We start from the raw sequence: 144,179 nt of genomic DNA on the forward strand, positions 1-144,179 counted from the left end.
GGGTGTTTTTTTTTTTTTTTTCATTTTTCCATAGATCACCAAACAATCATCCATCCATCATCAGCAATCCAATGCAAAATTGTAATTTTGGGTTAATTATTAACTTTAAAAATTAAATCTGTAGACCGCCAGAGAGTATGTATTCTTAAAGGGAACCTGTCAGATTCATAATGCTCGAAATATGGTAAGTATCAGAGTCTGTTTGTGTGGTAGTAGTCAGATAAGTTTTTGCTTAAATGCTGTAGCATTTCTGAGAAAATATAGTTTGAAAACATGTAGCTGGCTTCTTTCTCTCCACCTCCTCCCAATGACTAACATGTTTCTCCTATATACATATATGGAAGAGACTTGTCAATCAACTGAAGTGGGGTCATATAGAAACCGGCAGATGACCTGCCTTGTACTACTTCGGTGCTCCTCTATAGTCCTTTGCCAGCTTTTCAAATTATGTTGGTTTGGGCAGTATGAATCTAATGACCGGTTTCTCTTAAATAATATTTTGGTCAAGAGCAGTAAGATTCTCCCCATCATAAAACTTATTTATTAATATTTCTTTATTTGCCAGAATCAAAATGGTCTCGAGTGTTCATCGGAGCTTAGCAGAAATAAAGCTGGTGGATATAAAAAGGAATCAATGCCTGGTTACTCTTCTGATGCTGAGGACTTTCTGGGTCGGAGAGCAAGATCTTTGATTGCAGCAGACAACTCTTGAAGTTCTTTTCTAATGACATCTGAATTTTTTTCAGATTCCTGTGCTAGATCTCCAGTTGTGTCTACATCATCATCATCCTTCTGCTTGGCCTGACCTATTAACTGCTTAACCACCAGGCTTTGGTAGTTAACCAACAAGCTGTGCTGTTCCTGTGTAAAAGAAAAAGAATATGCACAAAATAGTATTTACAGTATTTGCAGTCATAATCATCAATGTACACATGCTAATTAATACTCTTCTTGTACACTATACTGTGGATGAGCAAATTGTACACACCCCTGTTAAAATTTGAGGCTTTTCTCATTTGAGAAAAAAAAATTGTACTAAGAAGAATCATTTCAGACCTTTTTCCACCTTTTATATGTCGCCACATCGGAGATTTGTTTGTTCAGATAACTTTGACCAAGGTTTCAGACCTTTATTAGGCTGGGGTCACATTGCGTTTTGGTCAGAGCGCTAACGGACAGCGTTGCACGGCGAAATTAACGCCATGCAACGCGTCCGTTAGCGCTCCCATTGCCCGCAATGTACCAGCGCATTGCTAGCGCGTGTCATTTTCGGCACGCGCTAGCGACGCGCCGGTCTTTTGTAGCGCGCCTCGGACGCTGCTTGCAGCGTCCGCGGCGCGCCCGAGGTCCGTTCCCCGCTCTCGCAGATCGGGGATCTGCGAGAGCGGGGACGTTAACGCGACCCCGAAACGCGACCCTTTAAAAACATTGCGTTAGCGCAATCCGCTAGCGCTAAACGGATTGCACTAACGCAATGTGACCCTAGCCTTAGCCTGTTCGGGTTATGGCTTGTTCACAATCAATGTTAGGAAAGGCCAGATCATGCTAATATCCCAGCTTTTTAAAAGCCCAGCCTCCTCTAAGATTGTGCAAAAAAACAGCAGTCATGGGGCTGCCTAGCACTCTGAAAATGAAAATGGTGGAGAACCACAAAGCAGGGAAAGGCTATATGAAGATAGCAAAGTGTTTTCAAGTTTCCCTTTCCTCAGTTCAAAATGTAATTAAGAAATGGCAGTTTACAGAAGAAGTGGAGATCAAGAAAAGGTCTGGAAGACCACCTCAAAAGTGCCAAACTGAAGGTTTTACAATGGCCCTCGCAGTCCCCTGATCTGAACATTTTTGAAAATCTGTGGCTAGACCTCAAAATACCACTACATGCAAGACGACCTAGGAATCTCACAGAACTGGAAGAATTTTCCAAGGAAGAATGGATGAAAAACCGTCAAATGAGAATAGTCAAGCTGTGATACTGTACTTGCAAGAGGGAGTGCACAACCATGTAGGGTGCCCAATCTTTTGCATTGGCCCATTTTCCTTTTTGTAATTTTTAAAATGTAAAAAATTACAATATATTTTTGGGGGCCTACAATACAAAAGAAATCTGTTGTCTTTAACTTTAGGCCTTTTAGAGATCATTTCATTTTCAACTTGTTTAACTGTTCACAATAACAGTAATTTTGACCAGTGGTACCCAAAACTTTACATGCCACTGTACTTATTAAAAAGCTGTAATTCCTTAACACTTACTCCAATTATGATGAGAATACATTCATATTAAAGCGGAGAGTCTGCACGTTAAGCCCATATTGATTATATAAATGTATCTTGAATATGTTTTGGTAAATACCAAAATGCCAAAACTTGTGTCACGGTACAAATATTTCTGGACCCAACTGTAAATAGATAGTAAATCAATATGGTTTAAAAGCATGTCTTCAGAATCGTACATCTATGATCACTGGGGATCCTATTGCTAAGATCCCCACCGAATATAAAAGGGGTCCTATGTCTCATGAATATTTATGGGATTCACGACAATAGCTGACCATAGCATTTGGCTTTTTCATCATTCCCATAGACTTTGAATACCCTGCGGACATGTGATAAATTGGGATTGTTAATTAATATGCATACAAGATTTTTAATTGAATCTAAATATTCACCAGCAGTTCAGTAAAAAACAAAAATGGATCAGAGGGCTGAGCATTTTATGGATCTGAAATATACGATTCAATAGATGCCTTGTGTACATTACGTATGCTGGCTGGGCTGATGAGTTTTTGCGGTCCTCTGATAAAGATACGTTTTACGTATGACAATACCTCAGGGATCTTTGTGCTTAGGAATGAAATTATCTGTGGGACACATCTTCCGGGCGCATGAAGCATACAATGTGTTGTCAACTGAAACAACAAGACGGACGTCAGATGTAGTACCAGGGCGGCATCTTCTGTCAGTTTAAGCTGCTCTATAAGGGCTTGCCTGTGCTGGAACAAAACTTGCCTGAAAACAAAGAAAATAGAAATCATACAATCGTGTCATTTCATATATTGGTGAATGGTTTTAGAGAATCAATGCAAATTTACAGGGAACCTGATGATTGGGTCATGGAGCCCAAACCACATGCAGCATTAATCAGACGCCTGCTGCGGTATTACATCTGTGGTTTGCTCTGAAGCACCGCAGCAAGAATATACTTTGAAAGGCCATCTTGTGACTGTTCATTTTGGATGACTAGTTCGAAGCAGGTCCCCAATATCTTCTCCGTGTCTCCCGATTCCCAAGTCCCTACCTATATACATGTAAGGAGAGACCTCCAGTCAAACACACTCAGTAAAAATTACATGACTGCAATAGCGCAGTCCGAGTTTTATTCATACCGTGTGTGGTTCAGGCTGCATGACCCTTCTGTTAGGTTCCCTTTAACCCCTTCAAGTCGCGGCCCTTTTTCATTTTTGCGTTTTCGTTTTTCACTTCCCTCCTTCCCAGAGCCATAACTTTTTTATTTTTCCGTCAATATGGTCATGTGAGAGCTTATTTTTTGCGGGACAAGTTGTACTTTTGAACGACACCATTGGTTTTACCATGTCTTTTACTAGAAAACGGGAAAAAAATTCCAAGTGCGGTGAAATTGCAAAAAAAGTGCAATCCCACACTTGTTTTTTGTTTGGCTTTTTTGCTAGGTTCACTAAATGCTAAAACTAACCTGCCATTATGATTCTCTAGGTCATTACGAGTTCATAGACACCTAACATGACTAGGTTATTTGTTATCTAAGTGGTGAAAAAAAATTCCAAACTTTGCTAAAAAAAAAAAAAAAAAAAAAAAAAAGTGCCATTTTCCGATACCCGTAGCGTCTCCATTTTTCGTCATCTGGGGTCGGGTGAGGGCTTATTTTTTGCGTGCCGAGATGACGTTTTTAATGATACCATTTTTGCGCAGATACGTTCTTTTGATCGCCCGTTATTGCATTTTAATGCAATGTCGCGGCGACCAAAAAAAACGTAATTCTGGCGTTTCGGATTTTTTTCTCGCTACGCTGTTTAGCGATCAGGTTAATGCTTTTTTTTTAATTGATAGATCGGGCGATTCTGAACACGGCGATACCAAATACGTGTAGGTTTGGCTTTTTTTTTTATTGTTTTATTTAGGATGGGGCGAAAGGGGGGTGATTTAAACTTTTATATTTTTTATATTTTTTTCATATTTTTAAAAACATTTTTTTTTTTACTTGTGCCATGCTTCAATAGCCTCCATGGGAGGCTAGAAGCTGGCATAGCCTGATCGGCTCTGCTACATAGCAGCGATCATCAGATCGCTGCTATGTAGCAGAAATGCAGGTGTGCTGTGAGCGCCGACCACAGGGGGGCGCTCACAGCAGACCTGCATCAGTAACCATAGAGGTCTCAAGGACCTCTATGGTTACCTTCCTGATGCATCGCCGACCCCCGATCATGTGACGGGGGTCGGCGATGACGTCATATCCGGCCGCCAGGCCGGATGCGGTAGTTAAATGCCGCTGTCTGTGTTTGACAGCGGCATTTAACAGGTTAATAGCGGCGGGTGAATAGCGATTTCACCCGCCGCTATTGCGCGAACATGTCAGCTGTACAAAACAGCTGACATGTCGCGACTTTGATGTGGGCTCACCGCCGGAGACCACATCAAAGGGGGAATCACGGCATGCGCAGTAGATGTACGGCGCATGTCGTGAAGGGGTTAAAATAAGTGAAATAGTGTTATGCATTTTCAATTTTGCACTTTCTGTTTGATTAGATCAGACTGAAAGGGAACCCGCCATCAGATTTTGCCGCTATAAGATGCGCCTACCGCCTTTCAGGGCTTTTCTGCAGCATTCTATAATGCTGTAGATAAGCCTTCGGTCCCACACGCAAGTGAAGATATATAAATTATATTATACTCATCCGGGGGGGGAGTCCGGTCCGTTGGGTGTCGCAGGTCTGGTGCCTCCCATGTTCGTGCTACGCCGCCCTCCTACTTCTTCATCGCTCCCCGGCATCAGCACTCCTGCGCAGGCGTACTTTATTTGTCCTGTTGAAGGCAGAGCAAAGTACTGCAGTGCGCAGGCAACGGGAAACGTCAGAGAGGCCAGGCGCCTGAGCACTGTAGTACTTTACTCCGCCCTCAAAAGGGCAAATAAAGTACGCCTGCGCCGGAGCATGATGCTGGGGAGCCATGAAGAAGCAGGAGGGTGGCGTCACAAGAAGATGGGAGAGGTCGGACCCGGACCTGTGACACCCATCGGACCGCACAGGATCGTCCCCTCCGGGTGAGTATAATATAACTTATCTTTCTTCATTTGCAGGTCGGACCGGGTGCTTATCTAGAACATTATAGAATGCTGTAGATAAGCCCTGAAAGGCGGTGGCTGCATCTTATAGCGGTAACATCTGCTGACAGGTTCCCTTTAATATACTTATATCACAAAATATTCTGTTAACTTACAAGATTCGATTTTAGGAATTTTTGAATATGACCAGATTTATCAAACACATTATGAGGTTATTGCATTTGGAATCCTTTCTTGAAAACTTTGGATCTATAAGTTTTTTGAAAGAGTTCCCAGAATTATCTGGTAGTGGTTTACGATTCTTTATTTACAGGCAATATGTAAAAGCTCCCATACACATTAGATGGTTGTTGGTACAACAATGCTTTGGCTGGTCTTCTTCCATCTCAGTTGGCTCTCCCATACACAGGAACGCTCGCTCTCCCCCATATACACTAGATGGCTGGTTGGTTGTAGAACAATGGTTTGGCTAGTTATTCGGCTGACAGCCATCTCAGTTGGCCCTCCCATACACAGGAACGCTCGCTCGTCCCCATATACATTAGATTCCCGGCTGAACTCGTCGATAGTGTGTTAGGCCAACAGTTGTCTAATATACAGTACAGACCAAAAGTTTGGACACACCTTCTCATTTAAAGATTTTTCCGTATTTTCAGGACTATGAAAATTGTAAATTCACACTGAAGGCATCAAAACTATGAATTAACACATGTGGAATTATATACTTAACCAAAAAGTGTGAAACAACTGAAAATATGCCTTATTTTCTAGGTTCTTCAAAGTAGCCACCTTTTGCTTTGATGACTGCTTTGTACACTCTTGGCATTCTCTTGATGTGCTTCAAGAGGTAGTTACCGGAAATGGTTTTCACTTCACAGGTGTGCCCTGTCAGGTTTAATAAGTGGGATTTCTTGCCTTATAAATGGGGTTGGGACCATCAGTTGTGTTGTGCAGAAGTCTGGTGGATACACAGCTAATAGTCCTACTGAATAGACTGTTAGAATTTATATTATGGCAAAAAAAAGCAGCTAAGTAAAGAAAAACGAGTGGCCATCATTACTTTAAGAAATGAAGCTCAGTCAGTCCCAAAAATTGGGAAAACTTTGAAAGTGTCCCCAAGTTCAGTGGCAAAAACCATCAAGCACTACAAAGAACCTGGCTCACATGAGGATCGCCCTAGGAAAGGAAGACCAAGAGTCACCTCTGCTTCTGAGGATAAGTTTATCTGAGTCACCAGCCTCAGAAATTGCAGGTTAACAGCAGCTCAGATTAGAGACCAGGTCAATGCCACAGAGTTCTAGCAGACACATCTCTACAACAACTGTTAAGAGAAGACTTTGTGCAGCAGGCCTTCATGGTAAAATAGCTGCTAGGAAACCACTGCTAAGGACAGGCACCAAGCAGAAGAGACTTGTTTGGGCTAAAGAACACAAGGAATGGACAATAGACCATTTTAAATCTGCTTTGGTCTGAGGAGTCCAAATTTGAGATCTTTGGTTCCAACCACCGTGTCTTTGTGCGACACAGAAAAGGTGAACGGATGGACTCTACATGCCTGGTTCCCACCGTGAAGCATGGAGGAGGAGGTGTGATGGTGTGGGGATGCTTTGCTGGTGACACTGTTGGGGATTTATTCAAAACTGAAGGCATATTGAACCAGCATGGCTACCACAGCATCTTGCAGTGGCACGCTATTCCATCCGGTTTGCGTTTAGTTGGACCATCATTTATTTTTCAACAGGACAATGACCCCAAACACACCTCCAGGCTGTGTAAGGGCTATCTGACCAAGAAGGAGAGTGCTGGGGTGTTATGCCAGATGACCTGATGGTCTGGGGTGAGCTGGACCGCAGAGTGAAGACAAAAGGGCCAACAAGTGCTAAGCATCACTGGGAACTCCTTCAAGATTGTTGGAAGACCATTTCCGGTGACTACCTGTTGAAGCTCATCAAGAGAATGCCAAGAATGTGCAAAGCAGTCATCAAAGCAAAAGGTGGCTACTTTGAAGAACCTAGAATATAAGACATATTTTCAGTTGTTTCATACTTTTTTGTTAAGTATATAATTCCACATGTGTTAATTCATAGTTTTGATGCCTTCAGTGTGAATTTACAATTTTCATAGTCATGAAAATACAGAAAAATCTTTAAATGAGAAGGTGTGTCCAAACTTTTGGTCTGTACTGTATATGGGGGATTTATGAACAATAGACCTTGGACTAGACAGTGATGATAAAGGTTAGTCAACATAAGCTAAGTAAACATAAGCTAAATATCAGAACTGGAAGTAAATATTTGAAACCTTCATGTCCAATTAAAAAAAAGGGATGTACCTCTCCTTCTTCTTATCTCCTTTTTTAACTAAAATGCCACATGCATCGGCTGCTGCGTCCAGGCAAGAAAGAAATTCTTCTATACTCTGAAGTGTTAAAATACAAACAAATCAGGCAGCTATAATGCAGAAGTAGGAGATGTTACTTTGACAACTCACAAGAAAAGAAAAACTCTTATTGCTTTTACAAAATGCATGAGCATAAATCATAGTGGGGCATTATCAATGTGGTGACCTATACTCTTATACAGAGATGCAGACCACACTATAAGATGAGAACAGGTTTTGTGAAGAAGACACACATCAAGCCAATTCAGATCAATGGCACGTCAGTGTAATGCAGAACAGCGAGCGACTTTGAGCAACTGATCTCTCCTCGGTCCAAGATATGAGGATCCTGGACAGAAGACTCTCGGATGTTCTCTAATAACATATATGAGAACTGGCGTTCAATACTGAACAAACCCTTTAAATATATACTGTATGTCATTTAAAAAAAAAAATAATAAATAATGATTATAAGGGGGGAATGGGTGGGTGGTGGTGTCTTACAATCCGAATGTAGCTTTCTGGGGGGTGGATGAGGGTGCAGCGGCTGTGGTGGATCAGGGTCCCAGGAAGCTGGGTCACTGCTGCAGGAAGCTGGCAGAGAGTAAGGGTAAGTTCACCCAGGGCGTTTTTGCTGTTTTTATTTTTCTGCAGCAAAACCTGATCTTCTTGGCAGAAAAGAAGCTGTGGCAAAAAAGCAGGTTTAGGTGCATTTTTGGTGCGGATTTATTGCATTTTTGGTGCGTTTTTTTGGGCATTTTTTGTCTTTGTCCATGCTACTGGCCATTGTCTTTCTGCAGTTAAAACGCTGCAAATAATGGTACCTGCGTTTTTCAACACCCATTCAAGCCAAAGGGTGAAAAACACTGCAAAAATGCTGAAAGAAGTGACATGCCCTATGTCCAAAATAAGCAGCAAAGCACAAAATCCTGATGACAAAAAAAACAAATGTGTGTGCATGAAATTTCTGAAATCTCATAGGCGTTGCTGGTATTGTAAAAAGCAGCTGAAAATTAGCATAAAAAAACACAGCAAAAATGCCCTGTGTGAACTTACCCTAAGAGTGTGACAATGCCGCGGCACCAGGCTTTCACAAAATGTCTAGAGTCCCCGCGCTTCCCATTGATTTTGGCTGCAGAGATCTCCATCTGCGCATGCACCACCTCCAGCAACCATTTTCACGAAGTCCATCGCATTGAACAGGATGGGAAGTGTGGAGACTCCAGACATTTTGTGAAAGCCCGGGGAACGCAGCAGCCTCACCCCCCCCAAACAGCCCCCTTCTCCCAGCCCGGGGCCCGCTGTATCACCTCACTCTTTCCACCGCTAGCTTCTTAAAGCAACCTCCCTGCATCCTGGGATCCTGCTTCACCGCAGCTGCCCTCTCCCCTTTACGGTAAGCTACTGTAAAACCATACTATTGAAAAAAATGTTTTCCTATTTTCCTCCTCAAAATTTGGGGAGCGTCTTATGGTCCACTGCATCTTATAATCTGCAAAATACAGCATATATACACTACCGTTCAAAAGTTTAGGGTCACTTAGAAATTTCCTTATTTTTGAAAGAAAAGCACAGTTTTTTTCCATTGAAGCTAACATTAAATGATTGAGAAATACACTCGATACATTGTTAATGTGGTAAATGACTATTCTAGCTGCAAATGTCTGGTTTGTAATGCAATATCTTCATAGGTGTATAGAGGCCCATTTCCAACAACCATCACTGCAGTGTTCTTATGGTACTTTGTGTTTGCTAACTGTGTAAGAAGGCTAATGGATAGTTAGAATACACTTGAAAACCCTTGTGCAAGTATGTTAGCACAACTGAGAACAGTTTGGCTTTTTAGAGAACCTATAAACCCGACCTTCCTTTGAGCTAGTTGAGAATCTGGAGCATTCCATTAAACTCTCAAAATGGCCAGAAAAAAAGAACTTTCATGTGAAATTCGACAGTCTATTCTTGTTATTAGAAATGAAGGCTATTCCATGCGAGAAATTGCCAAGAAACTGAAGATTTCCTTCAACGGTGTGTACTACTCCCTTCAGGGGACAGCACAAACAGGTTCTAACCAGAGTAGAAAGTGAAGTGGGAGGCCCCGCTGCACAACTGAGCAACAAGAAAAGTACATTAGAGTCTGTAGTTTGAGAAATCAACGCCTCACAGGTCCTCAACTGCCAGCTTCATTAAATAGTACACGCAAAACACCAGTATCAACATCTACAGTGAAAAGGCGACTCCGGGATGCTGGTCTTCAGGGCAGAGTGGCAAAGAAAAAGCCATATCTGAGACTCGCTAATAAAAGGAAAAGATTAATATGGGCAAAAGAACACAGACATTGGACAGAGGAAGATTGGGAAAAAAAAGTTTTATGGACAGACGAATCCAAGTTTGAGGTGTTTGGATCACACGGAAGAACATTTGTGAGACACAAAGTAATGTGATGGTCTGGTGTTGCTTTGGTGCTGGTAAAGTGGGAGATTTGTACAAGGTAAAAGGGATTTTGAATAAGGAAGGCTATCACTCCATTTTGCAATGCCATGCCATACCCTGTGGACAGCGCTTGATTGGAGCCAATTTCATCCTACAACAGGACAATGACCCAAAGCACACCTCCAAATTATGCAAGAGCTATTTAGGGAAGAAGCAGGCAGCTGGTATTCTATCTGTAATGGAGTGGCCAGCGCAGTCACCAGATCTCAACCCCATTGAGCTGTTGTGGCAGCAGCTTGACCGTATGGTACGCAAAAAGTGCCCATCAAGCCAAAGCAACTTGTGGGAGGGGCTTCTGGAAGCATTAGGTGAAATTTCTCCAGATTACCTCCGCAAATTAACTGCTAGAATGCCAAAGGTCTGCAATGCTGCAATTGCTGCAAAGGGAGCATTCTTTCAAGAAAGCAAAGTTTGAAGGAGAAAATTATTATTTCAAATAAAAATCTTTTTTTGGATTATAAAGACACACTTTTTCCCCAAACTGGGGATACGTCTTATAATTCAAATATACCTTAAAGGCTGCGGTGGAGAAGGGTCCCAGTGTTGCTGCTGGTTGAGGCAAGAGTTCGGCGATGCTGCGGGCCTCAGACTGGGAGGAAGGGGTATTTAGAGGTGCAACGCGGTGCGGGTGTTTGGTGGTGCGGGGGCTCTGTCAGCATTTTGTGAAAGACTGGAGCTCCCACACTTCCATGGTTTACACTGCGGTGGACTCCAGGAAAATGGCCGCCGGAGGCTGCTCATGTGCAGGTGGAGATTTCGGCATCAAGATTTCAGGAGACGAATATCGAGGAAGTGTAGGGTCTCCGGGCTTTCAAAAAAATGTCAGCGAAGCCTCTGCACTACCGAATACCAGCAACGTCGCACCTCTAAACACCCCTTCCTCCCAGCTTGAGGTCTGCAGCATCGCCCCATTCCCAAGTTTTTTTCCTATTTTTCTCCCCAAAATTTGGGGGTGCGTCTTATAATCTGCAAAATACGATATATAGAAGATATATAAGATAGACAGATATAGAAGATTTTCAGATTTACCTTGCCAGCCAATGAACTGTTCAGCTTTGTCAGTGGGCCTTTTGCTTCTTCCTGGAACTTATTTAACATCTTTTTCCTAACCTGAGGAGACAAAAAAAAAATAATCTAAACAAACATCAAATAACTTATCTGCAGAGTTTTACATGTGGACTTGATTATCAAAAGTATTCAGCCTAATTTTTTGATTCAGTCACTGTGCCCAACATTTATACCAGTCTTTCGGATCTGTATTTACAAGGCTGATAACTAGGAGGCAATATGCACTTATTTGCCCCCAAAATGCCCGGTGTTGTGGTCTGAAAAACATTTTATAAAATTCTCCCTTAACAAAAAAATACTAACTAAGCAAAGGATGTCAAGTCAATGGTACATCTATAAATTAGCAACTGTGTAATATATCTGATCAGAGAGATTTACTTCTTTCATCTGCTGCATTGATCTTTTACTCTGTCTTCACAGGTAAAATGATAAAATCTGTGTTCAGTGAAGACATATATTACTCATGGATTAAGAATTTTGATAACGAATGATCATCCCAGAAGGAGAAAGAAGCAAATATCTCTGATAAGATATTTTACAAAGTTTCTTATTTTTACATGTACTATTGGCTCATAAAAACATAAATAAAATCAACGGATAGATCCTAAAGAGATCTTGACTTTTGGGAGTTCATCATTGCTAGTCTGTGAAGTGTGGACAGTATGTCAGGTCTACGTACCATCCGGGGCCACAATAAGCAGATGTTATGCTGATAATTATACACAGAAGATTCTATACCATCTGTACAAGGTATAATGTCTGGGCGCACTGCTGATATTTAGTCATACAGTTCATGGACTCTACTGTAAAGCAGAACTTTTACTAAATTACTACTACCTCTTATTACCAATATTATGTTCTTCCAGAATGATCAGACAATTGTCTACAATGTAAAATATGTAACAATAGATTTATGGAGTTGAATTATGCAACTTTGTGTGCACAACCTCATTTGTCCCATTCTGATTTCTTTTCCTATACTCCTTTGGCTTGCTTATATCAGTTGGTAACAAAATTAGGATTTTTCGCTTACCGTAAAATCCCTTTCTTGTAGGCTTCATTGGGGGACACTGTAACAGTGGGGTAGTCTGCTGCCACCTGAGACTATTAATGTCACTAACTGAACATTGGCTTTCTAGAAGGCAAGGTACAATCTGCCCAGGGGGAGCCAAAGGACTTAAAGCACGAAAAGAAAACGAATGCACGCCTGACCAGGCAACTAAAGGTTGGGAGCCGAGTCCCCAAATGAAGCCTACAACAAAGGGATTTTACGGAGAGCAAAAAAATCCTCATTTCTCGTTCGTCTTATTGGGGGATACAGTAACCGTGGCCTGTCCCAAAGCTGTCCAAAGGGTGGGAAAAACGTAAACATTACACAGTAACCAAAGAACATTGTCCACCTGTTCTCAAGCATTTGACTGAGCAATTGCCGCTTCTATATCTTCCTCCCCAAATTTGCATCTGCCCGAAGCAAAGGTGTGGACCCTGTAAAATGTGGAAAAGGAATACAACGAGGAGCAAGTGGCCAACGAGGAGCAAGTGGCTGCTTCACAGAACTGCCCGAAAGCTCTTGCAGTCCAAGCAGCGTGCGCCCTAATCATGAAAGAGGGAGCAGTGGCACGTGCCCTATAAGCCTCATTAATGTCTGATCTAATAGAAGAAGCAGAGATCACTCTAAAGACGGTCGGAGCTCTGCCATAGCGTACCGAGATGCCCCTAAGGCATACAAGAGGAGCTTTGAGAGACAGGCAGAGCTGAACAGTTTCTGGCTACATCCACCTGTGTGAGATCCTCTCATGGAGGCAAAGAATCGAAAGAAGGGAGAGTTATCTCCTCATTAAAGTGAAAAAGCGGAACGTTCCACTAAAACGAAAGGAGGGAGTTGAATATACAATTACTCTGTCCTGAAGAAGAGAAAAAGAATTAAAAAAAACTAACTGGAGAGATCTCTCTGATCAGTACAAAAGGGTGAGGACCAAAGTATGGCTGGACTTCTAGAGGTTTCTCGGCTCCCATTAAATAATATAGTGGCAGCGAGTTTTCCTTGCCCGGGTAGGCAGCTCTGACCTCTGGTCTATAAAATAAATTCTGCTGGACCAGGATAGCCAAGGCAGGAACTTGGCTTTTAGGAGTTTGCCCAAATCAATCTAGACCTGCAAGTAGTAAACAGAAGGATATTGCCCTATTGGAGCTGCCCATAGATTCTCACCTATGAAACAGGTGCTAAATTAAATGGCATAAAAATGACTTAAGTGTCCTTGTTTCTTAAACCTAATCAGAAAACGCTAATCCGAAAGGGCAGGAGACTTCCGAATTGCGGACCTGACAGTCCTGCTGGTAAAGCTAAATGACCAAAAAGAAATTGGGTAGAAGAGGACAACCCTGGGAAAGATATGCGACATGTCTGGCTGCATTTTCCATGCTGAACAGGAGAATCCTAAGCAAACCCAGCATTCAAAATATTCAATCCAAGATGGGAAAGGAGAATCCTGCCCTAATAAGGAAAGACCAAGATTCGGCTGGAATGTGGAAGAGCTCAGAAGTCTGCCCTGACCCATCACTTACAGTGGAAAGCTGTATTGTAGGCGGAAAGCTACTTGGGAGACCCTTAGAGGCCTAAGATCTCCAGACACCCTGGAGGTCCAGCCAATATATCAGAAGTCGATTATTTGAACGACCTGCCTTAACCCCCAAATAAAAAGGATTTGGCCACTGCTCTCATAAAAGGTGAAAAGATGGGAGCATTGCTAAGACTCAACAACCCATACTCAAAGACTGTTGAAGAAAAGGACTAGGACAAGCACTTTTAATTTTAGACCGGACAATCTCTTTAAAGGATGCAGTAATTTGAGCGGTCTCTTCCTGAGACAAAAATACTGGCTCGAAGTTGAAGAAGTGCACAGAAGTCCTGAAACTGCATCAAATCTGAATTAGCTGGACAGACTCACCTAAGACGAAGCCAAGGTACCCCTGGTCCATGTGTGCCAATTGACCTACCAAGCGATCCCCACTAGACGGCGACTCAGCTTGCATAGTGGTTCGGGTGCCAACTGGATTACCTGCATGATCAGTCACAGGCCTTGCTTGTGTTGATGGCCTACTCAGAAAATAAATAGACAGAATAATGCCTGTGCAACAGGCCAAACTGAAGGCCAAGGTTAGCCTGGCTGACTCCTCTCTAAAGAAGCATTTACCCTGTGAAGTGGTCAGGGTCCACTCAGGACTGATTACATGCTACCTTAAACCAAGGAGTTCGATGGTGTGACTCCTTAAAGGAAGAGATTAGAGTACTGACTGAGCTATTCCGATACCTCCTGCGAGGGATCTCGTTTAGTTGAAAGAACTTTATATTTTATAGATAGTCAGCTACACTGGCAGAGATTGTACAACCCCCGAAAGTAGTCAGAGCACAGTAAGTAACCATTCACATTGTCTGGGTCATCTGCGTGACCTTCTTCCTTCAAAGTCTCTGCTGGGGATTGAGAGTCACTGAGGAGGAGGTTGGAGTGCCTGTATATTGCTAAATATGAAATGCACTCTATAGAGGGACCCTACAGTGGATTTGACTCACTGATTAAGGAGGTAGTGTGCTATCTAAATCATCTCTGCAACATGCCCCCCATTACCTGCTGTGGAAGGTGGTCCACCTAGTGTCCCAGTTGTAGGTTAACCTGTGGAATCTGCAAAGGCTGTGAGGTCTAATCTGGAGAGTTTACTCACTTAGAAAAGCAGTCTGAATAACTTATGGGTTTGCAGGGTCCTCAGCTGGAAGGTCCGGTTCACTCTATTATGGTGATCAGAATAACCTCAGGATTGCAGGGTCACTTGCAGTATTCGTCCAATTGGGAGGTCTGAGCTGGAGGGTCTATCTTTCAGGACAGACAGAGCAGCATCTCGGATGCAGGGTTCTCTGCTAGACTCGCCCGACTATAGGGCCACAGTTGGTAGGTCTGACTTACTCAGTAAAATGGCCAGCTTACCAAGAACGGGGAGGTAACCGTTCGCTGCTTTACAAGTGCAAACCAGAACAATGATCCCCTGGCAAACTTGGCCCCTTCTTAGACAAGGCTACAGAAAAAGAGTGCACGAGTGACAACATGGTGCAGGTGGTGCAAGAAGTGAAAATTGCTACTGATTGAACCGCTGAAAATCCTGCGTTTACTGAAGGGTAACCAGGGCAGTCTGGTGAACCCGATCCAAGACTGTTTGGACAGCCTCCACCCTAGGCTGTGCTTGTGCTGTCCTACTGGCAGATGTGACACTAGGCTTTGGCCATAGTACTAAGAGTGGTAACAATCACCACCAAGGTATAGAATACAGAAGAGCTAAAGACAGGACACATGCAGTGGAAAAGACACCACCTCATACCCTGATTACAGGTGCCCCTGAGCGCAAGAGGAAAGAGGTACCAGCAGTTGATATGCTAAGGCGTGGTCCGGGAGAAACCCAGCCTTAAAACAGGATGCAAACATAGTAGGGTAAACTAGATAGCTGAGAGTGCGCGATATTCTTTGGACTCCGATCTTATGAGGGCCAGAAAAGACACCGGGACTACCAAGAAAACAACTGGTGATAGAAGGGAGCTGATGAGACTCTGCAAGCATCAAGTACCCCAACATCAAACAGCCTACCCAGTATGAGGGTCACTAATGTTTGAGAATATGGCTAGGCCCTGACAGGATTGTACTACATATAAGGATAAAAACGCTGGCACTGCTCACATGTCCACGACACTTATAATTTGGAAGTAACACTTTAAATGTGAAAATTAACAACTTTCAGAAAAAAAAAACAACAGTTTAGGTTGATGCTCAGCTACAGCAGTATTTTTCATATATGTACAAGAGGAAGGTTGAAAAAAATAGCAGAACTCACCACTGGTAACTTAAAATGGCATCTTTACTGAGCAAACATGCATGCAATGTGAACCTAGAAAAGCAGAGCCAGGACTATGATCGAGGGCGCAGAGGTCGGCCGATGCCTGGAGCAAGCCGAGGAGAGATGGAGGAAGAACCATCCTGGATGAATACCCAGGGAAAATGGTGGTGCCCCATCACAAGGAGTGGTGAGACCAACTGACAGGGGTGGGGCCAGCCGGCCACGTGGATCAATTGCCTTGTCTGACTGGACACAGGGCGGGCGCATAATGAACACATTGGTTGGCCAGCAGGAGAGATCCACCAGCTGCACTGATTGGTCATGCATGTGTGCACACTCACTGTATTGATTGGCCAGAAGACGAACACCCAATAGCATCACAGATTAGCCAGCGGGGGGGGGGGGGGGACACCGTAAACACTGATTGGCTATACGTGTGAGAACACTTGAACTGATCGTAAATAGTAATATAGAGTGCATGTAGGGCAGGGCTACACCAAAGCCAAATATCACCCAACCTGTACATGATTTTAGCATACAATGGTTACGAGATTAGGTGTTCAATGTGACAATCACACACAAACACCAAACAGGAGCTCTATCTCTACCTAAACAGCGACGTGCACCCTTAATGGTGTACGCAAAGGAGCCCCTCTCCCACTCATACACCCCCCGACCCAAGGAAAAACACCCAAAGATTTGAGAGAGAGGAGCAGGGGACAGACACCAAATAAACCACTAGGAAGTGACAGGGGTAAAACGGAGGCAACAGAGTATCTGCTAGGACTCAAGACACTGCAAAAGGAGACGCCACCATGCTGAACAACGTCCACTGGGAACCCAGAGCAACAGAGGGCTGGAGCAAGGGACCTACTTAACTAATTTGTCTTCATGAAGCTTGATTCCGTGGCAAGAAGTTGAGCATTACACACTCCATCTTCTGCTTCATGCAAACATGAACGCTATGGTGGGCTACGAGGCTAAAAGACCACCATCCCGGTACCTGATCGATGACTGCGTCAAGGTACATGCTCTAGCTGTACAGCTGGGAGAGGATACTAACTAAGCAATTGAGCCTCTACCCTCCACTACTACGTGGGTGAAACAGAGTGATCAATTACACCATTACCCTAAAAGCAATCCATCTGAAAAAGCAGAAAGAGGAAAGGTTAACACCTAAAATGGCCTCTAAAGTCCTAAAATAGTTCAAAAACTCAGACCTCAGTTGCCTCCAACTGACACTATGGCTACTTTCACACATCAGGCTTTTTGTTTCAGGCACAATCCGGCAATTTTTGGAAAAAAAGGATCGTTTTTTGGTTTTTTTTACGCCGGATCCATTTTTTTCCCATAGAGTTTTATTAGCGCTGGATTGTGCCTGATGGCCACACGTTTCATCCGTTTTTTTTCCCGTATCTGTCCAAATAGTCGTTTCCGGCGAACGGAGAAAACGTCCACTGCAACGTTTTTTTTGTCCGGCGGAAAACGCACACTGACGGAATTGGCCAAAAACACATGAAACGAGGTGTGAAACAATGATCTCTCTCCTCTTCCCCGGAACCAGGAAGTCAAAAAATCCATGCGCATTAAAGAACACCGGATCCAGCGCATCAGTTTTCCCCAATTTACGTCGGATCCGTTTTTTTTTTTTAAATTAAGCCGGATTTAGCCTGAAAACAAAAAACTAATGTGTGAAACTAGCCTATGAAAAACGGAGAAGCCTGTTGCTAGCAGGCAAAGTACAGTCAGTTGGGGAGCAGCCGATTTTCTATTAGTTGCATTATTAGTGTCAGCCTCCAGGTGGCAGCAGACTATACCCATGATTACTGTGTCCCTCAATAACATGAACGAGAAACAGGGCTTTTGGTTTCTTCTCTGTCTACCTGTGCCCTCCTGCCTGATGATTGTGCTTGGTCACCATACGTCCTGGATTTCTTCACTAGGTTTGTGTTTTGTTGGCCACATAAAAGAAGAAATATTTGATGTAACTGGTAGGAATAAGAGCATATCTAGTAAACCTAAGACACGGTACCTCGCTGGTAATTGTTAGATAGTCTTCCACAGCCATCATTAGATCGCCAGCCAGGAAATTGAAGATGAGATTGGTAATATCTGTGCACGCAGTCTTCAGCAAATGCTTGGCGAGATTGTTTTGGGTTTCATCTGCAAATCACAGAAATCCATTTCATATATCACACAGAATATAAAAACATAAGGCAGATTTCTGCTACACAGGGTTAATGCCCTCTGAAGATGGCACCTAGTGGCAGCCTAGAGAACACATCATGAACACCATGCTTTTTAACGGATGTGGACATGTCCCCACATTCACCATTTCCTTTTCTGATTACAGTCATTGGAGAATATTTATAAAGGATTTTACTTTAAACAAAAAAAAATTGACAATTCAGAAGATACAGTAGCGAATCTTGGATATGAAGCATCTTACTTTACAGAGATACTGACACGTTTCCAGTGACATTTAATATGGCTTATCTTCCATTTATCACAGAAAATCTCTGAGGGTTTGGAAAATACGTAATATGCTGTGGCCACGGGTCAGTACAAATTCTTTAAGCCAGGTAGGACGTAGATTTTTTGCGTTTTGTAATCTATAACCCCGAAATAAGCCGGATAAAAGAAAGGCCCCATCTAAACGTCTGCTGATTAGCCTACTGCTTGGGTGTAAGTAGATGCGCCCCCTGGTGGTGAAAGCTTGTGTGAGACAACACTGTCAGGCACAATGTAACATTCAAATAAAGATAAGACCTCATTCAGACGACGGTGATTTTTCTCGTATGTAAAAACATGGACTGTTGTTCATCAGTGCTCTGGATCTGGATTTTATCAGTTTTTACCATCAACTTTTTGATGGTAAAAACTGAGACACTGACCAGTGTTTCATCAGTGACTTATGGATAAAAATAAATAAATAAATAAATTACAAAGCTTCTTCAAGGAGGTCTAAAAGGGGACATTTCGCCTTGTGGAGAGCGCCAAGCCAGCGTAAGGAGACATATAGGCCATGCAATACTCCTCTGGGAATTTAAATGTGCAAATAGCCATTTCAGAGAGGAAGAGGACTTGAACTCTAGCGCCACCTATTGGAAGTAGCAATCCTAAAAATAAATATAGACCCCCTTTAACGGGCCTTGGTTTGGCTTCTTAACCCAAGAGTCATCATAGGGTTGATACTGACTTACGGGATTGCTACATAAATCCTATCTATAATATAACGCTGGGAGCGTCACTCTGTCCGAAGCCTTTATAGACTGCGCAGGCGCCGGCGCAGTCTGGGCCTCAGAGTGACGCTCCCGGGAGATCACGGTGTGCGTTTACACTGAACGCACACCGCGATCTCCAACAGAGAAGCAGGGACTGCCAGGAGGGTGAGTATCGCCTATATTCACCTGTCCTGCGTTCCATCGCTGAGCGCCGCCATCTTCCCGGTCTTCGGCCTGTAACCTTCAGTTCAGAGGGCGCGATGACGCGCTTAATGCGCGCCGGCGCCGCCCTCTGACTGAACAGTCACGGCCAGGAGACCGGGAAGATGGCGGCACCCAGCGCTGGAACCCAGGACAGGTGAATATAGTAACTGCTGGGGGGCCTGAGCTGGCGGCGATACCGGCACCTGACCCCCACAGCGTGCCGGTGTCCCCGCCTGCTCAGGCCCCCCAGCACTCGGCGCCGAGCGGGTCAGAGGCAGTATGGGGACGCAGGATGGAGCAGCACATAAGGATGGGGACGCAGGATGCAGCAGCACATAAGGATGGGGACGCAGGATGGAGCAGCACATAAGGATGGGGACGCAGGATGGAGCAGCACATAAGGATGGGGACGCAGGATGGAGCAGCACATAAGGATGGGGACGCAGGATGGAGCAGCACATAAGGATGGGGACGCAGGATGGAGCAGCACATGAAAGGATGGGGACGCAGGATGGAGCAGCACATAAGGATGGGGACGCAGGATGGAGCAGCACATAAGGATGGGGACGCAGGATGGAGCAGCACATGACAGGATGGGGACGCAGGATGGAGCAGCACATGACAGGATGGGGACGCAGGATGGAGCAGCACATGACAGGATGGGGACGCAGGATGGAGCAGCACATGACAGGATGGGGACGCAGGATGGAGCAGCACATAAGGATGGGGACGCAGGATGGGTGCAGCGCATGACAGGATGGGAGAAGCGCATGACAGGATGGGGACGCAGGATGGGAGCAGCGCATGACAGGATGGGGACGCAGGATGGGAGCAGTGCATGACAGGATGGGGACGCAGGATGGAGCAGCGCATGACAGGATCGGGACGCAGGATGGAGCAGCGCATGACAGGATGGGGACGCAGGATGGAGCAGCGCATGACAGGATGGGGACGCAGGATGGAGCAGCGCATGACAGGATGGGGACGCAGGATGGAGCAGCGCATGACAGGATGGAGACCATATACCAATATAAATGCTCGCCACCCGGGCGTAGAACGGGTTCAATAGCTAGTTTGTATATGTAAAGGACAAACATGGCCCACAAACAAGCGGACAGTAATGTGTACTGTAATTTTTCACAGACCCGTAGACACGTACGGGCAGTTATGATTAGTGACTTGGATTACAATAGTACATCTCTGTGATTTTCTTCTTTTTGCAGACCAGTCGGTCTATAAAAACCCACGGACATTTGACCCACCCTATAGACTATGATGAGCATGCGTTACTTCTAGGGTAAACAGATCCTGTAGAATGTAAGCCCGCAAGAGCAGGGTCCTCGCCCCTCTGTATCAGTCTGTCATTGTTAGTTTGCTTACTGTATGTGATATCTGTAACTTGCATGTAACCCCTTCTCATGTACAGCACCATGGAATCAATGGTGCTATATAAATAAATGATAATAATAGAACACGTACATGACCCACGGACGTTTCAATGAAGTGGAGCAAAATCAACCGACCTGTAAAAAGTTTGAGCCCCTTTTCAAACAAACGTATGTTGTTATAAAGAGCGGACACTTCTTCCTGGAAGTCTTTCATGGTTTGTTTTCGGCTGGCTCCTGAAGATGATGATGTTGATGACATGAACACAGAACGCACCACCTCCTGGTAATTTTTAGTAAGGGGTCTGAAAAACATTAGGTGACAAATCCAAGCTTATAACGGCACATACTTTATACACAGCACATATCCCTCTATTAATGATGGCTGCAGTCTATTATAACTCCTCAATATTTCCCGACGAGCATAGCCAGATTGTGTTGCCACTATATGGATTATTTCAGCCATAATGAACGTCCAGGGGTCTGTTTTATAGATTCCCCCTACACAGGCATAGGAGGGCTTTTCTTATGGCAGAACAAATTGTACTTTTGAACAGCATTATCCACTGTACTTTAGAACGTCCTACAAGTGGGGCGAAATGCTGAAGAAAAACAATTTATTTGATGGTGTCCACTGACCTGGTATCTTCATTCTACAGGGGAGTACATTTATGGCGATGCACCTTATATATATGGATTTTTAATTTCACTGCTTTCAAAAGATTTGGAACTTTTGAAGTTTCTATTAAAGAATTTAATTACATCATTTTTTTTCCCATTGATGGAGCTGTGAAAGAACTTTCTTTTTGGTGAGCAGTAATTTTTATTGGTACAATTGGGAGTCCATACGATGATTTTATTGCTTTTTATCACATTTTTTGGGGAGGAAGGAGGTGAAATGTGGTGTCCAAAAACCAGCAAATCTAGTGTTTCTCTATTTTTTAGTCATGGTATAGGTTCATTAATTTTATTTTGATGGACCTAACCTTCATTGACATGCAGTTACCAAATATGCTTTTTTAGTCAATATTTTTAGACGTGTTTTAACGTTTCCTTAGAAGACTTGAAATGGCGATAGTTTGACCACTTTTGCTATATACTACAATGCAGTGTCACTCCAGCTCTATTCCTGCCTAGCATTCCCTCCTTCTGATTGACTGAAAGCCTCTATGCACCATCAAAAAAGACCTTATAAAAAATATTATCTTTATTGGATATGCTTTAAAATATACAAAAAGAACAAACAAGAATACAAATATTAAAAATATATTCAGCCTTACAAGCCCTAACCTCTGGGTCTACCTTGCAGCGGAGGTTGGCACCCCAAATGATATAATTGGCGCCCAATCTCCTAGACGACTGGAGGGTGAGTATAAGAATGGGGGCACAGGGCTTATATAGCACCACTCCAGCACTGAAAAATAACACTGGAGTGCTGCTTTAAGATCCCTTGGGAGAACTATAACTACCAGCATGTCCTGCAGATCCTATGACATGCTGGGGGTTATAGTTCACCACAGTAGTGGCAGAGTGCATTTTTGTGTGTTGTAATTAATAAACTTTTATTTCATACTAACTTGTATATGCTGTGCAGGTCCTGCAGCCAGCTAGCCACACTGTGGTGACAGGTAATGAAGAGCTGGAGAATCACAACCGAGGAAGCTGCATTGCTTTCAGTAAAGTGTCTGCAGGACCTGATGGCATCATGAAGAGGGAGGGCTCTGTGCAGTCATGTGATGCTCCAGCCCGCCCTCTTCACACAGGTCCTATACCGGAGAACTCAGCAGAGCAAGTATGCCGCGATCCCTCCTGTGGCCTCCTGCTCCTGCCACCTCCTTCTCCACCGGACACACATCTCCCCAGACGCTGCAGGAATCCGGCGCTGGAGAAACCATGTGTCCGCTGCTTTGCTGTTTGAGAAAATGGTAAATTACCATGTTTTACATTAAAATAGGGATTGTACTCACCGTAAAATCCTTTTCTCCGAGCCACTCATTGGGGGACACAGGACCATGGGTTATGCTGCTGTCACTAGGAGGCTGACACTAAGCTGAGACAAAAAAAGGTTAGCTCCTCCCCTGCAGTATACACCCTCGTACTGGCTTCCAGACACCCAGTTCAGTGCAAAAGCAGTAGGATAGTAACAATATAACAAGTAACAATAGAATATAACATGTCAAACAAACAGTCAAGATCAAAAAACAAGATCACGAGCCGAAAGGCTACCAGGGTGGGTGCTGTGTCCCCCAATGAGTGGCTCGGAGAAAAGGATTTTACGGTGAGTACACACAAAAATCCCTATTTCTCCTTCGCCTCATTGGGGGACACAGGACCATGGGACGTCCCAAAGCAGTCCCTGGGAGGGAAACAATACAACCAAATAACTCCGTGTACCATCTGACTACAAATGCGCAACGGCCGCCTGCAGAATACGCCTGCCAAGGGCCGCGTCTGCAGAGGAGTGAATGTGAACATTGTAATGCTTTGTGAAAGTATGCAGGCTGGACCACGTTGCGGCCTTGCAAACCTGCTCCGCTGTTGCCTGGTGCCGGATGGCCCAGGAAGCACCCATCGACCGAGTGGAGTGAGCTCTAATCCCCGGCGGGATAGGACTTCCCCTGACCCGATAGGATTCCTGGATAGCAGATCGGATCCATCTGGCTATCGTGGATTTAGACGCAGCCAAACCCTTTCTGTGACCCTCCGGGAGCACGAAAAGGGCGTCCGATTTTCTGAAGTGAGCCGTTCTGGAAATGTACCTCCTGAGGGCCCTTACCACGTCCAGAGTATGGAGAGCCTTCTCGACCCTATGTTTGGGCTGCGGGCAAAAGGAGGGAAGAATGATGTCCTCATTGAGGTGGAAAGATGAGACCACCTTAGGAAGAAACGCCGGAGAAGGACGTAGGACTACCTTGTCCTGATGAAAGGCAAGGAAAGGAGCCCGGCAGGATAAAGCGGCGAGCTCTGAAACCCTTCTGATGGACGTCACCGCTACCAGGAAGGCAACCTTCCAAGAGAGGACAGAGAGCGGAACGTCTTGAAGGGGTTCGAACGGAGGTTCCTGAAGAACCCCCAGGACCAAGTTGAGATCCCAGGTCTCTAGCGGCATCCTGTAGGGAGGAACCACATGGGAGACTCCCTGGATGAAAGTCCTGACCTGAAGGTTGGTGGCGATCCTACGCTGGAAAAGCACGGATAACGCTGAGATCTGACCTTTGAGGGAACTCAGGGCCAAACCGGAGTCCAGACCAGACTGAAGGAAATTCAAGATGCAAGGGATAGAGAAAACGAGAGGAGGGTGACCTCGGAGCCTGCACCATGAGAAGAAGGTTTTCCAGACGCGGTGGTAGATGGAGGCGGAAGACGCCTTGCGAGCACTTAACATGGTGGGGATGACCTGCTGAGAGAAACCGGCACGAGTTAGAATCCAGGTTTCAACAGCCACGCCGTTAAACGTAGGGCCCCTGAGCTCTGATGGTAGATCGGTCCTTGGCGAAGCAGGTCTGGGCGGTCTGGCAACCGCAAGGGAACGTCGGCTACGAGCTGAACGAGCTCCGCGTACCAAGCGCGACGAGGCCATTCTGGGGCGACCAAGATGACTGGAACTCCCTCCGTCTTGATCTTTCGGATCACCTTCGGCAGTAAGGGAAGGGGAGGGAACACGTATGGGAGCTGAAAATGATGCCACGGAGAAATCAGCGCGTCCACTCCTATGGCCTGGGGATCCCGAGATCGAGCACTGAAGTTGTGGACTTTGGCGTTCAATCTGGACGCCATCAGATCCACGTCCGGGGTCCCCCAGCGAAGACAGATCTGGTGAAAAACCTCTGGGTGGAGTTCCCACTCCCCCGAGGCAAGGCCCTGGCGGCTCAGGAAGTCCGCCGCCCAGTTCTCGACTCCCGGAATGTGCACCGCAGAGATGATGGAATGGTTGGTTTCGGCCCAACGAAGGATGAGGGAGACTTCCTGCATCGCCGCCCTGCTGCGGGTACCCCCTGGTGGTTGATGTAAGCCACCGCCGTGACGTTGTCCGATTGGACTCGTACTGGGTGACCCGCGAGCAGGGCGTGAAAGCGACTCAGTGCAAGTCTGATAGCACGAATCTCCAGGATGTTGCTGGGGAGTTTGGATTCCCGAACTGTCCAGCGGCCCTGGGCAGAGTGGTGGAGGAACACCGCCCCCCAGCCAAGAAGACTGGCGTCGGAAGTTGCCACTAACCAGCGGATCGGGAGGAAGGACTTCCCCTGGAGAAGAGATGGGCCCAGGGTCCACCATACGAGAGATTGTCTGACCCGCGGGGACAGGGGACAAGGGCGGTCGAGAGATGAGATACTCCTGTCCCAGTTGTCCAGCAAAGCCTGTTGCAAGGGACGGAGATGGAGTTGAGCAAAAGGAACTGCTTCGATTGCTGCAACCATCTTTCCCAGGATCTTCATGGCGAACCGAATGGTTCGCGGCGAGGATGACAGAGCGTTCGGGCTCCTTGCTGAAGTGCTTGGGCCTTGGACCGAGGAAGCAAGACCAGCCCCCTCGAAGTGTCCAGGATCATTCCCAGAAAAGAGATCCGACGGGCAGGAACGGGAGAGGACTTGTCCAAGTTGATCAACCAACCTAGGCGCGAAAGAGAATCCAGGGTAATGTGGACGCTTGACTCGCAGGCTTGAAAAGACGGGCCCTTTATGAGGAGATCGTCTAAGTAAGGTAACACGACGACTCCTCGAGAATGAAGGATGGCCATGACAGCCGCCATGACCTTGGTAAATACCCTGGGCGCCGTGGCGAGACCGAAGGGTAAGGCCGTGAACTGGAAGTGATCCTCCAGAATGGCAAAGCGGAGGAACCTCTGATGAGACGGGAAAATCGGGATGTGAAGATAGGCATCGTTGATGTCTATCGAGGCCAGAAATTCCCCTCTTTCCATCGAAGAGATGACCGATCTGAGCGATTCCACCCTGAAGTGCCGGACTCTTACGCACTTGTTCAAAAGCTTCAGATCCAAAACTGGCCGCACTTTTCCGTCCTTCTTTGGCACGACGAAGAGGTTTGAGTAGAAACCTTTGAACCTCTCGTGTTCCGGGACCGGGACAATGACCCCGCTCTGGCGGAGGATGTGAATGGCGGAGAGAAGGGCGCGAGACTGAGCTGCTGAACTGGGAAGACGAGAGGGGAAAAACCGAGTTGGAGGAGGAGAGGAGAACTCTATCTTGTAGCCAGACGATACCAGATCCCTGACCCATTCGTCGTGCACGACGGAGAGCCAGGCTTGCTGAAAAAGGAGTAGGCGTCCGCCTACTCTGATGGTATCGACTGGCACCGTTCCCGAGTCATTGAGACGGGAATCTGGGAGGTCTGGAACCTCGGGTTCTGGGCTGCCTCGGTTTCCAGCGCCAGGAAGGGTTCGGCCTGAAGGAGGGACGAGCGTCTCTGTCTGTGCGAGCGGAACGGTCTGATCTGGGAAGACCGGAAGGATTGGACCAGGCTGGGCTGGTACGAAAGGGCCAAAAGCGAAAGTAAGGCTGGCGCTGGAAAGCCGCCTTGGGCCTCTGTTGGGGAAGGAACTTGCTCTTTCCCCCCGTGGCATCGGAAATAAGCTGGTCAAGCTTTTCGCCGAAAAGGCGCCCGCTTTGAAAAGGGAGAGAGATCAGGGATTTTTTAGAAGAGGAGTCTGCGCGCCACTCTCTGAGCCAAAGAGCCCTTCTAATAGCGATGGCGTTAGAAGCCGCCGATGCTGCGCAATTCGCTGCGTCGAGAGATGCGTACATTACATAATCGCTAGCCATGGCTAACTGCTTAGCCAGGTCCGCCATCTCAGACGGGAGGTCCTGTTCCTGAATGGATTTCGCTAGAGCGTCCGCCCAGGAAACCATAGCCTTGGTCACCCAAGCCGCGGCGAAGGAGGGGGACAGGGAAGAGCCAGAGGCTTCATACACTGAACGAGCTAAAGAGTCTAGCTGGCGTTCAGTGGGACTCTTAATTGAACCGCCCTCCGGAACTGAAAGAAGCGTTTTAGAAGCTAGGCGTGAGACCGGCGGATCTACTAAAGGGGGATCCGTCTAGTCTTTCACGAGATCCGCTGAGAAGGGATACTTCGATACCAGGTCCTTCTTACCCGTGAAACGCTTATCTGGACGCTCCCTGTGACGCCTGACTATATCCAGAAAGGCTGGATGAGAGGCAAAAGATTTGTGGGAACGTTTGGATCTGGTAAAAGAGACCGCGTGTTCCGGAGCGGAATTAGCGTTATCATCCACCTTAAGTGCGTGATTGACTGCTACAATGAGGGAGTCAACCGTAGCTCTGAACTCCGGAGCCTCCGGGTCCAATGATACCTCGGACTCATGTTCAGAGTCGTGAACGCTGTGAGCCCCCAAAGAGGGTGAGCGAGAGGTGGAGCTGCCAGAGTGAGCGGCGAGGAGAGCGCTCAGGAGAGGTAGTGCGGATCCGTTTTCTGGATGACCGTGCCTCTTTAAGTGGAGAGCGGCCCCTGCTGGCCGACGATTCCCCTGCTATGGAGGGATCTCTTAACGCCTGTAACGGATTACCCCGTTCCCCGGGAGGATTTTGAATGGATTTGATGGCGTTGGCTAAAAAATCCACGGACTGCGAGAGTGAAGCGACCCACGGGGGGGGACTAGGTAAGCCAGAGTCGGTGGCGGTGGAGGGCTCCTGGGCACATGGAGCATCGCAGGCAGAGCAGAGGGGAGAACTTTGAGGCCTAGGAAGTGGGGCCTGGCAGGTGGTACACGCAGAAAAAAAGGTCGTATGCACCTTAGAGGATTTTTTGGACCTTGACTGCGACATGATTCTAATGCAAGAAAATCCACAGGGACTATAATCTATGACCGTGCCTGGGAAGCAGAGGGCGACGCTGCAGAGGAGAAGCTGACGATGTCTCCTTACCCCGGTCCTGTGTCCCGCTGTCCTGTGAAGCCGAACTGTGAAGCCTGAGCTAGGAAACTGGCTGCACGTGGGCGCTGTGACACCGAGATGCGGCAGAGCTGGAGCTGCGGCGTGCAGTGAGGACCAAGATGGCCGCCGAGATCAGGAGAGAGATCTCGGCGGCTGCGAGAAGCGCCAGGGACCGGGGGCGGCGCCGCCGATGACGCGCAGGGGTGGGCGGAGCCTATCGGCGGCGACCAGCGGCTAGGCCGAAGCCGGGGGCTAAATTTGCGGCCTCGGCCCGGCGCGCGGCCGCAAAGTGCCGACGCTACAGCCCACCGATACTGTGCTACAGCCCACCAATGTGCCATGCTTAGGAGGAGCCCTCCGGACCGCCGGCGACCCCCCCCCATCCCCCACGAGACACTTACCCCGAGGAGGTGAGAGGAGCCTTAGGATGGCTGGGACGGTGCAGGGGTTGGGAAGCCTCCATCCACCAGCCCCAGACAGGGGGGTGGAGAGGAACCGTCCACCACCTGAGTCACACAGAACATTGGTGATGCAGTGTGGTCTGCACGGACGCCACAGGGATAGGGCCACTGTACAGCCGAGGGTAGAACCTGGTGGACAGGGCAGATGTCCGGCAATAAAAAGGCCTGGCTGCAGAGGAGAATACTGGAGGTAAAACACCAGTGCTCCTCTGTACAACATGGGGAGATCGGCGCCCTTTTAGGGAAAAAAAAAACAAAAAAAAAACCGTCGCCCAAAAAAAGGTCAGCTCAGGCAGTGGCTCCCACGTTGCAGGAGAGGATACGGTGAGGTGAAACTCCCGTGCTCGCCTGTTGTTGGTTCGGGGGAGATCGGACCTTGAAAGAATCCGTCGCCCCCTTCGTCCGGAATAGATTAAAAAGAAAAAAATCCGTGAGATGAAAAATCAGTGTGCCTCCTACGGACACTAAGCTTGAACTGGGTGTCTGGAAGCCAGTACGAGGGTGTATACTGCAGGGGAGGAGCTAACCTTTTTTTGTCTCAGCTTCGTGTCAGCCTCCTAGTGACAGCAGCATAACCCATGGTCCTGTGTCCCCCAATGAGGCGAAGGAGAAATGTTGCTTTTGGCCCCAAGTTTTTAATTTTTGAAAAAAGATAGGAGAAAATGAATGCTACAATTTGTTGTGCAATTTCTCCCGAATGCATCGATAGCTCAGTGGTCAAAAACGACGTTTGAGGCACAGTGCAAAGCTCAGAAGTGAATAAGTGCAATATTGGTTTTCAGATAATTCTAGAGTGGTTTGAGGTTCACAGTGGCAGAATCCCCGAGGTACCAAAACAGCAGTGATCATGTTGACACCACAGATGGGTCACAGAGTTCTATACCATTGGGCAGGGAAGAAAAAAAAAAGTTAAATTTTTACCACAAAACTTTTGTTTTAGCCCCAGATTTTAAATTTTCACACAGCAAAACGGATAAAAATGTCACCAAAACTTGTCATACAATTTCTCCTGAACATGCCAATACCCCATGTGTAGCTGTACAGTACTGCTTAGCCACACTGCGAGACTTGGGAGGGACGGAGAGCTATTTGCCTCCAGGTGCGCAGATTTTCCTAGACTAGTTGACTTTGCGGACTCCAGAAATAGAGCCCGTAAGTGACTCCATTTTGGAAATTACACCCCTCTGGGTATTTATCTACAGGTGTAGGGATGATTTTAACTCCATGGGTGTTTTACAGAAACAAGTAGTATTGGATGTTGGTAGATAAAAATTGTGAATCTGCAGTTTCAGTGCCCAGTACGTTATGCCCAGCTCATGCTTCCCTAAATTAAGGGTGGATGCATTGCTACAGTAATGCAAAACCCCAGAAGAAGGCAGAGTGCCGAAACGCGCGTTGGGGACGAGTGGCACCACAGGATTCCAGGCACCTTCAGGTAATTGTTAGAATTTCACTTAGACGTCTCTTAGCTCGGGGGTTTCTTTCAAATGTGGCATGCAGCCCTTTTGGAGGTATTCTGCTTTGGTTAAATTCCGTCAAGGATTTACACTATACATATGCTTCACTGCATGCATTGATGTATATACCTTAGAGCAATTCATTCATTTTCTATATACCTGTTGGTTCCTGTTTTTTTTCCTAGGGTTCCACTTAGTTTGGCTTACCCCTGTCACATCCCTATATATTTCTGTGTTTATGACTTTACATTGTTCATATTAAGGCTATATTCACACTTAGCGTTTTTTTCCGCGGAACCGCCGCGATTTTGATGCTGCGGGTCCGCAGCAGTTTCCATAGCGTTTACAGTAACATGTAAACCCTATGGAAACCGCAAACCGCTGTGCACATGCTGCGGGAAAAACCGCGCGGGAACGCAGCGGTTTACAACCCGCAGCATGTCACTTCTTTGTGCAGAATCGCTGCGATTCTGCACCCATAGGAATACATTGAACCGCTTACTTCCCGCATGGGGCTGTGCCCACGTTGCGGGAAGTAAGCGGATAATGTGCGGGTGGTACCCGGGGTGGAGGAGAGGAGACTCTCCTCCAGGCCCTGGGAACCATATTTGGGGTTAAAAAATAAAAAAATCTGGTTATACTCACCCTCTGATGTCCGGAGCTCCTGGGCGCTGCACGCGGCCGTCCGGTCAGAGTTGCTGTGCGACCAGGACCTGCGGTGACGTCGCGGTCACATGACCGTGACGTCACGAAGGGTCCTTCTCCCACAGCATCTTTGGAACCGGAACGCCGGGTGCAGCGCCCAGGAGATCCGGACATCAGAGGGTGAGTATAACCAATTTTTATTATTTTTAACATTACTATTGATGCTGCATATTGCTGCATATGCAGCATCAATAGTATAGGCGGAAACCCGCAGCGGAAAACGCGGAACAAACCGCGATAAATCTGCAGGGAGAACCGCAGTTGTTTTGCCCTGCAGATTTATCAAATCCGCTGCGGGAGAACCCGCAGGGACCCGACGCAAGGTGTGCACATAGCCTAAAGCTTTGATATTTTTATATTTGATTCCTGATGGTGCTTTTTGGTTATGATTTCTATAGTTATTTAGCACTGAATCTAGTTGACTTTATTGTACACCTTCACACTTTTTGGTGGGTGTAGGCCTTGTTTATAGGTTTAGAAATGCCAAACCTGTGGATGCCAAGGCCATGTTCACACGTTGCGTCGGGTCCCTGCGGGTTTTCCCGCAGCGGATTTGATAAATCTGCAGGGCAAACCCGCTGCGGTTATCCCTGCAGATTTATCACGTTTTGTCCTGCGGGTTCCGCTGCGGGATTTTACTCCTACTATTGATGCTGCATATGCAGCAATATGCAGCATCAATAGTAATGTTAAAAATAAAAAAATAATGATATACTCACCCTCTGACGTCCCTATCTCCTCGGCGCTGCAGGCGGCGGTCCGGTTCCAAAGATGCTGTGCGAGAAGGACCTTTGTGACGTCACGGTCATATGACCGCAACATCACCGCAGGCCCTGCTCGCACAGCAACCCAGACCGGACGGCCGCGTGCAGCGCTGAGAGGTGAGTATAACATTATTTTTTATTTTAATTCTTTTTTTAACCACAAATATGGTTCCCGGGGCCTGGAGGAGAGTCTCCTCTACTCCATCCCGGGTATAACCCGCACATTATCCGCTTACTTCCCGCATGGTGGGCACAGCCCCATGCGGGAAGTAAGCGGATCAATGCATTTCTATGGGTGCAGAATCGCTGCGATTCTGCACAAAGAAGTGACATGCTGCGGGTTATAAACCGCTGCGTTTCTGCGCGGTTTTTCCCGCAGCATGTGCACAGCGGTTTGCCGTTTCCATAGGGTTTACAGGTTACTGTAAACGCTATGGAAACTGCTGCGGACCCGCAGCGGCAAAATCCGCAACGTGTGCACATAGCCTTAATGTGGTTTAGGCACACAGTGGAGATCAGAAGGGAGGGGGACATTTGGATTTGGGAGTGCAAAAACGTGTTGGATTTCTTTAGGGTGTGAAAAACAGGATTTTTGGTTGCTTACCGTAAAATCTGTTTCTTGAAGCCTCCATTGGGGGACACAGGAACCATGGGTGTATGCTGCTGCCACTAGGAGGCTGACACTATGCAAATAAAAAAGTTAGCTCCTCCTCTGCAGTGTACACCCCACCGACTGGCATTATACTCTTCAGTTAGTGAGAAAGCAGTAGGAGATAATGAAACAAGGTTGAAAAACCATAACCACAAACTTGAGAACTGTAACGTGAGAACAGTCATAGAACAGATAACAGAAAACATTGGGAGGGAGCTGTGTCCCCCAATGGAGGCTTCAAGAAACAGATTTTACGGTAAGCAACCAAAAATCCTGTTTTCTTTATCGCCTCTCATTGGGGGACACAGGAACCATGGGACGTCCCAAAGCAGTCCCACGGGTGGGAAAGACAGACTTCCATCAGGTCAGAGGACTCACCACTGCCGCCTGCAAGATCCTTCTGCCTAGGCCGGCGTCCGCCGAAGCGTAGGTATGGACCTTGTAAAATTTGGCGAACGTGTGGATGGAAGACCAAGTTGCCGCTTTGCAAAGCTGTAAGGCGGAAGCCCTGTGGTGCACCGCCCAGGAGGCGCCGACTGCCCGGGTAGAGTGAGCCTTAATCCCAGGAGGGGGCACTCTGTTCTTGACCCGGTAAGCCTCCAGAATTGCCGTTCTGATCCAGCGAGCAATAGTCGCTTTAGAAGCCGGTTGGCCTCTGCGCGTGCCATCAGGAATGACGAAAAAGGAATCCGTCTTCCGGAAAGTGGACGTTCTGTCCAGATAGATCCTCACTGCCCTGACGAGGTCCAGCTTGTTCAATGATCGCTCCAGAGGATGAGTCGGAACTGGACAAAAAGAAGGTAGAACGATGTCCTCGTTGAGGTGGAAGGTGGAAACCACCTTAGGAAGAAAGGAAGGTGGGAGCCGGAAGACCACCTTGTCCTGGTGAATGACCAAAAACGGAGGGCGGCAAGACAGGGCCGCCAACTCGGAAACGCGGCGAATAGACGTGATGGCCACAAGAAAGGTCACCTTCCAAGATAGAACTGATAGAGGAATCTCCCTAAGAGGTTCAAAGGGGGAAACCCTCAGAACGTCCAGTACCAGGTTTAAGTCCCATGCCTCCACAGGGGCCCTGTACGGCGGGACAGCATGGGCCACCCCTTGAAAGAAGGTCTTAACTTGTGGCTGAGAGGCCAAGGTCTTCTGAAAGAGGATGGAAAGCGCAGAGACCTGACCCTTCAGGGAGCTAAGAGCCAGGCCCGAATCCAGTCCTGCCTGAAGGAAGGCCAAAAGAGAAGGCAGGGAAAAAACCATAGGCGGAACGCGGTTGGACTCGCACCAACGGAAGTAAGCCTTCCAGGTGCGGTAGTAGATCCTGGAAGACGAAGGCTTCCGAGCCTGAATCATAGTGTGAATCACCCGGTCCGAGAGGCCGGACGCTCTTAAAACCGCGGTCTCAACAGCCACGCCGTTAAACTGAGCGACCGAGAATTCGGGTGGCAGATCGGACCCTGGGACAGCAGATCGGGCCTGTCTGGAAGGCGCCAGGGAGCGTCCGCGAGAAGGTTGACGAGCTCCGCGAACCAAGCTCTCCTGGGCCAATCCGGGGCGATCAGGATGACCGGCACCCCTTCCGCTTTGATTTTCTTCAACAGCTTGGGAAGTAATGGAAGGGGTGGGAACAGGTAGGGCAGCTCGAACTGTGACCAAGGAATGGCCAGAGCATCGACGTCCACTGCGAGAGGATCGCGGGACCTGGAGACGAACTGCGGAACCTTCCTGTTGATTCGAGACGCCGTGAGATCCACATCCGGAGTCCCCCATCGAAGGCAAATCTGATGGAAGACCTCCGGATGCAAGGACCATTCCCCTGCCGCGAGGCCCTCGCGGCTGAGGAAGTCGGCGGCCCAGTTGTCCACGCCGGGGATATGCACCGCGGATATCACCGGAACCGTTGTCTCTGCCCAAAGGAGGATCTTGGCTACCTCGGCAGGGGCCAAGGAGCTCCGGGTCCCCCCCTGATGGTTGACATACGCCACAGCCGTGGCGTTGTCCGTCTGGATCCGGACTGGAAGGCCCCTGAGGATCCTTTCCCAGTGGCGGAGGGACAGAAAGATGGCCCGAATCTCGAGGACATTGATTGGCAGAGTTGACTCCTGCAACGACCAACGGCCCTGAACCGTCAGGTGGCGAAAAACCGCACCCCAGCCGATCAGGCTGGCGTCCGTTGTCACCACCTGCCAGTGAACTGGAAGGAAGGACCTGCCCTGGGAGATGAGAGGTGACATCAGCCACCAGTTGAGGGACCGCTTGACCCGAGAAGAGAGCCTGATCGGCCGATCCAGGGAGAAGACAGACCTGTCCCACTGAGACAGAATGGCTTGCTGAAGGGGTCGCGAATGAAATTGGGCGAAGGGAATCGCTTCCAAGGTAGCCACCATCCTCCCCAAAACCCTCATGGCCGATCGGAGGGAGGGAGGCCGAGGACCCTGGAGCAAGCGTATGTCCCGACAAAGAGTGGATCTCTTGTCCTTGGGAAGGAAGACTCTGCTCTGACGAGTGTCGAAAAGCATGCCCAGAAAGATGATGCGCTGAGAAGGGATAAGGCAGGACTTCTTCCGGTTGACCAGCCACCCGAAACGGGCTAAGGTGTCGAGAACAATGGACAGGCTTTCGTGGGCCTGAGCAAAGGACGGAGCCTTGATGAGAATGTCGTCGAGGTATGGAAATAGGACCAGGCCTCTGACTCTCAATATTGCCATCAGCGCCGCCATGATCTTCGTGAACACCCTTGGAGCGGTTGCGAGACCGAACGGCAGGGCGACGAATTGAAAGTGTTCCTGTTGTACTGCGAAGCGCAGGAAACGGTGATGTCCGGGAAATACCGGGACATGGAGGTAGGCGTCCTGGATATCTATTGAGCATAGAAATTCCTGGGCCTCCATGGAAGCAATTACTGAACGAAGAGATTCCATCCTGAAGTGTCTCAGGCGAACTCTCCTGTTCAGCAATTTGAGGTCCAGAATGGGGCGAACCTTGCCGTCTTTTTTCGGTACCACAAAAAGGTTCGAGTAGAAACCCGTGAACCGTTCTTTCTCTGGGACGGGAACGATTACCCCGGATTTGAGCAGAGAAGCGATGGCTGCGAAGAAGCCCGGAACTAGAGCGGGATCTCTTGGAGGACGGGATTGGAAGAAACGATCCCTGGGTCGGGAGGCGAACTCTATCTTGTATCCCGAGGATACAACTTCCCTGACCCATGCGTCCTCCACTGCGGAAATCCAGACGTCCCTGAAGAAGAGAAGACGGCCGCCCAACCTGGGAGGTGGGCTGGGGTCTTGCCGAGAGTCATGCCGAGGTGGATCTTCCAGTCCTGGGCCTGGAGGATCTACCCTGGGAATAGCGAGGACGCCAGGACGGAGTGGGCCTAAAGGACACCGCCTTCTTCTCCTGACGTGCCTGTGGCCTCTGTTGCTGCTGGGAAAAGGAGGTTGACGCAGCGAAGCGACGAAAGGGCCGAAAAGAGCGAAACTGCCGTCTAGGAGGAGGGCGACGAGGCTTAGCCTGGGGGAGAAGAGAACTTGTACCCCCGGTGGCGTCCTTAATGATTTGATCCAGCTGGGAACCAAAGAGACGAGAGCCCTGGAAGGGCAGACTAGTGAGGGACTTTTTAGAAGATAAATCCGCCTGCCAGGCCTTGAGCCAAACGGTGCGGCGGATGGCAACGGCATTGCTGGAAGCCTGAGCCGCACAAGACGCGACATCCAGGGAGGCAGAGACCAGGTATTCACCGGCGTGGGAAATCTGGTTGGCAAGCTCCGCTAGTTGCATGGGAGGCGCCCCGTCCAGGATACCTCGACGGAGTTCTTTGGCCCATTTGGAGATGGATTTAGAAACCCAAGTGGAAGCAAAAGCTGGGCATATGGCCGCTGCAGCCGCTTCAAAAGCTGACTTCGCAAAGGATTCTATAGCCCTATCATTAGAGTCCTTCAGAGATGCTCCGCCTGACAGAGGAAGCACCGTGTTGGTGGACAGCCTGGACACAGGTGGATCCACCGAGGGAGAGACCGTCCAATTGGCGGTAACTTCTGGAGAAAAGGGATATAGCACACCCAGGCGTTTTCCCCTCTGAAAACGCCTAGTGGGGTTCTCTCTCTCTCTGGACATGATTTCCTCGAATTCAGGATGAGGAGCAAAAAACTTGGAAGCTGGTTTGGCCCGTCTAAACGAAACCGCCTGATCTGCGGGTTCCGTAGAGGGATCCTTTATGCCACAAGATTGGTTTACTGCCACAATGAGATTCTGGACCATCTCCCTCATGGTGGCGATTTGGTTAGAATCCAGCTCCGAAATATCCTCCGAGGGCGCATCAGAGAGTGCCTCGCCTGACTCAGGGGAGGAGGGTCGAGGAGATGCCGACCGCAGGGGAGGGCCGAGTGGCGAGATGGAGCGCGAAGAGGACTCAGACCGACGTTCCTGTCTGGACCTTTTGTGGCTTATCAAGGAGGGCTTGGGCGGCGGTTCCTGCGACCCGCTGGCCACGGCAGGGGTCTGCAGGGGTAACCGATCCAGCGCGGACACCAGGGTTTGAGATACCCGTGTTAAATCCGCCACCGATTGTGACAGAGAGGCGGCCCAGCCTGGGATGGGGGGGTCAGTCTCGGGCGGAACAGCCGAGGGATCCTGGGCGGTGGGAACAATCGGATTGCTGCAGGACTGACACAGCGGGGAGGACTGACCTGAGGGAAGTTTGCTGTTACAGGACGAACATGCAAAGTAGGTGACTAGGGCAGAAGATGAAGAAGTCGGAGGACGAGAGCGGCCCCCTTTAGAGTTAGACATTTTGAAGAGGTCCCTGAAGAAAATGCCAGCAGGTTAGGGGACAGTGGGGCAGAGGAGGGTGTCAGTCTGCAGTGCAGAGCTACTCACGGCAGACGAAAAGCCCGGATACCAGGAGCTGCAGGAAGATGCTGTGGATCCCCAGCGCAGATGGCGTGCTGCGTCCCCGGACCGAGCGCTCTGCGAAGTTTCCCGGCGCAGGAGCGTGGCAGAATGAAGGAGACTCGTGCCCTAAGCGTCCATAGCGGCGTGGAGGAAGGGGCGGAGCCAGACGAGATGGCGCCGGTGGGAGGAGAATGCGGAGTTTGTCGGGCGGGAGAAAGCCCGCCCGATGATACCGGAAGTGGGCGAGCGCGTCACCGGAAGTAGGCCCCGGGGAAAGCCGGGGCCTAAATTAGAAGCCGGTGACCGCCGAAAAGATGGTAATCGGCGGAGCGGCGCAAAAAACAGTGCGGGCGCCGCCCGGCTGATAGGCGCGGCAGCCGCCGCAGGAAAGGGGGGAGCGCCGATGCCGGCGCCGGAAGTAGGCCCGGGAAGAGCCGGGGCCTGTATTAGAAGCCAGCGGCCGCTGGATAGGACCGCGGCCGCGCGTCACCTCCCAAGGTACGGCCGCCGGGGAAAACGGTGCGGCTGCCTGAAGGGGGCCGCGCCGCAAAGATTAAAAGGATGCGGCCGCAGGTAAGGCAGTGCGACTGCCTGTGAAAACGCGGCCGCGGTGGAAAACTGCGGGAAGGAATGGGGCCTAAGTGTCACCCAGATCGGTGGGTCTCGGAAAAAGGTGCGGCCGCAGGTGGAGAAGTGCGGCCGTAGAAATAGCAGTGCGGCTGCCAGTAAGGCACCGCGCTGCTCAAAAGAAAAACTGCGCAGGAAACGTAGGGGATCCACAGGGCCCCCTAACTGATAGGGGCACAAATACTCACCTAACTTCCCACGCCGTCGGTACTAACCTTAAGAAGTGGAAGGTATTAGACGTCCGTGTAGGTGGTGACGGACGTCCTCGTCTCCTCCGACCGACAGGCTCTGGTGGGCGAGTGGGTGGGGGACGGAGTCAGGACCGGACTTCTGAGCACGCTTCTGTGCCAGGATCTTGGTCCTGCTGTGGGATCTATGAGGATACGGGGTGGCAGTACACGCCGTACTCATAGTCCATAATGTGGGAGTACAGGTGTGACTGTTCACCCTGTATCCCTCCGGAAACCTGAAAAGGAACGACGCACATTGAGGTAGATAAGGGTCTAATGAAAGACCCGTGTCCACCTCCTACTGACACTAAGCTAAACTGAAGAGTATAATGCCAGTCGGTGGGGTGTACACTGCAGAGGAGGAGCTAACTTTTTTATTTGCATAGTGTCAGCCTCCTAGTGGCAGCAGCATACACCCATGGTTCCTGTGTCCCCCAATGAGAGGCGATAAAGAAAGTCATATCACTTTTCCAGAGCCTTTGTACTACCAGTAATATGGAAGCCCCCTATATTTCTACTTACCGATGACCAGGTACGGACTGGGGCTGAAATTCAGCACTGGCATTTAAAATCCCACAGGCCCATGTTGTCCCCATACCCAAGCACCAGATGGGATATATTACTAATATTACCCTGGAGGGAGGAAAGCAAGATTTACTACATGACCAATATTTCTACTGATACCTGTGGCCTGCTGGGATAAGTGACGAAGTCAGCGACTTTGTGCTTCATCGCAACTCTTAACAGTGTGGGAATCATGAGAACACCAATTCTGTTAACATTGTAGCAGACAAGGCGGCCCACGACCCGACAGGCCCTTCTGGCATTTGCCAGAATTGCCAGTCCAGCCTTGCCGATGATTGAGCTGAGTAGGGACTTTATTTTTTGTGTATTGATTTGAAGCTTGTATTCAGAACATTTTACATAACATTTTGGATCACATTTACCCTGTGCCCTACGTTGAGCACTTACTTTGGGATTTCCATCTAAATCTCTAAGTGACGTGATCCAGATGAAACCCCCCCTAGGGATCCACTATCATAAGGCAACAGAGTTAGTCTGTTCAGCGGTGTCCTTCTTTTAAGTGGTGCACAAAACTGTTGCGGGCTACGCTTTTATACATGCCTAAAAAGACAGATCGCGCCGGATCATATGCTATATGGCGTCCACAGTGCCTCCATCTGCCTCATTATAGGGAATCTACCTGTCTGAATCACATAAATCAGAGATTTACATGGAAACCCAACTGTAAGCGCTCAGCATAGAGCGAAGGTACATATGTGAGCTGAGCCTAACTGCGATATTTGGGAGACAGAATAAACAAATCAGTGGTAGGTCAAGAATTGGTTATATTCAATTTTTATGCCGTTCCTGGTGCGGTATAAGTGATTGGGCTACTTTATTCTTCAGGTTGGTACGATTACAGTGATACGAGATTTATATCTTTTTTACGTTTGGATACTGTCACACACTAAAAGATGCTTTTTTTGCAAAAAACAAGTAGAATATTTCACCAACTTTAACACTAAATGCCACATATTGAACTATATAAAAAAAAAACATCACTTTTATTCAAAGATATGTTAATAAAAAAGAGTAATCTATAAACAGTCATAATATAGAGGCCAACACATGGTCACTCACCTAAAAAGAAAAAAAAACAACAGAAGGCATAGATGTGCACTATTAATGGCCTAGAGTAACCCTGCCTAACTGCGGAGGTTGGTACCCTTATCCTGCGCAGTGGCGCCCACGCTTAAACATTGGCTTGCCCTGTCTGACACTGTAGGGCCCTAACAGGGGAGATAAGGTAGAAACTAAGAAAGTGTTCAACTATGATCTCCTATAGTGGAAATCCAATGTCACCCCAGGGTTTAACATGCGAAATATAGGAGTTGCATATAATGTGCATAACCCTAAAGGCCAACGTATAATGAAAAAAAAAAAAACCTCATAAAAGGAAACCAAAAAAAGGTTCGCTATATGGAACCAACTTGTCCTTACATTGCTGCGGAGGTTGGCACCCTACACCTGCGCAATGGTGCCAACCTCTGCAGTCTAAAGGTACCGTCACACTCAGCGACGCTGCAGCGATATAGACAACGAGCCGACCTAAACTAGATTGCTGGAGCATCGCTGTTTAGGTCGTTGTAGAGACGTCAAACACGGCAACACCAGAATGATGCAGGAGCGATCCAGTGACGTAATGGCGACTCACTTCTCGTTCTTGCTGGTTGTTAGCTCCATGTCAAACAGCCGGAGTGTACCGATCCGACACACATGTAGGGGCCCTATGCTCGTTGCTGGCATGGTTGCTTTTGATGTCAAACATGACGATACATGCCGACCTGGCAATGAAATAAAGTTCTGGACTTCTAGCTACGACCAGCGATATCACAGCGGGATCCAGATCGCTGCTGCGTGTCAAACACAACGAGATCGCTATCCAGGACGCTGCAACATCACGGATTGTTGTCCTTCTCTTTGCAAAGTTGCTGAGTGTGACGGTACCTTAAGAAACATGTTGACATTTTATGGATACCATTTTCAGGTACATAACATTTTTTGATTGCTTTCTATTCTGATTTTTGGGAGGCAGAATGAACAAAAACCAGCAAATCAGGAATTTATTTTATTTTTTCATTCTGTTCACGGTGTGGTAAATTGATAACACAGCTTTATTTTTCGGGTCAGTACGATTACAGTGATACCACATTTATATCTTTTTGTTTTGTTTTTTGTTTTGTGGCTCATACACAAAAACTATTTTATAGAAAAAAAAATTGTTTTAGCATCGCAATGTTCTGAGAAATATAGCTTTTTTATTACTCTACTGACTGAGATGTATGGTGGCTTGTTTTTTTTTGCGGGACTATATGACGTTTTCAGATATATAATTTTTATTTACTTTTGACTTTTTGATTGCATTTTGTTCCACGTTTTGTTCGGTGGCATGATGAAAAAGCATAGCGTTTTGCTATGTTTTTTAGTTATTTTTTTCACTGTAGGGACTAACTAGTGAGACATTTTATAGATCAGGTTGTTCCGGACATGGTGATACCAAATATGTGAAAAAAATGTTTGTTTTTTTTTACATAAATATATGTATTTCTGAGTATAATATCTTCATAATTTTTTTAAATTATTTTGTGATTTTTTTTATTTTATTTCTGTTTTACTTTTTTACTTAATCCCTGTAAGGGACTTTAACTTTCATTACTCTACTAGCTGGTATAATGCAGTATTACATGGACAAAAGCCTCTTAGACCATGCTCCAAGCAGACCACCGTCACTGGCAGGCCCGGAGGTAGTCACGATGGCCTTGGAATTTCATGATGACAACTGGACATTCACGATGTCATGGATGTGCCGCTCGGAATGGAGAGGGAGGACCCCCCCCCCTCCCAAATGTTGCGATCAATATCGGTCTCGGTATTTAGGGGGTTAAACACTCAGGGGCAGTGCCCGCACCGTTCCAAGCATTGACAACCGAAGCAGAGTTCCCAATGACGATCACCCGGGCACAGCCCCTGTGCCACACACGAACGCTATGACGTACCTATACATCATTAGTCGGGAACTCCTATCCGACCATGACATTTAACTACGTCAAATGACATGAAGGGGTTAACCCCTTCAAGACCCAGCCTGCTTTTACCTTTCTGACACTGCCAATTTTTACACTTCTGACCACTGTCATTTTATGAGGTAATAACTCTGGAACACTTCAAAGGATCCTGGTGATTCTGATACTGTTTTCTCGTGACATATTGTACTTTATGATAACAGTAAAATTTCTTTGATATGCCTTGCGTTTATTTGTGAAAAAAATTGAAATATGGCGAAAATTTTGAAAGTTTCGCAATTTTCAAACTTTTAATTTTTAGAGAGTCATATCACACAAAATAGTTAATAAATAACATTTCCCACAGGTCTACTTTACATCAGCACAATTGTGGGAAAAAAATTTTGGGGGTTAGAAAGAAAGTTATAAGGGTTAAAAGTTGACCAGCGAGTTCTCATTTTTTCAACAAATTTTACAACACCAATTTTTTTAGGGACCACCTCACATTTGAAGTCACTTTGAGGGGTCTATATGAAAGAAAATATCCAAAAGTGACACATTTCTAAAAACTGCACCCCTCAAGCTGATCAAAACCACATTCAAGAAGTGAATTAACCCTTCAGGTGCTTCACAGCAGCTAAAGGAACGTGGAAGGAAAAAAATGAACATTTATCTTTTTAGTCACAAAAATTATATTTCCGCAACAATTTTTTTTATTTTAACAAGTGTAAAAGGAGAAAATGGACCACAAACGTAGTTGTGCAATTTCTCCTGATTAAGCCGATATCCCATATGTGGGGGAAAACCACTGTTTGGGCACATGGCAGGGCTCAGAATGGAATGAGCACCTTTTGACTTTTTGAACGCAAAATTGTTTGGAGTTGTTAGATAGCGGATGCCATGTGGCGTTTGAAGAGCCCCTGATATGCCTAAACATTGAAAAACCCCAGCAAGTGACCTCATTTTGGAAACTAGACCCATCAAGGAACTTATCTAGATGTGTGGTGAGCACTTTGAACCCCTAGGTGCTTCACAGAAGTTTAGAACTTAGAGCTGTGAAAATAATAATAAAAAAAAAAAATTACATTTTTTCCACAAAAATGATTTTTCAGCAACGATTTTCACAAGTGTAAAAAGAGAAAATGGAGAGGAAATGGACCACAAAAGTAGTTGTGCAATTTCTCCTGAGTGCGCCGATATCCCATATGTGGGGAAAAACCACTGTTTGGGCACACGGCAGGGCTCAGAATGGAAGGAGTGACGTTTTGGATTACAGATTTTGATGGAATGGTCTGCAGGCATCATGTTGCGTTTGCAGAGCCCCTGATGTGCCTAAATATTGGAAAACCCCAACAAGTGATGCCATTTTGGAAACTACACCCCTGAAGGAATTTATCTAGAGGCATAGTATTATAGTATTGATAATGCTTTTGGTTTTACTGGTGTATGAATTTATAATGTGGTGTTATGCAAGATGTGCGGGGTACATCAGATTTATAAAAGTGTGTTGTGTCAACAAGGTATAAACAAATTTTATTAATTTGTGGACGTGTGGTATGCTTTGAAACAATCCTTAATGCAGAGGCCAGGTTTCTCAGGGCAGGTTTCACAATGTTACGTTGAGTCCTTTCGTATTCCCCTCTTGGAGCATACTCTGCCCGCTTTTGTGATCGGCCTGTCCTCGCTGTTTGGGGAACCTGTCCTGGGAAATGTTGACCTGGGACAATACGGGCACTATCAGATTCAGAAGTACTGGGACCCTCAACATCCCCGAGTGCCAAACATTAGGGCCTTGATAACTACCTCCTGAAACTGAAGGAAGGTCCCCGTATTACCTGCAGATCTGAACACCACAAAAGCATTGTACAGTGCCATCTGTACAATGTGCACGGCCAATTTTATGTACCATACTTTGGGTTTTCGCATGGCACTGTATGGTTGGAGGACCTGATCTGAAAGATCTATGACCCCCATGTACTGATTGCAATACAAGATACAATCTGGCTTTGGGACTTGTGTTGTGGTCCCACGAACAGTGACAAGGGTGCTGTTGTCACGGTGCATGGTGGTCAGGATAAGGACATCCCTTTTGTCCTTATACTTAACCACCAGCATGTTGTCGCTGCATTTGGCTCTGCTTTCCCCTTTTCTCAGCATTTACCCAATTAGCGGCTTAGGGAGGCCTCGCTGATTTTTTCGCACGGTGCCACATGCAGCTGTACCTCTGGCAGAGAGGGCCTTGAAGAGTGGGACACTGGTGTAAAAGTTATCAATGTAGAGGTGATAACCCTTATCCAGCAGTGGGTGCAGCAATTCCCACACAATTTTCCCACCCACCCCCAGGACAGGCCATGCGGAATACCAGTGTACTGTAGAGAATATCAATATGCCCGTACTGACAAATCTCTGCTGTTTTTTTTTTATTATGCCCATATGCAGCACAATTCCCCAAAATATCATCTCTGCTGCATTTACGGGGGTCCATCTGGCATATGATGACGTGGGATTTTACGTGAAAAATTGTTGGGCATACAAGTTCGTCTGGGATACCGTAAGTATTATTATTTCCTCACTGAAAAATAATTTGAAGAAGTCAATTTCAGTAAGGCCAGTGGTGTCAAACTGGATTCCTGAGCTGCTGCTGAAATCCGGAATGATGGGCTGATAATTTTCAGGGGGTGCAATCCATACGGGATCGATTGCTGCAGGAGTTGCCTGGGTCCTAGGGCGCCTTGTCACCTCACCAGATGAGGAGGAGGAGGAATAGAGGAATGTGGGATCTTCCTCACTGGCCGAATCCGTGTCGGAAGCCTCCTCTGGTGAAAAGCACCTTTTTGACGAATGGGCCATATTTTTTTTCCCCCCAAACCTTGGGGATGTGTATGTAAGTGGTGCTTTTACACGTGTAATGTGTGGAGCTTGTGTAATAGGGTACAATTTATTATAAAAAAAAAACAGAGAAAAAAAAAGTAGAGATAAAATGTAGAAAAGAAAAATCAGATGTAAAAAAAAAAAAAAAGTTTGTTTAAAAAAAAAAAATTAGACGTTCACTACACTAATGGCCTCCCTATAACTTTACCCGCTGCAAATAATTATTTTTTACAAAAGAAAAACGGACGTCAGCAACAATGTGACGTAGCTCTCCTAATGCACTAGAAATTACTCGGGGATAGCAACAAACACTGACGCAGGCAAAACCGAACACACTACCTATAAAACTACTCTGTACGATTTTTTTTTTTTCCATACAACAAGATCAGAAGTCACCAAACACTGACGCCGACTAGACCTAATACATTACCTATAAAACTACTTTATATGATTTTTTTTTCTATAAAAGATCAGTCATCACTAACGCTGTGACGCCAGCTATGCTACCTTGCTACGTCTAAAACTACAACTTTACTAACTACAATTATTATTTTTTTCTACAAAAAAAAAAAAGAAAATCGGACGTCACTTAGACTGTGATGTCCGCTAGGCTAACTAGCTAAAAAGAGAAAAATTCCTGTGGCGCAGTCTTTGATCAGCAGCGATACTGGTCAGAGCGCTGCGGACACAAGAAGCGCACAAATGCTCTGCGCAGGATGCAGCGCACACAAAAAAAGCGCAAAAAAAGTGCGCTAAAAATTCAATTGGAGGGGATACTGGAACAGGGATGGGGGGCTGGGAAAGGGGACGTCACCAAACACTGACGCCGGATACGCTACGTCTAAAGCTACACTGTATTAACTACTACTATTTTTTTCTAAAAAAAAAAATTAAAAAAAAAAAATTGGACGTCGCTTAGCCTGCAATGTACGCTATGCTATCTAAAAAAAAAAAATCCCGTGGCGCAGTCTCTGATCAGCAGCGATATTGGTCAGAGCGCTGCAGTCACGGGAAGAGCACGAATGCTCTGCGCAGGACGCCGCGTACAGGAACAAAGCGCAAAAAAGTGAGCTAAAAAATCAATTGGAGGTGGGGGAAGGGTAGGTGGAGGGGGTACTGGAACAGGGATGGGGGGATGGGAAAGTTGTGGGGGATGTACTGCTGCTCTGCTGTGATCACAGGAGTCACACAGCAGGCAGATTGCAGCAAAAAGCAGAGAGCACAGCAGGAAGCTGGAGGATGAAGCAGGAGATCGCCGAGTTGATCACACTGGCCACCAATGAATTCTTTTCTCAGGTGAGACACAGAGGAACTTGGACAACCACTCTGCATGCCAAATCTGAGGTAAAGATGGTGTGCAGGGCGGTGATCGCTATTTTAAATTAACCCCTTTGGCGTGGATTAGCTAGAAGCTATTGTTCAGCCAATCAGCACCATAGGGGTTAATCTGGTGAGGTGAGGTGGGGATCATCCCACCCACTGTGACGGCTGTGATTGGTGCTACATCACTCAGCACAGATCACAGCCGGTCACATGCTTTTTTGTTTTTCAATAACTTTATTGTTTTTCAATAACTTTATTGTCACATTGCTGTGATTGGCTGGTCAGAATTGACCAGCCAATCAAAGCGATCGCCGATGTGGGTTGGGCGGTGCAGCCCCCTGGGGCTACGTGCAGAGATGGTCTGCTGTCAGGGACAGCAGCCATCGGAACCCGGTCACCGCGCGATGCCGCGCTGTGAACGGAAAATGGCGGTGCCGTACTAGTACTGCTCTGGGCAGAAATGCACCTCCCGCAGAGCAGTACTAGTACGGCGGAGGTCGGGAAGGGGTTAAAGCATTCAACATTGACAGTATGATGCCTAAATCTCAATCTACCAGATAAAGGATGCCAACAGGGTGGGCCCCACACAGAAAGCATGATGGGGGGAGAATAGTATGGGGCTCAGTTAATTCTCATCATACAATAATGAACAAAAATAAAATGGAAACCCCTCCCACCAAAGAAAGAAAAAAAAAAAAAAAGTTTATCACCAATCTGCATTGTATTAAATAGTATTTCACCCAACAACGTAGACGAAGGATGAAAAGCAAACTGAGTGACTGACCTTATTAAGTTTTTGGAGAGCTCACTGACCAGCTCGTCTGGAGCATCTGGAACGTGTTTTCTTAAAATATCTTCAATTTCGTCCAGAGACATAAATGGGACCTCACGCTCCTTTGGTTTATCTGTTGTAAATCGGTAATTAACACAGAAAATACAACATCATTAAGGTGTCACATCTTACTAGACCAGCACATGTAGGATTTATCAATTTTACTACTCAAAAAAAAAAACGACCATGTTTAATGACTCCTTATAAATAAGAAGTAATATGTATCCTGCTATGAAGGATGTGTACACTGGCAAACAAGCCAAGATGGAAGCCACTGGATACAATGAATTACAAATCTGAGCTGTGCCAGGGACTATAACTTACCACGAAAATATCTAGAAATGCATGTTATGTTATGGGTTATTCAAATCTCACATTCCCTGTAAATATACAGCATGGAACATACTTGTGCTAGCAGTCTGGGGCTCCTCATCACTCTCTTCATCTTTCCTTATTTTTTTCTTAGTCTTTTTTATCTTGATCTCTCTGGCATTGCTGTTACCACTTCCTCTGGTGCTTCCACTGCCCTCTGGAAGAAAGAATGGAGAAGTCGTTATGAAGCAACTGAATAAGTGTCAAAGATTTTGTTCTATCATTAGATATCAGATTCATTACTATGTAAAATTACCTAATGTGGAAATATAAAGAAAAGGGGATTTCAGCAAGATTACATTTTTCCAGCTCTGTTCTTTCGGATATATTTCTGCTCTGCGCTGAATCCGTTTATTAGCATCACAGATGGGATTAGATCCCATTCTGTGAGAAGAAAAACCATTCCCAGAAGAAAAAAAAACATGAAAAAAAGTCAGTGATTGTATACACTGCTTCCTGTGAGCAAAGCCTATAATGATTTGTGTGTGAGTATTCCATATATATATTTTTGGTAAATAAATGTATACCAAAGAACACAGAGGCACACTATATTCGCTAAGATTCCGCACTGTCCAAAAGATTTATTCACATGTAAAAAATGCTGCAAAGTAAAAAGCGTTCAAAAATAGAAGTGTCAATAGTTTATTTATATCAATTACCAAAATGTAAAGTGAGTGAACAAAAGAGAAATCTATATTAAATCAATATTTCAATATCAGCATCAATTCTTCTTGGTCCACTTGTAGACAGTTTTTGAAGAAACTCCACAGGGATGTTGTTCCAGACATCTTGCAGAAGCACAGATCTTCTGTAGATGTAGGCATGCGGAAATCCAGCTGTCTCTCCATTAGATGATGTTGAGTTCAGGCCTTAGTGGAGGAATATCATCAATTTCAGGACTCATTCTTCTTTACGCTGAAGATAGTTCTTCTTGACATTGACTGTATGTTTGGGGTAGTTGGCCTACTGCAGAATAAATTTAAACCCCATGCCTCCTGATAGCAATGACAACACCAAGAAATGAGTAACATTGCAGACTGTGGACACAGTGGCTGGCCAAGGAATCTTAGTGCAGCAAATGAAAGACACGTCATGTTTACTTCCCTCCGAGATACGAATATGTCCACCAGTGCAATCAGCTCAGAACTGGTAGCAACCAGCAGAATGTAGCTGGATCCAATCGTCTTCATGGTAGAAATGTGGCCAGAAACCATACCTTTGACATGAAACAAGGCAAGTGACTCATCTGTGCGCACAAACATAGAAATTGGGGTGCAGAAAAAGGTCAGCAGGTTTCTCTGAACTGAGGAGTCAAAATGTGAAAAATTTGGCTTTAACAGAAAGCAGTGTGTTTGCAGAAGAGCTAGAGATGAGTGTAATAATAAGTGGCAATGGAAGTTCCTTGCTAGTATGGGCCAAAATATTGGCAAGTGGAGTGTCACGACACAGCTGTCGGATGACCCAGGACCAGGGGCTCCTTCCCAGTTCCTAAAACTAGGGGGTGACCTAGCTCACCCTATTCCCCGGGATACTTCTGAAGGTGAAGATGCCGGGGCCTCCACCCTTGCCTTATCTCCTAAATTAGACCTCCGTCTGTTCTCTTCCCCCACCCAGGGAAGAGGGGGGCTACTGTGCACCGTAGTACACCAACCCGACAAACAAGGCAACACAAACAATGGTTAACAGAAAACTCCAGGCATACAAAATATTCACTCATAAAAAAACAAAGGAATGCAATGGGGTGTGGAGGTTGGGGAATGAACTAAAATTGAGAAGGATAGGGAATTACCAAACATACAAATCAAAAAACAGTCACATAACTACTCCAACTCTCCTCATATAAGCTCCTCTCCCTCCATTAGTCATTGAGCAAATGCTTAATCTGATAAGTATTTGCAACACAGCGAAGATTATAAAAGGGGAAAGGAGTGGCTAACCAAGCTCAGCTGTGAACACAGGCATTTCCAACATGGCCAATTAACCACTGATCTGCCAGAAGAAATAAACATTTAAAATAAACAAGTGCTTCTTCTCAGTGCTGGAGTAGGAGCAATCAGACGCTGCAGTCTTCTGGCTCCACACTGTGGCAGTAATCCCGTGACATGGAGTTGCTGATTTGGTCAGTATTAATAGTGTCCTCATTGCTGAGAAAAGGAGATTTTTGTGTACTCACTGTAAAATCTTTTTCTCCGAGCCAATCATTGGGGGACACAGGACCATGGGTGTTATGCTGCTGCCACTAGGAGGATACTAAGTAGAAAAAAAGATTAACTCCTCCTCTGCAGTATACACCCCTTCACTGGCTACAATTTCAACCAGTTTGGTAGTAAAGCAGTAGGAGCATGAACAAAAGACAAACTATGTCAAAAACCAAGAAGTAACAACAAGCCAAACAGGCTAACAGGGTGGGTGCTGTGTCCCCCAATGATTGGCTCAGAGAAAAAGATTTTACGGTGAGTACACAAAAATCTCCTTTCATCCTACGCCTCATTGGGGGACACAGGACCATGGGACGTACAAAAGCAGTCCCTGGGTGGGGAGCAATATGCTAATACCCCATGTACCACTGGCTTACGGCTAAGGAACTGCCGCTTGCAGAATGCGCCTGCCAAGGGCGGCGTCTGCAGAAGAGAGAGAATTAATGTGGTAATGTTTGGTAAAAGTGTGCAAACTGGACCATGTCGCAGCCTTGCAGACCTGCTGTGCTGACGCCTGGTGCCGAATGGCCCACGAGGCGCCCACCGACCGAGTAGAGTGGGCCTTGATCCCAGCTGGGAAAGGAACACCTTTGGCACGATAGGATTCTTGAATAACCGACCGAATCCATTTGGCTAGAGTGGCTTTGGAAGCGGGAGAACCCCTCCGTGGTCCCTCTGGAAGAACAAACAGGGCATCCGACGTGCGGAAGGGAGCCGTCCACGAGACGTCCGGACGAAGAGCCCATACCACATCAAGAGTGTGCAGACACTTTTCAATGCGGTGCACCGGTGCCGGACAGAACGAAGGCAGAACAATCTCCTCGTTGAGGTGGAAAGAAGAAACAACCTTGGGCAGAAAAGCGGGAGAGGTCCTCAATACCGCCTTGTCCGGATGAAAAATTAGAAACGGAGGGTGGCAGGAGAGAGCAGCCAACTCCGAAACCCGCCTGATGGACGTAATGGCCACTAGGAAAACTACCTTCCAAGAGAGGAAGGTCAGGGAAACGTCCTGTAGCGGTTCGAAGGGAGACTCCTGAAGGGCTCCGAGAACTAAATTAAGATCCCACGAATCCAAGGGCATTTTGTAGGGAGGCGCCACACGGGAATCTCCCTGGAAAAAAGTCCTCACCGGCAATCTATTGGCAATCTTTCGCTGGAAAAGGACTGACAATGCCGAAACCTGACCCTTTAGAGAACTAAGAGCAAGTCCCGACTCTAGTCCAGATTGGAGAAAATCCAATATGGCAGGGATAGAAAACACAAGGGGAGATCGCCCCTGTGCGTCGCACCATGAGAAGAAAATACGCCAGGTACGGTGGTAACTGCGCATGGATACAGGTTTCCTAGCTCTGATCATGGTGGAAGACACCTTGGGAGTGAAACCCGCTTGGCCTAGAATCCAGGATTCAACGGCCAGGCCGTCAAAGACAGGGCCCTGAGTTCTGGTGGTAAATCGGGCCCTGTGAAAGAAGATCCACGCGATCTGGAAGACGCCAGGGAACGTAGGCGACCAGCTGAACCAGTTCCGCGTACCATGCGCGGCGTGGCCAGTCCGGTGCGACGAGGATCACTGGTACCCCCTCTGCCCTGATCTTCTTGATGACCCTCGGCAGTAGGGGAAGAGGGGGAAAAATGTACGGGAGGCGGAATTGACGCCAAGGCAGGACCAGGGCGTCTACTCCGATGGCCCGTGGGTCGAGTGACCGTGCAAAGAACTGTGGAACCTTGTTGTTCAACCTGGATGCCATGAGATCCACACACGGGGTCCCCCAGCGATGACAAATCTGCTGGAAAACCTCCGGGTGAAGGGACCACTCGCCCGAGGCGAGACCCTGGCGGCTGAGAAAATCCGCCGCCCAATTCTCCACACCTGGAATGTGGATCGCTGAGATGGGCGAATGGTTGGATTCCGCCCAGTGCAGGATGTGAGATACCTCGAGTATAGCCATCTTGCTGCGGGTTCCCCCTTGACGGTTGATGTACGCCACGGCTGTGGCGTTGTCGGACTGGATTCTGACTGGGTGACCCGCCAGAAGGTGGTGGAACTGGAACAATGCAAGTCTGATAGCTCGTATCTCCAGGAAATTGATGGGAAGGCGAGACTCTCGAGTGGACCACCGCCCCTGAGCTGTGTGATGGTTGAAAACCGCCCCCCAGCCTATGAGGCTGGCATCGGTGGTCACCACCAGCCGCCGCACAGGGAGAAAAGACCTTCCCTGGGTTAGGGAGGACTTTAACGTCCACCACCTGAGGGTTTTCCTGACCCGTGGGGACAGGATGAAGCGGCGATCGAGGGAGGACGGATTGCCGTCCCACGCCGACAGTAGCGCATGCTGGAGGGGGCGAAGGTGAAATTGCGCAAATGGAACCGCTTCCATGGCTGCTACCATCTGCCCGAGAATGCGCATGCTGAACCGGATGGAGTGGGAGACTGGACGGGAAAGACTCTGAGCTCCCTGCTGCAAGGCCAAGGCCTTGTCTTGAGGGAGGATGACCAGACCGCGAGAAGTGTCTAGGGTCATCCCAAGAAAGGAGATCCTTTGGGCCGGAATTGGAGATTTTTCGAAGTTTATCTTCCAACCCAGGCGACAGAGTATCCACCGTGAGAACGACGGACTCTTCGCAGGCTGGGTAAGAAGGACCTTTTATCAGTAGGTCGTCGAGGTACTCTGGGGGCGGTGGCGAGACCGAAAGGCAGGGTCACAAATTGGAAGTGTTCTCCGCAACATGCGAAGCGGAGGAACTGTTCATGCGGAGGAAAAATTGGGATGTGGAGGTAAGCATCCTTGATGTCTATGGACGCCAGGAATTCTCCTTTTTCCATGGACGCGACCACAGATCGGAGGGATTCCATTCTGAAGTGACGGATCTTTACAAATTTGTTTAACAGTTTTAGGTCCAGGATCGGACGGAGCGATCCGTCTTTCTTTGGGACAACGAATAGGTTCGAGTAGAACCCTTTGGTCTAGGGGAACCGGAATGATGACTCCGTCCCCTTGAAGTGCCCGTATGGCCTGAAGAAGAGCTGCTGTCTTTGATTTTGGAGGGCAAGACTGGAAGAAGCGCGTCGAGTGGGGGGTTGGGGGGAAGAAAATTCTATTTTGTATCCGGTGGACATCAGTTCCCTGACCCACTCCTCGGAAACGACTGAGAGCCAGGCCTGGCGGAACAAAAGCAAATGCCCTCCTACCCTGTTGGTGCTCCCCGGAAGCCGCAAGGAGTCATTGCGTGGAGGATCTATGGGATGTGGATCCCTTAGATCCGGGTGGTCTCGGTCTGGGTTTCCAATTACGGTTAGGTCTGTAAGAGACCTGGGGGCCTCGGCCACCACGCGGGCCTTGCCCTGATGCGGAGGTAGAGGGAGAGGAAGACCAGTTGGTGTTGTTACGAAAAGGCCGAAATCGGCATTGTTGTTGATACCGAAACGGCCGGGTAGGCTTTTGTTGAGGAAGAAATTTACTTTTTCCCCCGGTGGCATCCGAGATCATTTGGTCTAGTTTTTCTCCAAACAAACGACCAGCCTGGTAGGGCAGAGAAGTCAAAGAGCGCTTGGAGGCCGAATCTGCTCGCCAATCCCTGAGCCACAGGGCTCTTCTAATGGAGATTGCATTCGCGGCTGCCTGTGCCGCGCAATTGGCTGCGTCTATTAAGGCATTGACTACGAAGTCCCCAGCCTGGGCTATCTGGTTAGCCAGGTTGACCGCTTCTGGAGGTAAATCTCTAGCTTGCATGGTCGAGGATAGAGTCTCGGCCCAAGCGACCATAGTTTTAGCCACCCAGGAGGCAGCGAAGGATGGGAAGAGGGAGGCTCCTGTGGCCCCGAAGACGGAACGAGCCAGATAATCAATCTGGCGGTCAGAGGGGTTCTTAACAGAGGAGCCGTCTGACAGGGACAGGATGGTTTTGGAAGCGAGATGTGACACAGCAGGGTCCACTGAGGGGGACTGCAGCCAGTCCTTGATTAGGTCCTGAGAAAAAGGATATTTGGCCTCTATGGGCTTTTGACCCATGAAACGTTTATCGGGACGATCCCTATGTTTTTGCACAAATTCCTTGCACTCAGGATGAGTGACAAAAACCTTTTGGACACGTTTAGACTTTTTGAACGACACGACGTGTTCGGGCGCGGATGCCGATTCCTCGGTCACCTTCAGGGTCTGGTTGACCGCCTCGATGAGAGAGTCGAGTGTCTCTTGGGAGGGGGAGAAATTCTGAACGTAGGAATCGTCGGACTCATATTCCGAATCGTTTGGGTTGTCTGGAGAAGGGGACCGGTAAGCGGAGGTCGCCGACGCTGAAAAACCAACTGGGCCGTGGTCAGGGGAAGGAACATGTACCCGTTTTCTGGAACCCCGAGAAGGGGGAGATAGAGTACGCCCCCTGCAGGTGGACGGATCCGTACCGTCGCCCGAGTACAACGCGGACTGATCTGAAGGGGGGCCCGGGAGGGAATCGACCGCCCTGACTAGAAAATCCATAGATCGTGACAGGGAAGCTGCCCACTCAGGGAGACTAGGCTCCACAGGGTCGGCGGCATCGGCGGGAGGCGGCTGCACAGAGGCCGGGACACAATCCGCACACAAAGGACTAGTGTGAGCTCGGGGCAGGGCCGCATTGCAAGTGGCACATACAGTGAAAAATACTGTGTGCTTCTTGTTACCCTTTTTAGTCTCCTTGGATTGAGACATAGTGTCTTTGGAGACAGAGCGGGCAGTATACACAGGGAAGGGGTTAAGCTTTCTTGAAGCAGCTTACCCACGGTCCTGTGCCTGTGTCCCCGGGGAGGAATTAGCCGTGGCGGATCTCCGGAATGCTGTGGAAGCGTGGGCTCCTTGCAGAGAGAGGGAACAATATGGCCCCCGAGATCTGCAGGGCGCATCTCGTCCCAGACGAGAAGCGCCGATATAGGGGGCGGGGTTACGGCCGTGGGAGGGATCTGCCCACTGCGGCCTACTCCGGCTGAAAAGCCAGGGACTAAATTTCTGGGCCCTGCCGGTGGTGTGCGGCGGTGGCCGCGACGGAGCGCTGCCAAACACCGCTGACCCCCGGCGCCTCTCCCCAGGGACCCGGACCGCATCGCTGCCGCAGGTGGGGGCGCAGGGAGGGTATGTACTCACAGCTGCTGAACACCGCTGTCGCAGTCTGTCACTGTGAGGGTGCGCGCTCAATCCATGCACCCTGGATGGGGGATAGAGAGGCCCCAAATGATCCTCTTCTGTCCCCCAAAGGGGTTCTGCTATTGAGGCATTGATGGCACATCTGAATCAACCGCCCTGGAGGATCTGAACACCGCTTCTCCTTCGGACTCTCTTGCAGGGAGGGAGGGTGGGGGGTTCGAGGGTGGAAATCGGAACCAAGGAGGAACCGTTGCCCCGAAAAAACTTTTTGTGCCACAGACGTTGCAGGAGAGGGACGGGGAGGAATACTCGGGGGGAGAGCGGACCCTATAAAAAAGAAGGACCCGTCGCCCCCTTCACTCTGTTAAATAAAAAATAAAAATTTACATAAAATTAAAAATTAAAAATAAGAAAGTTGGGGTCTAAAAAAGACCCAAGTGCCTCCTACAGACACTAAGCAAGAACTGATTGAAATTGTAGCCAGTGAAGGGGTGTGTACTGCAGAGGAGTTAAAGGGAACCTGTCACCCCAAAAATCGCGGGTGAGGTAAGCCCACCGGCATCAGGGGCTTATCTGCAGCATTCTGTAATGCTGTAGATAAGCCCCCGATGTTACCTGAAAAAGGAGAAAAAGACGTTATATTATACTCACCCAGGGGCGGTCCCGCTGCTGGTCAGGTCGGATGGGTGTCTCTGGTCCGCTGCGGCGCCTCCCATCTTCATTCCATGACTTCCTCTTCTGATCTTCAGCCACGGCTCCGGCGCAGGCGTACTTTGCTCTGCCCTGTTGAGGGCAGACAAAGTACTGCAGTGCGCAGGCGCCGGGCCTCTGACCTTTCCGGCGCCTGCGCACTGCAGTACTATCCTCTGCCCTCAAGAGGGCAGAGCAAAGTACGCCTGCACCGGAGCCGTGGCTGAAGATCAGAAGAGGACGTCTTGTAATGAAGATGGGAGGCGCCGCAGCGGACCAGAGACACCCATCCGACCTGACCAGCAGCGGGACCGCCCCTGGGTGAGTATAATATAACGTCTTTTTCTCCTTTTTCAGGTAACATCGGGGGCTTATCTACAGCATTACAGAATGCTGCAGATAAGCCCCTGATGCCGGTGGGCTTACCTCACCCGCGATTTTCGGGGTGACAGGTTCCCTTTAATCTTTTTTTCTACTTAGTGTCCTCCTAGTGGCAGCAGCATAACACCCATGGTCCTGTGTCCCCCAATGAGGCGTAGGAGAAATATAAGCAGTTACTTAACCATCATGTAATACTATCAGAGCTGTCCTCTTTGCTTCAAATTTATTCTGCAGCATAACAACCCCAAGCATACAGCGAATGTCATCATTAACCCCTGTTGATTCGTTTCAATGAAAGAGACTGTGGCGTCCACAGAAGATGTAGTCACTTCTTGATCGCCTCTTCTGAACCAGGATGTCATCAGAGGAAACAAAGAACTGTGTGTTATACTTTTTAGTATGTAATCTAATAAAGTTATTGCTTATAAAGAAAACAGGATTTTTGGTTGCTTACCGTAAAATCTGTTTCTCGGAGCCTTCATTGGGGGACACAGGAACCATGGGTGTATGCTGCTGCCACTAGGAGGCTGACACTATGCAAATATAAAAAAAGTTGGCTCCTCCTGTGCAGTGTACACCCCACCGACAGGAAGAAAGATCTTCAGTTAGTGAGAAAGCAGTAGGAGAAGCAACGTGTAAAAGAGAAAGAATAATAATATAATAATAATAAACTTTATATAGCGCCAACAAAATCCACGGCGCTTCACAGATTAACAGATTCAAACACCCAAAGAGTGTTCAAAGAACTCAAACGTATACAGTAAACAGAGCTGTTCAACTTGGGAGGGTGCTGTGTCCCCCAATGAAGGCTCCGAGAAACAGATTTTACGGTAAGCAACCAAAAATCCTGTTTTCTCTATCGCCTTTCATTGGGGGACACAGGAACCATGGGACGTCCCAAAGCAGTCCCTGGGGTGGGAAAAACAGACTTCCATCAGGTGAGAGGACTCACCACTGCCGCCTGCAGGATCCTTCTGCCCAGGCTGGAGTCCGCCGTAGTTCGGCGAAACGTGTGGATGGAAGACCAGGTTGCCGCTTTGCAAAGCCGTCGGCGAAAGCCCTGTGACGTACCGCACTGGAAGCGCCGACTGCCTGGGTGCTTGACCTGGTAAGCTTCCAAAATTGCCGTTCTGATCGAGCGAGCAATCGTCGCCTTGGAAGCCGGCAGGACTCTACGCACGCCATCAGGGATGGCGAAAAGAGAATCCATCTTTCGGAAAGCGGCCGTGCTAGCCAGGGAGATCCTCACTGCCCTGACGAGGTCCAGCCTGTTCAACGATCGCTCCAGAGGATGAGTCGGAGCTGGACAAAAGGAAGGTAGAACGATGTCCTCGTTGAGGTGGAAAGATGAAAACCACCTCGAGAAAGGAAGGAAGGAAGGCGGAGGCCTGGGACCACCTTATCCTGGTGGAAAATCAAGAAAGGAGGTCGGCAGGAAATGGCCGTCAACTCAAAAACGCGGCGGATCGAAGAGATGGACCTGAGAAAAGCCACCTTCCGAGATAGAACTGACAGGGAAAACTACCTGAGAAGCTCAAAAGGGGGAACCCCTAAGAACAACCAACACAACCTTTAAATCCCATGAATCCACAGAGGCCCTGTACGGAGGGACAGCGTGGACTACTCCTTGAAGGAAGGTCTTAACCTGTGGCTGAGAAGATAAAGTCTTCTTAAAGGGAAGAAGAGCGCAGGAACCTGGCCCTTTAGGGAACTGAGAGCGAAGCCCGAATCCAGTCCTGCCCAAAGGAAAACCAAATGGAAGGCAGGGAAAAAGGACATAAGTGAAAAGCGGTTGGACTCGCATCAACGAAAGTAAGCCTTCCAGGTACGATAGTAGATCCTGGAAGAAGACAAAGGCTTCCTAGCCTGGATTATAGTGTGACTCATCCGGGCCGAAAGGCCGGACGCTCTTAAAACTGTGGAGTCCACAGCCACGCCGTTAAACTGAGCGACCGATATTTCGGGTGGCAGATCGGACCCTGAGACAGCAGATCGGGTCTGTTTGGAAGGCACCAGGGGTGTCCGCGAGAAGAGTGACGATGCCTGCAAACCAAGACCTCCTGGGCCAATCCGGGATGATCAGAATGACCGGCACCCATCCCGCCTTGATCTTTTACGACAGTTTGGAAAGCAAGGGAAGGTGTGGGAATCAATAGGGGAGCAGGAACTGCGACCAAGGAATGGCCAAAATGTCAACACCACTGCGAGAGAATCGCGGGACCTTGGGACGACCCGATGGACCTTTCTGTTCAATCGGGACGCCGTGAGGACCACCTCTGGAGTCCCCCAACGAAGAGCAATCCGATAAGAGACCTTCTGAAGTAAGGACCATTCCCCTGCCGCGAGGCCCGAGGAAGACGGCGGCCAAAATGTCCACGCCAGGGACCTGCACTGAGGATCTCACCAGGACCGTTGCCTCTGTCTAAAAGAGGATCCTGGAATCTCGGCCAAGGCCAGAGAACTCCGCGTCCACCCCTGGTGGTTGACATATGCCACTGCTGTGTCATTGTCTGGATTCGAATTGGCAGGCTGCTGAGAATCCTTACCCAGTGAAGGAAAGATAGAAAGAAGATCCGGAACTCGAGGACATTGATTGGCAGAGAGGACTCCTGTGCCGACCAACCACGATGAAAAGAACAGGTGACAAAGCCCCACGCCTCCGCCGAGAAGGCTGGAGACCGTCGTCACCACCTGCCAGGAAACTGGAAGGAAGGATATGCTGTGAGGTATGTGCTCTGGGATAAGAGCAGGGACCTCGGCCACCAGTGGAGGAACCGTTTGATCCCGGTAGAAAGACGGATCGGACGATGCAGGGAGAAGACAGACCTGTCCTCCTGTGATAGAATAGCCTGCTGAAGAAGTCTTGAATGAAACGGGCGAAGGGAAAAATTGCTTCCGATGTTGCAACCAACCTCCTTAGGACCTTTATGGTCCATCAGCAAGGAGGGGAGCCGAGAACCCTGGAGCGACAAGACGGAACTTCTTCCTGTTGACGAGCCGCCGCAACGGCTAGACTGTCGGGGAAGAGGGATAGACTTTCGGGAGCCTGAAACCGAAATTCCTGAGCCTCCATGGAAGTGATTACTGAACGAGGGAATATCAACCTGAAGAGTCTCAGACGAAACTTCCTGTTCAGCAATTTCAGATCCGGACTGGGACGAACCTTGTCGTCCTCTTTCAGTACAAATAGGTTCGAAGAGAAGCCTGTGAACCGTTGAACCGTTCCTGTTCAGGGACGGGAATGTTACCCCGGATTTAAGGAGGGAAACAATGGCTGTAAAGAAACCCAGGACTAGAACGGGTTCTCTTGGAGGTTGGGATTGGAGAAAACGATCCCAGGACCGTGAAATTAATCTATTTTGTCTCCAGAGGATACAAGTTCCCTGGCCCATGCGTTCTCTGTTGAGGAGACAAAGACGTCCCTGGGGAACAGGAGAACGGCTGCCCAGCCTAGGAAACGGGCTGGGGCCTAGTCGTGGGTCCTGCCTAGGTGGAATTTCCAGTCCTGGACCTGGAGAATCCACCTTAGGAGTAGCGGGAACGCCAGGAAGGAGTGAGTCGAAGACTACCTTCTTCTCTTAACGTGCCTGTGGCCTCTGCTGTTGCGAAAAAAGGGGTCAAATGCCGCAAAAACGACGAAAAAGAGGGCCGAAAGGACCGAAGTTGCCGCCTAAGGAGAGAACTGGTGCCACCAGTGGCATCCTTGATAATTTAGTCCAGCTTGGAACCGAAAAGATGTGATCCTTGAAAAAGGCAGGCTCGTAAGGGACTTCTTGACGACCCTTGAGCCAAACAGAGCGAGTAATCTGGGAGGCAACTTTCGCCAGCAAGTCTGGTGGAGCTCCAGCCTGAATGCCCCAACGGAGTTGTTTAGCCCCTTCGGATAGACTTCGAAACCCAAATGGAAGCGAAAGCCGGGCAGAGGGATGATGCGGCAGCTGCGAAAACCGAATTCGCGAAGGATTCCATGATCTTATTGATGGAATCTGTCAGATTCGCCCCACCGGACAGCGTGAGGACTGTGTTGGTGGCAAGTCTAGCAGTCGGCGGATCCACAGAGGGAGAGGTCGTTCTCTATCGCCTCTCGTTCCGGTTGGCGATGAGATCCGGAGGAAGGAAATATGAGACTCCAAGACGCTCGCCTCTTTGAGAATGTCTGGTCGAATTCTCTCTTTCTCTGGCCAGAAGCTCCTCGAGTCAGGATGAGGAGCGAATCCCTTGGGAGGTAGTTTAGACCGTCTAAACGAAACCGCCTGATCTGCAGGTTCCGTAGAGGGATCTTTGATGCCACAGGTCAGATTGGACGCTCCAATGAAGCTTTGAACCATATCCCTCATGCTATGATTTGGTTCAACTTCGGCCCCAAATTATCCTCCGAGGCCTCGCCTGACTCCGGGAAGGGGATCAGGGGGAAGTCGACCACAGAGAAGGACCGTGAGGCGAGATGGACCGAGAAGAGAACTCAGACCGGCGTTCCCGTCTGGATCTTTCGCGGCCTGCATGGAAGACTCGGACGGAGCTTCTAGCGACCCGCTGGCTACTACGGAAGTCCGCAGGGGCAACTAATCGAGCACGGACACAAGGGTCTGGGACACCCGTGTGAGATTCGCTACTGAAAGAGACAGAGGGGAGGCCCAGCCTGGGGAGGGAATTTCACTCTGAGGCGGAGCAGCAGGGGAGTCTTAGGCGGTGAACATAATTTGGGTTGCTGCGGGCCTGCCTGAGGGAAGCTTGGGGTTACAAGACGAACCCTGAAAGTGTTTCAGTAAGGCACAGGTCAAAGTAGGAGGTCGGGAGAGACCACCTTTAAAATTAGCCCGAAGGGGCCCCTGAGGGAAATGTCTGGAGAGTAGGGGACAGGGGGGGGGGGGGGGGGGCGTGGTCTGGCAGGGGATTAAGTAAAACTGCGGTGTAGAGGTACTCACGGCAGACGCTGCGGTTTCCGGATGGAAGGCTGCACGGCTTGGAAGATGCTCCTCAGGAACGATAGCCCCTAGGAGAACAGGCAGACATCTGATGGACTCTCTTGTCCGATGTAGCTTGCCTGCAGGCCAGTGGGAGATGTGAGGACGCCAGAAAATTGCGCTCTTAAGATGGGCAAAGAGAAACGTTCCTGGCTCAGAAATAAGTATCTGTGGCTGCCTGGGAGTGGTGGGCGGGCTTAACGCCAGGCCAGGAGCACCAAGATGGCGGCGGTGGGCGGAGCTTGCCGTGATAATCGGGCGGGAGAAAAGCCCGCCCGAGAGAGAGGAAGTGGGAGGGGACGCGGCGCCGGAAGTAGGCCCCGGAAGAAGCCGGGGCCTAAATTTGAGGCCGGTGGCCGCCAGGAAGGGCCGCGGCGGCGGGAAAAACGGCGCGGTTGCCTGCAAGGCTGCCGCGCCGCGGCAAAAGGGCACGGTGTGGCCGGAGGAGGAAGCCGGAAGTAGGCCCCGGGAGAAGCCGGGGCCTAAATTTGAGGCTGGAGGCCACCCGGAAGGGCCGCGGCGGCGGGTAAAGTGCCGACGTCAGGAAAAGCGGCGCGGTTGCCTGCAAGGCCGCCGCGCTGAGGCAAAAGGGCACAGTGAGGCCGGGAGAGGAAGCGGCGCGGTGCCAGCAAAGCCGCTGCGCCAGAAGAAACTGTGCCGCCGTAGAAAGCGGCGCGGCTGCCAGCGAGCATAAAAGTGCGGCCGTAAGAGGGAATCGGCGCGGCTACCTAAGGCCGCCGCGCCGGGGCAGAAACAGTGCGGCCGCAGGTCACACGACCGCCGCACCAGGCCAGAGCACAATGCGGCCGGGGGAAAAAGGGCAACGCGGCCGCCTGTAAGGCCAATAACAGCGCAGCCGCCATAGCGCGGCTGCCACGCGAAAGGGGCGAAGACCCCCGCCCCATGTGAAAGTGAAGGCAGCCTGGAAAAATATCCCAAGGGACCCCCAAATGACTGCCCTGGGACTGAGGAAGGACTCAGAGGTACTTTGGAATACTTACCTAAAACATCCCACGCTGTCCTTACTAACCTCATTCTGGGGAAAATTTCAGACGTCCAGGGGGCTGATGGACGTCCTCGTCTCCTCCAAACCGACAGGCTCTGGTGGGCGAGTGGGTGGGGGACGGATGCAGGACCGGACTTCTGAGCACGCTTGTGTGCTAGGATCTTGGTCCTGGTGAGGGATCTATGAGGATACGGGGTGGCAGTACACGCCGTACTCATAGTCCGTATTGTGGGACTACAGGTGTGACTGCTCACCCTGTATCCCTTCCGGAAAACCTGAAAAGGAACGACGCACATTGAGGTAGATAAGGGTCTAATGAAAGACCCGTGTCCACCTCCTACTGACACTAAGCTAAACTGAAGATCTTTCTTCCTGTCGGTGGGGTGTATACTGCACAGGAGGAGCCAACTTTTTTTATATTTGCATAGTGTCAGCCTCCTAGTGGCAGCAGCATACACCCATGGTTCCTGTGTCCCCCAATGAAAGGCGATAGAGAAATGGGATTTAACTGTTCTTTTCTTTATAAACAAAACAGTTACTGTACTAGCCCTCTGTGTCTAATCTATTTAAATATGGGGGGGTCTGTAATTTATAGTCATCTGCAGGGCTGTGGAGTCGGAGTCGTGGAGTCGGAGTCCTGAAAATTGAGGAGTCGGAGGTTTGGCTTACCGACTCCACAGCCCTCGTCATCTGAGCAGTGGACTCTAAGGCTACTTTTACACTAGCGTCGGATTCGGCCCGTCGCATTGCGTCGGGCCGAGATTCCGACGCGAGCGTTTGTTGTGCCGCACAACGGGTGCAGCGGATGCATTTCTCCGGCGCATCCGCTGCCCCATTGTGAGGTGCAAAAAGTGGGGGCGGAGTTCGGGCCGCGCATGCGCAGTCGGAAAAAGTGGTCCGTCGGCTGCAAAAAACTTTACATTTAACGTTTTTTGCTCCCGGCGGTCCGCCACAACACGGCGCAACCGTCGCAAGACGGTTGAGACGTGTGTCAATACGTCGCAATGCGTCGGTAATGTAACTCTATGGGGCAAAAATGCATCCTGCAAACAACTTTGCAGGATGCATTTTTTCCCCTAAACGACGCATTGCGACGTATTAAAAAAAATGCCAGTGTGAAAGTAGCCTAATATGTAAGTGGAAAATCCCAAACCCTGTCAACAGGTAGAGGTTTTCGCGTATGTTCGCACAGGGCATATATGCCAAATATGTTCTGGACGGAAAATCTATAATGTGCTATACCAGCAGCAATATACACAAAAATCAGCAAGCTCTCATTCACACGTGGGGGAATTTTGCAGTATAATTAGACCTACACTGCTAAAGATGCATGGTGACGTACGCAGCATACTTTTTTGCAATTTTACTGCATGTTAAGATGTGGAAATTCCACAGCTGATACAGCCCATGGGATTGTACAATTGTTTGACACTTGTCATCCCCTCTAAATTTTTCTTTTCATTTTCTATTCATGCTTAAATATTCTTCTGCAGCCTAGCTCTCTAGAGACTTGACTTTCTGGCCTAAGGTTTAGGATTCATGGCGCGAGGAGGCTGCACGGACTACCATCAGATGCTGAAGCCCTCACCTACAAAGCTCTGTGAAGTGCCAGCATACAACACACTTCTCAGCTGCCACATCTCAATTATTTCATCCATAACATCATAGCCACATCACATTTATCTATAATCAGGCTACACAGAGGAGCTCAAAAATGAAATCACTTCATAACCTTTACAGAGCTCTAACACTCTCTATTAGAGATGAGGGGACCCAAACTGTAAAGTTCAGGGGTCATACTGGACACCTAGTGTTCGGTGCTGAGCTCCGAACACTGACTTCTCCTGGAAAAGAGAGAGAAAAAGAAAGAAAAGGTCTCCTTCAGGCCCATGGCAGCACCTCAAATATATAGCCTGTTGGCAGAGCTGGGCAAATTCTCCATATGGCTCACTATACAAAAGATGGTGCCATCACACCAGGCGCACATACAGAGTAGTAACCCCGTCTTCTACCATCATAAAGCCCTGCTAAGCCGGAACCCAGAGCAAGCCAGGAACCCAGGCCATCCAAAGTCAGCAACATACCCTGACAAAAGCCCAAATAAGGGTGGTTTCACACTTGCGTTTTTGTCTGCAGCGTTTTTTGCACAAAAAAACGCATGCGTTTTTTCCCTATATTTAACATTGAAAACGCATGCGTTTTTTGTGTACGCGTTTGGTCGCGTTTTCAATCGCATGCGTTTTTTTACTACATGCGTTCATTTTCAAAAACGCAACTTGTAGTATTTTTGAGAGGCGTTTTTTGGACACAAAAAAACGCATGCGTTGTCATGCGTTTTTTGGGTCAAAAAACTAATTGGAGTCAATGGGGACGCATGCGTTTTTATTTATTTATTTTAAAAACGCATGCGTTTTTATTTAAAAAAAAACATAAAAACACACTGATAAACCACCCCACACCATAAAATTGATAAAGGGATCCTACCCCTAACCCTACCCCTAACCCCTTTAAGGGTAGGGTTAGGGTTAGGATCCCTTTAGGGTTAGGATCCCTACCCCTAACCCTACCCCTAACCCTAGCTCTTTCTGTTTATAGTGGGTTTTTTACTTTATTTTGATGATTGGCAGCTGTCACAAATTTATCTGCATGCGTTTAAAAAATGCAAACGCATGAAAAAACACATGTAAACGCGTCAAAACGCCGGGTTTTTTTCACCACATGCAAAAACGCATGCGTCAAAAAAACGCAGCGTTTGCACGCGTTTACATGCCTTTTTTCACCATGCGTTTTTTTTTTTAAACGCATGCGTTTTGAAACGCAGGTGTGAAACCAGCCTAAAGGGGACCTCAGAGAGCCGCAAGAAGCGATACATAAAGGGACGAAAAAATGAATTCGAGAACGCTCAGAAACTCACCATCTATAGGTCACTACAGAAGTACTACACTGGAGAGGTTACGGCACCCAATAGGCTTAACACCATGAAACATGAAATGCCGTTTTCAGAATAGCCATTAAAAGTGAAAAAAACTTGACAGTAGCAAACGATTCCACAACCAAACCACGTATGTTAATTACAGTCCTAACCAAAGCAGTCTTCTGCTGAAATTATTTGGACCTCCAAATTCTGTGTAAACCAGACGAGATAAGAATTCACCGCTTGCATCAAAATTGGCCAGTTCATAGCATCAAAATTATATTTCATGACAACGAGCTACTCATTACTCCTCCCGTTAGAAACTTCTAGTTGTACAGTATCTGCAGGTGTCTAGCATCCCAGTCTCACACATGTACTGTCGGGACTGCTGTCATGGCACACTTCACATTACTAGATAGGAAGCAGACAACGAAACACTTCAGAAACAAAATGGCAACCTGCGGCTTTCTTCCGCCTCTCATCCTTTTTCTCCTTCTTGCCTATTGCATTTTCCAATAGAGAGGCTTGCTTAAGATCTTCTTCTGTCACCAGAAATACAGGGCTTTGCTTCATTTCCTGGAAAAATAAAGACAGGGACACTACAAATGACCATTGTATTATCAGGTTGTATTTTGCTCCTCTATTCAGCGCTCAGATTGCTGGAGACCCACCTGCTATCACCTATATTTAGATGCATGGATCCCTCCTACACAAAGCACCATATTTACGTCTAAAGGTGCTTTAAAGAAAAAAAAGTCGCCAACTTCTGGGAAAACATTGCAGCCAAATTCACTAGGCACCTGATGGTCTATCTGGAAGAAACTTGCAGCGCAAATGTATCTTCAACTTTTCTAACCCATAGATGACATAAGTGATGGATTCTAACATTCCTGTCTTTATAAATTCTATATATGCTGAAGGAAAAATATACGGAATATATGCTGAAAGTAAAATGATCAAAAACTTCAGAGCGATGCTGAAAGAACCATGGTAGTTATTTTTTTTTATCTCGGAGGTCAATTGTTTGGTAGGTCTCAGAAGTGTAATCATTCTTGTAAAAAACAAAAATACTTTTGTGTTTTATAATACATAACCCTGTACTGTAGCAGCTCTACATGTTCAGGCACAGCATATAACACAGTACATAGAAGAGGCACATTAATTATCTCAGCAAAGGAACTTTTTTTTTTTTTTTTTTAAACAGAACCAATTGTGAAACTTACAGTATATACTCGAGTATAAACCGAGATTTTCAGCCCATTTTTTTTAGGCTGGAAGAGCCCCTCTCGGCTTATACTCGAGTCATTGTAACAGGGGGGTCGGTGGGGCAAGGGGAGCGGCAGCCGTGAAATACTCACCTGCTCCCGACACCGTCCCTGCATCTCCGATGGTCTCCAGGCACTGACAGCTTCTTCCAGCGTTGAGCGGTCACGTGGTACAGCTCATTACAGTAATGAATATGGACGCGACTCCACTCCCATGGGGTGGAGCCGCATATTCATTACAGTAAGGAGCGATATAGATAACTGCTCAACGCTGAAAGAAGCTGTCAGTGCCCGGAGAAGACCATTAGGGAAGCTGCCAGGGACCGCGGCGGGAGCAGGTGAGTATAATGGGGAGGGTGAGCAGCATTGCGCAATATTCACTTCTCCTCGTTCCACCGCCGGACTCCGTCTTCCTCGTCCTCTGCTGTGACGCTCAGGTCAGAGGGCGCGATTACATAGTTAGCGCACGCCTTCTGCCTGAACGTCAGTGCAGAGGATGCGGAAGACACAGTGGCACCAGGTGGTGGAACGAGGACAGGTGAATATTGCAAGTGCCGGGGGCCTGAGCGACGAGAGATGAGTATGTAATTTTTTTTTTTTTAATCGCAGCAACAACATGTGGGGCAAATGTCTCTATAGAGCATCTTATGGGGCCATAATCAGCATTTGTGCATCATTATATGGGGCAAATGTCTCTATGGAGCATCTTATGGGGCCATTATTAACCTTTGTGCAGCATTATATGGGGCATATTTTAATATGGAGCATCTTATGGGGCCCATGATAAACTTTATGGAGCATTATATTGGGCGTATTTTGTATGGAGCATCTTATGGGGCCCATCATGAACTGTATGGAGCATTATATGGGGCTCCTGATTCAATATGGATATTCAAAAACACTTAACCTACTGATGTCTCAATTAATTTTACTTTTATTGGTATCTATTTTTATTTTTGAAATTTACCGATAGCTGCTGCATTTTCCACCCTAGGCTTATACTCGAGTCATTAAGTTTTCCCAGTTTTTTGCGGCAAAATTAAATCTCGGCTTATACTCGAGTATACACGGTATTAATATTTCAAGATCAAATGATCAAAATGTACTTTGTTCCTGGGACAACACCTTTATCAACAGTGCTAATTATCCTATGTTGATCAAAAGATTGCAGATGTCACTTTTATGTTGCATTAATATATGTGGAGCGCCTCTATGGCAATTAAAATTGTTTGTAGTATAACCAAATTTTGATGTGGTATGTAAATACTTTTTTATACAAATATGATTTTTTCTTCTTAACTCGTGTCTAGGTAGAAAGATTATAATGGGCCTACGACCCCTAATAAATATGACAAGCAAATGGCACCAAAATGCTGAGGTTGACACATATTGCTCTGCCTTTTTGCCAACTGCAGAGTATATATACAGGAGCAAAAAAGTGTAATAGGGTCTTGCCCAAGGAAAAAAAAAAATGAAATATGTTGTGCTAACTTGATGGAGCTGTGAACAGCACAACAATGGAAAAGTATAAAAACTCCAGCTGCTGCAGATCCACAGGTCATCTGACCAATACATTGGATTTGGGAGAAGATAAGTGGATATTTCCACGCTGCTGATGAGTAGATTGAAGAAATACGTGTACTTCGAAACGTGTGGATTAAAAAACGCAAATTATACTAATTCCTTGCCATGGATCTTCAATCTACTAATCAGCAGCAGAGAAATGTCTACGTTTCCTCTCCCAAATCCACTGTAGATAGATTGTCCGTGATATTCATTATTATTGCATTCCATGGGTACATTGCTAAATCATGAAAAATTATATAAAGATAAGGCTCCCGGAGTCATTGTGGGAAACCTCCTTTGATGTTAATAATAAATCAAAAGCACATCATCAACAAATGGAGTTTCGGAAAATGCATAATGCAAAGTTAGTACATTTTCCAATGAACTTTGTGCAAAGTGAAATGCCTATATGTCCTGGTCATGTAACGATCACATTGGTGAATAGCTAGGGAAAATTACTGCAGTTATCAAAGTACAACATGATCAAAAGAGATCTGCTGTAATCCAATGTCTGCAAGCAAAAATAGTGAAAACCGTGGGAAAGAAAGAAGTAAATTGTCTAAAAATAAAATAATAAAGCATCACATTTCTTCCCACGGTAATGTGCCTTTAGATAATAAGTTAATATCTTGAGAATATATATATATATATATATATATATATATATATTCTCAAGATATTAACTTATTACCTAAACGCACATTACCGTGGGAAGAAATGTGATGCTATATATAACATATCATTGACCACATCATTCATACCTTCTCAGCTTTGTGCTGCATGAGGTTACCGAAAATATTGGCGCATTCATTTATAAACTTCTCACTGACGACAATGCTGTCTCCAAAGATTCGAGCGGAGGACTTTTTATTTAATGCCCTCATGACTTGCTGTAGTAAGATTGACGTGTCTTCCACAGAAAAGCAGCTCGGTAACAAAGGCTAGAATCAAGAAGACAAAAAAGCAGCTTACAAGTGATGAATAAGAAATCCTTCTAAGGGAATGTGCATACAACACACATTGCGTTTTTGTCAATTTTTTTTTTTAATATTCATTTGTGCCAGACACAAAAAAAAATGGTTTTCTAGTGACTGCAGAGTGAATGCGATTCCTGAAGTCTCATGCACATGTTGCTTGCTTTTTTCCATGCAGTAGATTTAACCCCTTCATGACCTTGGGATTTTTCGTTTTTCCGTGTTCGTTTTTCACTCCCCTCCTTCCCAGAGCCATAACTTTTTTATTTTTCCGTCAATTTGGCCATGTGAGGGCTTATTTTTTGCGGGACGAGTTGTACTTTTGAACAACATCATTGGTTTTAGCATGTCGTGTACTAGAAAACGGGAAAAAAATTCCAAGTGCGGTGAAATTGCAAAAAAAGTGCAATCCCACACTTGTTTTTTGTTTGGCTTTTTTCCTAGGTTCACTAAAAACTAAAACTGACCTGACATTATGATTCTCCAGGTCAGTACGAGTTCATAGACACCTAACATGACTAGGTTATTTTTTTATCTAAGTGGTGAAAAACAATTCCAAACTTTGCTAAAAAAAAAAAAAAAAAAATTGTGCCATTTTCCGATACTAGTAGCGTCTCCATTTTTCGTGATCTGGGGTCGGTTGAGGGCTTATTTTTTGCGTGCCGAGATGACGTTTTTAATGATAGCATTTTGGTGCAGATACGTTCTTTTGATCGCCCGTTATTGCATTTTAATGCATGTCGCGGCGACCTAAAAAACGTAATTCTGGCGTTTCGAATTTTTTTCTCGCTACGCCGTTTAGCGATCAGGTTAATGCTTTTTTTTAATTGATAGATCGGGCGATTCTGAGCGCGGCGATACCAAATATGTGTAGATTTGATTTTTTTTTATTGATTTATTTTGATTGGGGCGAAAGGGGGGTGATTTAAACTTATATTTTTTTTATTTCTTTCACATTTTTTTTAACTTTTTTTTTTTTTTTTTTTTTTAACTTTTGCCATGCTTCAACAGCCTCCATGGGAGGCTAGAAGCTGGCACAACGCGATTGCCTCTGCTACATAGCAGCGATCTGCTGATCGCTGCTATGTAGCAGAAATGGAGGTGTGCTGTGAGCGCCGACCACAGGGGGGCGCTCACAGCCACCGGTGATCAGTAACCATAGAGGTCTCTAGGACCTCTATGGTTACCATCCTGAAGCATCGCCGACCCCCGATCATGTGACGGGGGTCGGCGATGACGTCATTTCCGGCCCCCCCCGGCCGGAAGCGGTAGTTAAATGCCGCTGTCTGCGTTTGACAGCGGCATTTAACTAGTTAATAGGTGCGGGCAGATCGCGATTTTGAGTTTTGAACAGCTGACATGTCCCGGCTTTGATGCGGGCTCACCACGGAGCCCTGCATCAAAGCAGGGGATCTGACCTCGGACGTACTATCCCGTCCGAGGTCAGATAGGGGTTAAATCTGCAGCATGTCAATTTTTTTTTGCAGCAGCAGATTTCACCCACACTAATGAATGGAAAGAAATATGCAACCAAAAAAAAAACAGCAGGAAAAAACATTTTAAAGCAACACATCAGGATTTGCAGCAGACTTTTCGTCGGCACTTACCCTAAGGAAGGCTACAAGCAGAGCATTTTAGAAAAAGCATTGTGTGTTTTTGGGGTATTTTGAATGGCATGTAATTTTTATTCCATAAAACGTTACAGTGAAATGTTAGCTCAAAGCTAATAGTGGCATATAAAACGGGTTTTGTGGAGTTCAGAGGCATTTTCAGGAAGGGCATATGTCTAGCACTTTATTTTAACATACCTCAATATCCAGCCATGATCCGGAGCTAATGGCTTCTTCAGCAGAAGCTTCCACCTGATCTAATATACTCTGACCAGCACATACGGACTTCAGGTAAATTAATGAGGCAGACTTGTATCTTTTCCTGATGTATCCAACCGGGTCTGGGATCCCAAGTCTCGATAGGGAATCATACTCTGAATAAACATATCAATAGATGAGTAACAACAAGCCAAGCCGTGCATTGATACAATTTGTAACTAATGGACACTTTTCAGATCATTTATATAACTTATTCCTTTATGTATCTATATCGGTCAGATGCAAGTTTTTAATCTCTATAATCTGTAATTGCTAAAAAGTTAAGGTACCTTCACACTGAACAACATTACAACGATAACGATAGCGATCCGTGACGTTGCAGCGTCCTGGATAGCGATCTCGTTGTGTTTGACACGCAGCAGCGATCAGGATCCCGCTGTGCCATCGCTGGTCGGAGCTAGAAAGCTTTGTGCTATCTAGAATGACTGTGTGACTGCAGACTTGTGAATCCTTCCTGTGCGTGCACTGTGCGCTGTGAGGATTCGCAGCTGCCGGCGCCCCAATATGCATACTAGCGGCCAGAAGTGTTCAGTGAGCGCAGCCTCGGTTGTCACACATTTGTATGGAGTGCCCACTAGACAGGCTCTGGCCGGGAGTATGCACATCGAATACGTGACAGCTTGGAATGGCGCAGACGCCGGCGAATCCTCACTGCACACAGTGCGCGCGCTGAGAGGATTTACAAGTCTGCAGTCACACAGTGACCACCCCTTTAATAAACTATGCAGCATGCATAGAGACAGTTTGTCTACGGATCTGTACGAGAGCCTTGATGTGACTCTCACAGGAACGCAGAGAGAATCGGATTTCGGCTGCATACATAGGACCTGGCCTGGCTTTGGGACATCATGCACTAACACAGCGCTTGGAAGAATCATTACTCCACTACTATTTATCACATTTATCTATTACTATTGGAGGAAACATTTTTGTGGAGTGTTTAACGCCTATGCATACTTTAGCACAGAATTTAATTTTACTAGTTTACTTGCTTCATAAATGCAAAGATAAGAAACTTTCCAAATAGTCTTCACTACACATTATTTTCTCTGCAGGGTATTAGTAAAGGCCTTTATCTAGCCGAGCAATCTGCAAAAAAGATGCGCATTTGGCGCTCCCACAGCTTTATGTTCTGCCATCCCTTTCTTATATCATTGTTAGGGCTTGTGGATATGGCCATATTTTTGGTCCGACAAAATATCAGATCGCACAAGGACCAATGTTATTCTATGGGGCCGTGCTGCATGACTGAGCTGGATCTGATACTCTGATCGCACTCGGTCATGCAAGTCAGTGGAAACTATTGGACTGCACTCGGATGACATCTGAATGCTGCCCAATTTCCACAGAATGGAGAGGATGGAGACTTTTTTTTCTCATTTGAGAGAATCATGTCACATAAAGCTCGCATTCTGATCAGAGCAGAATTGAACAGACTCTCTCAGATTAGAGAATACACGGTGGTCTACACTTAGCCTTTGACACAGGAGGGAGGGGGGTTTACACAGATCTGCAGTGGAAAGAGGCAAAAAGTATCTACAAGCTTATGAATGTAGAAAAGCTATAGACAAGGAGGAAAGCAAATGGAGAGGAGGTAAGTGCGGATACATGAAACAAGTGAGGAGAGCAGTGACTGGAGAAACGCACAGCTCACACCCAGCCTACATTAATGAGGGGCACTACCCACAAGGGGAACAATCTGAACTTGGATCAGACAGGAACCCGCACATCAGGACGTCCCAATATTAACGAAGGGCTGCCGATTGCAGGCTGGGGGGCCGATTCATCAGGACTGGCGTAGCCATCCTCAAGATACACCAGTCTTACCGTTGCAGAAGGTGCACACCACTTAGTGACTGCAGTGCCTCCTCAGCGTGGTAGAAGTGTCGGAAATGCTACTCCGGTCAGGGGGAAGATCAGTGTATCTGGTGCACACAATGCTGCCACATTTGATGAATCTGGCGGGCGTGCGTGGCCACGTCCCAGCAACCTTCATTTTGCCAGTGCTGATTCACACTAGCGTGAAAACACACAAAGTTGCAAAATTTGGGGGGCAAATTTGGTTTTAACGACTTTTCAAAGTTTTTACACCAGTTCTCTGGCATAACCTTGACTTAATCGCCCTTTATTAACGAAAATAAAAAATTATTTTTACATATGTTGGTGTTTATGTCAAAGGTGGCCATAACCTTTAACGGGAATTTGTCACCAGATTTGTACCACCATCTGAGAGCAGAGTCCGCAATTCCATTTGTTTGACACTTCCTGGGCTTTGTGTAGTTTCGACTGAACCCCCCCACTGATTTATCAGCAGGAGATCATCACTAGAGGACTAGTACACAGAAGGCCATGGAGCCCTCCATATTCATGAGCTCTGCCCTGCCCCCTCCACTGATTGGCAGCTTTCTGCCTATGCAGAGTGCCCACAGAAAGCTGCCAATCAGTAGTGTGGGCGGGGTGATACTGAGCTCAGCATTTATAGACTGCTAGATCTGCAGCAGAGCAAACCGTAATCTCTTTCAAAACTGCAGCAAGCAGCCTAGTAAGTGGCACATTGCTGGAATCAGGATCTCTGTCCCTACATAATTCTGCTCTCAGCCTAGTGACAGGATCCCTTTAAGTAAAATTCTTGAAATATGTGGAATTACATTTCTAAACGTCCTTTCTTAGTGCACTTGTAGTCACACGTAGCCTGTGGTCTGGTAATTACACATGTCACACTGTGATGATGGGTAACGAGAAGCTGATGGGAAAACAGTCCCTTTTGTGTGCATTATAGCTGATAAATGCCCCGTTACTCTCAACTCCCACCTCTTTCTATTTTAGTCAACACAAATGAGCCGTAGTGCTGAATGTCGTGGGCTCGCAGGTCTGGAGGCAGAAAGTGAAAAGCCCGAAGCGGCATTCTCTAAATCGCCTTCATGTGGCTGAACACAAGATTCACAAAGACCCCCTTGTTTCCCGAACACAGAAGAGAAATGCGTTACCTAGGTAACTGTTTTGCTTGAAAAAGGCGTCTATCCAATTGCTCTGTGTTCTGGCGTAGATGTCGGGAATAAACACAGCCTTGTCCTGTCTTCCGCCGACCACTGTGCCCTTCAAACGTCCGCAGTTTACAAGTTCCTCCAACAGCGCTGTGAAAAGAGATTACAGCAAGCATGTCTTTATCTCAAAATGGCAAGCCTTAATTGTCAGCAACGCACACAACTGTCCCGGAGGGGACAGAGATGGACCCCCATTCTACTATTAGACAGTATATTACTACACATAGGAAATGGAGACTTCAACTTTTGGAGTCAAGTCAGCCTTAGGCTACTTTCACACTAGCGTTTTCTGCAATCCGTCACAATGCGTCGTTTTGCAGAAAAAAACGCATCCTGCAAAAGTGCTTGCAGGATGCGTTTTTTCCCCATAGACTTGTATTGATGACGCATTTGCGACGGATTGCCACGCGTCGCATCCGTCGAGCGACGGATGCGTCGTGCTTTGGCGGACCGTCGGGAGCAAAAAACGCTACATGTAACGTTTTTTGCTCCTGACGGACCGCTTCTTCCGACCGCGCATGCGCGGCCGGTACTCCGCCCCCACCTCCCCGCACCTTACAATGGGGCAGCGGATGCGCCGGAGAAATGCATCCGCTGCCTCCATTGTGCAATGCGTTAAACGCTAGCGTCGGAATCTCTCCCCGACGCATTGCGACGGGGAGATTCCGACGCTAGTGTGAAAGAAGCCCAAGACGTGCTAGGTGCAATATATCTGCCGCATTCTCCTACTTTGGTTTAAAGACTGGGCGTTTCATATGCCAGTCTGAAAGAAGACATGTTCAAAAATGGACTTAAAATACCTTACAAATTCCCTAAGCTTTCCAGATCTGACCGGTCTTTTCTCTTTTGTGCTGCATCACTCCACTGCAGAGATATTCACATTCCCTCTACACTGTGTGCAGAATTATTAGGCAAGTTGTATTTTGGAGGATTACTTTTGTTATCGATCAACAACTATGTTCTCAATCAACCCAAAAGACTCAAATATCAAAGCTTAATATTTTAGGAAGTTGGAGTGTTTTTTTTTTTTAGATTTGGCTATCTTAGGAGGATATCTGTTTGTGCAGGTAACTATTACTGTGCAGAATTATTAGGCAACCTAATAAAAACCAAATATATTCCCATCTCACTTGTTTATTTTCACCAGGTACACCAATATCACGGCACAAAATTTAGAAATAAACATTTCTGACATGCAAAAACAAAACCCAAAACAATTAGTGACCAATATATCCACCTTTCTTTATGATGACACTCAGCAGCCTTCCATCCATAGATTCTGTCAGTTGCTTGATCTGTTTCCGACCAACATTGCGTGCAGCAGCCACCACAGCCTCCCAGACACTGTTCCGAGAGGTGGACTGTGCTCCCTCCCTGTAGATCTCACATTTTATGAGGGACCACACGTTCTCTATGGGCTTCAGATCAGGAGAACAAGGGAGCCATGTCATTTTTTCTTGAGACCTTTACTGGCCAGCCACGCTGTGGAGTAGTTGGAGGCATATGGTGGAGCATTGTCCTGCATGAAAATCATATTTTTCATTGAACAATACTGACTTCTTCCTGTACCACTGCTTGAAGAAGTCTTCCAGAAAATGGCAGTAGGTCTGGGAGTTGAGCTTCACTCCATCCTCAACCCGAAAGGTCCCACAAGTTCATCTTTGATGATACCAGCCCATACCAGTACCCCACCTCCACCGTGCTGGTGTCTGAGTCGGAGTGGAGCTCTCTGCCCTTTACTGTTCCAGCCTCTGGCCCATCAAGAGTCACTCTCATTTCATCAGTCCATAAAACCTTTGAAAAGTCAGTCTTAAGAATATTTCTTGGCCCAATCTTTACTTTTTATCTTATGTTTCTTGTTCAAAGGTGGTGGTTTTTCAGCCTTCCTTACCTTGGCCATGTCCCTGAGTATCGCACACCTTGTGCTTTTCGTTACTCCAGTAACGTTGCAGCTCTGAAATATGGCACAACTGGTGGCAAATGGCATCTTGGCAGCTTCATGCTTGATTTTCCTCAATTCATGGGCAGTTATTTTGCACCTTTTTTGCCCAACACGCTTCTTGCGACCCTGATGGCTATTTGCTATGAAACGCTTGATTGTTCGGTGATCATGCTTCAAAAGTTTGGCAATTTCAAGACTGCTGAATCCCTCTGCAAGACAGCTGACAATTTTGGACTTTTCAGAGCCCCTCAAATCTCTCTTCTGACCCATTTTGCCAAAAGGAAAGGAAGTTGCCTAATAATGAAGCACACCTTATATAGGGTGTTGATGTCAGTAGACAACACCCCTCCTCATTACAGAGATGCACATCACCTGATTTACTTAATTGGTAGTTGGCTCTCAAGTCTGAACAGCTTGGAGTAGGACAACATGTATAAAAAGTATCGTGATCAAAATACAACTTGCCTAATAATTCTGTACACAGTAGACAGCGCAGTATGTGAAATCTCCGCTTTGCAGTCCAACTGAGTGTTTTTTCCCCAGTATTTTCTGGGCTGTGGCCTGGCACCCACCGGGAGTAAAATTGGGGTGCTGTTCCATATCTCTCTTTTCTCACATCTATCTATCTATTCACTGCTGTCTAAAAACTCAAGTAAAAAAACGCATTCAAAAACACTGCAAAAAAGGGCGCATTGCATGCTCCATTTTTCCTGCCAAGAGATGCAGAATTAGCTGCATCCAAGTACTCAATATGCGCACATACCCTAAAAAGTGAGAACACAGATTCTAAAAATATGATCCCCTCCAAATGTTCAAACCACCCCCTTTTGCCCCAATAAAATAAAAAAAAAAACATTTTTGGTAACATTGTGTTCATAAAAGTCTGATCTATCAAAATATAAATAAATGAATCTGATCGGCAAACAGCGTAACGAGAAAAAAAAAAAAAGTCAAAAGGCCAGATTTAGGTTTGTTTGGTCTCAACATTGAAATAAAAGGCGCTCAAATTTTGAATCTACACCCAAAACGGTACCAATAAAAATATCAGCTCAGGGCACAAAAAATGAGCCCTCACCAGCCCCAGATGCCAAAAAATCATAACGCTACGGGTCTTGGAAAATGTTGATGTAATTGAAATTATTTTTTATATGGGGCATATTTTAATATGGAGCATCTTATGGGGCCCATCATAAACTGTATGGAGCATTATATGGGGCTCCTGATTCAATATGGATATTCAAAAACACTTAACCTACTGATGTCTCAATTAATTTTACTTTTATTGGTATCTATTTTTATTTTTATTTCCAAAGATTTTATTTGGATTTTAAAATAACAGGCAAGAAAAGGGAATAAGGGCGGGATAGGACGGTGGGGAGGGGGGGAGAGGAGGAGGGGGGGGGAGAAAGAGGGGGGGTAATAAGGGAGGGGCATAGGGAAAAAAAGCAATGCAACATTATAACAGTGATATACACTTATAGGGTACATAATGTCCAGGTCATAAGGTTTAAACGAAGCAACTGCGAACCAACGCATAGACAAATAAACAAACGAGAGATTGCAAGCCAATTAAGGCCAATTTACCAGTAGCTGCTGCATTTTCCACCCTAGGCTTATTTATACTCGAGTCATTAAGTTTTCCCAGTTTTTTGTGGCCAAATTAAGGGGGTCGGCTTATACTCGAGTATATACGGTATATATTTCTCCTGTTGCTCAGCTCAATATCAGGGAGCTGCCTCAAAACAGATGGTATAGGAACACAGACATATGCATGCTGCAACTACCATGGGGGTCAAAATACCAAAATATAATATCCAATTAACCCCTTAGTGACAGAGCCTATTTGGTACTTACAGTGGGGGAAAAAAAAGTATTTTTAGTCAGTCACCAATTGTACAAGCTCTACCACTTAAAAAGATGAGAGAGGCTTGCAATTGACATCATATGTAGACCACAACTATGAGAGTCAAAATGAGAAAACAAATCCAGAAAATCACCTTGTCTGATTTGGCAAGATTTATTTTAAATATTTTCCAAATTATGGTGGAAAATACGTATTTGGTCACCTAAAAACAAGCAAGATTTCTGTTTCTCACAACCTCAAACAGTCACACGCCAAACTCCACTATGGTGAAGACCAAAGAGCTGTTTGAAGGACACCAGAAACAAAATTGTAGCCCTGCACCAGGCTGGGAAGACTGAATCTGCAATAGGCAACCAGCTTGGTGTGATGAAATCAACTGTGGGAGCAATAATAAGAAAATGGAAGACATACAAGACCACTGATAATCTCCCTTGATCTGGGGCTCCACGCAAGATCTCACCCCGTGGCGTCAAAATGATCACAAGAACGGTGAGCAAAAATCCCAGAACCGCACGGGGGATCCTAGTGAATGACCTGCATAGAGCTGTGGCCACTATAACAAAGGCCATCAGTAACTCACTACGCTGCCAGGGACTCAGATCCTGCAGTGCCAGACGTGTCCCCCTGCTTAAGCAGGTACATGTATAGGCCCGTCTGAAATTTGCTAGAGAGCATTTGGATTATCCAGACGAGTATTGGGAGAATGTTATATAGTCTTATGAAACCAGTAGAACTGTTTGGTAGAAACAAAACTCGTCATGTTTGGAGGAGACAGAATGCAGAGTTGCATTCAAAGAACACCATACCTACTGTGAAGCATGGGGGTGGCAACATCATGCTTTGCGGCGGTTTCTCTGCAAAGGGACAGGACGAATGATCCATGTACATGAAAGAATGAATGGGGCCATGTATCATTAGATTTTGAGTGCAAACCTCGTTCCATCAGCAAGGGCACTGAAGATGAAATGTGGATGGGTCTTTCAGCATGATAATGATCCCAAGCACACCACCAGGGCAACAAAGTAGTGGCTTCATAAGAAGCATATGAAGGTCCTGGAGTGGCCTAGCCAGTCTCCAGATCTCAACCCATAGAAAACCTTTGGAGGGAGTTGAAAGTCTGTGTTGCCCAGCGAAAAGCCTAAAGCATCACTGCTCTAGAGGAGATCTGCATGGAGGAATGGGCCAACATACCAACAAAAGTGTGTGCCAACCTTGTGAAGACTTACAGATAACGTTTGACCTCTGTCATTGCCAACAAAGGATATATAACAAAATATTGAGATGAACTTTTGTTAATGACCAAATACTTATTTTCCACCATAATTTGCAAAACAAATCTTGCCAGATGAGACAATGTGATTTTCTGGATTTGTTTTCTCATTTTGACTCTCATAGTTGTGGTCTACCCATGATGTCAATTATAGGCTTCTCTCATCTTTTTAAGTAGGAGAACTTGCACAATTGGTGGCTGACCAAATTTTTTTTTTTTCCCCACTGTAATGACCAAGCCAATTTTTACAATTCTGACCACTGTCACTTTACGATATTATAACTCTGGAACGCTTCAACTTCAACATATCCCACTGATTCTGAGACTGTTTTTTCGTGACATATCGTACTTCATGTTAGTGGTAAACTTCTTTGATATGACTTGCATTTAATTTATGAAAAAAATGGAAGCTTGGCAAAAAATTTGAAAATTTTGCAATTTTCCAACTTTTAATTTTTGTACCCTTAAATCAGAGAGTCTTATCGCACAAAATAGTTAATAAATAACATTTCCCACACGTCACCTTTACATCAGCACAATTTTGGAAACAACTTTTTTCTTGTTAAAACGTCATAAGGGTTAAAAGCGATTTCTCATTTTTACAATAAAATTTACAAAACCATTTTTTTTTTTTTTAGAGTCCACCTCACATTTGAAGTGAGTTTGGGGGGTCAATATAACAGAAAATACCCAAAAGTGACACCACTCTAAAAACTGCACCCCTCAAGGTGCGCAAAACCACATTCAAGATGTTTATTAACCCTTCACGAGAACTAAAGCAAGGTGGATGGAAAAAAAAAATGAACATTTTACTGTTTTCACAAAAAAAATTATTTTGGAACGAAACTTTTTTATTGTCACAAGGCTATCAGGAGAAAATGGACCACAAAATTTGTTGTGCAATTTCTCCTGAATACCCCGTATGCGGGGGAAAAAAACTGTTTGGGCGCATGGCAGAGCTCCAAAGGGAGGGAGCACAGTTTCACTTTTTGAACGAAAAATTGGCTGGAAGCAATGGCAGGCGCCATGTCGCGTTTGGAGACCCTCCGATGTACCTAAACAGTGGAAATCCAATTGTAACTCCAACCTTAACACAGACCTAACCCCAATACACCCCTAACCTGAAAATGTTGCGTTTCCATGCTGGCGCCACACACCTGAAATCGCCACGTGCAGACACATCCGCATACAATGCATGTCCCTGTGTACCCAATGTTAAAGATAGGTACGCAGGGAAACGCAGGACGCAGCCGGCAGTAGGTGGAGCTTCACGGAGGAAGTCCGCTGCCATCCGCAGCGCACAGGAACGCAAGAAACCAGCCTAATAGATGTGTTTGACTTATCAGCGATCCCTGGAAAATGAATGGAGGACTCATGCGGAAAGACTTACAGTACAGAAGATGCTCTGGGAAACCATACTGAGAAATCAGCCCGATTACTGGTGTGGGTCTAAAACAAAGCAATTTACAGCACTGGTCACTAATATAATGGCTTTATTAGGTGTATAGCTTAATTAAATAGATACACAATTATTAACTTTCAGTGGATTGTCTTTCACTGGCCTTATGATCTACTACTTTGCATTAAGATATCTATTTATATAAACAACTGCAAGGTTTCTAAAAGAATTGGCGCCTCACCACTGCAAGATCTAGGAATCTCAGAATATATCCTAATCATATCCTACTGACTTAGAAACATAGCCGATTACAAGAGAGCCATGCCAACTGCACATCGTCACCACCATCTGCATGCTAGAATAATGCCAGAATTCACTGACAGTAAGCAGAGATCTACAAAGTGGTAAAGAATCATACAGTATAGTAAGTTATGTAACTATTAATTGTACAGTAGTTACGTATTTGTTGCATGTTGTCTCTAGAACTATAATGCCACCTATTGGAAGTAGCAATCCTAACAGTCAATGTCGACCCTTTAACGAGCCTTGTCACATGACTTGGGTCAGACGCCTTTCACACAGCCAAACCAGATCTCCACTTTGCACTGATGAGGGGCAGTACCCCGAAACACAGTGTCTGCAAATTGAGATTCTGGTTTGGCCATTATCCTAAGTCATGTGACAAGGCTCGTTAAAGGGTCGACATTGACTGTTAGGATTGCTACTTCCAATAGGTGGCACTAGAGTTCTAGTCCTCTTCCTCTCTGAAGAGACTATTTGCATATTTCCCAGAGGGGCATTGTGGCTTTAAGTCTCCTCATCTTGACATGATTAACATGTCACTCTCCGCAAGGAGAAACGATGCTTCTTTGATCCCGTATTTATTGCATAAAATCTTTGGCTCTTCAATGGTTGGGTACACAGACCGCATCAGGATTATTACAAGGGTATTGTCCACTCCGGCACCAATCCCTCCCTGACCCCTCCACTGCTCTCAGCCCCATGTCTCTCTAGTCTCCTAACAAATAATGTTAAATACCTGCTGCAGCCAATCAATGGCCACTAAATTACAGGCGTTCTTCTGCTCATACAGAATTGTGAAGGATATTTCTAACATGATGGTGGCGGTGTTCACAGAGCTGAGAGCAGAACAGCATTGCTAGTCTGGGGGGGCAAGAATCATTTTTTTTCAATTATGCAGCAGGCTGGGTCGATTACCATGATGTTGTCCAGTAGTGGACAACCCCTTTATCTTCTAATATCCTGGGAACTACTATGCTGCACTTCAAATTTCATTTGGGTGATTCCATCATTTAATGGAAATTTCAGTTTCCAAATAAATATATTTCTTCTTCAACTGCTTGCCTTGACATCAAGCTAAATTGACGTCCCTGCAATCAGATTGCTAGATACCCACCCTGCATGGCAATATAAGCTCCCTGTAGTAATAAATAGAGCTCTCAGACCTGATGAGGCAGGTGTAGATACTCTGAAAATCCAGGCCACATTGGCTGTATAATCCTTTTTTAAAGCTGGTGTTTAGCAAGAAAGTGAAAAAGTCCAAGTTTATTTATGAGCTGAATTCAATCTCAACCCACCTAGTCTGACTGACAGGTCCTCAAGTGTCCTTCCAGCTTCTGGGATCTCACACTGCTCAGTACAAGCTGCAGCTGTCAGTCAGGCTGGGGGGGGCGGAGGCTGGACTATACAGCCATTCTGACAAGGTGTATATAGCTATTCTGGCCTGCATGAAAGGGGAATAAGGGGCTCATTTTTTCAGTCTTCACCCTGGACAGATCAGGCAGACGATGCTATAACCTTGACAGAGGAGGTTGTGAGTCCAGATCATATGATTAGCACTAAAGCGGCCATAGCTCTATTTTTGCTCTGTGCTCAAGACATGTTATATATTCATCTGATGTGTGCCATATTTAGATTATTAAATGGTTGCGATTTTTTTGTTTCCAAGTCAAACTTTCATTTTGGCTTCTTTCTTACAAATACTAGTACACTCATGGGGAAACACAGAGGAACCAACTCCATTTTGTATGAATTAAGGGCCACTGGGGCCGGGCTATCTGTAGCACACTTGGGATAATAAGCTATACCATTAGTGTTCGTCTAGAGCAGGGATGGGGAACCTTTTTTCCGCCAAGGGCCTTTAGGTTATTTATTACTATATAGGTGCGATAGTATATGGTATTACCTCAATCTGGTGTGCTGTATATGAATGCTCTCCCCTGTAACATGGAAGGTGGTCTGTGGTTTGGTGTGCGCTCCGTAGCCGGTCACGTGATCTATCACGTGTCAGTGACGCCACGCAAGGTCCTGCAGCCGCGCTGCGCCTTGCCGGCTCTTTCTTAGGACAGAGCCCCTTCTGCCTGTGCACGGCAGATTGTTTTTTCTTTGGGAGGTAACGCCTGTCACCGGCCGGGACGGCGTCCCCCTGATTATTGCCATTTTGTTGCCTAGCCCTTTACCACCAATTCCCTTCTGGCACCCGTCTGAACTGAAATACTGGAACCGAATGGACACCATCTGAAGGACCTTCCATGTTACAGGGGAGAGCATTCATATACAGCACACCAGATTGAGGTAATACCATATACTATTGCACCTATATAGTAATAATTTTGTCAGTTTCATACGGTGTTATGTCTTTATTTATATTTTTACTGAAATTTTAGCGCAAATATATTTTTATATTGTTTATTTTATGGATGAACGGAGTGGTTTTCATCCTTATATTTGCTGCAATTAGATTCAGTCATTGCGTAGCGCCTTCTGGACAATTGTTTATTCCTTTAGGATATTTATACCATCCTTCGGGGGCCGGACAAATCGCGCACTAACTCCGCCCACAAAGTACATTCTGACTCTGGAGCTGATGTCGGAGTGTAAGCTTTCATTGAATCCACCTTTGCGTTATAAATAGTGAACGTGCTCATGCACATGCTCACAGTGCAAGAAAAAAACTAAAGGGCAGGCAAAACCCAGCACTGTGGTCCTCTGAAATCTGTCCGGGGGCCGGAGAAAAGGTCATCACTGGCAATAAACGGAACACGTGCCGGAAATTTCCCACCCCTGGTCTAGCACATGGATTAGCTCGTGTTACAGTGGAGTTCTATTTTACGGTACACAAACATTAAAGGGATATTCCCATCTCTAAGATCCTATCTCAATGTGTAGTAGGTGTAATAATATTAGCAATTACCTCCAATTAGAAAAGTTGTATAGTTCTACTGATAACCTATGTCGCTAAGGCCATGACCAAGGCATTGCAGAACCTTAGGTAGCCAAGGATAGTAGCCATTGTTACGACCACTGATATATAGACAGTTCGCTAGTTCTAGTAACCATGGAAACCCAAAGGTCCTGCACATGAGGAAAGCGACATGGCGTATCAGAAAGGCCACTACCACCACCACCACAGCCACCACTACCACATCTACTACATATTGGGATAGAATCCTGAAGATGGCAATACCCTTTAAGCTGCACATACATTTTTCTACTTTTGTTTTTTTATAACATATTGAAACAAAGCTGTGTTTTATCCAAGTATATCTCTTGAAGAACCTGTTAGTCAGTGTCTGATTGATTTTCAATAAGACTCTTCTCCTACAATGTATCTGGGTCTTCTAGAACCTCTTATTTGAACTAGAATATACGGCTATAGATTAGAATATGAATATAATATAGAACTTGTGGCACGTAGGTGTGAAAGACGCTTACCTTGTAATTGCAGTAAAGAGCCCTCGGATGCGTGCCTTATGCCGGGCAACAAAGGCCTCAGTATAGATGACACCCTTGTTGTTCTGGTCTATCTTCCCTTGGATTATACTTCCAAGTCTTAGGTCCAAAGACTGCAGGTAAAGAGGGATTAGACGTGAGAGGCGGTTTACTTTCCTACCGTTGGACTCTATTGTTTGACTGAGCAACTCGAACACTTGGCCTATGTGAAACAACTTATCTGATCAGCCCTACTGAATCACATGGGGCAGTGTGCGGTCAGTGTACTATCTCATTTTAACTGACAGCACTCTCATCCCAGCGTGAAAAACTGACTATTTCCATATTAAAGATGACAAGTTCCTCAGTGCCCCTCCTCCCTGCTGCTGTCGGCGTTAAGCACCAATTTTATGTTTACCCTGAGAACTATATTCCTGTAAATGTCAACAGTGAGAAGAGTCCGTTTTATCTCCTAATGCAGTAGTAGTAGTAATAAAAGAAACATAGAGCTGCTGAAATATGGCTCTGGCGCGCTCCTTTATCACCTCTGTCAGGAAGTCTCCGGGAAGGTCGTATGTCTTGCATAGTTCTGATATAGTCACTTGGCCGGCTTCCTGCAATTTATCATTGACTTCTTCAGCTATCTGGTCCAGATAGTTGCTGATAATAAAAAGAAGAAATGTGAATAGATGCGTCTTGCTAAAAATAAGAAACACAGATGAAACTCGGGACATGTGTCGCTATTGTCCTCTTGGTTAATTAACAAATAGAAAGTCATTCAAGGAATTTAAAATATGTGAAACGTACTATTGTCATTTTTAATGTAAAACTGAAGGGAATCCGACAGCTGATTCTTGATATGTTTTCACCTTCCTGACCAGGCCAATTTTTTCAATTCTGATCACTCATCTTATGAGGCAATAACTCTGGAACGCTTGAATGGATCCCACTGATTCTGAGACTGGTTTTTTTATCATGTACTTCACGATAGTCAAACTTTCTTTGATAGGACTTACATTTATTTGTGAATTTAAAAAAAACAAAACAGAAATTTGTCGAAAATTGTGAAACTTTCAAACTTTTTAGATTTTTATGCCCTTAAAATCAGTCATGTCACACAAAATAGTTACCGCATATACTCGAGTATAAGCCGAGATTTTCAGCCCAAATATTTGGGCTGAAAGTGCCCCTCTCGGCTTATACTCTAGTCACGGTGGGCAGCAGGGTCGGCGGGTGAGGGGGAGAGGGCGCTGAGGCATACTCACCTAGTCCCAGCGCTCCTGACGCTCCCCCTGCCTGTCACACTGTCTTCGGGTGCCGCAGCTCTTCCCCTGTACAGCGGTCACGTGGGACCGCTCATTAAACTTATGAATATGGACTCCACTCCCATAAGGGTGGAGCCACATATTCATTCCTCTGAGCGGTGCCAGTGACCGCTGACAGGAAGAGCTGCGGCACCCGGAGACCGTGTGACAGGCAGGGAGAGCGTCAGGAGTGCCGGGACTAGGTGAGTATTTTATATTCACCTGTCCGCGTTCGCGTCCTCTTGCACTGACTGTGCAGGTCAGAGGGCGCGATGACGCATATAGTGTGCGCGCCGCCCTCTGCCTGATCAGTCAGTGCAGAGAGACGCCGGGACCGGACGCTGGGGAGCTGCAATCAAGAGAGGTGAGTATGGCATTTTTTTTTTTTTTTTTTTTATTATTATTGCAGCAGCAGCAATGGCACAGCTTTATACGGAGCATCTATGGGGCAATAATGAACGGCGCAGAGCACTATATGGCAGCTATGGGACAAGAATGAACGGCGCAGAGCACTATATGGCAGCTATGGGACAAGAATGAACGGCGCAGAGCACTATATGGCAGCTATGGGACAATAATGAACGGCGCAGAGCACTATATGGCAGCTATGGGACAATAATGAACGGCGCAGAGCACTATATGGCATAGCTATGGGGCAAGAATGAACGGTGCAGAGCACTATATGGCACAGCTATGGGGCAAGAATGAACGGTGCAGAGCACTATATGGCACAGCTATGGGGCAAGAATGAACGGTGCAGAGCACTATATGGCACAGCTATGGGGCAAGAATGAACGGTGCAGAGCACTATATGGCACAGCTATGGGGCAATAATGAACGGTGCAGAGCACTATATGGCACAGCTATGGGGCAATAATGAACGGTGCAGAGCACTATATGGCACAGCTATGGGGCAATAATGAACGGCGCAGAGCACTATATGGCACAGCTATGGGGCAAGAATGAACTGTACCCCCTGAAAGTGCTCAAAACCACATTCAAGAAGACGTTTATTAACCCTTTATAGGTGCTTCACAAGAACTAACGGCATGTGGAAGGAAAAACATAAAACATTTAACTTTTTCACAAAAATTTACTTTAGACACAATCTTTCACAACAGTTATAGGAGAAAATGGACCAAACAATTTTTGTGCAGTTTCTCCTGAGAACACAGATACCCCATATGTGGGAGGAAAATCACCGTTAGGGCGCACGCCTGGGCTTAGAAGAAGGGAGTGCCTTTTGACTTTTTGAATGCAAAATTTTCTGGAATAATTAGCGGACGCCATGTCGCGTGTGAATAGCCCATTTTGGACACTTGACTCAGGAAACATATCTAGATGTGTATTGATCACCTTGAACCCCCAGGTGCTTCACAGAAATTTCTACATTGAGCCATGAACATTTAAAAAAAAAATAAAAATCTAATTTTTCCCACAAAAGTGTTTTTTAGCCCGAAATTTAGCATTTTCACAAGGGTAACAGGAGAAATTGCACATCAAATTGTGGATTCCATTTTCTCCTGAGTACACAAATACCTCATGTGGTTGAAAACTACTTTTGAGCCACAGTGCCAATCTTAGAAGGGAAGGAGCGCCATATTACAGTGCAGATTTTGCTGGAATAGTTTGATTGTGCCATGTCACATTAGCAGAGCCCCTGAGATGCCAGAACAGCAGAATTCCCCCATAAGTGACCCCATTTTACAAACTACACCTCTCAATGAATTCATTCTGGGGTGCAATCACATTGACACCAAAAGGTGTGTCACAGAATTTTATACCATTGGGCAGAGAAGAAAAAATTTACATTTTTACCACCAAGATTGTGTGTTAGCCCCAAGTTTTAAGTTTTCATACTGGAAAATGGGTAAAAATGACACCAAAATGTGTCCCTAATATTCTGCTGAATGTAAAAATACCACGTATGTGGCTGTACAGTACTACTTACCTACAAGGCGAGAATCAGGAGGGATGGAGAGCTATTTGCCTCTTAGGTTTTCCTAGAATAGTTTGTGACCTCCATATACATGGCCCCTAAGTGCTAGAAAAGCAGAATCACTCAAGTGGCCCCAGTCTGGAAATTATACGCCGTTGAGAATTTATCTACAGGTGTAGTGACGATTTTGACTCCATGGGCATTTTCTAGAAACCAGCAGCAGTGGATGTTACTGTGTGGAAATTGCAAACGGTCATTGTAGTAACCAGTACATAGTACCCAGCTCATGCTTCTGGAGACATGCACCTGTAAAATAGGGGCTCAGAGGGGAGGGGGAATTTGGATTTGGGAGCGAAGAATTTGAAGACTTTTTTTTTGGAGGGTGAGGAACCAATTTGCTTTTCCAAAGCCTTTGTACTAGTAACATAGAAGCCCCAAATATTTCTCATTGACATATGAGGGATCTGAGTGGAGACTTTCTTTTTTTGTGGATTGAGTTGAAGCTTTTATTGGGAACATTTTGGATTACATTTATCCTGCACTCTACTCTGAGCACTTACTTTGGAGTTTCCACCTAGTGACTTGGCAGATGAAACCCCCGCAGGATCCATTCACTATAAATGAGGCAGCTGAGTAATTCTGGGCTCCGTCTAGCCTGTGTTCAGCGGTGTCCTTTCCAGAAGCGCACAAAACTGTGGTCGACGGCGCTTTTCTGCTCGCCTAAAAGACAGACACCGTCGGCTCACAGGTCCTATGGCGTCCACAGTGCCTCCATCTGCCCCATTATAGGGAATCTTCCGCCGGGAGTTCCGTCTGAATCCTGATTTCAGAGAACTACACAGAAACCCCGATGTAGAGCTCAGGAAGAATGTAAGCTGTGCACTAATGGGATCTTTGGGAGGCAGAATGAACAAATCAACAGCAGGCGATGAATTAGTTTTATTTTTTTACATTGTTCCCTCTGTGATATAAGTAATTAGACAACTTTATTCTTTGGTTCAGTGCGATTACAGCGATACTAGATTTATATCGAGTTTTTATGTTTGGCTGCTATCACTTTTTATACATGGCCATATTTAAACAGCTATAATTTTTCCATATTTCGGACAACAGGGTCATGTGACAGCTTTTCAGGACAAGTTAGCGTTTTTATTGGTATCATTTTGAGGCACATGACATTTTTCTGCACTGCAGGGCTTCAGATCAGCATCTGGCAGACACGAAGGAGGCATGTCTACTCCTGCTCTTAGCAGGCGCTCACAGGCCACCTTTCTTGCAGGACACTAAAGGACTCCGCAGCTGTCTTGCGGCCCGGGATCACCATGGAGACTATCGGCACAACCCAATCTCATCGCATTGTGCTCCTAATTGTTCAATTTGATGGACCTAGGTCTTTTTTCAACCTATGTAACTAGGTTTCCGTCACTATTGACAGCGGCATCAGAGGTTAAACATCCGCACCCCTAGATCACATCAGGAGGAGGTGGCAAATAACTTGATCTAAAAAGTTATGACTGTGGGAGGCAGACAGTGGCGATACACATATATACACAGTGAAAAGCAAAAGGGTAACAATGTTTTCAGCTTTTGACTTTCTCATTATCCACTTCTGTTTTGAACTTGAGTCTGCCATCATGTTATAGACAATCATCTTGGCTATCTCATACATAAATTTGACTTACAACTATTTAGCATATGATTAGCTATGCAAATACTTGTCATGTTACTGCATTGTTACAGTTTTTCTCCAAAAGATCTAAATTTTAATTGCTATTTTGTTAGTATTTAGTAAATCCACCATTGGCTTTCAACACTGCCTGAATCCTTCTGAGCATGTGCTCGATTAGAGATGGGCGGACTCCTAGATCTTAGAATAAAATAAATTGGGATATAATGCTACCTGTAAATATTGGCCAACATATCCCAATATACACTGATCAAAAAAATAAAGGGAACACTAAAATCCCACATCCTAGATTTCACTGAATGAAATATTCCAGTTGTAAATCTTTATTCATTACACAGTGGAATGTGTTGAGGACAATAAAACATAAAAATGATCAATGTAAATCAAAATTAATATCCCATGGAGGTTTGGATTTGGAATTATACTCAAAATCAAAGTGGAAAATCAAATTGCAGGCTGATCCAACTTCAGGGGAAATGCCTCAAGACGAAGAAATTATGCTCAGTAGGGTGTGTTGCCTCCATGTGCCTGTATGACCTCCCTACAATGCCTGGGCATGCTCCTGATGAGGCGGCGGATGGTCTCCTGAGAAATATCCTCCCAGACCTTGACTAAAGCATCCGCCAACTCCTGGACAGTCTGTGGTGCAACGTGACATTGATGGATGGTGCGAGACATGATGTCCCAGATGTGTTCAATCGGATTCAGGTCTGGGGAACGGACGGGCCAGTCCATAGCTTCAATGCCTTCATCTTGCAGGCACTGCTGACACACTCCAGCCACATGAGGTCTGACATGGTCCTGCATTAGGAGGAACCGAGGGCCAACTACACCAGCATATGGTCTCACAAGAGGTCTGAAGATCTTATCTTGGTACCTAATGGCAGTCAGGCTTCCTCAGGCGAACAAATGGAGGGCTGTGTGGCCCTCCAAAGAAATGCTACCCCACGCCATTACTGACCCACTGCCAAACCGGCCATGCTGAAGGATGTTACAGGCAGATGATCGCTCTCCACTGCGTCTCAAGACTCTGTCATGTCTGTCACGTGTGCTCAGTGTGAACCTGCTTTCATCTGTGAAGAGCACAGGGCGCCAGTGGCGAATTTGCCAATCCTGGTGTTCTGTGTCACCGCCATGTATGGTGTTGGGCTGTGAGCACAACCCCCATCTGTGGAAGTTGGGCACTCAGATCATCCTCATGGAGTTGGTTTCAAACCATTTGTGCAGACACAAGTATATTTGTGGCCTGCTGGAGGTCATTTTGCAGGGCTCTGGCAGTGCTCCTCCTGTTCCTCCTTGCACAAAGGCTGAAATAGGGGTCCTGCTGCTGGGTTGTTGCCCTCCTACGGCCCCCTCCACGTCTCCTGGTGTACTGGCCTGTCTCCTGGTAGCACCTCCAGCCTCTGGACACTACACTGACAGACACGGCAAACCTTCTTGCCACAGCTTGCATTGATGTGCCATCCTGGATGAGCTGCACTACCTGAGCCAATTGTGTGGATTGTAGAATCCGTCTCATGCTACCACGAGTGTGAAAGCACAACCAACATTCAAAAGCGATCAAAACATCAGCCAGAAAGCATTGGTTCTGAGATGTGGTCTGTGGTCCCCATCAGCAGAACCACTCCTTTACTGAGTGTGTCTTGATAATTGCCAATAATTTCTACCTGTTGTCTATTCCATTTGCACAACAGCATGTGAAATTGATTGTCAAACAGTGTTGCTTCCTAAGTGGACAGTTTGATTTCACAGAAGTTTGATTTACTTGGAGTTATATTCTGTTGTTTAACCCCTTAACGACCGCCGATACGCCTTTTAACGGCGGCCGCTAAGGATACTTAAACCACAGCGCCGTTAGTTAACGGCGCTGTGGAAAAAGTAAATAGCGCCCCCCAGAGTCCGATTTTCTCCGGGGTCTCGGCTGCCGGGGGTAGCCGAGACCCCAGAGAACATGATTCGGGGGGGGGGGTTTTACCGACCCCGCTTTTGCGATCGCCGGTAGACATGTGGGAAATGTTATTTATTAACTATTTTTCGTGACATATCTCTCTGATTTAAGGGCATAAAAAATACAAAGTTTAAAAATTGCAACATTTTAAAAATTTTCGCCATATTTTCGCTTTTTTCATAAATTATCGCAAGTAATATCGAAGAAATGTTACCACTATCATGAAGTACAATATGTCACAAAAAAACTGTCTCAGAATCAGCGGGATCCGTTGAAGCGTTCCAGAGTTTTAACCTCATAAAGTGACAGCGGTCAGAATTGTAAAAATTGGCTCGGTCATCAAGTACCAATTGGCTCTGTCACTAAGGGGTTCTGTGTTCCCTTTATTTTTTTGAGCAGTGTACTATACTGTTAGCCCAAACAATAATATACACAAAGGGCACTTAGAGGGGTAATTATTGAAGGAAATGAACCAGTACCAGAATGAATATTGACACACGGTATAATTTGTATAAACATTAGATACTTTGTGCAGCATGCTAAATATAAGGCTGGGATGCAATATGCACAAGCCATGATCCTATTCAATGGAAGTAGGCAGCAAGAACCCGTTTACTTACTTATCCACAAGCTGCCCAAGCACCAGCTGAACGCTCTCATCGACTCTCACCAGCTCATCAGCTCTGCTTTCTATGTGAGTCAGATCAACATTGACAACCTGGTAATTAGAGGACATCAAATATTAAATACACTACAAAAAGTTAGTGCCTAAAATGACCTGAATATATGATTATCTGGCCACCGATCACTGTGAGACATGCAGTGACAGAAAACAGGGGTTTAACTTCCTGAACACATCGTAAGTGCGACCTTTATAAAGTCACGTTTGCTGTCATTTGTTGTGAGGGAGGTTAGATCAGGAATCATGGAGACCGATGTCACCATAACTTTAGAGCACAAGTTCCCAACATGAGGCATGGAACACAGAACGCTCATTTATCTTTAAGGCCAAGTTCTTGCAATGAGTTTTTGATGCTGCGTATTTTCACTGTGCAAAAAAACGCAGCGTCTTACAGTTACAGCACAAAGGATGGGATTTGTGGAAATCTCATGGCCACTGCGCTTTTTGTAATTTACACAGTGGCTCAGTGGTTAGCATTGCTGCTTTGCGGTACTGGGGTCCTGGGTTAAAATCCCACCAAGGACAGCAACTGCAAGGAGTTTGTGAGTTCTCTCCATGTTTGCGTGGGTTTCCTCCCACACGCCAAGGACATACTGATCGGGAATATCTCACTCTGCAGGCGCGGACCTCAGTAAGGTTACCGCAGTTCATCAGCTATGAATACCGGTAACCTTAGTGACGTCAGCAGCAGCCAGATTCACACAGCACGGTCAGAGCGTTTCGGCTGGTGTGATAAGCGTTCACGTTACTCATGTCACCGCTCAGCACACTGTCCGGATGTAGCAGAGTTGGGGCTCATCGTGTGACGTAGGATGGATTCACGATGGACCCCTTTGCATTATTTGATTTTTTTTTAAATGTAATAAATGGGAAAAAGGGACGGGGAGAGCTTTGTACAGATAAAGGACTTTTCTCTGTGTGCTTTTAGCCTGAAACTTGGATGGGTTAGTAATTAGGATGTCTTATAGACGCCTCTCCATTACTGACCCTGGACATTACATAGCAGACATCAACCCCAAAACCATTACCCTGCTTGCCAACGCACCAGGGCAAGCAGGAGGAGAAAAAGGCTAAGACAGAATTGGCGCATCTAATGGCTGCACCTTTTCTGGAGCAGCTTAGTGCTGGTGTTATTATTCTAGGAGGAGGCCTTCCCTGTCTATTAACCCCTTACCCCCGGAGCTTTTTTCCGTGTTCGTTTTTCGCTCCTTTCCTTCCCAGAGCCATAACTTTTTTTATTTTTCCATGAATATGGCCATGTGAGGGCTTGTTTTTTGTGGGATGAGTTGTACTTTTGAACAACATTATTGGTTTCATCATGTCGTGAACTAGAAAAAGGGAAAAAAATTCCAAGTGCGGTGAAGTTGCAAAAAAAGTGCAATCCCACACTTGTTTTTTTGATTGGCTTTTTTACTAGGTTCACTAAATGCTAAAACTGACCTGCCATTATGATTCTCCAGGTCATTACGAGTTCATAGACACCAAACATGACTAGGTTCTCTTTGCTAAAAAAAAAAAAAATGCCCCATTTTCCGATACCCGTAGGGTCTCCATTTTTCGTGATCTGGGGTCAGGTGAGGGCTTATTTTTTGCGTGCCGAGCTGGCGTTTTTAAGGATACCACTTTTGTGCAGATACGTTCTTTTGATCGCAAGTTATTGCATTTTCATGCAATGTCGTGGAGACCAAAAAAACGTAATTCTGGCGTTTCGAATTTTTTCTCGCTACGCCGTTTAGCAATCAGGTGAATCTATTTTTTTATTGATAGATCGGGCGATTCTGAACGCGGCGATACCAAATATGTGTAGATTTGATTTTTTTTTATTGATTTTGAATGGGGCGAAAGGGGGGGTGATGTAAAATTTTATATATTTTTTTTTTCACATTTTTTTTTTTTTTTACCTTTTGCCATGCTTCAATAGCCTCCATGGGAGGCTAGAAGCTGGCACCACTTGATCGGCTCTGCTACATAGCAGCGATCATTAGATCGCTGCTATGCAGCAGAAATGCAGGTGTGCTATGAGCGCCGACCACAGGGTGGCGCTCACAGCAGGCCAGCATCAGTAACCATAGAGGTCTCAAGGACCTCTATGGTTACCGTTCTGACGCATCGCTGACCCCCGTGACGGGGGTCGGCAATGCGCTTATTTCCGGCTGCCCGGCCGGAAGCGCCGGTTAAATGCCGCTGTCAGCGCTTGACAGCGGCATTTAACTAGTTAATAGCGGTGGGTGAATCGCGATTTCACCCGCCGCTATTGTGGGCATATGTCAGCTGTTTTGTACAGCTTTGATGCGGGCTCACCGCCGGCGCCCTGCATCAAAGTGCAGTATCTGACCTCGGACGTAGTATCCCGTCCGAGGTCAGAAAGGTTAAATATGTGCGTGGAAAAAAAAATGTTGGTTCACAGTAGCGTCGGAATCTCCCCGTCGCAATGCGTCGGGCAGAGATTCCGACGCTAGCGTTTGACGCACTGCACAACGGAGGCAGCGGATGCATTTCTCCGGCGCATCCGCTGCCCCATTGTGAGGTGCGGGGAGGTGGGGGCGGAGTTCCGGCCGCGCATGCGCGGTCGGAAAAAGCAGTCCGTCAAGAGCAAAAAACGTTACATGTAACGTTTTTTGCTCCCGGCGGTCTGCCACAACAGGGCGCAACCGTCGCACGACGGTTGCGACGTGTGGCAAAGCGTCGCTAATGTTAATCTATGGGGCAAAAACGCATCCTGCAAACAACTTTGCAGGATGTGTTTTTTGCCATAAACGACGCATTGCGACGTCTGGCAAAAAACGCCAGTGTGAAAGTAGCCTTAATAGCTCCATAGAGTACAATGTTTAATTGCTGTATCCGTAAAAAGAAAAAAATTGATACAACGCATACGTGCAGCACAGACGTGAATGAGGCCTAACACTGTTTTAACAATGTTTGCTCTATTGAGATTTGCAATTGTGATAAATCACTGCACAAATGACAGTGCAGTAAATGGGAGGTTATGCACACCGCAGTTTTTCGGCTATGCACCTTTGTATTTGTGATAAGGAAGGAAATGGGATATTGGGATTTAATTGCTGGTATCGGACTAGATATGGCTGTCGTGATATCTGTAAGGGTATGTGTCCACGTTCAGGATTGCATCAGGATTTGGTCAGGATTTTCCATCAGTTTTTGTAAGCCAAAACCAGGAGTGGAACAATTAGAGGAAAAGTATAATAGAAACATATGCACCCACTCCTGGTTTTGGCTTACAAAAACTGATGGAAAATCCTGACCAAATCCTGATGCAATCCTGAACGTGGACACATACCCTTAGGCTGCCGTCACACTCGCAGTATTTGGTCAGTATTTTACATCAGTATTTGTAGCCAAAACCAGGAGTGGGTGATAAATACAGAAGTGGTGACGTGTTTCTATTATACTTTTCCTCTAATTGTTCCACTCCTGGTTTTGGCTTACAAATACTGATGTAAAATACTGACCAAATACTGCTAGTGTGACGGCAGCCTAAGAAAGTTACATGACCTGTACATTCAATGATCCTCGGCTCACCTGTTGAAGTTCCACAATGTTCACTCTCCCTATAAAAAAAAACGAAAAACCACAAGTTTTCATTATTTGGTGTTATGGGAAAGTAGTCCTTTAGAGTAAAGCAGTGTGAGGTACGCACCGCCTCGGACCTGAAGCTCGTCCCTGATCTCAGTAGAGATTTGTGCTGGTGTAATGTATTCCTTCCCATCCAGCGTGTGCACCACATCCAGCTGCTTCTCCGCAATGAGCTTAGAAACTATTTCAATGCAGTTGCGCTCAGATAATCTAAAAAAACAGAAACAAATAATGACGTTTATTGTGAACATATCTTTCCAAAATTGCTTAAATTCTCAAGATTAACATTCCGCTCACACAGGTTTTTCTTCAGTGTTTTTTTGGAGCTTCCAAAATCCACATAAAAACCACTTTCGATCTTCCCTCCGTCAATAGGGAAACGCTCCTTTAGTGAATGCTGCGTTTTAGTTTTTTATCCAGCACCATTTTTAAAGGCATCATTTCTGATCCTTGGAGGTTTTTCTGCATCTAAATCCTGGTTTTATAAAGGTTTTTATGCACTTCTTTTAGCAATGAAGAACGAGCAAAACATTCCTTATTATAGGTGTTTAGTAACAGGGCAGGTTCCATTTTTTTTTTAAAAGGATCTGCATTAAAAGGTATACAGAGTATTTGAAGCAGTTTTTGTTTTCAGCTTCAAAATCGACAGGAAAAAAAATCTGTGAAAATAAATAAAAAAGCAGCAAAAAACATGTTGTTACAAAGTTACGATAAATCCGCATTGTTTTTTGGTAGAAGCTTTTCTTTGAATGTGGCTTTTTTCAGGCTGAAAACTCCACATCAATGAACATACATCACTGGTATAAAACCTGGCGCTCCAGTCTGAGAGCGGTGCTATACACTACGGTAAGAGAGCATCCTGCATGTACAGACGTGCACGGGTTTATAGCTCTACCGTCAGCATCTCTTGGATGGAGAGAATGGAGCGCTGTCACTGGATGACATAGAAGGGTAGAGGTGGAAGGGACCTCCAGGGTCATCGTATCCAATCCCCGGCTCAATGCAGGATTCACTCAATCATCCCAGACAGATGTCTGTCCAGCCTCTGTTTGAAGACTTCCATTGAAGGAGAACTCACCACCTCTCGTGGCAACCTGTTCCACTCATTGATCACCCTCACTGTCAAAAAGTTATTTCTAATATCTAATCTGGCCATGGCTCTGGGGTTTGTTAACCGACTGCAGCGGTGACATCATGATTAATGTGTACCTCACCACTGCAGCCAATCACCGAGCTCAGTATGTATGCCAAGCAATACAATAGCCAATACTATAGTCAGTGATTGGCTGTGGCAATGATGTGCACTGCAATCGTGATATCAACACTGCAGCCAATCACAGAGCTCAGTGCTTGTGTCATCTACAATAGCCAAGCTCAGCGATTGGCAGCAGTGAGGATGTGCACTGTAATCATGTCAACACTGCAGCCAATCACCGAGCTCAGTGCTTGTGCCGTCTACAAAGGCCAAGCTCAGTAATTGGCTGCGGCAGTGAGGATGTGCACTGTAATCATGTCAACACTGCAGCCAATCACCGAGCTCAGTGCTTGTGCCGTCTACAATGGCCAACCTCAGTGATTGGCTGCGGCAGTGAGGATGTGCACTGTAATCATGTCAACACTGCAGCCAATCACCGAGCTCAGTGCTTGTGTCATCTACAATGGCCAAGCTCAGTGATTGGCTGCGGCAGTGGGGCTGTGCACTGTAATCATGTCAACACTGCAGCCAATCACCGAGCTCAGTGCTTGTGCCATCTACAATGGCCAAGCTCAGTAATTGGCTGCGGCAGTGGGGCTGTGCACTGTAATCATGTCAACACTGCAGCCAATCACTGAGCTCAGTGCTTGTGCCGTCTACAATGGTCAGGCTCAGTGATTGGCAGCAGGGAGGATGTGCACTGCAATCATGATGTCAACACTGCAGCCAATCACCGAGCTCAGTGCTTGTGCCGTCTACAATGGCCAAGCTCAGTGATTGGCTGCGGCAGTGAGGATGTGCACTGTAATCATGTCAACACTGCAGCCAATCACCGAGCTCAGTGCTTGTGCCGTCTACAATGGTCAGGCTCAGTGATTGGCTGCGGCAGTGGGGCTGTGCACTGTAATCATGTCAACACTGCAGCCAATCACCGAGCTCAGTGCTTGTGCCGTCTACAATGGCTAAGCTCAGTAATTGGCTGCGGCAGTGAGGATGTGCACTGTAATCATATCAACACTGCAGCCAATCACCGAGCTCAGTGCTTGTGCCATCTACAATGGTCAGGCTCAGTAATTGGCTGCGGCAGTGAGGATGTGCACTGTAATCATGTCAACACTGCAGCCAATCACCGAGCTCAGTGCTTGTGCCGTCTACAATGGCCAAGCTCAGTAATTGGCTGCGACAGTGAGGATGTGCACTGTAATCATATCAACACTGCAGCCAATCACTGAGCTCAGTGCTTGTGCCGTCTACAATGGCCAAGCTCAGTAATTGGCTGCGGCAGTGAGGATGTGCACTGTAATCATGTCAACACTGCAGCCAATCACCGAGCTCAGTGCTTGTGCCGTCTACAATGGCCAAGCTCAGTAATTGGCTGCGGCAGTGAGGATGTGCACTGTAATCATATCAACACTGCAGCCAATCACCGAGCTCAGTGCTTGTGCCGTCTACAATGGTCAGGCTCAGTGATTGGCAGCAGGGAGGATGTGCACTGTAATCATATCAACACTGCAGCCAATCACCGAGCTCAGTGCTTGTGCCGTCTACAATGGTCAGGCTCAGTGATTGGCAGCAGGGAGGATGTGCACTGTAATCATATCAACACTGCAGCCAATCACCGAGCTCAGTGCTTGTGCCGTCTACAATGGTCAGGCTCAGTGACTGGCAGCAGGGAGGATGTGCACTGCAATCATGATGTCAACACTGCAGCCAATCACCGAGCTCAGTGCTTGTGCCATCTACAATGGCCAAGCTCAGTGATTGGCTGCGGCAGTGAGGATGTGCACTGTAATCATGTCAACACTGCAGCCAATCACCGAGCTCAGTGCTTGTGCCGTCTACAATGGCCAAGCTCAGTGATTGGCTGCGGCAGTGAGGATGTGCACTGTAATCATGTCAACACTGCAGCCAATCACCGAGCTCAGTGCTTGTGCCGTCTACAATGGCTAAGCTCAGTAATTGGCTGCGGCAGTGAGGATGTGCACTGTAATCATATCAACACTGCAGCCAATCACCGAGCTCAGTGCTTGTGCCATCTACAATGGTCAGGCTCAGTAATTGGCTGCGGCAGTGAGGATGTGCACTGTAATCATGTCAACACTGCAGCCAATCACCGAGCTCAGTGCTTGTGCCGTCTACAATGGCCAAGCTCAGTAATTGGCTGCGGCAGTGAGGATGTGCACTGTAATCATATCAACACTGCAGCCAATCACTGAGCTCAGTGCTTGTGCCGTCTACAATGGCCAAGCTCAGTAATTGGCTGCGGCAGTGAGGATGTGCACTGTAATCATGTCAACACTGCAGCCAATCACCGAGCTCAGTGCTTGTGCCGTCTACAATGGCCAAGCTCAGTAATTGGCTGCGGCAGTGAGGATGTGCACTGTAATCATATCAACACTGCAGCCAATCACCGAGCTCAGTGCTTGTGCCGTCTACAATGGTCAGGCTCAGTGATTGGCAGCAGGGAGGATGTGCACTGTAATCATATCAACACTGCAGCCAATCACCGAGCTCAGTGCTTGTGCCGTCTACAATGGTCAGGCTCAGTGATTGGCAGCAGGGAGGATGTGCACTGTAATCATATCAACACTGCAGCCAATCACCGAGCTCAGTGCTTGTGCCGTCTACAATGGTCAGGCTCAGTGATTGGCAGCAGGGAGGATGTGCACTGTAATCATATCAACACTGCAGCCAATCACCGAGCTCAGTGCTTGTGCCGTCTACAATGGTCAGGCTCAGTGATTGGCAGCAGGGAGGATGTGCACTGTAATCATATCAACACTGCAGCCAATCACCGAGCTCAGTGCTTGTGCCGTCTACAATGGTCAGGCTCAGTGATTGGCAGCAGGGAGGATGTGCACTGTAATCATATCAACACTGCAGCCAATCACCGAGCTCAGTGCTTGTGCCATCTACAATGGTCAGGCTCAGTAATTGGCTGCGGCAGTGAGGATGTGCACTGTAATCATGTCAACACTGCAGCCAATCACCGAGCTCAGTGCTTGTGCCGTCTACAATGGCCAAGCTCAGTAATTGGCTGCGGCAGTGAGGATGTGCACTGTAATCATATCAACACTGCAGCCAATCACTGAGCTCAGTGCTTGTGCCGTCTACAATGGCCAAGCTCAGTAATTGGCTGCGGCAGTGAGGATGTGCACTGTAATCATGTCAACACTGCAGCCAATCACCGAGCTCAGTGCTTGTGCCGTCTACAATGGCCAAGCTCAGTAATTGGCTGCGGCAGTGAGGATGTGCACTGTAATCATATCAACACTGCAGCCAATCACCGAGCTCAGTGCTTGTGCCGTCTACAATGGTCAGGCTCAGTGATTGGCAGCAGGGAGGATGTGCACTGTAATCATATCAACACTGCAGCCAATCACCGAGCTCAGTGCTTGTGCCGTCTACAATGGTCAGGCTCAGTGATTGGCAGCAGGGAGGATGTGCACTGTAATCATATCAACACTGCAGCCAATCACCGAGCTCAGTGCTTGTGCCGTCTACAATGGTCAGGCTCAGTGACTGGCAGCAGGGAGGATGTGCACTGCAATCATGATGTCAACACTGCAGCCAATCACCGAGCTCAGTGCTTGTGCCATCTACAATGGCCAAGCTCAGTGATTGGCTGCGGCAGTGAGGATGTGCACTGTAATCATATCAACACTGCAGCCAATCACCGAGCTCAGTGCTTGTGCCGTCTACAATGGCTAAGCTCAGTAATTGGCTGCGGCAGTGAGGATGTGCACTGTAATCATATCAACACTGCAGCCAATCACCGAGCTCAGTGCTTGTGCCATCTACAATGGTCAGGCTCAGTAATTGGCTGCGGCAGTGAGGATGTGCACTGTAATCATGTCAACACTGCAGCCAATCACCGAGCTCAGTGCTTGTGCCGTCTACAATGGCCAAGCTCAGTGATTGGCTGCGGCAGTGAGGATGTGCACTGTAATCATGTCAACACTGCAGCCAATCACCGAGCTCAGTGCTTGTGCCGTCTACAATGGCTAAGCTCAGTAATTGGCTGCGGCAGTGAGGATGTGCACTGTAATCATATCAACACTGCAGCCAATCACCGAGGTCAGTGCTTGTGCCATCTACAATGGTCAGGCTCAGTAATTGGCTGCGGCAGTGAGGATGTGCACTGTAATCATGTCAACACTGCAGCCAATCACCGAGCTCAGTGCTTGTGCCGTCTACAATGGCCAAGCTCAGTAATTGGCTGCGGCAGTGAGGATGTGCACTGTAATCATATCAACACTGCAGCCAATCACTGAGCTCAGTGCTTGTGCCGTCTACAATGGCCAAGCTCAGTAATTGGCTGCGGCAGTGAGGATGTGCACTGTAATCATGTCAACACTGCAGCCAATCACCGAGCTCAGTGCTTGTGCCGTCTACAATGGCCAAGCTCAGTAATTGGCTGCGGCAGTGAGGATGTGCACTGTAATCATATCAACACTGCAGCCAATCACCGAGCTCAGTGCTTGTGCCGTCTACAATGGTCAGGCTCAGTGATTGGCAGCAGGGAGGATGTGCACTGTAATCATATCAACACTGCAGCCAATCACCGAGCTCAGTGCTTGTGCCGTCTACAATGGTCAGGCTCAGTGATTGGCAGCAGGGAGGATGTGCACTGTAATCATATCAACACTGCAGCCAATCACCGAGCTCAGTGCTTGTGCCGTCTACAATGGTCAGGCTCAGTGATTGGCAGCAGGGAGGATGTGCACTGTAATCATATCAACACTGCAGCCAATCACCGAGCTCAGTGCTTGTGCCGTCTACAATGGTCAGGCTCAGTGATTGGCAGCAGGGAGGATGTGCACTGTAATCATATCAACACTGCAGCCAATCACCGAGCTCAGTGCTTGTGCCGTCTACAATGGTCAGGCTCAGTGATTGGCAGCAGGGAGGATGTGCACTGTAATCATATCAACACTGCAGCCAATCACCGAGCTCAGTGCTTGTGCCGTCTACAATGGTCAGGCTCAGTGACTGGCAGCAGGGAGGATGTGCACTGCAATCATGATGTCAACACTGCAGCCAATCACCGAGCTCAGTGCTTGTGCCATCTACAATGGCCAAGCTCAGTGATTGGCTGCGGCAGTGAGGATGTGCACTGTAATCATGTCAACACTGCAGCCAATCACCGAGCTCAGTGCTTGTGCCGTCTACAATGGCCAAGCTCAGTGATTGGCTGCGGCAGTGAGGATGTGCACTGTAATCATGTCAACACTGCAGCCAATCACCGAGCTCAGTGCTTGTGCCGTCTACAATGGCTAAGCTCAGTGATTGGCTGCGGCAGTGAGGATGTGCACTGTAATCATATCAACACTGCAGCCAATCACCGAGCTCAGTGCTTGTGCCGTCTACAATGGTCAGGCTCAGTAATTGGCTGCGGCAGTGAGGATGTGCACTGTAATCATGTCAACACTGCAGCCAATCACCGAGCTCAGTGCTTGTGCCGTCTACAATGGCCAAGCTCAGTAATTGGCTGCGGCAGTGAGGATGTGCACTGTAATCATATCAACACTGCAGCCAATCACTGAGCTCAGTGCTTGTGCCGTCTACAATGGCCAAGCTCAGTAATTGGCTGCGGCAGTGAGGATGTGCACTGTAATCATGTCAACACTGCAGCCAATCACCGAGCTCAGTGCTTGTGCCGTCTACAATGGCCAAGCTCAGTAATTGGCTGCGGCAGTGAGGATGTGCACTGTAATCATATCAACACTGCAGCCAATCACCGAGCTCAGTGCTTGTGCCGTCTACAATGGTCAGGCTCAGTGATTGGCAGCAGGGAGGATGTGCACTGTAATCATATCAACACTGCAGCCAATCACCGAGCTCAGTGCTTGTGCCGTCTACAATGGTCAGGCTCAGTGATTGGCAGCAGGGAGGATGTGCACTGTAATCATATCAACACTGCAGCCAATCACCGAGCTCAGTGCTTGTGCCGTCTACAATGGTCAGGCTCAGTGACTGGCAGCAGGGAGGATGTGCACTGCAATCATGATGTCAACACTGCAGCCAATCACCGAGCTCAGTGCTTGTGCCATCTACAATGGCCAAGCTCAGTGATTGGCTGCGGCAGTGAGGATGTGCACTGTAATCATGTCAACACTGCAGCCAATCACCGAGCTCAGTGCTTGTGCCGTCTACAATGGCCAAGCTCAGTGATTGGCTGCGGCAGTGAGGATGTGCACTGTAATCATGTCAACACTGCAGCCAATCACCGAGCTCAGTGCTTGTGCCGTCTACAATGGCTAAGCTCAGTAATTGGCTGCGGCAGTGAGGATGTGCACTGTAATCATATCAACACTGCAGCCAATCACCGAGCTCAGTGCTTGTGCCATCTACAATGGTCAGGCTCAGTAATTGGCTGCGGCAGTGAGGATGTGCACTGTAATCATGTCAACACTGCAGCCAATCACCGAGCTCAGTGCTTGTGCCGTCTACAATGGCCAAGCTCAGTAATTGGCTGCGGCAGTGAGGATGTGCACTGTAATCATATCAACACTGCAGCCAATCACTGAGCTCAGTGCTTGTGCCGTCTACAATGGCCAAGCTCAGTAATTGGCTGCGGCAGTGAGGATGTGCACTGTAATCATATCAACACTGCAGCCAATCACCGAGCTCAGTGCTTGTGCCGTCTACAATGGTCAGGCTCAGTGATTGGCAGCAGGGAGGATGTGCACTGTAATCATATCAACACTGCAGCCAATCACCGAGCTCAGTGCTTGTGCCGTCTACAATGGTCAGGCTCAGTGATTGGCAGCAGGGAGGATGTGCACTGTAATCATGTCAACACTGCAGCCAATCACCGAGCTCAGTGCTTGTGCCATCTACAATGGCCAAGCTCAGTAATTGGCTGCGGCAGTGAGGATGTGCACTGTAATCATATCAACACTGCAGCCAATCACCGAGCTCAGTGCTTGTGCCGTCTACAATGGTCAGGCTCAGTGATTGGCAGCAGGGAGGATGTGCACTGTAATCATATCAACACTGCAGCCAATCACCGAGCTCAGTGCTTGTGCCGTCTACAATGGTCAGGCTCAGTGATTGGCAGCAGGGAGGATGTGCACTGTAATCATATCAACACTGCAGCCAATCACCGAGCTCAGTGCTTGTGCCGTCTACAATGGTCAGGCTCAGTGATTGGCAGCAGGGAGGATGTGCACTGTAATCATATCAACACTGCAGCCAATCACCGAGCTCAGTGCTTGTGCCGTCTACAATGGTCAGGCTCAGTGATTGGCAGCAGGGAGGATGTGCACTGTAATCATATCAACACTGCAGCCAATCACCGAGCTCAGTGCTTGTGCCGTCTACAATGGTCAGGCTCAGTGATTGGCAGCAGGGAGGATGTGCACTGTAATCATATCAACACTGCAGCCAATCACCGAGCTCAGTGCTTGTGCCGTCTACAATGGTCAGGCTCAGTGATTGGCAGCAGGGAGGATGTGCACTGTAATCATATCAACACTGCAGCCAATCACCGAGCTCAGTGCTTGTGCCGTCTACAATGGTCAGGCTCAGTGATTGGCAGCAGGGAGGATGTGCACTGTAATCATGTCAACACTGCAGCCAATCACCGAGCTCAGTGCTTGTGCCGTCTACAATGGTCAGGCTCAGTGATTGGCAGCAGGGAGGATGTGCACTGTAATCATATCAACACTGCAGCCAATCACCGAGCTCAGTGCTTGTGCCGTCTACAATGGTCAGGCTCAGTGATTGGCAGCAGGGAGGATGTGCACTGTAATCATATCAACACTGCAGCCAATCACCGAGCTCAGTGCTTGTGCCGTCTACAATGGTCAGGCTCAGTGATTGGCAGCAGGGAGGATGTGCACTGTAATCATGTCAACACTGCAGCCAATCACCGAGCTCAGTGCTTGTGCCGTCTACAATGGTCAGGCTCAGTGATTGGCAGCAGGGAGGATGTGCACTGTAATCATGATGTCAACACTGCAGCCAATCACCGAGCTCAGTGCTTGTGCCGTCTACAATGGTCAGGCTCAGTGATTGGCAGCAGGGAGGATGTGCACTGCAATCATGATGTCAACAGTGCAGCCAATCACCGAGCTCAGTGCTTGTGCTGTCTACAATGGCCAAGCTCAGCGATTGGCTGCGGCAGTGATATGCCTGTAGGAAAGGTCTGGAGTATTGGAGATATCGGGTGGTCCCTGCACCCAGAGGTGAAGCCCCCCAGCTTGTCCCCTGCCTGACTCTGATCTCCTGCCCATGACGTCATCAGTGCTGCAGAATACTGGTTGCCATGGTAATGGTATCACTGAGACAATAAGTCCCAGCTCAGAAAGTACAGGGGTTGTCCACTGAAAAACATGGCTTTAGCGGGGGCTTCTCAGACCTGGAGCACAGGTAAGCCCGCACGCTGAGGTACACGGTGCAGTGACCGGTCTGCAGGGCCATCAGGCTAGGGAAGAGTAGGGACCTCAGCTCCCGGGGCTAGACGTGCATGGAGGCTGCAGCACAGCTGACTTCCGTCACAGTATCAGCAGCGCGCCGGTCCCGGCCGCTTACCTCTGCACAGTATCGCTGAGCTGGGCTCGCTGGAAGTCAGCCGCCAGCCGCCGGATCTCTTCCCAGTCGGCAGACATGTCTGTGGTGCTCCAATGGTAGCGTCCGGCGGGTCACATACACGTCATGCTACGGCAGGTGGAAGGGGCCAAGACACCACAGCCTGTAACTTCGCGTTCAGGGATCCAGCTCTTACGACAGTGCCGTGTGACGAACCTGTGCTGCGTCCTGCGTACAGCGCCCTGCACTCGGTGCCGCACTGTACAGTGCTCAGTGTTCTTAGTGTTGTGCCCCCTGCTGGTGGGGAGGCGCCTTGTCAGGAACAGTTCGCACTGTGTGTGCGGTTTCTGATGTTGCACGTTTTCTGCGCCAATTAGGTAAATTGAGTTGTGTTGTTCCACAAGCGGATGGAGGGGCACCCATGGGTTGTGATGACAGCGAGGGTCTGCTGCAGACCACTGTGCCTGTCCTTACATCCTCCTGGCATTCATAGGAGATAGTGATTTTCTCCATACAGATCAGATGGTCCCCTAGGTGACTATTAACAAAAGCTTCTAGAAAAAGCTCAAAAACTAAACTCACCCCCCTTTTTGCCCTGTTAAAAATAATAATACACATATTTGGTATCACTGCATTCATAAAAATCTGATCTATCGAAATATAAAATTAATCTGAACGATAAACAGCGTAATGAGAAGAAAAAGCAAAACATCAGAATTACGATTTGCCGCTGGAACACTGCAATAAAATGCAAAGAGGCGATCAAAACATTGAATCTAGGGCCGGTTTGAGACAAAGTGGGGCCCCAAATGCTAACATATTGCACCATCACACAGAAACATTTCGGTTGTATTTAGATGCGCTGAGTTCAGGCCATTAAACGAGCGTGATCGACAATATTGAAGTGGTTCAATGCTTGTTCCTGAGTTTCTTTACACCTGAGGCTGACGAAGAATGATGGGCACAGATAGTCCTCGATACAGTATAATTCAGGTCCCATATAGTACATATAGTATAATGCACTTCCCATGGTCCTTGATAGAGTATACTGCAGCCCCCCTCATATTATTATACATTTTTATAGCGCCATTTATTCCATGGCGCTTTACATGTGAAAAGCGGGCAAATACAGATAAATACAATAAACATGAGAAAAAAACAAGGCACCAACAGGTACAGGAGGGAGGACCCTGCCCGTGAGGGCTCACGGTCTGCAAGGGATGGGTGAGGATACACTAGGAGAGAGCTAGTCGTTCAGTAGGTGGAGGATCACTGCAGGCTGTAGGCTTGTCAGAAGAGGTGAGTTTTCAGGATCTTTTTGAAGGTTTCTATGGTAGGTGAGAGTCTGATGTGTTGGGGTAGAGAGTTCCAGAGTATGAGGGAAGCACAGGACTTGGATGCGGTTGTGGGAAGAAGAGATAAGAGGGGAGTAGAGTGTAATGCAGCCCCTTATAGTTTATAATGCAGCCCCTTCATAGAGTATAATGCAGCCCCCTCATGGATTATAATGCAGCCCCCTCATGGAGTATAATGTAGCCCCCTCAGAGTATAATGCAGCCCCCTTAGAGTATAATACAGCCCCTTAGATTATAATGCAGCCCCCTCAGAGTATAATGTAGCCCACTCAGAGTATAATGCACTCACACACACACACACACACACAGTATAATGTAGTCGCTCATAGAGTATAATGTAGTCCACTTATAAGAGTATAATGCAGCCCCCTTAGAGTATAATGTAGCCCCCTCAGAGTATAATGCAGCCCAATCAGAGTATAATGTAGCCCCCTCTCACACACAAGCACACACACACACAGTATAATGTAGCACCCTCATAAAGTATAATGCAGCCCCCTCAGAGTATAATGCAGCCCCCCCCCACACACACACAGTATAAAGTAGCCCCTTTATAGAGTATAATGTAGCCCCCTCATAGAGTATAATGTAGCCCAGTCAGAGTATAATGCAGCCCTCTCATGGATTATATTGCAGCCCCCTCTTGGAGTATAATGCAACCCCCTCAGAGTATAATGCAGCCACATACACAGTATAATGTAGGCCCCTCATAGAGTATAATATAGTCCCCTTATAGAGTACAATGCAGCCCCCTCAGAGTATAATGCAGCCCCCTCAGAGTATAATGTAGCCCCTTCTAAGTATAATGCAGCCCCCTCATGGATTATAATGCAGGCCCTCATGGAGTATAATGCTGCTTCCTCAGAGTATAATGCAACCCCCTCAGAGTATAATGCAGCTCCTTCAGAGTATAATGCAGCCCCCTCAGAGTATAATGCAGGTCCCCACACACACATGGTATAATACAGCCCCCTCAGAGTATAACAAAGCCTCCCCCCCCCACACACACACACAGTATAATGCAGCTCCCTCATGGATTATTATGCAGCCCCCTCATGGAGTATAATGCAGCCACACACAGGATAATGTAGCCCCTCATAGAGTATAATGTAGTCCACTCATAGATTATAATGCAGCCCCCTCAGAGTATAATGCAGCCCCATCATGGGTTATAATGCAGCCCACTCATGGAGTATAATGCAGTCCCCTCAGAGTATAATGCAGGCCCCCACACACACCCACACAGTTTAATGCAGTCCCCCACACAGATAGTTTAATGCAACCCCCTCATGGATTATAATGCAGCCACACACACAGTATAATGTAGCCCCCTCATAGAGTACAATGTAGCCCCCTCAGAGTATAATTCAGCCCTCTCATGGATTATATTGCAGCCCCCTCTTGGAGTATAATGCAGCCCCCTCAGAGTATAATGCAGCCACATACACAGTATAATGTAGGCCCCTCATAGAGTATAATATAGTCCCCTTATAGAGTACAATGCAGCCCCCTCAAAGTATAATGTAGCCCCTTCCAAGTATAATGCAGCTCCCTCATGGATTATTATGCAGCCCCCTCATGGAGTATAATGCAGCCACACACGGTATAATGTAGCCCCTCAAAGAGTATAATGTAGTCCCCTCATAGAGTATAATGCAGCCCCCTCAGAGTATAATGCAGCCCCATCATGGGTTATAATGCAGCCCAATCATAAAGTATAATGCATCCCACTCAGAGTATAATGCAACCCCTCAGAGTATAATGCAGGCCCCCCCACACACCCACACGCACACAGTTTAATGCAGTCCCCCACACAGACAGTTTAATGCAGCCCCCTCATTGATTATAATGCAGCTATAATGTATTCCCCTTATATAATTTAATGCAGCCCCCTCAGAGTATAATGTAGCCCCCTAATAGAGTATAATGCATCCCCCTCATACTATAATTCAGCCACAGACACAGTATAATGTAGTCCCCTCATATAGTATAATGCAGCCCCCTCAGAGTATAATGTAGCCCCCTCAGAGTATAATGCAGCCCTCTCATAGAGTATAATGCAGCTACACACACAGTATAATGTAGCCCCCTCATACGGTATAATGTAGTCCTCATAGAGTATATTTCAGCCCCCTCAGTATATAATGCAGCCCTCTCAGAGTATAATGTAGCTCACTCAGCATAATGCAGCAATCTCATGGAATATAATGCAGCCCCCTCATGGAGTATATTGCTGCCCCCTCAGAGTGTAATGCAACCCCCTCAGAGTATAATGCAGCTCCTTCAGAGTATAATGCAGCCCCCTCAGAGAATAATGCAGGTCCCCCCAAAACACACATGGTATAATGCAGCACCCTCACACACAGTATAATGCAGCCCTCCACACACACAGTATAATGCAGCCCCATCATGGATTGTAATGCAATCCCCTCATGGAGTATGATGCAGCCACACACAGTATAATGTAGCCCCCTCATAGAATATAATATAGTCCCCTCATATTGTATAATGCAGCCCCCTCATAGAGTATAATGCAGACCCCTCTGAGTATAATGCAGCCTTCAGAGTATAATGGAGCTCCCTCAGAGTATAATGGAGCCCCTTCATGGATTATAATGCAGCCCCCTCATGAAGTATAATGCAGCCACCTCAGAGTATAATGCAGCCACACACACACACAGTATATTGTAGCCCCCTCATAGACTATAATGTAGCCCTTTAGAATATAATGCAACCCCCTCAGAGTATAAAGCAGCCCCCTCATAGAGTATAATGCAGCACCCTCAGAGTATAAGGCAGGCCTCCACACACACATAGTACAATCCAGCCCCCTCACACACACACATTAATACAGCCCCCACACACAGTATAATGCAGCCCCCAACACACACAGTATAGTGCAGCCCCCCACACAGTATAGTGCAGCCCCCAACACACATAGTATAGTGCAGCCCCCACACACAGTATAATGCATACACATATATACACATACATACACAGTATAATGCATACAGATATATACACATATACTGTACAATTCTCACCTCTCCTCCTCAGTCCCTGCGCTGCTCAAGGCTCTGCTCCAGTCTCACCACTTCTACTGCTGGCACAGCGTGGTGCATGATGAAGTAACGTCATTGCGCTCCCGCTGAATCACAGAGGGGGATTGGTGGGAGAGGAAGCGTCACCTGACTCTCCTCCATCACTGCTTTCAACTGTATCTACATCTATTATCGGCATGCCACTGGCTGGGGGCCCCTGGAGGAGCGGGGTCCCTAGGCAACTGCCTGGTTTGCCTACCCCTAATGATGGCCCTGATTGTATCTACCCCAAAACAGTATCAGTAAAAACGTCAGATCAGGGTGCAAACAATAAGCAATCACACAGCCATATATGCAAAATATTCAAAGTGCCAGGGATCTCCGAAAATGGCAAAACAAGAAAAGTGTTTGTTTTTTTATGAATTTAGAAATTTTTCACCCCTTAAATACACAAACCCTATACAAGTTTGATGTCTGTGTACTCGTACTGACCTGAAGAAGTTGGCACTAAAAAAACAGGGCCAGCGTCAGCACTCGGCGTACCCGGGCAAGTGTCGGGGCCCGGCGAGACAGGGGGGCCCATTCAGGGCCGGCGTTAGGGGCAGGCAGCTGCCAGTGCCTAGGGCCCCCGCTACCCAAGGGGTCCTCAGCTAGCGGCACATCACGCAGCTGCTATGGGGCCCCTGTGAGGCAGGGGGGCCTGCCTGTCGCAAGCGCCAACTCCCCCGCCACCGCTTTGAACTTTACTGGCGTCTGCCGGTAAAGTTCAAAGCTAATGATGGAGGAGAAAGCGTCACCTGACGCTCCCTCTCCCATCATTCCCCACTCTGCCTCTGACACTGCCGCTGCAGGTGCACGTTGACGTCATCGCGCACTCGCTGTATGTTAGGCACTGCAGCGGCAGCCGCCGAGACCAGAGCAGGGAGGGAACAGGCGGCGCGGGAGCGGTGAGAGGTGAGGAGTGTTTTTTTTTTTTGGAACTATAACAGTGAGTACTGGTCCTAGACTATGGGGCCATTCTTGGGGGGAGGGGGGCTGTGCTGTATACTACATGCCTGTTCTATATACTACATGGCTGTGCTATATACTACATGGCTGTGCTATACACTACGTGGGCCGTGTTATATACTACGTGGGCTGTTATATGCTACGTGGGCTGTGCTATATACTACATGGCTGTTCTATATACTACGTGGGCTGTGTTATATAATATGTGGCTGTGCTATATACTATATGGGCTGTTATATGCTACGTGGGCTGTTACGGTATATGCTACATGGCTGTGTTATATGCTATGTGGCTGTGCTATATACTACGTGGGCTGTGTTATATACTACATGGCTGTGTTATATGCGATCATGAATCGTGGTATGTGTTAAAGGGAACCTGTCACCTGAATTTTGCGGGACTGGTTTTGGGTCATATGGGCGGAGTTTTCGGGTGTTTGATTCACCCTTTCCTTACCCGCTGGCTACATGCTGGCTGCAATATTGGATTGAAGTTCATTCTCTGTCCTCCGTAGTACACACCTGCACAAAGTAATCTTACCTTGCGCAGGCGTGTACTATGGAGGACAGAGAATGAACTTCAATCCAATATTTCGGCCAGCATGCAGCCAGCGGGTAAGGAAAGGGTGAATCAAACACCTGAAAACTCCGCCCATATGACCCAAAACCAGTCCCGCCAAATTCAGGTGACAGGTTCCCTTTAAAGGGGGGGCCCACTGAGACTCTTTCGCCTAGGGCCCTCAAATACCTGGAGCCGGCCCTGTAAAAAACAATTGTAAAATTGGAGTTTTTTGCAATTTCAATGCACTTCGATTTTTTCCAGCTTTCCAGTTCATCACATGATAAACTGAATGGAGCCATTCAAAATTACAACTTATCCCACACAAAAAAAGCTCTCACATGGCTATGAGAATGGAAAAATAAAAAAGTTATGGCTCTAAGGGCAGGAAAAAAGGAAGATGGTCACAGTGTGAAGGAGTTAAGGGAGGCTGTTAGCACAGAATAACTGATGCAGTACAGGTGCTTGGTGCATCATGGCGGGGCCAGTCATTTAAAGGGGTCCACTACTAGGGCAACCACTTCTTGATCAAAATGTTTGGCCCCGATAAAATAATAAAGCCTATACTCACCTCCTGTGCTTGCGCCGTACCCTACCCGTACCGTACGGTTGTTGTGACATGTGACGCTGGCACTCAATCTACGCTGGCATCACTGTCTCATCCTTTGGACAAATCAAACATGAAGCGAAGTCTGGGCTGCAGCTGATCCCTGACTTCCTCTTCATGCTCAATTCGATAGGAACTGGGGACAGTGATGCCAGCACTGATTGCATACCTCCCAAATTTTGAGGAAGGGAAAGAGGGACAAAGTTAGCGCCGCGGTAAATTTTAGGCCACACCTCTGACCACACCCATTTCACAACTAGTCACGCCCCAACCACACCCATTTAGCACTTCTGATCACAATGTTTCGTAAACAATAATTATAAACAAAACAATATGGCCACACAGTGCTCCATACTGTATAATGGCCACACATGATGCTCCATACTGTATAATGGCTCCACATGATGCTCCATACTGTATATTGGTCACAGTGCTCCATACTGTATAATGGCCACACAGTGCTCCATACTGCATAATGACCACACATGATGCTCCATACTGTATAATGGCCCCAAATGATGCTGCGTACAGTGTACTGGCCCCATGTGATGGTCCATACAGTATAATGGGCCCACATGATGCTGCATACTGTATAATGGCCACACATGATGCTCCATACTGTATAATGGCTCCACATGATGCTCATTACTGTATATTGGCCACACAGTGCTCCATACTGCATAATGGCCACAAAGTGCTCCATACTGTATAATGGCCACACATGATGCTCCATACTGTATAATGGCCACATGATGCTTCATACTGTATAATGGCTACACATGATGCTCCATACTGTATAATGGCCACATTATGCTCCATACTGTATAATAGCCCCACATGATGCTTTGTACAGTATAATGGCCCCACACGATGCTGGGTACAGTATAATGGCCACACAATGCTGGGTACAGTATAATGGCCCCACATGATGCTCCATACAGTATAATGGCCCCACACAATGATGGGTACAGTATAATGGCCACACATGGTTACCCCACCCCCATCATTACCTTCTCCATCACTACACACACACACCTTTCACCTCGCACCCTCGCAGCAGCCGTCAGCTTCCACTCCCATGGCGCTGAATGGTGTCATCCAGCTGCGCCGCTGACTGCTCACGTCGCTGCAGCTGTGATACCCCACTGATAAAGACCTCTCCGTGTCTCCTGTGCCAGTAAGAGCGAGGAGCAATATCTGCTCCGATCCGACACAGGCAGCGTCCGCTCCGTGCACCTCGTACACATGCGACTCCGCTCCATACACCTCGTACACACACGACTCCGCTCCATACACCTTGCACATGCGGCTCCACTCCGTACACCTCGTACACACACGGCTCCGCTCCGTACACCTCATACACACAGGGCTCGACTCTGTACACCTCGCACACACACACGGCTCCACTCCGTACACCTCATACACACAGGGCTCGACTCTGTACACCTCGTACACACACGGCTCCACTCCGTACACTTCATACAAACACGGCTCCTCTCCATACATCTCGCCAGGGCCAGCTCCAGGTTTTTGAGGGCCCCAGGCGAAAGAGTCTCAGTGGGCACCCCTTTAACACATACCACAATTCATGATCGCATATAACACAGCCATGTAGTATATAACAGCCCACGTAGTATATAACACGGCCCACATAGTATATAGCACAGCCATGTAGTATATAGAACAGCTATGTAGTATATAGCACAGACATGTAGTATACAGCACAGCCCCCCTCCCCCCAAGAATGGCCCCATAGTCCAGGACCAGTACTCACTGTTATAGTTCCAAAAAAAAAAACACTCCTCACCTCTCACCGTTCCCGCACTGCCTGCTCCCTCCCTGCTCTGGTCTCGGTGGCTGCCGCTGCACTGCCTGACATACAGCGAGTGTGTGATGACATCATTGTGCACCCGCAGCGGCAGTGTCAGAGGCAGAGTGGGGAATGATGGGAGAGGGAGCGTCAGGTGACGCTTTCTCCTCCATCATTTGCTTTGAACTTTACCAGCAGACGCCGGTAAAGTTCAAAGCGGTGGCGGGGGAGTTGGCGCTTGCGACAGGCGGGCCCCTCTGCCTCACAGGGGCCCCATAGCAGCTGCGTGATGTGCCGCTAGCTGAGGGTCCCTGGGGGAGCGGGGGTCCTAGGCACTGGCAGCTGCCTGCCCCTAACGCCGGCCCTGAATGGGCCCCCCTGTCTCTCCAGGGCCCCGGCACTTGCCCGGGTTTGCCGGGTGCTGACGCCGGCCCTACATCTCGTACACACACGGCTCCGCTCCATACACATTGCACACGCTGCTCCGCTCCATATACCTTGTACACACATGGCTCTGCTCCGCACATCTCGTACACACGTGGCTCTGCTCTGTACACCTCGTACACACGTGGCTCTGCTCCGTACACGTCTTACACGCACGACTCTGCCCCTTACACCTTTCACACTATGCTCCGATCTGCATACCTCTTACACACATGGTTCCGCTCCGTACACATCTTACACACACGACTCCACTCTATACACCTTTCACACGCTGCTCCACTCCGTACACCTTGTACAAACGCGGCTGTGCTCCATACACCTTGTACACATGGCTGCGTACACCTCTTACACACACGACTCCGCTCCATACACTTTTCACACGCTGCTCCGATCCATACACCTCGTACACACACGGCTCCGCTCCGTACACACCACATACATACGGCTCCGTCCACCTCTTACACACACGGCTCCGCTCCATACACCTTGCACACACACGGCTCCGCTCCATACACCTCATAGATACACGGCTCCGCTCCGTACACCTCATACACACACGGCTCCACTCCGTACACCTCGTACACACACGGCTCCGCTCCATACACATTGCACACGCTGCTCCGCTCCGTATACCTTGTACACACATGGCTCTGCTCTGCACACCTCATACACACGTGGCTCTGCTCTGTACACCTCGTACACACATGGCTCCGCTCCGTACACGTCTTAGATACACAACTCTGCTCCATACACCTTTCACACTCTGCTCCGATCCGCACACCTCTTACACACATGGCTCCGCTCCGTACACGTCTTACACACACGACTCCGCTCCATACACCTTTCACACGCTGCTCCACTCCGTACACCTCGTACACACGCGGCTGTGCTCCATACACCTCGTACACACGGCTCCGTACACCTCTTACACACACAACTCCGCTCCATACACCTTTCACACGCTGCTCCGCTCCGTACACCTCGTACACACGCGGCTGTGCTCCGTACACCTCTTACACACATGACTCCGCTTTATACACCTTTCACACGCTGCTCCGATCCATACACTTCGTACACACACGGCTCTGCTGCATCCACACTGTAAACACCTCCTGACCTCACACATACGCTTACCCTCCTCAAGCGCCATGACAACCAGCAGAGTCCTATACACGGAGGTCCTCCCGATCATGTGACCCCCTGACTCCTCCCATCCTGTGACTTCATCACAGGTCCTGTGCGCAGAGCAGCCAATATGTGGTGTGCTGCTCTGTGGGTGCAGGGACTCAGGGAGCTGACCAGGTGATATTACACACCTCCCAACCAGTGCGGGACAACTAATGTCCCACCCGGGATCGCAGGGCTGACTGTCAAATGCGGGACAGTCCCGCTGGATCTGGGACGGTTGGGAGGTATGCTGATTGGGCGCCGGGGTCACGAGTCACAACAACAGCATGAGAGCGAGTGCCGACACTGCAGGAATGGCGCCAGCACAGAGGAGAGTACAGGCTATATTATTTTATGGTGACCAAGTGAGAGGTATGACAAGAAGTTCCTCAAGTAGTGAACAACTTCTTTAATCATTTAAGTGCTCCTTCCCACCTGCTTGTTTTACCTCTGTCTTTTCTTTTCTCTTGCTCCTTTAAGCCAGAGCTGTCAATCAAAGTGCGTCCGGACTTAGCCTGAGCAGTCATTCTGTGCTGACAGAGTTGCTTTAAAGAGTTCTTTTTCATTTTTAAATGCTAAATATACTGGCAATAAAGCACAGAAGAGTTCATGTGCTCAGAGGGGTTCGCAATCCCGTCTTTAATGGAGAAATGTATTCTGTAGTCACATAGACAATAATAATAATAATCTTTATTTATATAGCGCCAACATATTCTGCAGCGCTTTACAGTTTAACAGCTTCAAACACAACAGTCATAAGTAACAATGTTAACAATACAATAATTAAAGTAAAATAAGACGACCCTGCTCGTGAGAGCTTACAATCTACAATGAGGTGGGGGAGATACAAAGCACAGGTGGGTATTTACAATGATGTATTTACAATGATGGTCCAGCCATCTTCAGGGAGTGGGGGATAGTTGGAAGTAGTGAATGGGCTACACACACACAAGCAAAATAACTGATTAGGGAACATGATAGGCCACTCTGAACAAATGTGTTTTGAGGGAGCACCTAAAACTATGCAAAGTGTGGATGGTCCTATTTTCTTGGGGTACAGCATTCCAGAGGATTGGCGCAGCACGGGAGAAGTCTTGTAGTCGGGAGTGGGAGGTACGGATTAGTGCAGAGGTTAGTCGAAAGTCATTTGCAGAGCACAGAGGTCGATTAGGCCGATAGACAGAAATGAGGGAGGAGATGTAAGGGAGTGCTGCACTGTGAAGAGCTTTGTGGGTGAGAACAAGTACCAGGGCCGGCGTCAGCACCTGGCATACCCGGACAAGTACCGGGGCCCTGGCGAGACAGGGGGGCCCATTCAAGGCCAGCGTTAGGGGCAGCCAGCTGCCAGTGCCTAGGACCGGGGGCTGTCTAATTATACTCACCTACCTACTCCTGGCACGGTCCCTGCAGCCGTCCCCGGCTCCCCAGCTTCTTCCTGTACTGAGCGGTCACATGATACCGCTCATTACAGTATTGAATATGCAGCTCCACCTCCCATAAGGGTGGAGCCGCATATTCATTACTGTAATGAGCGGTAACGGTGACCGCTCAATACAGGAAGAAGCAGCAGCGCCGGGAAGAAGGGACTGCACAGTGCCAGGAGCAGGTGAGTATAACGGGGAGGGGAGCGCTGCACTGCATGATATTCACCTGCTCGTTCCAGCCGCCACTCCGCCTCCGTCTTCAGCGTCTTCTGCAGTGACGCTGGGGTCAGAGGGCGCGATGACATGGTTAGTGCGCACCCTCTGCCTGAGCGTCAGTGCGGAAGACGCTGAAGAAGATGGAGCGGTGGCTGGAACGAGGACAGGTGAATATTGAAAGTGCCGGGGGCCTGAGCATCGGAGAGTATGTGATTTTTTTTTTTTTTTATCGCAGCAACAGCAAATGGTGCAAATGCCTGTATGGAGCATCTTATGGGGCCATAACGTTTGTGCAGCACTATAATGGGGCAAGTGTCTGTATGGGGCATCTTATGGGGCCATAACGTTTGTGCAGCACTATAATGGGGCAAGTGTCTATATGGAGCATCTTATGGAGCCATAACGTTTGTGCAGCACTATAATGGGGAAAGTGTCTGTATGGGGCATCTTATGGGGCCATAACGTTTGTGCAGCACTATAATGGGGCAAGTGTCTGTGTAGAGCATCTATGGGGCCATAACGTTTGTGCAGCACTATAATGGGGCAAGTGTCTGTATGGAGCATCTATGGGGCCATAACGTTTGTGCAGCACTATATGGGGCAAGTGTCTCGCGATCACGAATCGTGGTATGTGTTAAAGGGGGGGCCCACTGAGACTCTTTCGCCTGTGGCCCTCAAAAACCTGGAGCCGGCCATGACAAGTAATTTGAATTGTATCCTGTAATGAATGGGCAGCCAGTGAAATGACTGGCGAAGAGCGGTCACGTTTGAGTAACGATTAGCTAGATAGACGACCCTGGCTGCTGCATTAAGGATAGACTGGAGAGGGGAAAGTCGAGTGAGGGGGAGGCCAATTAATAGAGCGTTGCAGTAGTCCAGGCGGGAGTGGATCAGGGCGACAGTGAGGGTTTTTGTTGTTTCTATAGTGAGAAAAGTGTGGATTCTAGAGATGTTCTTTAGGTGTAAGCAGCATGAGCGGGCAAGAGATTGTATATGGGATGAGAAGGAGAGATCGGAGTCAAACATAACACCCAGACAGCGCACCTGCTACTGGGGTGTTATTATGGTGCCACCCACAGAGAGGGAAACGTCAGGTTTAGGGAGGTTAGTAGATGGTGGGAGCAGAAGATGTTCAGTTTTGGAGAGGTTGAGTTTCAGATAGAGAGCGGACATGATGTCAGAGACTGCGGACAAACAGTCAGTGGTGTTCTGTAGTACAGCAGGATTAAGTCCAGGGGATGACGGATATAGTTGTGTGTCGTCGGCATAAAGATGGTACTGAAAGCCAAATCTGCTGATGGTCTGTCCAATTGGGGCCATATAGAGGGAGAAGAGAAGGGGGCCAAGGACTGAGCCCTGGGGTACCCCGACAGTGAGAGGAAAAGGAGATGAAGTGGAGCCAGAGAACAGAACACTGAAGGAGCGGTCAGAAAGGTAGGAGGAGAACCAGGAGAAAGCAGTGTCCTTAATGCTAAGTGACTGGAGCCTAGAGAGTAAGAGAGGGTGGTCAACAGTGTCGAAAGCTGCAGAAAGATCGAGAAGAATGAGCAGAGATTGGTCACTGTTACATTTTGCTGTCAGAAGGTCATTGGTCACTTTGATGAGTGCAGTTTCTGTCGAGTGTAGGGGCGGAAGCCGGACTGTGAAGGGTCTAGGAGGGAGTGAATGGAGAGGTAACGGGTAAGGCGGGAGTAGACTAGGCGCTCCAAGAGTTTAGAGATGAAGGGGAGATTGGAGACCGGTCTGTAGTTGTTTGTGCAGGATGGGTCGAGGGTGGGTTTCTTTAGTAACGGAGTAATGATAGAGTGTTTGAAGGAGGATGGGAAAATGCCTGAGGAGAGTGAGAGATTAAAGATTGTAGTTAGGTGAGTAGTGACGACTGGAGAGAGAGACTGGAGGAGATGAGAGGGAATGGGGTCGGTAGAGCAAGAAGAGAGGAGCCTGGAGACTTCTTCTGTGATGGGATCAAATGCGGAGAGTGAGCCAGGGGAGATGCAGGGAGGGATGGGAGTCACTGAACTTGGTGTCTGGGAGTGGATTTCCTGATGGATATTGTCTATTTTCTCTATAAAGTGGGAGGCCAGGTCATCAGCACAAATGTCTATTATAGGGGCTTGAGCTTTTGGCCTGAGGAGGGAGTGAAAGGTGTCAAAAAGTTTCTTGGGGTTGTTGGATAGTGAGGAGATCAGAGTGGTGAAGTAGGTCTGTTTGGCGATGTGACGGGCAGAGTTATAGGTTTTTAACATAAATTTGAAGTGTATGAAGTCTTCTGGTGTGCGAGTTTTCCTCGATAAGCGTTCAGCACTCCTAGAGCATCGCTGGAGAAATTGGGTTTGCGATGTGAGCAAGGGCTGTTTTACTCTGTGTTTGGAGGTTCTGAGGGTGATGGGAGCTACTTGGTCAAGGGCGCTTCTAAGAGTGTCATTGTAGTGATGTACTGCCAGAACAGGACAGGAAAAAGAGGAGATTGGGGACAGTGATGAGTTTAAGAAGTCTGAAAGTGTATGAGGGTTAATGGCTTGTAGATTTCTGACTGAATGGTAGGTAAGAGGGTGCTGGGGTGAGCGAGGATTTGTGAGCATGAAGGAGAGAATGTTGTGGTCAGAGAGGGGAAGCGGTGAGTTATTTAGGTAGGAAGTTGAACACAGCCGGTGAAAGTCCAGGTCAAGGGTGTTACCATCCTTGTGTGTCTCAGAGGTTGAGAGCTGTGAGAGGCTGAGCGAAGTGGTTAGTGATAGAAGCTGGGATGCAGATGTAGAAGTGGGGTTGTTTAAGGGGATGTTGAAGTCTCCCAGGATAAGAGTTGGGAGTTCTGAGGATATGAAGTGCGGCAGTCAGGCATAGAAATGGTCCAGGAAGTGGGTGGGTGAGCCTGGGGGCCGGTATATGACCGCTACTCTGAGGGAGAGGGGACGGAAGAGCCTGATGGTGTGGACCTCAAAAGAAGGGAATGAGAGTGAAGGAGTTGGTGGGATGACCTCGAAGGTGCATTGTGGGGAGAGGAGTATGCCGACTCCACCACCAGGTCTGTTTGTGGGTCTCGGGGAATGGGAGAATTGAAGGCCACCATGGGAAATGGCAGCAGGGGAGACAGTGTCAGAATCCTGGATCCAGGTTTCAGTGAGGGCCAATAGATTTAGAGAGTTGTTCAGAAAGTAGTTGTGCAGGAAAGGAAGCTTGTTACATACAGACCGTGGTTTCCAAAGGGCACAATTAAAAGAAGGAGATGAGGGAGTGCAAGTAATATTAATAAGGTTAGAATGGTTTTGATGTGAGGTAGGGTACTCAGTAGGAGTAGGAAGCAAGAAGTTTTTTGAATTGTAAGAAGTTTTTTTGTGCAGTGTGTTTTGACAAGATGGACTGAGGTTTTTCAGGAAGGTGAGAAGTGCATGGGAGCTGTACATGGGAGAGGGAAGTATAGAGGGACTGATGTATATGAGTTGTGATGGAGGGGGTATGGGGCGGTGGTTGTGGATTGCAAGGGAACATAGGAGGATAGGAATAAAGCATATGGATAGAAGGGAGAGCAGAGTGTGGGTTACCTGACTCCTGCCCTGACTAACTGCCATGGAATAACTGCAATAACGTGATGCTTAGCTAATGCGATGCTTTGCTGAATGCGTGCAACCCCACACATGACAATGAATGGGGCCAAGCATGCGCACTTCTCTCCATTCAGGAAGGGGCTGCAGAGTTCCGTTCTTATGGTTCCAGATTCTGATCTCGGGATTGCTGAGGATCTCCGTGGTCAGACACACAGCAAGTTATCTTCTGTTTTATGGTTAGGGAAATATTGCTTTTTGGGGGAATAACCATTAAAGGGAACCTGTCATCATGAAAATGCAGTCCGATCTACAGGCACCATGTTATAGAGCAGGAGGAGCTGAGTAGATTGACATATACAGTTTGGTAAGAAAACATTCAATATAATCCGTGTAGTAACATATTAACATACCGTATATAATCGAGTAGAAGCCGAGATTTTCAGCCCATTTTTTGGGGGGCTGAAGTCCCCCTCTCGGCTTATACTCGAGTCAAACCCAGGGGTTGGCAGGGGAGGGGGAGCGGGGGCTGTCTAATAATACTCACCTGCTCCTGGTGCGGTCCCTGCACGTCCCTGGTTCTCACGGCACCTCAGCTTCTTCCTGTACTGAGCGGTCACATGGTACCGCTCATTACAGTAATGAATATGCGGCTCCACCTCCCATAGGGGTGGAGCCACATATTTATTACTGTAATGAGGGGTATCATGTAACAGCTCAAGACAGGAAGAAGCTGCGGCGCCGGGGAACCTGGGACTGCACCGCGCCAGGAGCAGGTGAGTATAAAGGGGAGGGGGAGAGCTGCACGATATTCACCTCCTCGTTCCAGCCGCCGCTCCGTCTTCAGTGTCTTCTGCAGTGACGCTCAGGTCAGAGGGCGCGATGACGTGGTTAGTGCGCGCCCTCTGCCTGAACGTCAGTGCAGAAGACGCTGAAGACGGAGCGGCGGCCGGAAAGAGGAAAGGTGAATATTGAAATTGCCGGGGGCCTGAGCGACGAGAGGTGAGTATCTGATTTTTTTTTATCGCAGCAACAGCAAATGGGGCAAGTGTCTGTATGGAGTATCTTATGGGGCCATAATCAACGTTTGTGCAGCACTATATGGGGCAACTATCTTTATGGAGCATCTTATGGGGCCATAACGTTTGTGCAGCACTATATGGGGTGAATATCTCTATGGAGCATCTTATGGGGCCATAATCAACATTTGTGCAGCATTATATTGGGCAAATGTGTCTATGGAGCATCTTATGGGGCCATTATTAACCTTTATGCAGGATTATATGGGGCATATTTTAATATGGAGCATCTTATGGGGCCTATCATAAACTTTATGGCACATTATATGGGGCGTATCTTGTATGGTGCATCTTATGGGGCCCATCGTGAACTGTATGTAGCATTATATGGGGCTCCTGATTCAATATGGATATTCAAAAACACTTAACCTACTGATGTCTCAATTAATTTTACTTTTATTGGTATCTATTTTTACTTTTGAAATTTACCGATAGCTGCTGCATTTCCCAACCTAGGCTTATACTCGGGTCATTCAGTTTTCCCAGTTTTTTGTGGCAAAATTAGGGGTCTCGGCTTATACTCGGGTCGGCTTATACTCGAGTATATACGGTAGTTATTATTAAGGTTGAAGGAAGACTTTAAGTCCATCTAATTCAACCCATAGCCTAACCTAACATGTTGATCCAGAGGAAGGCAAAAAAAAACACCATGTGGCAAACAGTAAGCTCCACATTGGGGAAAAAAAATTCCTTAAATGATTATAACACAGCTTATGCTGAATTTTCCCCTCAAAACTATATACGGTAACAATCTGTTCAGCTCCTGCTCTACAACATTCTGCCTACAAATTGGACTGCATTTTTGTGGTGAAAGGTTCCCTCTAAATCATATCCACACCATTCACCAGATGGAGGCCTAAAGAGTGCCCATTATGTGCTGGCATCCTTTTTTTTACACTATCCTATACAGAGGACCTGTACAAAATTAATACACCATGCACTATACCTTTTTTTTACAGTTGGACCTGTTCGACAACATATGACACTATATGGCCATACAGGAGTATACAGTACATCAGGACTTTCCATAGGAAACATTTGTGGGGCATTCTTACAAACACATTCTTCGCACTGGAAGGTAGGTAGAGAACACTCCATGGATGTGTTGGTTTGGCTGAGCATAACATTTGGAGCCCAATCCTGCAGAGGTAACACATAGTATTGAGCTTAGAGCAGCGAATATATAACCGCTTACTGCATAACCCCAAGTAAATGAACAGGCCATGGCATGGCCCTAAGTGTCATTAGCATAGTAATTCGCATACTCCCAGGGCTTACCTGTACAGTGCCATAGGCAGGGTCAGGCTATGTTCACACCTAGGAAGGGGGCTGCGGGTTCTCCCGCAGGTTTTCCCGCAGCGGATTTGATAAATCTGCAGGGCAAACCCGCTGCGGTTATCCCTGCAGATTTATCGCGGTTTGTGTTCCGCTGCGTGATTTACTCCTACTATTACCTATATACAAGCAGAAAATAGGCTCTTTATCTGGGAAAAAGAAACCCGGCTTCATCCCATGTTTCAATTGCAAAGTGTGTAAATCACTCAAAATGATCAAACAAAGCACCATTTCGAATGGAAAGATAGAATTTAAGATCCGTGACTCTATTACCTGCACTAGTACAGGGGTGATCTATTCCTTAAAATGTCCCTGCGGGAAATTATATGTGGGACGCACCAAACGCCCCCTTAATGTTAGAGTGAATGAACATCTTAGAACATAAAAAAGAAATTCTGTGGACATCCACTTTCTAAGCATTTTGCTGATTATCATGATGGACGGGTGAAAGATATTGTAATCACTGGCCTAGAAATTATTCCACCGGATTGGCGCAGAGGTGACTATATTAAGAAAATGTCCCGGGCTGAAAGCAGATGGATTTTTAGTTTAGACACGCTGAGACCAATTGGTCTTAATTGTGAGGTTGAACTCTTTGCGTTCACTTAATGAAATTGCTCTGTTTTAAGTTTACATAGAAATTCTATATAAGGAAGCTCATAACGCTGGTGGACCATCCCTGACGAAGAAGACCGTGATCTTCGAAACGCGTAGGAATTGGTCCACACAGCGTTCCTTACCTCGGACGGGCACGTGATCACCAACGTCACGCAAGGTCCTGTTTCGGCGTCTGCAGCGCCACAGGTTCCGAGCGTACATCGGTTCTATCTGTGCACCATCAGAGGACACACAAAAAGGGGGGTGTTAGTCACCGGCCGGGACTACACTCCTGAAGAAACATCTCTTCCTCCGGTACTTCACACTTCTCCCGGACAACGGCTGCAAGTATACCGCTATCGTAGAGACTTACTTCACTACTTTCTCAGGTACTTTTAAGCGTTTTTTCATATGGTACTTTAGACATGCCAGAGGGCATATGGGACATATAGAGTGTATTGAAATGCTAGTGGAGATTATTATTCTTGTTCAGCGCAAAACAAACCTATAGGTTTTTTTCTTCATACATACTCCTACTATTGATGCTGCATATGCAGCAATATGCAGCATCAATAGTAATGTTAAAAATAATAAAAATAATGATATACTCATCCTCTGACATCCCGATCTCCTCGGCGCTGCAGGCGGCGGTCTGGTTCCAAAGATGCTGTGTGCAGCGCCCCAGAGATCTGGTCGTTGCAGTATGACACTCTGCCACTAAGGGGAGTGATGGTACGTCTGATGGCACTAAGGAGTTCTACTGACCAGGTATCACCAGCACACATTACACTTCACACTCCGGCCACTAGGGGGAGCAAAAGGCTTTATTTATTAGGCCCCTCCTCACACTGGTAAAACTAGGGGTTGGATAGAAAGTTAGTCAGAAGCTGACTGGGTTGGATTCAGGCAACATTCCGTGGCAGGGGGTGTTGCAGGTAGAAGACACAGGGGGGTCCCTTTCAGGCGTGGGAATCTGGCAGGCACCTAGCGACCAGAACAGAACGTTACGGAACCGCGCCTGCACACCCCGCGGCGGTATCCTAAGAAAGAGACACAAAGCGAAGGATATTGTGAGACAGTGAGAAACGAGATCAAGCACAAAGAGAGCCAGTAGGAGTCGTGCCGTGAGACCGAGGCAACATCCTACTGAGGCGCGTAGGCCGGAACACCGAGGGAGTAACTGACTCTACGCCTTACTTCAAACTCCGCCGGACAGTTAATTATAGGTTGGCTGTCTCACCTAAACACCTACGAAGACATAGGGGGCAATAGTGGGAGAGGGGCGTCTCTAGGGTCCCGGAAGACCTCCAGGCCTTCCCGTCATACGGGTGCATCCTAGCCATAACATACCTGGGGGACGTTGAACTAGAAACATCTGGAACACATTAGAAAGAACGAACGAACGAGAACAGAAGTTGTGAGGACTATTCCGAATGCTCAGCAGGGTAGCACTACAACACACAGGCGCTATTGGTAGGCAACGATTTCCACCTGCAAAGGGAATTCTGGAAGTGCCCATGGGACCGGCCGGTCTCAGATAGCCCTGTTAAAGGGACACTGTCACCTGAATTTGGAGGGAACAATCTTCAGCCATGGAGGCGGGGTTTTGGGGTTTTTGATTCACCCTTTCCTTACCCGCTGGCTGCATGCTGGCTGCAATATTGGATTGAAGTTCATTCTCTGTCCTCCATAGTACACGCCTGCACAAGGCAAGATTGCCTTGTGCAGGTATGTACTACAGAGGACAGAGAATGAACTTCAATCCAATATTGCAGCCAGCATGCAGCCAGCGGGTAAGGAAAGGGTGAATCAAACACCCGAAAACCCCGCCCCTATGGCTGAAGATTGTTCCCTCCAAATTCAGGTGACAGAGTCCCTTTAATTAGAATCACCTGGAAAACTAATTATCACGTGTTTAAGATTGATTTCAGTGATCCATTGAGCCCTGAGACACAATACATTCCATGAGTTTATTTGAAAAACAACACAATTAAATCTTTATGACAAATCCAATTTGCATAATAATTTGGAATACGGTGTATGTGGAACATCGATACCAGGATGGGGGTTATATGTATTAGGATGAGGGACATACAGTATTTCATGCAATAAAAATGCAATTTAATTATGTAAAACTCATGCAATATGATTTTCTGTGTTTTTCATTTTTAGATTCTGTCTCTCACAGTTGGCATGTACCTACGATAAAAATTACAGACCTCCACATTCTTTGTAGGTGGGAAAACTTGCAAGATCAGCAGTGTATCAAATACTTATTTTCCCCACTGTATATAACAAGATGGAGTACATATATATATTTTGTGAGGCAGTGACCCCTGTTACAGCTAGGGGACTGTTATGATCCGGTGACCTTGGAGCTGCATGAGAACTTTCACTGGAGAAAGTGGCCACTATACTGACCGCAACCCAGAACTTAACACCGCAACTAGAAGTAGCCGTGGAGTGTACCTAACACACCTAGACACCTCGTCACAGCCGGAGGACTAAATACCCCTAAAGATGGAAATCGGAATACTATCTTGCCTCAGAGAAAATCCCCAAAGGATAGACAGCTCCCCACAAATATTGGCGGTGAGTCGGAGAGGAAAAAACATACACAGGCAGAAAAAACAGGATTTAGCACAGGAGGCCACTCTAGCTAGATTGGACAGAATAGGACAGAGTTCTGTGCGGTCAGTATTAAAACCCTTCAAAAAATCCACAGTAGAATATACAAAAAACTTCCTACATCTAACTAAAGATGTAGGAGCGTATATCTGCAACTCCTGTGAAACCAACCAGACTGAGAAAACACAGACACAGTCTAATCTGGACAAAAGAAAAACAAACGAACAGTACTGAAGATAAGCACACTGCATGTGTGCCACAGGAAAAGAAACAGACACTTATCTTTGCTGAACTGGCAGATAAGCAGGAGAGGCCAGGCAGAGATCCAACACTTCCAAAGAAACATTGACAACTGGCAAGGGCTAAAGGATCCTGCACACCTAAATATCCCAGTCAGAATTGTAATTATCCGATACACCTGGCCAGGACTGCGAGTCAGAGACAACTGCATTCCCACCAACAACCACTGGAGGGAACCCAAGAGCAGAATTCACAACAGTACCCCCCCTTGAGGAGGGGTCACCGAACCCTCACCAGGGCCCCCAGGACGATCAGGACGAGCCAGATGAAAAGCACCAACCAAATCAGCAGCATGGACATCAGAGGCAAAAACCCAAGAATTATCCTCCTGGCCATAACCCTTCCATTTGACCAGGTACTGAAGCTTCCACCTCGAAAAACGGGAATCCAAAATCTTCTCAACAACATATTCCAACTCCCCATCAACCAACACAGGGGCCGGAGGATCAGCAGAGGGAACAACGGGCTCCACATATTTCCGCAACAAAGATCTATGGAAGACATTATGGATAGCAAAAGAGGCCGGAAGCGCCAGTCGAAAAGACACCGGATTAATAATCTCAGAAATCCTATAAGGACCAATAAACCAAGGTTTAAACTTGGGAGAAGAAACCTTCATAGGAACATGACGGGAAGACAACCAGACCAGATCCCCAACCCGAAGCCAGGAACCAACACACCGACGACGATTAGCAAAATGTTGAGCCTCCTCTTGAGACAACACCAACTTGTCCACCACATGAGCCCAAATCTGCTGCAACCTGTCCACCACAGAATCCACACCAGGACAATCAGAAGGCTCAACCTGCCCAGAAGAAAAACGAGGATGAAAACCAAAATTACAAAAGAAATGCGAAACCAAGGTAGCATAACTAGCCCGATTATTAAGGGCAAACTCGGCCAATGGCAAGAAGGCCACCCAATCATCCTGATCAGCAGACACAAAGCATCTCAAATAAGTCTCCAAGGTCTGATTAGTACGCTTGGTCTGGCCATTTGTCTGAGGATGAAATGCAGAAGAAAAAGACAAATCAATGCCCAGCCTAGCACAAAAGGCCCGCCAAAAACTAGAAACAAATTGGGAACCTCTGTCGGAAACAATATTCTCCGGAATACCATGCAAGCGAACCACATGCTGAAAGAACAACGGAACCAAATCAGAAGAGGAAGGCAATTTAGGTAAGGGCACAAAATGAACCATCTTAGAAAACCGGTCACAAACAACCCAGATAACATCATCTTCTGGGAGACTGGAAGATCAGAAATAAAATCCATCGAAATATGCGTCCAGGGCCTCTCAGGGACTGGCAATGGCAAAAGCAACCCACTAGCATGGGAGCAACAAGGCTTGGCCCGCGCACAAGTCCCACAGGACTGCACAAAAGAACGCACATCATGTGACAATGAAGGCCACCAAAAGGACCTACCAACTAATTCTCTGGTACCAAAAATGCCAGGATGACCGGCCAACACGGAACAGTGAACCTCAGAAATCACTCTACTAGTCCATCTGTCAGGAACAAACAATTTCCCCACAGGACAGCGGTCAGGTTTGTCAACCTGAAATTCCTGAAGAACCCGTCGTAAATCAGGGGAAATGGCAGAAAGGACCACCCCCTCTTTCAGAATACCGACCGGCTCTAAGACCTCAGGAGAATCAGGCAAAAAACTCCAGAGAGGGCATCAGCCTTAATATTCTTAGAACCCGGAAGGTACGAGACCACGAAATCAAAACGGGAAAAAAACAAGGACCATCGAGCCTGTCTAGGATTCAGCCGTTTAGCAGACTCAAGGTAAATCAAATTCTTATGATCGGTCAAGACCACAATACGGTGCTTAGCTCCCTCAAGCCAATGTCGCCACTCCTCAAACGCCCACTTCATAGCCAACAACTCCCGATTGCCGACATCATAATTGCGTTCAGCAGGCGAAAACTTACGGGAAAAGAAGGCACACGGTTTCATTAAGGAACCAACAGGATCCCTCTGAGACAAAACGGCCCCAGCCCCAATCTCAGAAGCGTCAACCTCAACCTGAAACGGAAGAGAAACATCCGGTTGGTGCAACACTGGAGCAAAAGTAAATCGACGTTTAAGTTCCTGAAAGGCAGAGACAGCCGCAGAGGACCAATTCGCCACATCAGCGCCCTTCTTCGTCAAATCGGTCAAGGGTTTAACCACGCTGGAAAAATTAGCAATGAAACGGCGATAAAAATTTGCAAAACCCAAAAATTTCTGAAGGCTCTTCACGGATGTGGGCTGAATCCAATCATGAATGGCCTGAACCTTAACCGGATCCATCTCTATAGACGAAGGAGAAAAAATGAAGCCCAAAAAAGAGACTTTCTGCACCCCAAAGAGACACTTAGACCCTTTCACAAACAGGGCATTGTCACGAAGGATCTGAAATACAATCCTGACCTGTTGCACATGAGACTCCCAATCATCGGAAAAAATCAAAATATCGTCCAAATATACAATCAAGAATTTATCAAGATAAGTCCGGAAGATATCATGCATGAAGGACTGAAAAACAGATGGAGCATTAGAGAGTCCGAATGGCATCACAAGGTATTCAAAATGGCGTTCGGGCGTGTTAAACGCAGTTTTCCATTCATCATCCTGCTTAATACGAACAAGATTATATGCCCCTCGAAGGTCAATCTTGGTAAACCAACTAGCTCCCTTAATCCTAGCAAACAAATCGGAAAGCAAAGGTAAAGGGTATTGAAACTTGACCGTGATTTTATTCAAGAGGCGATAATCTATACAGGGTCTCAAGGAACCATCTTTTTTAGCAACAAAAAAGAACCCCGCTCCCAACGGTGAAGAAGATGGCCGAATATGCCCTTTCTCCAAAGACTCCTTAATATAGCTCCGCATGGCGGTATGTTCAGGCACAGATATATTAAAAAGTCGACCCTTAGGAAACTTTCAGCCTGGAATCAAGTCAATAGCACAATCACAGTCCCTGTGCGGTGGAAGAAAACTGGACTTGGGCTCATCGAATACATCCTGAAAATCAGACAAAAACTCTGGAATCTCAGAAGGTGAAGAAGAGGAAATTGACATCAAAGGAACATCATTATGAACCCCCTGACCACCCCAACTAGTCACAGACATGGACTTCCAGTCCAACACAGGATTATGTACCTGCAACCATGGAAAACCCAGCACGATAACATCATGCAAGTTATGCAACACCAGAAATTGACAATCTTCCTGATGGGCTAGCGCCATGCGCATGGTTACCTGTGTCCAAAACAGGGGCTTATTTCTAGCCAAGGGTGTAGCATCAATGCCCCTCAAAGGAATAGGGTTCTGCAAAGGCTGCAAGGGAAAACCACAATGCTTGGCAAACTCAAAATCCATTAAATTCAAGGCGGCGCCTGAATCCACAAACGCCATGACAGAAAATGATGACAATGAGCAGATCAAGTACACAGATAACAGAAATTTAGGTTGTACAGTATTGATGGTAATTGAACTGGCGATCCTCTTTGTCCGCTTAGGGCGGACAGAAATGACATGAGAAGCGTCGCCACAATAATAACACAACCTATTTTGACGTCTGAAACCTTGTCGTTCCATTCTAGACAGAATTCTATCACATTGCATAGGCTAAGAAATTTGCGTTGAGGATAACGCCACAGCGCGCACAGTTCTATGCTCCCGCAGGCATCGGTCAATCTGAATGGCCAGAGACATAGAATCACTCAGACCGGAAGGCGTGGGAAACCCCACCATAACATCTTTAACGGATTCAGAAAGCCCCCTTCTGAAAATTGCCGCCAAAGCATCATTATTCCATTTAGTCAATACAGACCATTTTCTGAATTTCTTACAATACAATTCTGCCGCCTCTTGACCCTGAGACATGGCCAACAAGGTCTTCTCAGCTTGATCCACAGAATTAGGTTCATCATATAATAGTCCTAAAGCCTGAAAACAGGAGTCAATATTAAGCAAAGCCGGATTCCCAGATTCCAGGGAAAACGCCCAATCCTGCGAGTCGCCACGCAGCAGGGAGATTACGATTTTTACCTGCTGAATGGAATCACCAGAGGATCGAGATCTCAGGTCAAAAAACAGTTTACAGTTGTTTTTAAAACTCAAAAATTTAGACCTGTCACCACAAAACAAATCAGGAGTAGGAATCTTCGGTTCTAAAGCAGGAGTCTGAACAATATAATCAAAAATACCTTGCACCATAGCAGCAAGCTGGTCTACACGAGAAGCTAATTCCTGAACATTCATGCTTGCACCAGGCTCCTCAGCCACCCAGATATTAAGAGGGAAGAGAACACAAAACAGGCTGGAGAAAAAAAAAATGGCTCAAGAGCTTCCTTCCCTTCTTCCGAAATGCATTTAACTCATTGTTGGCCAGTTGTACTGTTATGATCCGGTGACCTTGGAGCTGCATGAGAACATTCACTGGAGAAAGTGGCCACTATACTGACCGCAACCCAGAACTTAACATCGCAACTAGAAGTAGCCGTGGAGTGTACCTAACACACCTAGACACCTCGTCACAGCCGGAGGACTAAATACCCCTAAAGATGGAAATCGGAATACTATCTTGCCTCAGAGAAAATCCCCAAAGGATAGACAGCCCCCCACAAATATTGGCGGTGAGTCAGAGAGGAAAAAACATACACAGGCAGAAAAAACAGGATTTAGCACAGGAGGCCACTCTAGCTAGATTGGACAGAATAGGACAGAGTTCTGTGCGGTCAGTATTAAAACCCTTCAAAAAATCCACAGCAGAATATACAAAAAACTTCCTACATCTAACTAAAGATGTAGGAGCGTATATCTGCAACTCCTGTGAAACCAACCAGACTGAGAAAACACAGACACAGTCTAATCTGGACAAAAGAAAAACAAACGAACAGTACTGAAAATAAGCACACTGCATGTGTGCCACAGGAAAAGAAACAGACACTTATCTTTGCTGAACTGGCAGATAAGCAGGAGAGGCCAGGCAGAGATCCAACACTTCCAAAGAAACATTGACAACTAGCAAGGGCTAAAGGATCCTGCACACCTAAATATCCCAGTCAGAATTGTAATTATCCGATACACCTGGCCAGGACTGCGAGTCAGAGACAACTGCATTCCCACCAACAACCACTGGAGGGAGCCCAAGAGCAGAATTCACAACACGGGACGGTTTGTGCTCTCCAGAATGCACACGGAGGCGTAGTAAGGCCATAAGGGCATATTGCAGACACAGGTGTAGCTGTGATTAGAATGGTGAAGCAGTGACTGATTAAAAGCCCTGTAGTATAAGGGGAGATGTGTCAGTGTTGGTCTGGGAAGCAGACAGAGCAGTTGTCTGCAGAGCACTCCCTGTGTGAGGCAACACAGGGGCAAGAGGAACCAAAGGGACTGACACCCTGCATCTCGGACTGTCTTTTGTTTTCCCGGCTGCGATCCGGAGTATACAGCATGCTGTGCACTCTGTGAGTAAAGACACTTGATCCCAGCGTGCGGTCACCCAGGGATACTGGACAAAGGGAAGTCTGGCCTGTTTAGGGACTGCAACTTGAAGCCGTGTACTATGTATTCTAATGGACTGTGTGAAGTAACACAATAAAGGAACGTTTTGTGTTTGAACTTTGTGGGTCATTGCTTCATCGCTGTGCAGCGTGGACACCGCTGCTCTACATATGGTGGAGAATGCGGGCAGTGTTGTGAATTCCGCTCTTGGGCTCCCTCCGGTGGTTGTAAGTGGAATGGCTGCTCCTTGGATTTAGCAGTCTGCAGCTGCTTCCACTGATTGTCTTTCTGCTCGGCTATTTATGCCTGGCTCTTTCTTCAGCCAGTGCCACTTGTCAATGGTTCCTGGTTGGATTCACATCTCTCATGGATTTCCCTGATATCCTGACCAGTTCAGCAAAGATAAGTCCTTCCTTTGCTTTTTTCTGTCCACATGTTGTGGACTTATTCGTTCTGTGCATTCTATGTTTTGTCCAGCTTGTCAGTATGGATTAATTCAGTTAAGCTGGAAGCTCTGGGAAGCATATTTACCCTCCACACCTTTAGTCAGGTGTGGAGATTTTTGTAAACTCTGTGTGGATTTTTGTAGTTTTTAATACTGACCGCACAGTATTCCGTCCTGTCCTATCTATCTAGCTAGACTGGCCTCCTGTGCTACATCCTGGTTTCATTCTACGTATGTCTTTTCCCTCTCCACTCACAGTCATTAGTTGTGGGGGGCTATCTATCCTTTGGGGATTTTCTCTGAGGCAAGATAGTTTTCCTGTTTCTATCTTTAGGGGTAGTTAGTTCTCAGGCTGTGACGAGGTGCCTAGGGAGTGACAGGAGCATCCCACAGCTACTTCTAGTGTTGTGTTGAGCTTAGGGACTGCGGTCAGTACAGGCACCACCTCCTTCAGAGCTCGTCCCATGTTGCTCCTAAACCACCAGTTCATAACAGGGCAGTGTGAATTAAGGCATACCCCAGAGAGTGCTGCAAATCGTTGTGTAAGTCAGCTGGAGAAATGGAGGAACTTTTGAAGCATGTTGTGCTCAATCAGCAAAGGTTTCAGCGGTCGCAGCAAGAGGTTCTGCAGCAGCAGTTGATGCAGTTGCAGCAGCAGGAGCGGCAGCAAGAGGCGCTGCAGGGGAAGCTAGCAGAGCTTCAGTGGTGTAAAGAGGAGACCCCCAAGGTGAGGGGCTGTCAGGAAAAAGGAAAGTTCTGATTACTTCCCTTACACATACAGAGCTCTCAGCTGCCGTTTCCTCTGCCTGCCAACACAAAGCTGGAATTCTGAGCCATTCTTTCTCCCTCTGCCTGTGTGTGTAACCCTAAACCCCTCATTTCCCTCCTCCCTCAAGAATTTATATGGCTCCGTGCTGCGGCAGGCAGGTCTCCCTACACGCCTCATTCCCCCCTCCCATCCGATACTGGCTAAAACTGGTATAAAAGGCATGAGCTTCTATTGTTCGTTTAAGGTTATATATATTGGCAATGATCAGGGCTAGAGATATAAAAATTATATATTCCAGATGTCCATCGAGGGATCTATAACTCCCTGAAATCACTAGAAGCTAAAGCCAATGAGTGCAAAAGAGCGGGTTTCTCCATAAGCGGGTCATGTAATTACACCGTGTTTACACTCAAAAGAATCCCCCTGATGAGGGGCACATCCTGATCAGTGTGTCTTTTGTATATGAGATTCATACAACGAGATAGGTATAAAAATGGTTGCCATAACTCAAAGTAAAGGGGAGGTTTCAGCCTCTAAGTGAGGTCATCACGGGGGAAGTGCCTTGGTTTTTGGCTAGAAAATAAGTGAGTGAAGCAGCAGTCTTCACGTGTCTTTGCCCGGGGTCTAGCTGCTATATAGATGCGTGCTATGCATCTAGATGTGTCCCCTCAACAGCGCACGGTCGGCCATGAGATCTGAAATGATCTGAACAAAATGTAAGTGTTCTTTTCAACTTTAATCCCATTTTATTTGCAATTGTATTGTACATACGAGACTTGACTTCTTTATAATACCTTTGTATACCTCTGTAAACACTGCCTTTTGTGGAGTAAAATATAAAATTACTAGCTTGTCTCTCCTTACTCTATAACGTATGGTCACGTCCTCTGAAATGAATTACGCTACTAATCTGGGTTGGCTCAGGACCTGTTAATAATTAAGAAATCGGAGCTGGTGGCAGTGGATTTGTCCTGTGCAGTTGGGAGTCTTTGTAGCGACTGGCGGCGTTAATAATTATTGTTCCCGCCTGAGTAGGAGTAGTTATATCGCCCTCGCTGCAGCGTGCCCAATAGCCAGTACATAGAAGGCAGCCTTTCTGGTGACTAATTATCCTAGGTGCAGTACCTGGTCTGACCTGAGGGTAAGGGGGGTGCCAGAGAGCTACAAGTTCCAAACCGGAACTGGGAAGTGGGATATAGATAAATCCCCTTCAGAAAGAACCAGGGGCAACCAAACAACCCCGGTTCATGACAAATTGGTGTGAGTGGTGGGGATGATAAAAGTATACTCCCCGTGAACCATGACAGGGCCGATCAGCAGAGTCATGAAGAGACCCCAAAGGTAAGGGGCGATCATTGGGTGTACCAGTGGTGCTATGTAAAGTCTCGATCCGCCAGGTCCCAAGCAAATGACTTATTGCGGTTGGTGGAGGAATGGCTCCAGCCTGAGTTTTTTTCCCCCATTCGAGATGATGGAGAGAATCATGGCTGACCGGATGGTGAGGGCTCTGCCGGCAGCCATGCAGTGTTGGGTCGGGCTAAGGGACCTAGGCACCCTGGAACTGCTGATAGAATTGATTGAGCAGTATAAATCCACCCAGGACGTTGCACAAGAGCCCGAGCATGGGACTAGTAACTGTTCGGTGACATCTGAGCCCATGGTCTGCGGGAACACTCGCCATAAGTCTATGTGTGCCCAGCCAGTTTGTACCATCACTACGGGCACTGTCGGCAACAAACCACGATTGTGCCAGGTATTCTGGAACAGGTGCCAAACAGAGGCTCTCCTGGACACAGAGAGTAAAGTGACTCTGGTCCATAGATCCCTTGTTGCCGGGGACAACACCAAAGGACAGAAAGTGGAGGTGATGGGTATCCACGGGGAAATCTGGGAGTCGATCTGGGAGTTGAACTGCGGAGGTCGATTTTTCTACACTATGTAGTGACATAAAACATGTCTGGGAGTGGCAAAGACCCTTCCATATGGGACTGTGTTGGGGAGAGACTTGCCCCTGTTTTGGTCCCTGTGGGAGACCGGGGTCAACCCTCTCATGGAAAATGTTGTGCCCGGTGTAGAACCCGAAGATGGTGAGATACCTGCCATAGGGGTCGCCAACCTAGGGACAGAGTGTAATCCCGATAGGCTCCCCCTAGAGGTATCGGCAGGAGAAGTGGAAAATGTTGTTTCAGGCATAGAACCTGAAGATGGTGAGATATCTGCCACCGGGGTCGCCAGTTTAGGGATAGAGTGTAACCTCGATAGGCTCCCCCTAGAGGTTGTGGCAGTAAAGGTCATGGGAACCCCACTGAACCACGAGCTGGAAGTGTTCCCTGGTAATTTCGGGACAGCTCAGATCCAGGGTCCCACACGGAGATGCAGGTATAAAAAACACAGGTATGAGAAGAGCCGGGCGTGTATGGTCACGGAGGCGACTGGGGATGTGCCCTCTGGCACCGGCCAAGGATGGGGCCGGGGTCATTGCAAATTAGATAGAGCGCTCACTAGACAGCAGTGTCGGGAGGCTCAGGTTCAGATGCGACGTCATATGGACATATGCTCGGAGTTGCTGGTGTGGTCCGCGGCGGTTCAGCGTGATATAATTATCGGGGCACGGGTAAGGGTACGGAGTAAACGGTACCAAGGGCCTAAAGGCAAGTACTTAGGTGACAGGCTAACCTGTGGGATTAGTGAACCCAAAATAAACAAGGTCGAGGCCACCCAAAACTGGCCCAAATCTGTGGTTAATCAGAAAAGAGAGCTTGGCTTCAGTAATGGTGAACGGGGTGGGTGGTCCCATAATGAAGCATGGAGGAGAAATGCAAAGGGGAGGGATGCATGCGCAGATCAATGGTTCCGATCCCTACTTTGGTTTCTTAGTGTAGTGTCGGGTGAAGATGTCATAGGGGGCAATCAGATGCCCTGTCTCGCGCCCATACAGGGTAAGAAATGTTCAGTCCCACAGGTATGAACAGGGGGAGGATATGTGAGGCAGTGACCCCCTGTTACAGCTAGGGGTGCTGTTTGTGCTCTCCAGAATACAAACGGAGGCATACTAAGGCCATGAGGGCATATTGCAGTCACAGGTGTAGCTGTGATTAGAATGGTGAAGCAGTGACTGATTAAAAGCCCTGTAGTATAGGGGGAGGTGTTATGAACTGGTGGCCTAGGAGCAGCATGAGACGTACTCTGGAGAAGGTGGTACCTGTACTGACCGCAGACCCTGAACTTAGCACCGCAACTAGAAGTAGCCGTGGGAAGTACCTAACACTCGCTAGACCCCTCGACACAGCCTAAGAACTAACTTCCCCTAAAGATAGAAACGGGAAAACTATCTTGCCTCAGAGATAATCCCCAAAGGATAGACAGCCCCCACAAATATTGACTGTGAGAGGAGAGGGAAATGACATACGCAGACTGAAATCAGGATTTAGCAAAGGAGGCCATTCTAGCTAAAAAGAAAGAATAGGACAGAGTACTATGCGGTCAGTATTAAAACACTAGAAAATATCCACCACAGAAAATACAAATCTCCACATCTGACTAAAGATATGGAGGGTATATCTGCATCTCCAGAGACACAGCTTGGCTGCAAAAACTCCTTCACAGACAAAGCTGGACAAGACAAAACATGAAAATGCACTGAATTATAAGGTCCACAGCATGTGGACAGCAAAAACAAAGCCAGAACTTATCTTTGTTGAAATGAACAGCAAAACAGGAGAGACCAGGTATGGTTGTGAATCCTCCAAAAACAATGGACAACTGGCACTGACTAAAGGATCAAGCAAGACTAAATAGCCCAGTCCAAATTGCAATTAAGTGGACACACCTGATAAATGCTGCGATCCAAAGACAGCAGCACTACCACTCATAACCACTGGAGGGAGCCCAAGAGCAGAATTCACAACAGTACCCCCCCCTTGAGGAGGGGTCACCGAACCCTCACCAGAGCCCCCAGGCCGATCAGGATGAGCCAAAAGAAAGGCACGAACCAAATTGTCAGCATGAATATCGGAGGCAACAACCCAAGAATTATCCTCCTGGCCATAACCCTTCCATTTGACCAGATACTGAAGCTTCCGCCTCGAAAACCGAGAATCCAAAATCTTCTCAACCACATACTCCAACTCCCCATCAATCAACACCGGGGCCGGAGGATCAACAGAGGGAACAACGGGCACCACATACTTCCGCAACAAAGATCTATGGAAAACATTATGGATGGAAAAAGAGGCTGGAAGGGCCAAACGAAAAGACACTGGATTGATAATCTCAGAAATCCTATAAGGACCAATAAACCGAGGCTTGAACTTAGGGGAAGAAACCTTCATAGGAACATGACGGGAAGACAACCAGACCAAATCCCCAAACTGAAGAAGGGAACCAACACACCGACGACGGTTAGCAAAACGCTGAGCCTCCTCCTGAGACAACACCAAATTGTCCACCACATGAGCCCAAATTTGCTGCAGCCTGTCAACCACAGAATCCACACCAGGACAATCAGAAGGCTCAACCTGCCCTGAAGAAAAACGAGGATGAAAACCAAAATTACAAAAAAAAGGCGAAACCAAGGTAGCATAACTAGCCCGATTATTAAGGGCAAACTCGGCCAATGGCAAGAAAGCCACCCAATCATCCTGATCAGCAGACACAAAGCATCTCAAATAAGTTTCCAAAGTCTGATTAGTTCGCTCGGTTTGGCCATTTGTCTGAGGATGAAATGCAGAAGAAAAAGACAAATCAATGCCCAGCCTAGCACAAAAGGCCCACCAAAACCTGGAAACAAACTGGGAACCTCTATTGGACACAATATTCTCCGGAATGCCATGCAAACGAACCACATGCTGAAAAAAACAACGGAACCAAATCAGAAGAGGAAGGCAATTTAGGCAAAGGTACCAAATGAACCATCTTAGAAAACCGGTCACAAACCACCCAGATAACTGACATCTTCTGGGAAACCGGAAGATCTGAAATAAAATCCATAGAAATATGCATGCAAGGTCTCTCAGGGACCGGCAAAGGCAGAAGCAACCCACTAGCGCGGGAACAGCAAGGCTTAGCCCGCGCACAAATCCCACAGGACTGCACAAAAGAACGCACATCCCGCGACAAAGAAGGCCACCAAAAGGACCTACCAACCAAATCTCTGGTACCAAAAATCCCAGGATGGCCAGCCAACACAGAACAATGAACCTCAGAAATCACTTTACTAGTCCATCTATCAGGAACAAACAGTTTCCCCACAGGACAGCGGTCAGGTTTATTAGCCTGAAATTCCTGAAGAACCCGTCGTAAATCAGGGGAGATGGCAGAAAGAATCATCCCTTCCTTCAGAATGCCGACCGGCTCAAGAACCCCAGGGGAATCAGGAAAAAAACTCCTAGAGAGGGCATCAGCCTTAACATTCTTAGAACCCGGAAGATACGAGACCACAAAATCAAAACGGGAGAAAAACAGGGACCATCGAGCCTGTCTAGGATTCAGTCGTTTGGCAGACTCGAGGTAAATCAGATTCTTATGATCGGTCAGGACCACAATACGGTGCTTGGCCCCCTCAAGCCAATGTCGCCACTCCTCAAATGCCCACTTCATAGCCAACAACTCCCGATTGCCGACATCATAATTGCGCTCCGCAGGCGAAAACTTCCAAGAAAAGAAGGCACACGGCTTCATCAAGGAACCATCAGAATTCCTCTGAGACAAAACGGCCCCTGCCCCCATCTCAGACGCGTCAACCTCAACCTGAAATGGAAGAGAAACATCCGGCTGACGCAACACAGGGGCAGAAATAAATCGGCGTTTAAGCTCCTGAAAGGCAGAAACAGCCGCGGTGGACCAATTCGTCACATCAGCGCCTTTCTTCGTCAAATCGGTCAGAGGTTTAACCACACTGGAGAAGTTGGCAATGAAACGACGATAAAAATTAGCAAAGCCCAAGAATTTCTGAAGGCTCTTCACAGATGTGGGCTGAATCCAATCATGAATGGCCTGAACCTTAACCGGATCCATTTCTATAGATGAGGGAGAAAAAATGAAGCCCAAAAAAGAAACCTTCTGCACTCCAAAGAGGCACTTCGACCCCTTCACAAATATAGCATTATTACGGAGAATCTGAAATACCATCCTGACCTGTTTCACATGAGACTCCCAATCATCGGAAAAAATCTAAATATCATCCAAATATACAACCATGAATTTATCAAGATAACTCCGAAAGATATCATGCATGAAGGACTGGAACAGAGATGGGGCATTAGAGAGTCCGAATGGCATCACAAGGTATTCAAAATGGCCTTCGGGCGTATTAAATGCAGTTTTCCATTCGTCACCCTGCTTAATACGAATAAGATTATACGCCCCTCGAAGATCAATCTTAGTAAACCAACTAGCCCCCTTAATCCTAGCACACAAATCAGTAAGCAAAGGCAAAGGGTATTGAAATTTGACCATGATCTTATTCAAGAGGCGATAATCAATACAGGGTCTCAAGGAGCCATCCTTCTTGGCAACAAAAAAAACCTGCTCCCAATGGTGAAGAAGATGGCCGAATATGCCCCTTCTCCAAAGACTCCTTAATATAGCTCCGCATGGCAGCATGTTCTGGCACAGACAGGTTGAAAAGTCGGCCCTTAGGGAACTTACAACCTGGAATCAAGTCAATAGCACAATCACAGTCCCTATGCGGTGGAAGGGAACTGGATTTGGGCTCATCGAATACATCCTGGAAATCTGACAAAAACTCAGGAATTTCAGAAGAGGGGGAAGAGGAAATTGACATCAAAGGAACATCATTATGAACCCCCTGACAAACCCAACTAGTCACAGACATAGATTTCCAATCTAACACCGGATTATGTACCTGTAACCATGGAAAACCCAGCACAATATCATCAAGCAAATTATGCAACACCAGAAAACTACAATCTTCCTGCTGGGCTGGCGCCATGCGCATGGTCAGCTATGTCCAAAACTGAGGTTTATTTATAGCCAACAGTGTAGCATCAATCCCCCTTAAAGGAATAGGGTTCTGCAAAGGCTGCAAGGGGAAACCACAACGTCTGGCAAATTCTAAGTCCATTAAGTTCAGAGCGGCGCCTGAATCCACAAATGCCATGACAGAAAATGACGATAATGAGCACATCAAGGTCACAGATAACAGAAATTTAGGTTGTACAGTACTGATGGTAACAGAATTAGCGATTCTCTTTGTACGTTTAGGGCAATCAGAAATAACATGAGCAGAATCGCCGCAGTAAAAACACAACCTATTCTGACGCCTGAATCTTTGTCGTTTAGCTGTAGACAAAATCCTATCACACTGCATAGGCTCAGGGCTCCGCTCGGAGGACAACGCCACAGTGTGCACAACTCTGCACTCGCGCAAGCGCCGATCAATCTGAATGGCCAGAGACATAGAATCACTCAGACCAGCAGGCGGTTCCCCACCATAACGTGTTTAACGGATTCAGAAAGACCCTTTCTGAAAATTGCCGCCAAGGCACCCTCATTCCATTTAGTCAACACAGACCATTTTCTAAATTTCTGGCAATACGATTCTGCCGCTTCTTGACCCTGACACAGGGCCAACAAGGTCTTCTCTGCATGATCCACTGAATTAGGTTCATCATACAATAACCCTAGAGCCTGAAAAAAGGTGTCTACATTAAGCAAAGCAGGATTCCCAGATTCCAGAGAAAATGCCCAATCCTGAGGATCACCACGCAACAGGGAAATAACAATTTTAACCTGCTGAATGGGATCACCAGAAGAACGGGGTTTCAGAGCAAAAAAACAGTTTACAGTTATTTTTAAAGCTCAAAAATTTGGACCTGTCCCCAAAAAACAAATCAGGAGTTGGAATTCTAGGCTCTAAAACAGGAGTCTGAACGATATAATCGGAAATACCCTGTACTCTAGCAGCAAGCTGGTCCACACGAGAAACCAATTCCTGAACCTCCATGCCAGCGTTAAACTCCTGAGCCACCCAGAGGGAAAGAGGGAAGGAAAGACAAAACAGACTACAGAAAAAAAAGTGGCTCAGCACTTTTCTTCCCTTCTTCTGAGATGCGTTTAACTCATTGTTGGCCAGTTGTACTGTTATGAACTGGTGGCCTAGGAGCAGCATGAGACGTACTCTGGAGAAGGTGGTGCCTGTACTGACCGCAGACCCTGAACTTAGCACCGCTACTAGAAGTAGCCGTGGGAAGTACCTAACACTCCCTAGACCCCTCGACACAGCCTAAGAACTAACTTCCCCTAAAGATAGAAACGGGAAAACTATTGTTAGAATCAGGCTGCACTCAGACGTCATCCGAGCGCAGTCTGTAACGCCGAAGGCGACGGGAACAAAGAGTGGACTGTTAGAATCAGGCTGCACTCAGATGTCGTCCGAGTGCAGTCTGTTACGCCGATGGCGACGAGAACAAAGAGTGGACCCACTGGACCGTGGCACCGAACCTCCCCTGAGCGAGCACTCCAGAGTGGAACCAACCCCTATACAGGGACTGTTAGAAGGCAAGCACAGGGAAAACTAGTACCACGGAGGCCAGGACCAGGGATCGGCTCCAGGAAAAGGAAACAGGGAGAAAAACGGGGAAAAACAGAGAGGGAAGAAGGTGACGGAGGAAAACTTGGGTGAGAAGTAAAGGAGCTGAGGAACGGACTGAGGAAAGGGAAAACACAGGAACTGCGGAACACAGGAGCAGGAACTGAAAGAGAAAACAGGAGAACAAGAGGTTAAACAACACAGGGCTGGAAAGGCACAAGACTGGGAATGCACAGGACTGGTAAAGCACAGAAAACTATGCGGCCTAACTAAAGCAAGAAAACACAATAATCAGGCTCCTCCACAAAGGGAGGAGGGACAGAAATACCTGAGGCCAGACTTTGGCAGGAAGTACTTCCGGGTCAGGTCATGGAGGGATAGAAGAGCAGAAGGAGCGTGCGCGGTCAGAGCCTACTGCGCCTGCGCAACCCACAGGAGCACGCAGCTGAGTGCAGGGAGGACGCGCGCCGGGATGCAAGCACCGAGCCCCGGAGTGAGGAGGACGCAGCAAGGACATCAGCTGACCTGGACTCGGTGGCAGCAGGAGGAGTGCCAGGAACAGGAGCCGAGGTAACAGTACCCCCTCTCTTACACCCCCTCCTACTTCTCTTAGACAAAAACTTCTTAAGAATGCTAGGAGCATTAATGTTCTCCCTAGGTTCCCAAGACCTCTCCTCAGGACCAAAACCCTTCCAATCAACCAAAAAGAATGTCTTGCCCCTGACTCTTTTAGATGCTAAGATATCCTCCACCTCAAAAACGTTATCTGCAGAGATTGGAGGAGGAGAAGGACTCGGAACGGAATGAAAACGATTAAGAATGACCGGTTTTAGGAGAGAGACGTGGAAGACATTAGGAATACGGAGTGAGACAGGTAACCTGAGCTTGTAAGCAACATTGTTAATGCGCCGGAGGACTTCAAAAGGACCGATATAACGAGGTCCAAGCTTGTAAGAAGGAATCTTCAATCTAATATATTTTGAAGACAGCCAAACCTTTTCGCCAGGAAGAAAAGATGGAGCCTCCAGACGCCTCTTGTCAGCATGTCTCTTCATGCGTTCACCTGACCTCTTCAGGGCTTCCTTAGCCTCCAGCCAGATCTTGGAGAAATCCACAGTCACGGAGTCAGCTGCTGGAACCCCGGCGGAGGCAGAGATGGGCAATGGAACCCTGGGATGCATGCCATAGACCACAAAGAAAGGAGACTTGCCTGAAGACTCGCCAGGGTGGTTATTGTAGGCAAACTCAGCCCATGGAAGAAGACTTGACCAATTATCGTGATGTGCATTAGAGAAATGGCGAAGATAGGTCGCCAACACCTGATTGACACGTTCCACTTGCCCGTTGGTTTGAGGGTGATACGCGGAAGAGAAATCCAATTTGACCTCCAGGAGACCGCAGAGAGCCCTCCAAAATCGAGAAGTAAACTGCACACCTCGATCTGACACCATGTGTGGGAAACCATGAAGTCGGAAAACATGCTGGACAAAAACTTTTGCCAGTTCATGAGCTGAAGGTAGTTGCTGTAACGGAACAAAGTGTGCCATCTTGCAGAAGTGGTCTACTACTACCAGGATGGTAGTGAAACAGGAAGAGCAGGGTAGATCCGTGATGAAATCCAAGGCAATGTGTTGCCAAGGAGTAGAAGGAACAGGTAACGGAAGCAAAAATCCAGAAGGTAATCTTCTGGGAACTTTAACCTTGGCACAAGAGGAGCAAGAAGCAGAGAAGTCAATCACATCTTGGCGGAGAGAGGGCCACCAGTAAAACCGAGAGATGAGCTCCAAAGTCTTTTTAACCCCGACATGACCAGAGATTTTGGAGGAGTGGCCCCATCGCAACACTTGAGTTCTCTTGGTCTCAGGAACAAAGGTCTTGCCAGGCGGTGGAGTACTCAACCTCACGGGAGCCACAGAGATGACCTTGAGAGGATCAATGATGTGAGAGAGATCCTCCTCCACATCTTGAGGTTGAAAAGACCGGAATAAAGCATCTGCTTTGACATTCTTCAGACCAGGACGAAAATGCAATTCGAAATCAAAGCGAGCGAAGAACAAGGATCACCTGGCCTGTCGGGGATTGAGCCTCCGGGCAGACTGGATGTAGGCCAGATTCTTGTGGTCAGTGAAGATGATAAATGGATGAACAGCTCCCTCCAGCAAATGGCGCCACTCCTCAAGGGCCATCTTGATGGCTAGCAACTCTCTATCCCCAATAGAATAGTTGCACTCCGCAGGAGAGAAGGCTTTAGAAAAGAATCCGCAGGAAACCAATCGACCGGAAGAAGACTTTTGGGATAACACTGCGCCAGCTCCAGTGGAAGAGGCGTCCACTTCCAGGATGAACGGCTTATTAGCCTCAGGCCGATGCAATACTGGTGCGGTAGAGAAAGCCTGTTTAAGACTAGAGAAAGCCTCTTCGGCCTCTGAAGACCAAACAATAGAACTGGATCCCTTCCGAGTGAGGTTGGAGATAGGCTTGATGATGGACGAGAAATGCGGAATAAATTGTCGGTAGTAGTTAGCAAAACCGAGGAAGCGTTGGATAGCTTTCACCCCAACCGGACGAGGCCACTGTAGGATAGCGGACAACTTCTCTGGATCCATCTCCAATCCATTCTCAGAGACAATATACCCCAAAAAGGGCAAAAAAGATCGTTCGAAGAGACACTTTTCCATCTTAGCATAAAGGCGATTCTCCCGGAGGCGCTGCAGGACCAGACGAACGCTTCTTCTGTGGGAAGACAGATCCGGTGAGAAGATGAGGATATCATCAAGGTAGACCACAACGCAGGAGTAAAGCAGATCCCGAAAGATGTCGTTTACAAATTCTTTAAAGACTGTGGGAGCGTTACACAAACCAAAGGGCATGACAAGATACTCGTAATGTCCATCCCGGGTGTTGAAGGCAGTCTTCCACTCATCCCCTGGGCGAATACGAACGAGATTGTAGGCTCCACGTAGGTCCAACTTCGAGAAGATCCGTGCCCCTCTCAAGCGATCAAAGAGCTCTGGAATTAACGGCAAAGGGTATTTATTTTTTACTGTGATGTCATTCAAACCTCGATAGTCAATGCAGGGACGTAAAGAGCCGTCCTTCTTTTTCACAAAGAAAAAGCCGGCACCAGCAGGCGAGGAGGATTTCCTTATAAAACCCTTAGCGAGATTTTCTTGGATGTACTCAGACATGGCAGACGTCTCAGCAGGGATAAAGGATAGATCCGACCTCTGGGCGGTGTGGTTCCGGGACGTAACTCGACAGGACAATCATAGGGCCGATTAGGCGGAAGAGTCTCGGCTTCTTTCTTGTCGAAAATGTCAGAAAAGGACCAATAGGCAGGAGGCAAGCCCACGGGGCCAGACGAGGATTGAGAGACCGTAACTGGTCGGACAGAAGCCAAGCACCTCTCTTGACACGGATGTCCCCACCGAAGAATCTCACCAGAACGCCAATCCAGGACGGGTTCGTGAGTCCGAAGCCAAGGAAGACCGAGCAAAAGGGGATGAGACAAATTGGGCAAAACGTAGAGAGCAATCTTCTCTTGGTGCAGAGCTCCCACTTGCAGAGTTACCTCCTCGGTAACCATAGAGATGGTCTCCTGCAGAGGCTTGCCATCAACGGAAGCAATCATTCGTGGACATCTCAGGGCGACCACCGGAATCTGGTATTTCTTCACCTCCTTAAGCCGGATAAAGATACCTGCCACACCCGAATCCAAATATGCTAGTTCCGAGCCACGTCTCTGACCCTGAATTATAAGAACAGAAAGAGTAAGAGGTGGAGAGGGTTCAAACACACTTAGGGAGGCCTCTCTTACCTGTCCTAAGTGGAGGCGTTTCCCGGCCTTTCAGGACATGAACGCAGGAAATGAGATGCTCCACCACAGTACAAGCAAAGACCTTGTGCCAGCCTCTCTCTTCTACGTTGGTCCGCCATCTTGACCCGATCAACCTGCATGGGTTCAGGAGCAGCACTACCGGAAGAAACCGAAGGCCGAAGAGTGAGAGGACACTGAACAGATAAAGAGGAAGGGCGCATAGGACTCCTCTCCCTAGCAGCCTCTCTAGAGCGCTCTTGGAAGCGCAAATCAATGCGTGTAGCAAGTGAA

General features: G+C 47.3%; 1 protein-coding gene across 1 annotated transcript; it reads right to left on the bottom strand.

Moving 5' to 3' along the window:
- Window positions 1–536: 536 nt before the first annotated feature.
- Window positions 537–103,990, bottom strand: UFL1 (UFM1 specific ligase 1). The gene is made up of 19 exons (XM_069726345.1): window positions 103,698–103,990; window positions 94,029–94,174; window positions 93,911–93,939; window positions 90,309–90,406; window positions 83,356–83,470; window positions 82,814–82,944; window positions 79,070–79,128; window positions 72,547–72,693; window positions 69,479–69,654; window positions 67,458–67,637; window positions 64,324–64,441; window positions 46,630–46,752; window positions 46,176–46,296; window positions 21,078–21,244; window positions 18,159–18,289; window positions 11,210–11,290; window positions 7,644–7,729; window positions 2,823–3,003; window positions 537–861 (listed from the first exon to the last, which is right to left on the bottom strand). Exons 1-19 carry the CDS (start codon window positions 103,772–103,774, stop codon window positions 643–645), a joined length of 2,385 nt encoding a protein of 794 aa, XP_069582446.1. The 5' UTR covers window positions 103,775–103,990; the 3' UTR covers window positions 537–642.
- Between the last annotated feature and the right edge of the window lie 40,189 nt (window positions 103,991–144,179).

Source organism: Ranitomeya imitator, chromosome 5 (genome assembly GCF_032444005.1).
Source record: "Ranitomeya imitator isolate aRanImi1 chromosome 5, aRanImi1.pri, whole genome shotgun sequence".
NCBI lineage: Eukaryota > Metazoa > Chordata > Amphibia > Anura > Dendrobatidae > Ranitomeya > Ranitomeya imitator.

Coding starts and splice junctions, on each gene's coding strand:
- UFL1 (XM_069726345.1), bottom strand. CDS start 103,774: ATGTCTGCCGACTGGGAAGAGATCCGGCGGCTGGCGGCTGACTTCCAG. Junction 94,175..103,697: donor CTCAGCGATACTGTGCAGAG/GTAAGCGGCCGG, acceptor CTGTTTTTTTAG/ATTATCTGAGCGCAACTGCA. Junction 82,945..83,355: donor CCGGAGACTTCCTGACAGAG/GTGATAAAGGAG, acceptor CTTTACCTGCAG/TCTTTGGACCTAAGACTTGG.